Raw genomic sequence first — 144,179 nt, 5'->3', positions numbered from 1 at the left:
TTTCTGCACATCAAGATCGTCTGTACGAAGAAGTGATGGGCAAAAATTTAAGGACAATATTTCGGGGTGGTTCTGTAAAGATTTTCACCGACTCTGACTTCAGAACAGCGTCGAAATCGCCGTCCCACCGAGCATTCGACATAATTACCCGCTAACCGTCACAACCATGAAACCTCAGGGAATGTAATGATTAACAAAGTAATTGTAATACCCACGGTGATCAGCTCTGTATACCTGCAGTCTACTAGAGACACAGTAATTCATTTCAAGAACATCCTGAGACTTATGTTTTAAATAAAAAATCTCTGCCTATATTCCAAGAGGGTGTCAGTGCAAGCACTCCATTTTGCCCCTTTTGTGGACCCATTTGCCTGCCACGATGTTTTACAGCTGCGTGGATGAGAAAGACCTAAAGAGGAGGAATTTCTTCGCTACAAAGAAGTGAACATAAACTTAGTTTATCACAGCATTGCGTTATCGGGCCTGCTTGAGGGCGTCAGGGAGGCGGCGGCACGCGGCGCGGTGGAAACAGCGGAGTGGCGTGTGATTGATGTGAGAACGCTCCCCTCCCCACGCCCCCGCGACCCTGCTTCCACGCTTGCGTGCATCCCAGACCCTCGCAGGGCGGGCCCGTCACGTTAGCGCAGCCAACGCCCTCGCAGTTCCAGGCCCCTGCCCAGCGGCAGCTCCACGCACACAACAGATATAACAAAGCAAGCACAGGCTTCCTTAAAATCTGTCACAGAAGAGACAGACAGGGACTTGCAGATATTAACTTGAGAACTTTCAGAGCTGTTAATAACTTTGTACCCTGTTTATTTGTGGCAGGATAGATTTTTGTTTCCTCATGCACTTAACTTTTCCCTCTCTTATCTGTATTGTTTGTTAAGATAAATTAAGAACTGTCACCGCAGCAACCAATGTTGCAGAATGTAGGTACTCTCCGTATGCAGTAAGACCCTGGCGTAATTATTCCTCTGATTTCTCCTACGCTAAACGAATTTCTGAACGTTTTTATCACTAAAACTTTGGCACTGAAATTCATTACCTGTGTTCACACATTCGTTTGATTGACGAGCCCATACAATAGATTGTATGTTACTGTACTCATCCTTTTTGAAGCGCTGGAATCTATACATAGTCACAACATTGCTCTCCCGTCCTTGAAGTAGGGTGGAACTGGTGCCCTGTGAACCAGGGCATTTTTCTTTCTGTTAATATTTGCACTTGCTTTCCAGAGAAATCGTTGAACAAGATTTTATTCAACTATTTCAGCTTCGCATACAGCCACACAGAGACCTAAGGGGACTATCACGACAGCAAATAGTGCATGCTTTCTTTTTCTTTTCCTACAAGTACATATTAAGAAATAATGCATGAAGAATAACAGATCGTTCCTAAAAGTAAACCATTTTAATGAAGACGCAGTACTCAAACAACACATAAAACTACAGAGGAATTACACAACATGTTGGTGGACGATAGGTAACGACATAGACCTATCTTCAGAAGGAACGCAGAACATTTTAAGTGGAGAGTTAACTGTGAGAAAACTTGGTGAAAGATGAGAGCCACATTTGTCGAATTCTTACCAGAAGCATAAGCGAAAATTAATGTTTGAACCTTTTGAAAGCAATCTTTGTGAGCCATATCTCACTGTCGATGCTATACGAACAACACTTTCGTACCAGAAGCGATAGAGTACTGCAAGCAATGTGTAGGCGTAAATTGTTTCCATCAGAGGAAGAGGTTACAGTTATGTTTCAAGGATACAAAGGAATCCTTGATACTTCCAGATGTTAACATAGAAACGGGCCCTTACCACTCAGACATTATGGCAACAAGTGGATTGCAAAATACGTGAGAAGGAGTCTCAACAAAAAAAAAGTAAAAGATAGCTGCCCAAAGGACGTCTGCACATAGGAGATTTGGCAGTGAAGAAACTGAGATATGAAGTACAAATTCTTAGAAAATCCAGTTTGATCACCACCGTGGGCTTTCTATGATTTCCACCTACAGCACATGTAAAGAGATTTTAGGAAGATGACCCCATAGACGGGTGTATTTCAGACCCGACCAAGTCACATTTCCTGAATGGCACGAACACACTACAAAACCTTGCGACAGGGTGCATTATGCTTAAAGAGGACTATATCGGAAAGCAATTACATTTGTTACCTAAAACCAATGATTTGATTGCCACGCTAGATAATTTTCTTCTTCCCCTCGTATTTGAGATACTATATTGACGAGACGTATGAAATGAATAATCTGATAAAGCGACAAAATTTAGAACGACCTGAAAACCAACATTGAACACCATTATGCATTCTTAAGGGACGGAAAAAATAACTCTAGGGCATATTCAAAGAATAATTATAGAAAAAAAAATTAGTTCAAATGGTTTAAATAGCTTACTAGGCGAATAGGATATTTGCGATTACCTTATGAGAATGAAAGCTACGACCACAAACTCATGTGGTCATCCAAAACTGTGAACCAGTGTTGGGTAAAGGTTTTAGTAGCATCCCCCTAAATATCGTGTGTGACCTTGAATAATGTGGAGACCATTTCAACACAAATATCGAGTCCCCACCATCATTCAAGGCAGTGAAATTTTCTGTGGTTGAAGAATAATCACTAGCACCAATTAAGAAGCATCGTAACCTGAAATTAGAGGACAATACCGCCGAGAAATAACATTAAAAATCCAAGGAAACAGAACAGATGTCCTGGTTAACTACAGACCATTCCCACTCAGCTTCCGATAATGACAGAGAAATGTGAAAATATGTCATAACCTATACAATATCTGCAAGGGAAATTCATTGCCGGTCGAGGTTACGAACAACTTAATGTAATTCCTCAGATCGTCGTTGTGGCAACTGAACGTTAAAGTGTAGGGAGGCTTCACAGTATGCTCATAGTAGACCCTATGCGTTGTTCAACAGACTGGTCTCTAATTTAATAAAACTGTAGGTCGCATAACTTCGGATGCTTTAACCGGGTCATGATTGGACCGACAGCAACAGTGGGGGCAAATGTCTACCTAACATGGAAGAACGTTGATGCTTCCTACAAACCGTGCCCGTCCACTTATCGAATGAACTCACGGTGTACTTTCAGGCGGGATACGAAACTGAGGCCAACCTTCACAGTGGGAAAACTCTTGGAAGTCTTTATATTGTACAAAGATATTCTTACCGCCCACAAGTATATGTACACTTTCTGATCAAAAATATCCAGACACTTGGCTGAAAATTACTTACAAGTTCGTGGCGCTCTCCATCGGTAATGCTGGTATTCAGTATGGTGTTGGCCCAAACTTAGCCTGGATGACAGCTTCCACTCTAGCAGGCATATGTTCAGTCAGGTACTGAAAGGTTTCTTGGGGAATGGCAGCCCATTCTTCACGGGGCGTTGCACTCGGGAGAGGAATCGATGTCGGTCGGTGAGGCCGGGCACGAAGTCGGCGTTCCAAAACATCCCAAAAGTACTTTATAGGATTCAGGTCAGGACTCTGTGCAGGTCAGTCCATTATAGGGATGTTACTGTCGTGTAACCACTCCGCCACAGGCCGTGCATTATGAGCAGGTGCTCGATCGTGTTGAAAGATGCAATAGCCATCCCCGAATAACTCTTCAACAGTAGGAAGCAAGAAGGTGCTTAAAACATCGTTGTAGGCCTGTGCTGTGATAGTGCCACGCGCAAAAACAGGGGTGCAAACCCCCTCCATGAAAAACACGACCACACCGTAACTTCCGAATTTTACTGTTAGCACTACACACTCTGGTAGATGACGTTCACTGGGCATTCGTCATACCCACGCCCTGCCATCGGATCGCCACGCTGTGTACCGTGATTCGTCACTCCACACAACGTTTTTCCACTGTTCAATCGTCCAATGTTTACGCTCCTTACACCAAGCGAGGGGTCGTTTGGCATTTACCGGAGTGATGTGTGGATTATGAGCAGCAGCTCGACCATGATTTGCAAGTTTTCTCACCTCCCGACTAACTGTCATAGTACTTGCAGTGGATGCTGATGCAGTTTGGAATTCCTGTGTGATGGTCTTGATAGATGTCTGCCTACTACACATTACGACCCTCTTCAACACTCGGCGGTCTCTGACAGTCAACACACGAGGTCGACCTGTACGCTTATGTGCTGTACGTGTCCCTTCACGCTTCCACTTCACTGTCACATCGGAAACAGTGGACCTAGGGATTGTTAGGAGTGTGGAAATCTCGCGTTCAGACGTAAAACTTAAGTGACACCCAATCACCTGACCACGTTCGAAGGCCTTGAGTTCCGCGGAGCGCCCCATCCCGCTCTCTCACGATGTCTAATGATTACTAAGGTCACTTATATGGAGTACCTGGCAGTTGGTGGCAGCCAATGCACCTAATATGAAAAACGTTTGTTCTTGGGGGTGTCCGCATACTTTTACAACTACATCTACATTTATACTCCGCAAGCCACCCAACGGTGTGTGGTGGAGGGAACTTTACGTGCCACTGTCATTACCTCCCTTTGCTGTTCCAGTCGCGTATGGTTCGCGGGAAGAACGACTGCCGGAAAGCCTCCGTGCGCGCTCGAATCTCTCTGATTTTACATTCGTCATCGCCTCGGGAGGTATAAGGAGAGGGAAGCAATATACTCGATACCTCATCCAGAAACGCACCCTCTCGAAACCTGGACAGCAAGCTACACCGCAATGCAGAGCGCCTCTCTTGCAGCGTCTGCCACTTGAGTTTGCTAAACATCTCCGGAACGCTATCACGCTTACCAAATAATCCTGTGACGAAACGCGCCGCTCCTCTTTGGATCTTCTCTATCTCCTCTGTCAACCCTACGTGGTACGGATACCACACTGATGAGCAATACTCAAGTATAGGTCGAACGAGTGTTTTGTAAGCCACCTCCTTTGTTGATGGACTACATTTTCTAAGGACTCTCCCAATGAATCTCAACCTGGCACCCGCCTTAGCAACAATTAATTTTATATGATAATTTCACTTCAAATCGTTCCGTAAGCATACTTCCAGATATTTTACAAAAGTAACTACTACCAGTGTTTGTTCTGCTATCATATAATCATACAATAGAGGATCCATCTTCCTATCTATTCGCAATACATTACATTTGTCTATGTTAAGGGTCAGTTGCCACTCCCTGCACCAAGTGCCTATCCGCTGCAGATCTTCCTGCATTTCGCTGCAATTTTCTAATGCTGCAACTTCTCTACACCAACACTACAGCGAAAAGCCGCATGGAACTTCCGACACTATCTACTAGATCATTTATATATATTGTGAAAAGCAATGGTCCCATAACACTCCCTTGTAGCACGCCAGAGGTTACTTTAACGTCTGTAGACGTCTCTCCATTGAGAACAACATGCTGTGTTCTTTTTGCCAAAAACTCTTCAATCCAGCCACACAGATGGTCTGATATTCTCTAGGCTCTTACTTTGTTTATCAGGCGACAGTGCGGAACTGTACCAAACGCCTTCCGGAAGTCAAGGAAAATGGCATCTACCTGGGAGCATATATCTAATATTTTCTGGGTCTCATGAACAAATAAAGTGAGTTGGGTCTCACACGATCGCTGTTTCCGGAATCGGTGTTGATTCCTACAGAGTAGATTCTGGGTTTCCAGAGATGACATGATACGCGAGCAAAATACATGTTCTACAATTCTACAACAGATCGATGTCAGAGATATAGGCCTATAATTTTGCGCATCTACTCGACGACCCTTCTTGAAAACTGGAACTACCTGTGCTCTTTTCCAATCATTTGGAACCTTCCGTTCCTCTAGAGACTTGCGGTACACGGCTATTTGAAGAGGGGCAAGTTCTTTAGCGTACTCTGTGTAGAATCGAACTGGTATCCCTTCAGGTCCTCTATTGAGTGATTTCAGTTGTTTTTCTATTCCTTGGACACTTACTTCGATGTCAGCCATTTTTTCGTTCGTGCGAGGATTTAGAGAATGAACTGCAATGCGGTCTTTCTCTGTGAAACAGCTTTGGAAAAAGGTGTTTAGTATTTCAGCTTTACGCGTGTCATCCTCTGTTTCAATGCCATTATCATCCCAGTGTGGGATATGTCTGGATATGCTGTTTCGATCCACTTACTGATTTAATGTAAGACCAGAACTTCCTAGGATTTTCTGTCAAGTCGGTACATAGAACTTTACTTTCGAATTCACTGAACGCTTTACGCATAGCCCTCCTTACGCTAACTTTGACATCGTTTATCTTCTGTTTGTCTGAGAGGTTTTGGCTGCGTTTAAATTTGCAGTGAAGCTCTCTTTGCTTTCGCAGTAGTTTCCTAACTTTGTTATTGAACCACGGTGGGTTTTTCCCGTGCCTCACAGTCTTACTCGGCACGTACCTGTCTAAAACGTATTTTACGAATGCCTTGAACTTTTTCCATAAACACTCAACAATGTCAGTGTCGGAACAGAAATTCTCGTTTTCATCTGCTAGGTAGTCTGAAATCGACTTCCTATTACTCTTACCAAACAGATAAACCTTCATCCGTTTTCTTATATTCCTATTTACTTCCATATTCAGGGATGCTTCAACGGCCTCATGATCACTGATTCCCTGTTCTGCGCTTACAGAGTCGAAAAGTTCGGGTCTGTTTGTTACCAGTAGTAGTTTGATCACATAGTGTATATATGTATGGTAATGTGTGTGTACGTGTGTGTGTGTGTGTGTGTATGTGTGGAGTGTAGCAGGATCTAATAAAACGATGTAAAAAAAATGAGTATTGAAGACACGTTATTTAGTTATATAAATGAGAGTGTACCTCTATATTTAAATTTGTTGAATCAGAAGCTGTGATACTTTTGGATACAGTCCTAAAGTACCATAACTGAGTTCCCGATCGTTGCGTAATTAAACCGACTTCTTACGGACTCTTTTTTGCGTACGTGCTGTCCTCTACTGTTATAAGTTTTGCTAATCAGTTACGACAGTACTTGTATCTCTCACTTTGTCTAAGAGGTGATGACGTATGAACTGTTTGTCGGTTCGTGTGTAGGACCTCGGTCACCGTGCAGTTATATAGACTTCATTTCCTTGTTACAGAAATCTTTGTCTGTAAGGCTGATTTGGGACACAACTTGAAATAATTTCAGATATCCATATTTCTCCTCTGTATATCTCTTATTAATTCACTTCATGGAAGTCCGCACTTTGAACATTAATTTCAGAACATAACTCACAATTGCTATTATATGTATCAGGAGGCGACATTGCCTCCAAACTCCATATCGTCCCGCGAACTGGCAACTCACGACTGACAGTTCGTGACGTCTGCCTGGGCTCGACAACCACAAAAAGAAGATCTCAGCTCAGACTACTCGTAACTTGTTCTTAACCCGTGACAGTACCGTTTCCTTTGGCGTCCTTACGCTCAAGCTGAATACATCTATAAATCATTTCAAATTATTCAATTTAATTACATTTCATTAACCAAATTAAAGGATGAATTGTGTGGATAATTTGTCTTTCAGGTCCAGATAATTATTTCTTGTCATTGCGACCTAAAGTCCAATTCCGGTGCCACCGTTGGCCGCAGTGGCGAGAATGGCCAGTGAACGACACTGTGGACAGGATAGTCTTGCTTACACCCACTTCTCTAATTACTACATCACAAATTTCAAGAGAGAAAGGTTTTCATTTATTATAATAGTAGTTACATGTTCAGAAATCAATAAGGTTTTACCGATTCCATTACCTACATATATAAGTACAAAGGCCATTACATCTATCATACACATGAGTAAATATTATTCTTTGACATACGTACAAGCGGAAAGATAAGAAAGAAGAGAAAGACATAAACACGAAAAGCATTAGGTATCAACTAACAAATACCTAAAAGGCACGTTCTGTATGGTTTTTTACAACATTCTGCTGCATGTCTACTGAGGTAATAGGGGTACATGGAAGATGTAAGCCGCAGTTTAAAAAGATTTGAAGGGATGAAACAAATTTTAGCCAAACCGATAAGTATGAAGGCATGGAAATTCATATTTCCCATTTACACGCGAATTACATAATGAAAATAAGCTTATCGCCTTATAAGTTCTAAAGCACATTACCGGGGCAAAAGAAACATAAGAATAAAATTAATGTATTTACTTGTTGTAAAGAGTTCATAGAGTCATATTTCTTATTAATCGCGGTTACTACTCGTTTGGATGAGTGAGAAGATTAGAAACGTCTGATTTTAAATGCAGTCCACTGGATCATTCCTTTGCCCAGTCACCAAAACTGTTGCAACAGTCTGGAAAAGTTCTAAAACATGAGGATTTTTAAGCATCTACTGTTTCAAACTGTAGAGTAAATCTACGACAGCAGCAGCAGAAAACAAGGCAGCTAAACCGTCTACAATCTAGGGCCTACCTCTATATTGAATAAGTGTGACTGTTCTTCCGCTATTATTACTGATATCTGAATGACGAGGAAATAGACTGTTCCATTTCAGTAAATGCTAGTACGCTTTCTCATTGATAATGTTGAACATCTTCATGTACATAATTGTCTTGTTGTTCTTGTATGTTCAGCTATATTGTTTGTGTAATCTTACTCCAGAATACCACCTCTACATTTTTTGCAAGTAAAGGTGTAGCAGCGCTGAGGAGTAAAGGTGTAGCTGAACAGTCAAAGTGACTGTGTCTGTGATACACCATCCACAGTCATCGTCTGTCTTCAGCAGTTCTGGGAAACAGGGTGATGCAAAACTTTTTTTAATGTGTGTATATTACCTTAGTAGTTTAGTAGTTTCTGTCATACTCGTCGTTTTCCTTAGGGTACTACAAATAGAAAAGCATAGTCTCAATTCTTTAGCCTAGTTCGTCACATGGTGGTGGGTCCTCCTTCACTAACTCGACTCAAAATTCTAAACATGCGTCGTCTGACCATTCATGAAACCAGCAGTGCTAGTTGATACAAAAAAAAAAAAAAAAACAATGGTTCAAATGGCTCTGAGAAATATCGGACTTGACATCTGAGGTCATCAGGCCCCTTGAACTTAGAACTACTCAAACCTAACTAACCTAAGGACATCACACACATCCATGTTCGAGACAGGATTCGAACCTGCGACCGTAGCGGTCGCGCGGTTCCAGTCGGAAGCACCTAGAACCGCTCGGTCGCAACGGCCGGCGCTAGTTGGTACAAATATAACTTGTCACCAAATCAACAATTTTTGAGTTACGTAACTGAAATTATGTACAATGATTGATGGTAGTTCAGGGAATCTACTGAAAGTTTTTTGTAATTTTAATTTAAATTTTGTATTTGCTTAAGCATTTTTTAATTTTTGATCTCATGATTCACATAGGTACCATGTATTAAGGAAGTTTCTACGAAATTGTCTTGTAAATTTTACAGTACAGAAGAACCAAAGAAGAGCGGCGCGTTTCGTCACAGGGTTATTTGGTAACCGTGATAGCGTTACGGAGATGTTTAATAAACTCAAGTGGCAGACTCTGCAAGAGAGGCGCTCTGCATCGCGGTGTAGCTTGCTCGCCAGGTTTCGAGAGGGTGCGTTTCTGGATGAGGTATCGAATATATTGCTTCCCCTACTTATACCTCCCGAGGAGATCACGAATGTAAAATTAGAGAGATTAGAGCGCGCACGGAGGCTTTCAGACAGTCGTTCTTCCCGCGAACCATACGCGACTGGAACAGGAAAGGGAGGTAATGACAGTGGCACGTAAAGTGCCCTCCGCCACACGCCGTTGGGTGGCTTGCGGAGTATCAATGTAGATGTAGATGTACATTCATATGAAGAAACCCACAGAAACATTTCAGTTTATTGACATTTAACGAAGTTTTATGATTAATTATTTTTAATAGAAGAAATACATAGCAGAATTTTGCCTTCTTAATTATATATCTAGCATTCATGCATGATATTAATATTCAGTTTGTGTACATGTTTCTTATACATATTACAAAAGACATGCCAAAAATCACAATCACATCTTTTATAGTTTTGGAGAAAAATGTACCTGAATAACGTAAATAGTAGTTCTGAGAAAATGCCTTTTAAAGTTTAATATGCTCTTTCATTGCCGTTCCCTCCTTCAAAAGCCACCAGTTCTATACTCATTGTCCTCATTTCCTTCCCTCTTCAGGCTTCTTCTTTTCTGTCTTGTCAGTTTTGCAAGGTCTCCAATGGATTTATCGGCTGCAAGTATACGTTGAGTGTTTATCCCCTTCAAGATGTCGGGAGTGGAAACTCCGGGCTCCAAGACCTTCATCCTCTCTGAGTTCCCACCATTAAAAGCAATAACTGCGTCATAAATTGCAATTTTAACTATCTTGGATGAGCAAAATGTAGTTTTGGGGCAACGTTTTCATATGAGGGCATTTAGGGACTCATTAGGATTCTGCGTTTTTCCATGAACACATTTCTTGAGAATATCGGGGTTGGATACAACCATGAATGTTGGCTTAATGACGTTGAGAATAGGTTTAGAAAGACTTTCCATGTGTGTATAAGGAATTCCATCCCTCTGATCATCTTTGTAGCGGCAGCAACTAATTGGGCAAAGATTGTGTATGGGCTGTTCATCTGTGGATAATATACGAAAATATGTTGCCCAAACAGACCGGCGCATGTCTTCAACACTTGATGGGTTATCCCTTATATTCTTACCATAATACACTTGAAGGTTATTAATCATCTTCTTCGTTAACCTGTTCTTTTCACTTAGACCCTTTCCGCCTTCCAACTTCTTGCCCTTCATGTCATCCACAACTTTTCACAATCTTGAGCCCATGCGATTCTGGAAGTGACCTACACATTCAATCTTTTCAATAATACATTCTTCACCATGTGGTTTACTGTCACTTACTACCTTGAATATACTTGAGTCACCATCACCAAGATACATTACGTATCTGACTCCATATTTGGAAACAGATCTGTTAAAAATTATCTTCATTCCAGCACCTTCCATAGAGCCACTTGATCCACAGTGGTTCATTCTGCCGCTGTGATTCTTCATCATATCTTCTGTTTCCATATTTCTGGTAATAGCACAATTTTGACAGTACTTGCTCATTACTTGCACATCAAGTACTTTACCTACATCAACACTTATCATACTTGAAATGCCGTGTAGGGATTATGGCCTCTCTTCATAAATGTGCCCCCACATGAAACAACCAGATCAGTCTTCACATGATTACCATCCTCATCATCCAAAGGATCTTTTTCTCTTACTGCCTCTCTTGTTGCTGCAGATAAATTATCTTCAGAAACTTCATAAAGTTCCTTCTCCAATTCAGTATTTGCCGTTGAAAATCTGGCACATGGTGCTGTCATATTCATCATTCCACAGAGGATATTTCCTCCTTCTATCCTACACCAATGCATCTTAGACCATATAAAAATCTCGTAGTCGCTTCATAATACCTGTTATTAGATTTTGATGTTTTAAATGAGGTGTCAGCATCACAGTCCCTGCATAAAATATGTACACTACACACCACGCCCTCTCTGTTACCATCATCGAATAATTCCAGATTGTCTGACCACATGTCTTCCGTACACATGCTACGAGGTTCATTCAAGTTCCAAGGCCTCCGATTTTTTTTCTAATTAACTACTCACCTGAAATCGATGAAACTGGCGTTACTTCTCGACGTAATCGCCCTGCAGACGCACACATTTTTCACAACGCTGACGCCATGATTCCATGGCAGCGGCGAAGGCTTCTTTAGGAGTCTGTTTTGACCACTGGAAAATCGATGAGGCAATAGCAGCACAGCTGGTGAATTTGCGGCCACGGAGAGTGTCTTTCATTGTTGGAAAAAGCCAAAAATCACTAGGAGCCAGGTCAGGTGAGTAGGGAGCATGAGGAATCACTCCAAAGTTGTTATCACGAAGAAACTGTTGCGTAACGTTAGCTCGATGTGCGGGTGCGTTGTCTTGGTGAAACAGCACACGCGCAGTGCTTCTCGGATGTTTTTGTTGAAGTGCAGGAAGGAATTTGTTCTTCAAAACATTTTCGTAGGATGTACCTGTTACCGTAGTGCCCTTTGGAACGCAATGGGTAAGGATTACGCCCTCGCTGTCCCAGAACATGGACACCATCATTTTTTCAGCACTGGCGGTTACCCGAAATGTTTTTGGTGGCGGTGAATCTGTGTTCTTCCATTGAGCTGATTGGCGCTTTGTTTCTGGATTGAAAAATGGCATCCACGTCTCATCCATTGTCACAACCGACGAAAAGAAAGTCCCATTCATGCTGTCGTTGTGCGTCAACATTGCTTGGCAACATGCCACACGGGCAGCCATGTGGTCGTCCGTCAGCATTCGTGGCACCCACCTGGATGACACTTTTCGCATTTTCAGGTCGTCATGCAGGATTGTGTGCACAGAACCCACAGAAATGCCAACTCTGGAGGCGATCTGTTCAACAGTCATTCGGCGATCCCCCAAAACAATTCTCTCCACTTTCTCGATCATGTCGTCAGACCGGCTTGTGCGAGCCCGAGGTTGTTTCGGTTTGTTGTCACATGATGTTCTGCCTTCATTAAACTGTCGCACCCATGAACGCACTTTCCACACATCCATAACTCCATCACCACATGTCTCCTTCAACTGTCGATGAATTTCAACCTGTTTCACACAACGCAAATTCAGAAAACAAATGATTGCACGCTGTTCAAGTAAGGAAAACGTCGCCATTTTAAGTATTTAAAACAGTTCTCATTCTCACTGCTGGTGGTAAAATTCCATGTGCCGTATGGTGCTGCCATCTCTGGGACGTATTGACAATGAACGCGGCCTCATTTTAAAACAATGCGCATGTTTCTATCTGTTTCCAGTCCGGAGAAAAAAAATCGGAGGCCTTAGAACTTGAATGCACCTCGTATTTTCACTGCACTAAACAACAACTCAATGTCATTCATCCGATATCCAGTGTTATTTTGACACTTGAAATCTTCTGTCTTGAGTTGCTGGCAGAAGAGTTCACATGTCTATAACATATAGTCTCGTCAGACAAATCGGTACCATTACCAAAATTATTAGCGTGTCTGCAATTTAATAAAGCACGTACATGCTTCTTGCACATCATTTTGAAAACTTTTCTTTGTTGCGGCATTATTAAAAAACATAAAAAATACAGCGACGAAGTTTGCAAAGCAACGCAAATAAATACAAGTATTTGCGACTTTGTAAACAAAGATTATCGTTGTCTTTTGCTTCCAGTGACAATATCCAAGAATCACAGATGATATACAACAGAAAGAGAATATGCTACATACATTCCACTGCCGTCTTAATGTTTCTGTAAGTAATACGAAAACCAATTGTGAAGAGTCTCTTCAACCTAGTGGGCGTGGCAGGACGAATACGTTAGGCATTCAATTTTTTTAAGGTACTTAGTTTGCGATTTCAATTGTGAAATTTCAGGAGATGATTGCCAATGAGCTGAGTTAACGAAAGAAAGTAAATTTAAAAAATGAAATTTTTTCGCATTTTGATTGTCCTCCCTTAAACATCCTCACTACGTGACGCGATTCTGGATGAAAACTAGATACAAATTGTTACTTTATTAATTGATTGTTGAGAAATTTTCTCCATTTTTCACAGGTGAAATTTGATGAATTATTAGTGAGTATATTATCTGGCTTATCCACACAGAGTATATTATAATTAGCAATTTATTTTAATAATCGGAGCTTCCATCATCTATTTCGTGGCATATAGCTCTAGAAGTTTTATGAGTACATCACGAAACACGATAACATATCTGATGCTTCCTCGTGGCTGGGGATACGGTCTAGCGGCTTCCACAGAAATTAACTCTCTTGGTCTGATAGGGATAATGGGGTGAAGTTCATTGAGACTAGATCGGTCATTGTGCTTTGCCTTCTCAAGTATTATGCAAGAGCATAACACTTTTTCCACCTGTCTTCGAATGTTACGAAAATAGCAATAACTTTTTGGAAATTTGTGGTCAGGGCTTATGGGACCAAACTGCTGAGGTCATTGGTTCATAAGCTTACACACTACTTAACCTAACTTAAACTAACTTACACTAAGGACGACACAAACACCCATGCCCGAGGGAGGACTCGAACCTCCGACGGGGGGAGTCGTGAAAATAACGATACCTCGTTATCTTGTCAATGCACTTTGTCACTCCATAATTTCCCCATGCATGGTGAGTAGGTAATAAATTCATCCATGTATTCTTCTGGAATACATACAACAGGATTTGCCGATAAGTAACCCCATGATGGTTTGCCATGAAGGGCAACAAAACAGGACGTAGAATATCGTCGACGTACCACTGTGCTGTAAGAGTGTTGTAGATGACAATCAAACGGATCCTGCTATGCCATACAGTATATGACGTAATAGTCACTCAACTAGCCATTATACCCTGTCTGTAATTACTGTATAATGGTCTTCCATTTTGTATCGTTATTTTTCATTGCTTCCATGTTCTAACACATCCCTAAGTCGTAAAGGCTGTATGTACTATCGTGTTTAAGCATGGCTCTACAATCTAAAGTTTTCTCATGCAACTCAGTAAATTCAGTTAACCTTTACGGTAGGTACGACACAGTGTTGGCTACTACATTCTGCTCGCCTTTTATGTGGTGGATTTCAGAGCTCAGTTCCTGCAGTGAGCAACACCACCAAGCTAACTCCACATACAACAATTTACAAGTCAGTAAAAATTAGTGCTTGTTGGTCACAGTACGCATGTAAATGTTTACCCCATAAGTAATGCTCGAACATTTTAAACACCCACACCACGGATAAGACTTCTAATTCTGATGCGGAACACCTCCACTCGCACTTGGTAAGTGTGTGGCTGGCAAAATTTATCAGGCAAATACCTTTAGATTCTCCTAGCCTCTTGACTTGGAACAAGAAGGTACCTAAGCCATAAGAGGAAGCATCTACAGTAAGACACAAACCTCTACTCATGTCTGGATATGATAACAGTTTGGCATTGAACAACACGTTCTTAATGATGATGAAGTCTTTGTCTCATGTTTCTGGCTAGAACTAACTGCAATTTTTCCACAGAATGCTCAGCAAGTTCTCACTATATAGTAGTTAATTTGTCCGCAGCCCGTGGTCGTGTGGTAGCTTCCCGCGCCCAGGTTCCCAGGTTCGATTCCCAGCGGAGTCAGGGATTTTCTCTGCCTCGTGATGACTGGGTGTTGTGTGATGTTCTTAGGTTAGTTAGGTTTAAGTAGTTCTAAGTTCTAGGGGACTGACGAACATAGCTGTTAAGTCCCATAGTGCTCAGAGCCATTTGAACCATTTTTTAGTAGTTGATTTGATATGAATTTACCAATAATGGATACTCAACAAATGAAAGCTTTTAGCTAGAGCTTGGTACGAGCTGACAGAGAATTTCGTATTGCGTCTAGCTTGCCACGATCTGAGAGCATTGCAGACTGAGATATGATATGTCCTACACATTTGATTTCGTGCCTAATACATTTAGACTTCTGCAGGTTTATGATAACACCACATCAGTAGTAGGGCGAAGCCAGTATCAGTGCATTTTGTTAAGGAAGGCTGCTTACATTCAGTGGCAAACCTGGCTGATTTATCATCCCCTCTCCCTCCTCTAAAACTATTATTCAGTTAATTGATTTCTGACCTCCCCTGCGGATTGATTTATGACCCCCTGGGGATAATCCACCATTCTGATAAACCTGCATCACTCCCCCTCTCGCTTAACCTCCCCCACCCCTCTGGGCAATCCCCCACCGATGCCAGCACATTTTATACAAATTAAGTGACTAATTAATTTTATCGATAAGTTAATTAACCCCTTCCTCTTTGGTAAATCCCCTTTCCCTCTCACCTTATGCTCCCTCCTCCCCCACATGAAAATTATTGGGAGGAGGACTTAGTCTGTGCTACTGAGGTAGGATCTCATGACCAAAAATTCAAATCAATGTTAACTAAGTAGCAAAGAATATACTGTTAATTTATGAAATGCAATTCGCAGGAATTGGATCTCTCTTTTATTTGCTAGGAAAAGCTCATCATTCTCTGCTGTTTTGGAAGATACAGGTCTTGCAGAATACATCGAAAAGAAGTAATTAAATAGATAACTTTTTGGTCCTATCGCACAAGAGATACCGTCACAAAATCGATGTCAATGTAACTCACTTCACATAATTACGTTGTTTAAATTCTTCTTATCCCATCTTCGCACCGATCGCAGGGTAGAAGTGCCAGGCGCTTCGTGTATTCCGTTGCATGCCACACCATACCACATCTGCTGGACCACCAGCAACCCTCCGAGCCCCGAGCACTGGACTGCGGACAATGTTAATTTTCAGCTGGGTTTCGAACGTTATCTCGCTAGATAGACTAGCTTACGCTATAAATCTGTGTAATTAGTGTTATTATTTAGCAGATTACAAGAATGACATCACGCTTTTGTTTGACATTTTAATACCAAGAAAAATTTAAATAATTTCTATAAGTAATGCAAAATCGTATTCAACCACTTTCACACTGTCCAGAATGTAGCAAAAAGTCAATCGTTCTGAGATTAGTTGAGATGAAATGACTTTAAATACTGTTCCTAAGCCCCATTAATAACACGATATTACTCCCATGGTTTACATGCAAACACAAGTTACCAGTGTTCTCACTTTCAAACGTACACACACCAGCTTCAATTAAATAACGTATTATCAAAACTACTGCTTTAATGGCAATTCCATTATTTGTAAAGACTCTCAAGAACCCTTGTAATTCCTACAGCAAAACCATTCTCAAGAGAAAATCACGGTACTTAATGCAAAGTCGTTCCTTCACACTACAAAAATATGAAGTAATGCAGTTTAATTGATCCAGCACATTGTTAGGGGATCGTAGGTTTACTCTGATATAATATTACTGATTGCAGAATTTATTGACCTCATTGTTAGAATAACTCGGATTAAATTGTTCACACGCACTATTTGCGAGTGGAACAGTGTTGGAGGGATCATATAGTTGTACAGAAAGTACCCTCGGCCACACACCATTGAGTGGCTTGCGGAGTATAATATAGATGTAGATGAAACTGCTTTAATGGCTTTTGTACGTAATTATTTCTAGAGACTTGTTATTTAGCGTAAAAATATTCTTTTCTTTTTTTGACTCGAAGATATGATCTCTCAGATGTCACTATTACGTAACTAGCGTCTCTGATATAAAGTCTATATTACTAAAATACTAACGATAATTTCATTTAACTTTATTATTTTATCTCGAATTTCGAGTTACTACCTAGTAAGTGTGATCCCTTTTAATAACATTCAAGTTTCATATTTTTAATTAATGCGAGTTCGTTCAACATAATACAAGAAATAATTAATACCTTTGGTTGAAAACACTGTTATACGTCACACGTACTCGTAGGCAGTTGCGCAAATGTACAACTCATTAGAATAACTACAAACTGTACGTGAGATTTGGTGGTACTGCTATATACTTAATCAATAAAGAACTTTCCAAGTAACATGGCTAATATCCACACTACTTAAAATTTTCTGCTTCTCACAGCACACGTTAACATACTAACACTACGAAATTAGAAGACAAGTTTTTAAGTATTACTTCCTTTTCCAGTCTCGGCTATCTTTTTCTCACTTTATTGGTAAGAGCTCAATTATCATTTACATACTTCGTACAGACGTGTGATCGAGGACGAGAAACTATGTCCCCTTGAACGGAATCAAATTAACACAAAAAACTATACATGTCACCACCACTTTAAATACTGCAGTCAGATGGTGATTCAAAGCTCAACCACTTCAGGAATTCACAATATGTGGTCCCACTACTTCAAACAAATTACTAAAATCACTTGTCACGGATCCCTTCAATAGTCTTCAAATGGTTGGATAGCTCCTCGTAATATGGTTCCACTTTTCTGACATTCAATTCCGTTGCTTTATACGTTAGGGTAGATAGCATATTTCACATAACAAGTGGCGTACAGTAGCAAAATAAGACACAGCTCCCAATCTATGAATCTTTGCCGACTGCCAAACAAAATATAAACCGAGCCCAAATCAATAAATCAGTTAGCTTCCACTGGAATTATACAGTCTCACAAATACACAGCTTACTGCAGCAGCTCCTAACACAAATGAGCGATATCCTTAATCCATGTAAGTGCATAAACACCTTAATTAATCAAATTCTAACATCCGGAACCTCTAGGATTAGGAACACTATTGAACTTCCTAAACCTTACAAATTTCGGAATGAGCTATCCGCCTCCTCTCTCAGCAGTTAGACTTGCCGACCCAGACAAACTGTTCCCAATATTTTCTCCCGTCGGACGAACTTTTTTATTTTTTATATTTTTTGTTTTGGATTTTATTATTTTTCTATTTGTTACCTCACCAAAAATCATAAAAGATTTTTCATTGTTGTGTGCCTTTCTGGTGGAGACATTATGTAGGTATTTCTATGATATTAAAAAATAATTGAAAGTAGATAGTCTTTCACTGAGCTTCAATCAGGCATGATAGGTACGGAACACAAGAAAAACTATTAGGTATTAATCTCAATAAATTAAGGAAATTAGTATGGTCATAATACACATACGACCACTGTTTACAATAAAATTTTCATATAGGTACGAAACAATTGTTGCGATGCTTTCAGCAACCAAATCTTGGCTAATTTTTAGGACAGAGAAATCTCTCAACAAGCCTGATAAAGAGTGTTTTGATTCCAGAAATGATAGCATTCATCACAGAAGTTCGGAGAAAGTAAATGTTCATATAGTGCCAGTGAAGTGCATGATCATCTATGAATATGTCCTTGATTTAATATCGCTTATAAACAGTAACAATGCCCTATAATACTAGAGACAAAAAGTTGGCGTAAACAAAATCACTAGCAATGAAATTGTAATCTGTGACTGGAATGTAAACGGCAAAAGTAGGTTGAATGCCGTTGGTGGAAACGTGTTTACAGCACAAAAAGTACTATAATATCCAATGAGTTTAGTACAGATAAGAATGCGAAATAATTTGGATTGAGACAAGTGTTAAAAGGTAGATCAAACATGTTCATCGAATGGTTTTACCGACTCAACAAAAAATGTTCAAATGTGTGTGAGTTAGTAAGGGACCAAACTACTGAGGTCATCGGTCCCTAGACTTACACACTACTTAAACTAACTTATGCTAAGAACAACAGACACAACCATTCCCGAGTAACGATTCGAACCTCTGACGGAGGGGCCGCACAATCGGTGACATGGTGCCTCAAATCGCGCGGCCCCTCTGCGTGGCTTTTTGGACTCCCTGTCTGACGAGCAGTAGTGGCAGAACATTGAGGGAACTTGGTGAACATATCCCGTAAATTTCCTGGTCATTTTGTCGTATTTTAACTTATCAGATAAACACTGGGAGAGTCACGACATCAGGGCGGTCAATAGGGCCAGGGAATCACGTGAAATTGTTTCAAACACTGTAACAAATGAAAGGCACCAGTTTGCAGACTGGTGCTTTTCATTTATTATAATGTTGTTCTACCAAGAACCGACGGAAAATTCTGTTAATATGTTCCAAACACCTTATCCGAAAATAGCCTTGAGCAGTTAACCAGAGGACCGAAAAATTAAGCTAGCCCCTCTCAATACAACACCAAACAATCATAAAGGAGAACTACTTTCTGTGCGTAAGTGTAAATGCCAAATGAGTAAATTTTGTACAAGAATATATCCAAGTTCCTAGAGACCGAAAAGCTCATGTCCACGAATCAGCATGGCTTTAGAAAGCATCGTTTGTGCGAAACCAAGTTTGCTCTTTTCTGACGTGATACACTGCGAACTGTGGATGAAAGGTAACAGCCAGGTTCCATATTTCGACACGGTACCGCACTGCAGACTATTTACGAAGGTACGAGCATAAGGAATAGGCTCCCATACCTGTGACTGGCTCGAAGACTTCTTAAGTAATAGAACACAGTGCGCTGTCCTCGATGGCGAGTGTTCGTTGTAGGCGGGGTAACATCGGGAGTGCCCCAGGGAAGTGTGATAGGACCATTGCTATTTTCTACATACATAAATGAGAAAATGTAAAGAAAATAATCTTGCAAGGATAGATCAAGGGTACGAGACCAAGAGGAAGAGCAGTGAGCATATGGATGGATCAAATCAAGAATATCTCCAGTCTACCTCTTCAACAGGCACTAAGGGAAGCTGGCAACCGTCCGGGATGGAGATGCTTGGTTCATGGGGTCACGACGCTCAGCAATGAGCATAGCGACTTATGATGACGATGAAATGGTCTAGTAGACAGGGTGGGCAGCAATCTGAGGTTGTTCGCTGATCATGCTGTGGTGTAGAGAAAGGTGTCGAAGATAAGTGACTGTTGGTTGATAGAAGATGACATAGACAATATTTCTAGCTGGTGTAATGAATGACAGCTGGCTCTTAATGTAGAAAAATGTAAGTTAATGCGGATGAGTAAGAAAATCAATTCCGTAATTTTCAGATACAGCATTAGCAATGTCCTGCTTCGCACAGTCACGTCGTTCAAATATCTGGGAGTAACGTTGCAAAGCGACGTGAAATTGCACCAGAATGTGAGGATTGTGGTAGGGAAGGCGAACGGTCGACTTCGGTTAATTGGGAGAATTTTATGAACGTGTGGTTCCTCTGTAAACGAGAACGCATATAGGACGCTAGTGCGGCCTATTCTTGAGTACAGCCCTAGTGTGTGACATCCGCACCAGGTCGGATTGAAAGTTACGGATATGTTTTGGGGGCTCATGTGGGAATCCCTGGAGGGAAGAAGACATTCATCTCGAAGAACACTACTGAGAAAGTTTAAAGAACCAGCATTTGAAGCTGAATGCAGAACGATCCCACTGCCAACGTAGATCTCGGGTATGAACCACGAAGATAAAATACAAGAAATTAGAGGTGATACAGAGGCAATACATAATTTTTGTTATTTTGCTCTATCTGCAAGTGGAAGAGGAAAGGAAACGGCTAGTTGTGGTAAGGGGTACTCTCCACCACGCACCTTTCTATGGTTTGCTGATTATGTATGTATATGTAGCTCTAGATATGTGTTCCATTATTTGCCACCCTGACACAGTCCTAAAACAGTAAGACTTTTGTGTGGTTTTTGGATAGCGATTTTGAAAAGTAGCCAAAAATGGGTAGTTCTCAGAGTTAAAAAAGTAGCCAGAACAACATTGTAACTGAAAGCATTGCAATCCTCGTTTCGTAGCCATAAGGAAATGTAATTTTAACATTATAGTGAGAATGTAAGGTTCCATAATGTACTGGTTACATATTTTAGTATTTTTCTTGTGATATATAGCAATTTTTACTGTTTCAACCTGCAAGAGCTACAGAATATTTTATCTCCTTAACGCACATATACAGTTTCATAGATTGTATCACGTGGTACCTATCAGAGGGAGCATGTGTGGGGACTTGGTTATGTATAGACAAGCAAAATATATGTGCTGCATTAAGCAATGCCGTCACAGCTAGACGGCGATGAGTTTTGACCAATCTCGCCAATCCTTATCGCAGGAAGCTCTCTGACTGGCTGCTTCATTTTGAATGGTGGGTAAATGCTGGGCTGTCATGTGGCATGTAAAATGTGTGTGCTGATAAAGTTGTGTGAATTCTGTGAATGCTAATAAGGGTGGCGGATCTAGGGTTCATACTCACTCGCTGTTTCATTTTTTATGGCTCTAAAATACTGGGCTGCAGAGCAAAATACTTGTGTGTTGTTTTAGGAGTTTTTTGACTGGCATATTTCCAAGAAAATCACATGGCTGAGGTGAGGGTATGGGAGGAGATGGGAAAGGAGAGTGGTGGGGCATGATGAAGTCATGAATGCGATGAATATGCCTTTGCTCCTGTATGTCGGTGATACATAGGAGATCAGGTGGTACAAAATCCAATTGCAGCAAAAGAGCAGGTTGTTGTCCTAATCGCTTATACCTTTTGCAAGCTTAATGATATTTGTACATTGGAGCCTCTATTGCAATTTACTGATCTGCAGCAGAGACAATATTGTCAGTAGCACTTCTATCCATGAGAATTTAGAGTAATTTTTAAGATCTCTAGCTGTTCCACAGATTTTTTTCGGTTTAATTTCTCACAATATGTTACACAATTCTCTCGTTTCTTGGTATCTTACATTGCTATTCATTAAGTCATCTCCATTGATAATCTGTCAGTGAGTCATCAATCATCCACACACTAGTTACACCTATCTCTCTAGCGGTTGCGAAATACGTTTAAATAGTTTTTCCAGTACAGGTTACGGTCTAGCCACCCTTTTATACAGCAATATCAGCGTAATGTGGATATTTTAATCAGCAATATGCACCTCAACATACGAGTGTTTACCTTGTAGGTGTCGCAAAAAGATGCTGGTATAATGCTTTGGTGGGATCTGTTTCATGTATTAAAGTATCTCTAGCAAAAATATTTCAAGTTAAACTATTTTGCCACCTAAATCAATAACCTCATTTTGTTCTGCTGACTTTGAAAACATTAGTGATCAAATTGTAAATTGGTTTGTTTATTTATGGTACGCTACAGTTCTCTACTATACAAGTAAAACATGCTGTCTTTTAATGACTGTGTTTCTGTGATGTGTGGAGGGCTGCATCTTTTGTTAATGGTAATATTCAAGGTCGGGGGAAGGCAACGGAAAACCACTGCCATTAGTACCTTGCCTAGTACGGCGGTGTGGGTCTCCCGCATCGTTCCCCTACGCTCTGTCAAGAAGCATGGGACTTCATTTCCAATATTCAAGGAACTGTGGGCACAAAAATATAGCTTTAAACAGCTAACGTTCTTTATAAATTGTTTAGTAATAGTCATTTCACCAACCAACAACTGTAGATGTCTTAAATTGTGATTAATATGGGATTATATTTCTCCTTCACAAAAACAGAGCGTGTAGCATGCATGTGACAAAATCTGGTAGCTTCGTAACATTGACATAAGGACTGCAGTGTTTTCATTAAAACTACACCTACGTTAGTAAACCATTTAGAATGACTCACTGTAAATAGTATATCAATAACAACAGCTACTCAGTTCTTTTTTGCAAAATATACTCATTATATATAATGAAACTTCTCGCCATTGCCTCCATGTTTAGTGAGACCTATTACTGTTGAAGAAAAGGAAAAATTAGACATGTGCTAACAAACAAGATCTTATCTCTAATGCTAGCGACAATAAAAGTGTAATGTCTTAAAGTTGAGTATAAGTCATGCACGAGTGTGGTTTGAGAAGTTCTGGGAACGGAATAGAAAAAAAAGTACTTACAACACTGAAACTTTTTTATTTTTCAATCTAGTCTCCTTGTAGATTAATGCACTTGGTCCAACTATGTTCCAGTGCCTTGATTCCATCTCAATATCAGTTTCCTTCAGGTCTGCAAAATAGTTATCAACTCCGGCTAACAATTCTTCGTTTGAAGTGAATCTTCGACCACCCAGAAAAATTTTCAGGTTTTGGAGGAGACGGAAGTCTGACGGAACCATATCAGGTGAATAAGGCTGGTGTGGCAACAATTCATACCTTAATTCGTGTAATTTTGCCATGGCGACGACACATGTGTGCGGGCGCGCATTGTCTTGATGGAAGATGACCTTCTTCCCTGCTAAACCTGGCCTTTTTTTGCGTATCTTTCGTTGCAATTTGTTCAGAAGGTTAGCATACTATTCTCCAGTAACCCTTTGCCCAGTGGGGAGATAATCTACAAACAGAATCCCCTTCACATCCCAGAACACTGATGCCATGACCTTTCCCGACGAAGGAATTGTCTTTGCTTTGTTTGGTGGCGGAGAATCAGCAAGTTTCCACTCTTCTCACTGAGGTTTTGTCTCGGGGGTATAGTAGTGCACCCAAGTTTCATCTGTGGTCACAAACCGGAGCAAAAAATCTTGTTCGTTTCTCCTAAAGCGGACAAAACATTGTTCCGGTATGTCCATTCTCATGCTTTTTTGACCCAGCGTCAACAGTCGCGGCAGCCATCCTGCATGTAATTTTTTCATTTCTAATTCTTCAGCTAATTTGTGATATACCCTTTGATTATGACATCTGGCAATTGTGAGCCATTTCATGCACTTTCAACCAACGATCGGCCAAGACCATTTTCTGCACTTTTGCGATGATTTTTGGAGTAGTGACACACCTTGACCGATCACTGCGCTGATCATCATCTAAGCTCTCCCGATCAAATTGAAATTCATGTGTCCACTTGCTAACAACTGACTATGTAGTAGCAGAGTCCCCCAGTGTATTCTTGAAAATCGGCATGAATGTCCTTTGTTTTTATCCCTTTCTTTACGAAGTATTTAATCACTGCTCGAATCTCGATTTGTTTCATCTTTGCAAATCACTTCGCGGGAACAACAATAGATCCGCGTCACCGTCAAAGCTCTTTTCCAGGAGCACTGACGTGGCACGTGTTTACAGGTAACAGTCCAATGAATATCACGTGAACAATTCGTTCCGCTAGGGCTGGGCTGATTTCGAGAACTTTTCAAACCACCTTTTTTTTTTTTTGTTCAACGCTTTACCGACGAGATGTAGATGTGCATAATCTCTTCATTCTGGCCTGCACTATCTCTTCATTCACACCCACAACGACGATTCCACAACAGGTCACTCTCTTACGTAGCCGAAACTTTACTTGGTGAAAGATAGGTGAAAATAAAAAGACAGCTATTTTGTTTTAGGTGCCAACATTTAGTAACTTCCCAGGAAATGAAGGTCAAAGTTGTGATGTTACTACATTGATTGTCAAAGGAAGTGTTATACCTGGAAGCGAGTTATTAGCTATGTGACGAGGAAAACAGTTTCGAATAATTTGCGTAGCGTGTTGATATCCAGTATTATTTTGATACTTTTCTTCTTTCCTTGTCGTGGAATAATGAGACATCAATGATATCAGTATATTCGTGATATCCAGGAATTTAAAGGGATTATTGGCAATCATTTCTAATCTTATTGAAGATTTTATATGATCTTACATAATTAACAATAATTACAAATTGAGAACATATACATTATAGTGCATCAGTGCTTGGCTTTACTTTTATAATTCAAGAGAATGGGTGTATTCCCCAGACTGATATCTAAAGTAAAAACATTCAAAGCTCAAAAGCTGAAGCACCACCAGCAACGTGCGATGGCACATATACCATAGTCATAACCTGTAATGTGAATATTATTAGGAAAAGCAGCTACGTTACTAATTTCGCTTCACACCATGCTTATCAAAGGATTTAATCGAAAGATAGAGGCTGCAGTTGATTATAGATGCAGCCTATATTTAATTAACTGCACGCCTTCTACTTGTGATTTCCGATCGCTGTGCGACGATAATACAGCACATCTGTACCGGTCAAATGTAGCTCTTCATCTGCCAGTGCAAGTATACGTCGTAGGGTTTACAGAACGGCACACATTTGAGTGGAATTACTTTTAAAGATTTTAATGAAGAGGCCGGTATTCCAGTTTCATCGGCCGCCAGGCCGTCGTATCTGCAGGGACAACTCTGTACACTCCACGAGTTAATAATGTACAGAAACGGCTCCATATTTACGCAAGGTCGCCAAAGTTTGTTCAAAGGCTGACGATAGAATTCTTTTTGTTGAAATGGCTCTTTCTGGAACTTTCTCACATCAAAACGATAACGTTGTTTTACTAGAGACTACCCAGTACGGATTAAAGCTTTCTGAAAAACTATTATTCACAGTTTTCGTTTCTCTCCAAGAAGTAAGTGAAGTGGTTCTCGATTACAACTAACCGTAAACCAGTCAATGGAACGACATCGTAATGTGCACGCAGCAATCTCAATTTCTGCAAAGCTCGTAAAAGATACCTGTCATTAGCTTCTCGATAAAATTTTGTGACCTACGTAAAAATGAACACTTGTCAGTACATCGTTGCTCCTGGGATGTGTAAAGCTGTCCCCCCTACACGATGATCTGGTTGTCGATGAAATAGCAATATTGACATGTTCGTTAAAGGTAATTCCGCCACAGTGTATGCCGTTCTGTCAACCGAACAGCGTCACGAGACAGATGATGGGAATTTGTGACAAGTTCCTATGGGACCAAACTGCTGAGGTCATCGGTCCCTAGGCTTACACACTGCTTAATCTAACTTAAACTAACTTGCCCTAAGGACAACACGCAGGGACTCGAACCTCCGACGGGAGGAGCCACGCGAACCGTGGCAAGGGGCCTCATATCATGCGGCGCGGCTACCCCGCGCCTCACACACGAGACAGGTGAAGAATTATATTCGTCCATTACAGAAGTGCCTATTCTCACTGCAGAGAAAACGGAAATCAGAAGTAAAAGCAATGTAATTAATAAAATAAACAGCTGAATCCATAACCAATTGCAGGCTCCAGTTTTCGAGATAATGCTTTCATATACTTGGCTTGCAATGAAATTATTGCCAGATTGCGTGCTACATAAGAATGTTAACGAAGCTGCGTTTCCCGATGATATTCAAACTAAAAAATATGACTACGGCATATGTGCCTCCACCCACTGCTGGTGGTGTTCCGATATTTATGCTTTGCGTGCTTTTATGATATAGTTCACAATGTGGAATGCGTTGGCTCTCTTGAACTATAAAACTAAAAAAGTGGAGCGAAAATTGATATTCTAGAATTTAATTTTTTAAATTTTCGATTCCTATTAATTATGTGAGGTTATATAAAGTGTATGATAATAAGTTCTATCTTTAATAAGATTTGAAATGCGTGTTTCTAGGGACATTAATCCCCCTGAACTTCTCGATGCCACAAAAATTTTATTTCATTGCCGTCACATACTGGCGCTATAACGAAAGAAAAAACAAAATGCGGATTTCAGCACGGAGTGAAAATTTTCAAATCTGTATTCTTAGCCACTACGCCACCATTTCGCTTGGATTGATGCAGCAAGTGCTAGCAAATAAAGTTGCGTCAGAAATTTGGCCGTCTTTTTAACGGAAACTGTTAGGCCTTGGCACCTAAAACAATACAAGTATCCCTTTATAATCACCCTTCTTCCAGCAGAGAGTGACTTGTGGCAGGTTCCGCTTGTTAGTCCCCTTGTTAGTTCGCCGAAATAACAGGTATTGTGCTATGGAAATCATTCATTACTCAAGAACCTGCTGTTAGGATGACCAAGAAAGCACCAGTAAATGTATTTTCACGAAATACTCAAATTTTTAAATCCCAAGAATTCTGCATATCGGCTTTGTTGCTAAGTATAGAACACTAATTAGTGGGTTCCTGTCGTTTAGCTGATATGTCTTCGGCAGAGTTTTAGAAAAAAAATCACTTGTGTATCCATTAATGAAACGGAATCTGAGACACCACGTATGACTGCTTTAACCAGCAGCAAAAGAAAGTAGGTAATGCTTCCATGTGAAGGATTATTTATTCGACGAAAACTGCTCAAAAGTATTAGTTGTTCAATTATTCAGATTTTATCTAGACATCGATTGCTGTTAAGATGTGTCATTAACCGTGTATGTGAAGCTTAGAAACCAAAGGAATGTTATATGCTGTGTCGCGAGCTGACACTTGTCCTTCCTATTTGCTTCGTGGTGTTTTCTTTTATTTCAAAGTAAGAATTTATTTCTTGTCAGTGGAAACAGTTTCATTTTGTACCTCACCCACTGTGTTCAAGATGATGATGATGATGTTTGGCTTGTGGGGCGCTGAACTTCGAGGTCATTGGAACCCGTACAAAGTCCCAATTTTTACATAGTCCAGTTTTACAGAGTCCAATCTAGCCACTGTAACGAATGATGATGATGATGATGAAACTATTAGGACAACACAAACACTCAGTCCCCGTACTGTGATCAAGATACTTTTTTACAATCTATCTTTAATATTAGGTTACAACTTTCAGAGATTACTGGATGTGCTTTCGATTTTGTAGATGGTAAGAGATGGAGTGCAATAAAATATAACAGTATTTATTTTCGATATTTTCTTGTTCGTATTTTAATCATTTGCATGTATAACTGTATGCTCACCCACCGACGTTTTGAGAAGTACACCAGCATGAGTTAGATCATTACTATGTGGATGCATGTTGTACAGAGTATCATTTTGAAACATCCCTCTCTGATTCACTATTCTCATTATATTTATCTATTACACACTGAAATAGCAAAAGAACGGAAATATCTCATTACACATTATTTTAATGCGGTTTCTTACACTGTACCTTTTATCTAAGTCATACAACTATTTTACTCTTTAACTTTAATGTCATCTTGAGAACAGCAAGTGTTACGTTGGCCTTCAACATTATTTTTCTTACATTTTCTTCTTCACTGTTTTTAAAAATGCTCACTCACATAACTAATTAGTGCAACGATTGACACATAATCACTATATCACTGTTATGATTCTTTGCTTCTTTACTGGCTTGTAATGTCTAGATTGAAACATTCTGTGCCCTTACAATTCACTTATATTACCATATACAATGAAATGTAGTTAGTTACTTAAGTTGCTTTATTTTTCCAGAGATCAAGAGTTTGTTACCCTGACTAGATTATGTCTGATATGAACAGTAAAACTGAATCTATTTGATTTACTTGTCAATGTTCTCATCTAATTTCACCCAACAACTGTAGACTTTTTCACTTAAGAAAACACACACACACATTTTGTACAGTAAACTCATAAGAATACACTCGGTTAAACGGAATCCTTAATATAATTAAAGTGTGTGGAGGGAATTGTAGGGGTAATGTGATAAAGTTCTGAGAGATCTCCGTCATTTACATTTATTGACTCATAACAACCACTCTATTAACACCCGATTCTTTGCTTCTGAGCGAAAAACTCTTTGGTTCTCTGTCGACCTTTCCATAAATTAAATTTTGGTTAGGATATAGCTTAATATAACGAATACTACATACGACATAATGTTTCTATTCGTACGAACGATTTTTTCATATCTTCATTATATCAGTTATAATTTTCGCTTGTTGATTTCCCTGTTATAAAATAAACCAAATGTTCTAACACTTGTTGACACTCTGTACCAGATTTTAGTCACCGTGAGATTATAGGTTTTGGAGGGGATAGGCACCAAGACGGAATTTCACCGAAACTACTACACAAGAGCACTATAGTATAATGCTTCAGATGGATTTTATAAACCGAATCTGCGAATGAGGTGAAAATATTTTGAGTCTGATACCCAGTTTCCGGCACAAGGACTTATTTTAATTAATAAAGATGATACTTTAGCTAGGGATGTGCAGCCTATATCTGACTTATATAGAGACTGAACGTGTGCTGTGCATGACTTGATGTCGATTGGCAATATTGATAGTCTCCATTTTGAATATCTCATATCAGATCAGTGATTTAGACGGCTTTTCTTTGGAAGTAAGAGATAAAGAATCGTGTTATACGAGATGTATCTCCATGCCGTATGATAAAGATTTAGACCAGATATCTGCGTTGTGCAACACGTGAATAATGACCCTTAACAATAAAACGTGTGAGGTCCTGTGCATAAATACTAAAAAAATCAGCTACATTTGGTAACTCGATAAATTACATAGCCTTAACGGCTGTCGATTGACCTTAATACCAAGGGATTACAATTATGAACGACTCCAGTTGTCGATATCACCCAGAAAATCTTGCCGGAAAAGCAAACTAGACGTCCTTTCCCCTGACGAAATACTTCGAAGATGTAACACATGTACTAAAGAAATTGTCTTTTCCGTCCTCTTCTAGTGAAGGGCTCGTTCTGTATTATCAAGAAATAGAGAAGGGTGTTTCACGGGCGAATTTGGAAAGCGAGTTGTGGTGGCAATCTTATTAAAACAAGGCAGTATTCCCTTGCTGGATCTCTTCACAATATTACAGCCTACAAATTTTTCCTCCAAATACCAAAACATGGCGTTGGCAACTAAACGCATAGGGAGAAATGACCATTGGTATAACATAAGAGAAATTAGAGCTCGCATGGAAAGTTGTGGGTCTACGTTCTTGCTATCTACTGTTAATGAGTGGAATGGTACAGAAACAGATTGAAAGTGGTTCTGTGAATCCTCGTCCAAACACTTAATTTTGAATTACGGAGTAATTAAGTAGATAATGTTTAAATCTGGAGAGCTGGTGTCGAAATGAATTTGTAAAATAGAAAACGAATTGAAAGATTTAAAACGGAAAGATGAATGCAAAATTTTATTTTCAAAACAAGTATGTTTTAAACTGAAGCTCTGACCTAGTACCTGAGTACTGGCCTATCTATGCCTCACCACTCTCACAGGTAATTTTGTAAACGCCAGCTTCTTTCAGTTCTAAGTCATCTTTAACTAATCCAACCAGGGCCAAGATATTCGCTGGTGGACTGAAGTAAAACTACGAAGACGAGAAATTAGCGTTTGCGCTAAAAACTGTTCCAGTTAAAACAACAAATTTCCACTAATGGAAACTGTTGTATTGTCTCATCTACGATAAATACAGACTCTGAATACTATAGAGTTTGAAGTATGGAAAGTGACATGACAAAATTATTGTTTCACGTTGTAGCAATAGTTACAAATGTTTTGTCACTTGCTAATAACTTCAGCAAGAAGGTGAACGTTTATTTTACTTGTGTCCGACTTTGTGTAACCGAGTATTGTCTCAAAAACTCTAGGAGATGAAGTACTATTAAAAAAAGCTATAGCGTGCCATTTTACCGCAGATGGATGTGCATGTGTGGCAGCATATCGTGGCAAGCTGTTCAAATTCAAATTGGTTACTTTCCATGAGAACTAGACAGCAGAGACTGCGGTTCCTTACTGCACCTTGGTGTCCTCCTCTACGATGGAGCCTATTACAAAGATTGTACACCTAAAAACAATAGATTCCATCAGATTTGCGTAGAGGCAAGTGCGGTAGGCAGAAACGTTTTAAGGGTGGCTTGGAATAGTATCCAGGTTATTAGAGAACGAATTGAACGTGGTATGGTCTTCAAACTTCAATGGTAGCAATGACTTACTATTGTTTAAAATATGTTTATGATTCAGCATGTACTAACATGAAAGGGCTATGTGTAATTAATTTATGTCTTCGAGCCATTTTAGAAAGGACATATGATTGCCCTCAGAACTTCCATAACTCAACTGCTTTCATACGCTTTAGGAAAGAGCAAATCTTTCAATGAAACTGTGACTGCCGTAAATGTGTCGTATTCAGTGAGAGTTAAAGATTAGATATTCGTAATTCATAGATTAGTATATATGAAGTATAACTAAATTATGGCGTCATTATTCTCGGTGTTAATGTATTAATTTGTTCTTGGCAGTGATTTTCCATTCGGCGTTGTGTATGATCGTTCGCAATTTTCGTGTCGGTTGTCTTTTACTCTCTTTAAGAGCCTACTAGAGTTAAGTCACGTCCAAGCGAACAAAAATCCATCCATTGATCGAAATACCTAAGCTGCCATAATTAATCCTTGTCTACTGTCCATAATAAGGAAATTTAAAGAAAATGTAAACTCTTCATTTTATCGGGGAATCAGGGTTATAAAGGTAGTGACTTTTGTTCGCCAAAGAAGCAATACGTGTGTTGTTTCTATAGAACTAAATAAACAAAAGTTTTATGCACAACTCGTGTCGACTCCACTCACACATACTGGAAACATTCGCACAGATTTTGTACCAAAACCGACTGTCCAGTCTCAGAAGTAAGCACAGTCTCTTAAAGGACAGAACGGTTATCAACTGCGACAAGCTAATTACATGGAGTAAGCGTTGTTACTCATCCCACAAGCTGGGAAACGATAAGCTTTATCTGCAGTATTCTCTTCGCTTTCTGTTTACTTTGTGGAATGACAGTCGTTCTGAGAAGGCACTTAATTACATCTCAGAAACAAGCAAAAGCTCGTTTTCCCTGGAACCGAGAAGATGACTGCGAATACTAAGACATGGAAGTGGACTGAAAATGTAACCCTTTAAACGTAAAAGAATGACATCCTACTTCACGCACCTGCAGTAATGTAAGACCACTGACACTTCTATATCACGAAAGAGTTCCTCTAGTCAAGGTAATGTGAATTTTCCTATAACGAACTAGAATACCGTGGTACTATCAGTCTTTGGTTAAGAATGTCACTCATACAGAAGAACTAAGACGAATGTAGAAATATTGTAATAAATAATAAGTGCGTTTTCAGAAAGACGATGTACGTAACTCTTAGAAAACAAGGTCGACATGACCTTGTTATTTGAAAAGAATGAAACAGTTTACTGTGTACGATAGCTGTGTATAATAAAAATGGAATAGAACGTGTGACACAGATGAAATGATAAATACGGAATATAAAATGAAACGATTTAGATTTCCTCACCATAGCTAAAACTGGAATATGGTTACTCGATTTAAGTTTAGTTAATTATTCCACACTTAAGAAAATGTGTGAACTTTATCATTAAATATTGGCACGTTTTGGTTTACAAGTATACGAGACAATGTCGATCGGCAAGTGAGTTACTCGAAGACTAAAAGTCAAAGTGGATAATTACAAGGAACCTCCTGAGTGCGAACTTGCAAAAGGCCGATGATGTTTACGGCATTGGACGCCCCACGTATTGTCTACCATGCAACCATAGTACTGGCTGCTAATACCAGATGTACTGGTATGAAATGAGCGTTAAGGTACAAATGTGTCGATAGGGAACATTTGTTGTGTACGAGCCTTAATTTTTTTTATTTCGTTGGTATGACATCTGTCAAAGATATTTAGTATACATCAAGTCATGGCACAAACAACATCATATGTTTTCATCGTGTTAACAATGTCGAATTTTGTACCAGAAAGTGATGATTTGCGGAAAGCATTAATTTTTTGTTTTCATTTGAAAAAAAGTACTGCAGAGTCGCATCGAATGCTTGTCGAGGCATATGGTGATCGTGCTCTATCAGAAGCAACATGCAAAAGATGGTTTCAACAGTTCAGAAATAATGATTTTGATGTAAGAAATGAAGAACGTGGAAGACCACCAAATAAGTGCGAAGACGCCGAATTGCAAGCAATATTGGATGAAGATGATACTTTGTGTTAGAAGCAAATGGCAACAATGCTTAATGTGGCTTATCAAACAATTTCCGACCGTTTGAAAACCATGGGAAAGATCCAAAAGTGTGGAAAATGGGTGCCACATAAATTGAATGAAAGACAGATGGAAACCGAAAAACCAATTGTCAAATTTTGCTTCAAAGACATGAAAGAAAATCAGTTTTGCATCGAATTGTTATTGGCGATGAAAAATGGATTTATTATAAGAATCCTAAACGGGAAAAATTATGGGTTAATCCGGGACAACCATCAACATCGACTGCAAAACCAGATCGATTCGGCAAGAAGACAATGCTTTGTGTTTGGTGGGATCAGAAAGGTGTGGTGTATCATGAGCTTCTAAAACCCGGTGAAACTGTGCATACTAATCGCTGCAGACAACAAATGATCAATTTGAACTATGCATTGATCGAAAAAAGACCTGAATGGGCCAGAAGACATGGCAAAGTAATTTTTTTACACGACAATGCACCTGCACACAAAGCAAAACTGGTTCAGGATACAATCAAAACATTTGGCTGTGAGCTGCTACTCCACCCGCCGTATTCACCAGACTTGGCCCCTTCCGACTACCATTTGCTTCCATCAATGGGACACGCATTGGCTGAGAAACACTTCGATTCCTAAGAAGTCCAAAATTGGGTGTCTGATTGGTTTGCTTCAAACGACAAACATTTCAATTGGCGTGGTGTCCACAAATTGCCAGAAAGGTGGTCAAAATGTACATAAAGCAATGGTCAGTACTTTGAATAAAATGTTTTTACTTTTCAATTCAAAATTAGTGTTTCATTTTCACAAAAAAACGCTCATTTCATACCGGTACACCTGGTAGCTACCGGGGGCGTGAGTGGACGTGTCCAATGGTGAACACAGCTTGACGCTACGGAGTGTAGTTGAACTGCTTGGTGATGTTAATACAAAGCAGGGCAATGGCAACGATAAACAAAGCAAACATTGTATTGTATCCACAATAACAGTTTCCAACGTTGACATTCTGTCAGAAAGGAACCCAAGGAATTTCGCAAAGTGAGAAAAAAGTGCCAGATGAAATATTACCGTTTCTGTAACATGAGTCAGTGGAATGTGTGATGTCGTATACGATCGAGTGTGAGGAAAATATATATGAGGAATACAACGACGACGATAAGAGCTTTACAAGTGAAAGCGATATTGAATCAGGTGTCGAGCCATGTAGTTCATCATTCATGTCGGACAGGGAGAGACAACTGCAATGAAACGTAGCAAAGGACAGTCGCTTTCCAAGGAGCGGGTACCAAACATAATTACGTACATGGAAGATCATCCCTAGCACAGTAAAAAAACAACTATGAACAGATTTAGAATAATTCCGAAGCTATATGATCGTAGTGAATAGGATAGCTATGGATCTTCAAGGGAGGACAAGGTGCACTTGTTACAACAACTGGTGCTTACCCGTTTAAAGGAAGCTCGATACAATTTACAGGATGTGCATGACAGTGACATTATGCACATCAAATTTCTGCGAGAAGTTAAAGGTGCTCTACCCTCTACGATTCTTTTTCATTCGCGTCATCTTGCGAGGACAGAAGGGAACATTTATGTCACAGCCAGAAAAAGTGGGTCTGTGGGTCTGTGGTCTGAGCACAGCTTGATCCCTGGTCTGCGTATAAAAATCATACTCCTGTAGAATAAACTACCCCTCATGAATAGTGTGTGACACTGCAGTTCATACCACTTGGAACCACTGGACAGATTCAGCCTCTGGATGTTTGTTTTTTCCTTGCCTATAAAGCATATTGCCAACTATCAGCAGCTATGCCTTACAGAATAGGCAGTTTCACGATAAGCTCCAAGAGAGACTGTTTCGCATTCGGTTGCATGCCATCACATTCCATAAGCTACCGTTTCACGGGTATGATTCTGTAAGCATTCCTTAACAGTTGATACCTCCTAGGATTTCGCCTTCGATCTTAATGGTGCGAGTCTTTGTGATGACTTTTGGGCGTCCTTTTTCATTCGGTGTTCATGGTGCAAGTTAATGGTTTGTTCTGAATATTTCTTGAAGTCGTCGATGTCCACTTTGTGAAACGCAGTACATGCAACCCATAGATGCTTGATCTCTGCACCCCCCTGGGCACTCATTTTCTGTGTATCATTAGCACCTAATATACTGATCAGCCAGAACATTTTGACCATCTACATAACAATCGGTATGTCCACCTGACCACTCATTATCTGTGAAGCATTAGCACCTAATATACTGATCAGCCAGAACATCATGACCATCTACATAACAATCGATATGTCCACCTTAGCGTCAGATAATGGGGGCGACGCATCATCGCATGGAAGCAATGACGCCTTGGTAGGCCGGTGGAGGGAGTTGGCACCACATCTACACACACAAGTCACATAATTTCCGTAAATTCCGGGGAGACGGTTGATGAGCTCTGACGCCACGTTCAGCCACATTCCGGCCGGAGTGGCCGAGCGGTTAAAGGCGCTACAGTCTGGAACCGCACGACCGCTACGGTCGCAGGTTCGAATCCTGCCTCGGGCATGGATGTGTGTGATGTCCTTAGGTTAGTTAGGTTTAAGTAGTTCTAAGTTCTAGGGGACTTATGACCACAGCAGTTGAGTCCCATAGTGCTCAGAGCCTTCAGCCACATTCCAGATGTGTTCGATCGTCTTCTGACCTGGCGGGTTAGGGGGCCAACGCATAAACTCGCCCCTGTGTTCCTCGATCCGCTCCATCACACTCCTGGTAATGTGAAATGGAGCATTATCTTGTCGAATAATGCCACTGCCATTGGAAAACACGATCGTCATGGTGGTATGTGTGTTGTCTCAAACCAATGTACGATACTCCATAGCAGTCATGGTGCCTTGCACGAGCTCCATTGGACCAATGGATACCCGAGTGAATGTTCCCAGGGGATAATGGAGTCGCCGCCAGATTTTCTTCGTCCCTCAGTACAGGTGTCAAGGAGCTGTCCCCCTGGAATACGATGGATTCGCGCCGTCCCATCGGTTCAAAAAATGGTTCAAATGGCTCTGAGCACTATAAGACTTAGCTGCTGTGGTCATGAGTCCCCTAGAACTTAGAACTACTTAAACCTAACTAACCTAAGGACATCACACACATCCATGCCCGAGGCAGGATTCGAACCTGCGACCGTAGCGGTCACGCGGTTCCAGACTGTAGCGCCTAGAACCGCAAGGCCACTCCTGCCGGCAATGTGCAACGCTCCGCTGTTGTGCCAAGTTCCAGTGCCCACATTGGCACACGAGTGGGTCGTCGGCTGCGAAGGCCCATCGTTAGAAGTGTTCGGTGCACTGTGTGTTCAGACACACATGTACTCTGCCTAGCATAAAAGTCTGATGTTAATTTCGCCACAGATCGCCGCCTGTCCTGTGTTATCAGTCTGCCCACGCTACGATGTCCAACATCTGTAATGAGGGGAAGCCGCCCAAACCTACGACGTCTAGACGTGGTTTCTTCTTGGTTTCAGCACGTGTTGGAGACACTCACCACAGCTGTTCTAGAACGCCGGACAAGTGGTGCAGTTTGTGAAATGCTCGTGCCGAGCCTCCGGGCCATCACAATCTGCCCTCGGTCAGACTCAGATAGACTGCGGGCCATCCCCATACTACACACGGACAGCACGCTTGCTAATACTACATGCACCGTGTGGACGAGTTTATATCGCTAGTGGGTTGATGGTCATAATGCTCGGGCTAATCAGTGTAATTTTTCCTATCGTAAATGTTAACACAGTACTTTCAAATGAGCTTTGCTGAAGCCTGAACTGGCGGCCTCGCCCACGAGAGGTTTCTGTAAGAGGGGTGTTCAGGAGAAATGCAACACATCCTTTTTCTCAGCCAATTTCGTTGTGGGACATCGTCGAACACTCCCACTTCAGACCCTACAGTTTCATGAAGTTTCGATAGGTAGAGGCGCTATACGTAGTCTTCAAAATGGCGTCTGTAATAGAGGTGCGTTACAAGCACAGAGCTGTCATTGAGTTTCTCTGACGGATAACCATAGCATCTCAGACAGTCGCAGGTGCTTGCAGAATGTCTACGGAGACCTAGCAGTGACCAAAAGCACGGTGATTCGTTCCGCGAGGCGACTGTCATTATCGCAAAAAGGTGGCGCAAACTTGCCCAATCTCCCGGCCAGCTGCACACAGCTGTTAATCCTGCAATGTTGGAACTGTACGCCACCACAAAAATGCAAACGAACTACTTCTTCTCCATGACAACGCAAAGCCTCATACAAGTCAGCGCACCCGAGAGAAGCTCACAAAACTTCATTGGCTCTTCTTCCTCACCCACCCTAAAGCCCGGCTCTCGCAACTTTCGATCTACATCTGTTTGGCCCAATGAAGGATGCAGTAATTCGTTGATGATTGGGAGGTTATTGACGCAGAAAGACGTTGCCTCCGGCGTCGACAAGTATCATGTGGACACACGGGCTCTCCCAGTGAGGTGGTGTAAGGTCGTCGTATTGAACGGAGATTTTGTTGAAAAGTAGGATTTTATAGCGTAAAGAGTGGAGAGTAATGTGGTGCATTAGAATCTTGAATAAAATCAACCTGCTTTTAGAAAAAAAAGTTTTGCGTTTGTTATTGGAAGCCTCTCTTATATTGGCTCCTCAGTGCGAACGCCACTCATTGTGCTAAACGTATTCTCTGAAAATTGTTTCGAGCAGTTAGTTCTTGAAGCCACGCGAATAGTAAATGGTTGTGAAAACACACTTGACTTCTTAACAACAAATAATCCTGAGCTAATAACGAGTACCAAAACGGATACAGGGATTAGTGAACACAGGGTTCTCGTAGAGAGACTGAATATTGTAACCCCCAAATTCTCCAAAAATAAACGAAAAATATACCTATTCAAAGAAGCAGAAGAACTTCACGTGACGCCTTCCTGAGAGATAATCTCCACTCCTTCTAAATTTACAATGTGAGTGTAGACCATTTGTGGCTTGTATTCAAAGAAATAGTATCGACAACAATTGAGAGATTTATACCAAATTAATTAACAAACGACGGGGCTGATCTTCCTTGGTACACAAAACGGGTTAGAACACTGTTGCACCGAGCGGGGTGGCGCAGTGGTTAGACACTGGACTCGCATTCGGGAGGACGACGGTTCAATCCCGCGTCCGGCCATCCTGATTTAGGTTTTCCGTGATTTCCCTAAATCACTCCAGGCAAATGCCGGGATGGTTCCTCTGAAAGGGCACGGCCGACTTCCTTCCCAATCCTTCCCTAATCCGATGAGACCGATGACCACGCTGTCTGGTCTCCTTCCCCAAAACCAACCAACCAACACTGTTGCAGAAGCAGCGAAAAAATCACCCCAAATTTAAACGGACAGTATATCTCCAAGATTGGCGACCTTTTACATAAGCTCGAAATTTAGCGCGGACTTCAATGCGAGATGCTTATAATAGTTTCCACAACGAAACTTTGTCTCGAAATCTTGCAGAAAAGCCAAACAGATTCTTGTCGTATGTGAAGTATGCTAGTGGCAAAACACAATCAATGCCTTCTTTGTGCGATAGCAATGGAGATACTATAGAAGACAGTGCTGCCAAAAAAGAGTTACTAAACACAGCCTTCCGAAATTCCTTCACCAAAGAGGACGAAGTAAGAATTCCAGAATTCGAATCAAGAACATCTACCAACATGAGTAACGTAAAAGTAGATATCCTCGGAGTAGTGAAGCAACTTAAATCACTCAACAAAAGCAATTCTTTCAGTCCAGATTGTATACCAGTTAGATTCCTTTCGGAATATGCCGATACAATACTTCCATGCTTAACGATCATATAAACCTTTAGCTCGACGAAATATCCGTACCCAGAGGCTGGAAAGTTGCACAGGTCACACCAATATTCAAGAATGTCCGTAGGAGTAATCCATTAAATTACAGGCCCATATCATTAACGTCGATATGCATCATGATTTTGGAATATATATCGTGTTCGAACATTATGGCTGCGCGAGGTAACCGTACAGTCTACGGCGCCTTGTCACGGTTTGTGGGGCTTCCCACCCCCCCCTCCCCCGCGCCCCCCTGCCCCCACAGAGGTTCGAGCCCTTCATCGGGCATGGGTGTGTGTGTTTTCCATAGCGTAAGTTAGTTTACGGTACATTAATTAGTGTGTAAACCTAGGGACCGATGACCTCAGCAGTTTGGTCCCACAAAACCTTACGACAAATTTCCAAATTTTTCCGAACATTACGAATTATCTCGAATAAAACGGTCTATTGACACAAAGTCGTCGACGGAAAGTCATCGAGTAAAACAGAAGTAGTATCCGGTGTTCCCCAAGGAAGTGTTATAGGCCATCTATTGTTCGTGATGTATATTAACGAGATAGGAGACAATCTGAGTAGCCCTCTTAGATTATTTGCAGATGACGCTGTCATTTACCGCCTTGTAAAGGCATCAGATGACCAAGACTAATTGCAAAATGATTTAGATAAGATATCTTCAGCGTGCGAAAAGTAGCAATTGACCCTGAACGAAAAAAAGGTGTTAAGTTATTTACATGAGTACTAAAAGAAATCCGCTAAATTTCGATTACGCGATAAGTCACACAAATCTGAAAGCTGTAAATTCAACTAAGTACTTAGGGACTACAGTTACAAATAACCTAAATTTGAACGATCGCATAAATAATGATGTGAGTAGAGCAAACCAAAGACTGCGACTCACTGGCAGAACACTTAGAAGGTGCAACAGATCTACTAAAGAGACTGCTTACAGCACACTTGTCCGCCCTATTCTTGAATACTGCTGTGCAGTGTCAGATCTGCATCAGGTGGGACTGACGGATGAAATCGAAAAAGTTCGAAGAAGGGCGGCTCGTTTTGTATTATTGCGAATTGGGTGAGATAGTGCCACTCCCATGATACGTGAATTGGAGTGGCCGTCATTAAAACAAAGGCGTTTTTCGTTGCGACGGGATCTTCTCATGAAATTTAAATCACCAGTTTTCCCCTCAGATTTCGTAAACATTCTGTTGGTACCCACCTACATAGGGAGAAATGATCATCACTGTAAAATAAGAGAAATCTAAGTGCTCGTTTATCCCGCACGCCGTTCGAGAGTGGAACGGTAGAGAGACAGCTTCAAGGTGGTTCATTGAACCCTCTGCCAGGCACCTAATTGTGAATAGCAGAGTAATCACGTAGATGTATATGAAGTCAACACGGATTTAGAAAACTTTTCTTGTGAAACACAACTATCTCTTTACTCGCACGAACTGTTGAGTGCTATTGACGAGGAATCCGAAATTGATTCCGTATTTCTGGATTTCCGGAACGCGTTTGACGCTGTACCACACACGTGGCATGTAGTGAAATTGCGTGCTTATGGGATACCCTCTCAGTCATGTGACTGGATTCGAGATTTCCTGTCAGAGAGGTTACAGTTCGTAATAACTGACGGAAGGTTCAAATGGTTCAAATGGCTCTGTGCACTATGGGACTTAACATCTGAGGTCATCAGTCCCCTCGAACTTAGAACTACTTAAGCCTAACTAACCTAAGGACATCACACACAGCCATGCCCGATGCAGCGTTCGAACCTGCTACCGTATCAGTTGCGCGGTTCCGGACTGTAGCGCCTAGAACCGTGACGGAAGGTCATCGAGTAAAACAGAAGTGATTTCTGGCGTTCCCCAAGGTAGTGTTATAGGCCCTTTGGTGTTCCTTATCTATGTGAACGATTTAGGAGACAATCTCTGCAGATGACGCTGTCATTTAATGACGTAAAGTAATCAGAAGCCGCGCAGGATTAGTCGAGCGGTCTAGGGCGCTGCAGTCATGGGCTGTGCGGCTGGTCCCGGCGGAGGTTCGAGTCCTCCCTCGGGCATGGGTGTGTGTGTTTGTCCTTAGGATAATTTACGTTAAGTAGTGTGTAAGCTTAGGCACTGATGACCTTAGAAGTTAAGTCCAATAAGACTTCACACAGTAATCAGAAGATCAAAACAATTTGCAAAACTATTTAGAAAGGATATCTGTATGGTGCGAAAATTGGCAATTGACCCTAAAAACGAAAGGCGTGAGATCATTCACATGAGTGCTAAAAGGAATCGGTTAAACTTCAGTTACACGATAAATCAGTCAAATAAAAAGGCCGTAAATTAAACTAAATACCTAGGAATTAAAATTACGAACAACTGAAACTGGTAAGAACACATTGAAAATGTCGTGTGGAAGGCTAACCAAAGAATGCGTTTTATTGGCAAAACACTTAGAAAATGACAACCTAAATTACGCTTGTCTGCCCTCTTTTAGAATACTGCTGCGCGGTGTGGGATTCTTACCAGATAATATTGACGGAGTTCATCGAAAAAGTTCGAAGAAGGGCAGCACGTTTTGTATTATCGGGAAGTATGCGAAAAAGTGTCACTGAAATGATACAGAATTGGGGATGGACATCTTTAAAACAAAGTCATTTTTCGTTGCGGCGGAATCTTGTCACGAAATTTCAGTCACCAACTTTCTCCATCGAATGCGAAGATGTTTTATTGGCGCCGACCTACAAACGGAGAAAAGATCACCATAATAAAATAAGGGAAATGAGAGCTTGCACGGAAAGATAAAATTGTTCTTTTCTTCCGCGCGCTATACGAGGTTGGAATAATAGAGAGTTGTGACGGTGGTTCGATGAATCCTCTGCCAGGCACTTAAATGTGTTTTGCAGAGTATCCGTGTAGATGTAGATGTAGAAACCGTTCTAAACAGCTCAACGTATTTCTTATTTTATTTGGAGGTCTGGACCAACACTGCATTGCAGTCTCCTTACCTATACAACTACTTTAGGACGTTAGTATGACTGCCATACATTATAAACAATTGTACAATATTTCGGAGAAAATAACTGCTGATACTGTGTGACTGGGTAACCCATTAGTAGCACACAACAAATGTTAACACCTTATAGGTAAAGATCATGGCTTTGTACTAGCAGCTGAAGCCATAAATTCAGAGACAGACACATTCATTGACCGAATCTCTTCTCGACACATTTCAACTAGTGACCTGCTCCAGATACGGACGGTTGGGAGTAAGTAACTACAGCTTGACGACTTAGCTGACGCAGAGGAAGTAAATTAAACACACATACGTTCCTCGTGAATCAGTCTGTCTATCAGCGAAAACCATATCAAGATCCCTAAACTGTTGCCTGAGACAAGCGTTCACATACAGGCAGAGAAACATGGCGAGGCCTTTATTTCATCATAGTTCAGCCAGTTTTCCAGAAATATTTATAATTTATAGACACAAACATTACTCCCGAACCAGTGCATCTATCAGTGAAAGCCATATTAAAATCCCTACCGTTGTTTCTGAGATTAGCTATCACATACAGACAGAAAAACACAGCGGTGTTTTTAATTTATAATATATGTAGTGATAAGTACCGTAACTAATGTCGGACTGTCCTGATTGAATACTGAGACGACTTATCGTAGGAACAGCAGTGTTAAACTCACAGTTTTTCTTTTAACCTTTCCTCGCTGTTTTATACTACTGCATAACAACAACAGATTATTTGTATCTGTAATTGTGGTTCTGAAAGACAGAGAAAGTCTCACAGTACAGAGACAAAATTACCACAGATGATCATAAGTTTGTTTGACCCACGCGAGAGTCTCAAAGAAATTGTGAAAACCCTAAATTGATGGATGCGAGAAAACCTCTGAAATTGAAACTATAATAGAAACAGCCTAAACCGTATAACATATTTTGTTTTAGAAAAACGGTGATCGGTTTCGATCAATGGCTGATAACCCTCAGACTGTTACACACTCTGTAAATAGAGTAACATGACGGTTATTAGAGGACACACGAGCAGCAGAGACACAACAGTTTAAAACGGCATAGCTACAACAGAAGTGAAAGTATAGATACCCTTGCTGAGTGCTGTAGGCGCCCCGGTGGTCCCGGTCGCCTACGGTGGACTGGATGGCCGAGCGGTGACCTCTCCAGTTGTCAGGATGCTAGGAAATGGCTGTAGAAGCGTCAGAAACCCCAAAGAAACATTATTAAGTCATAACACCTTTATTCGTGCCGAGTACAATGTGGGTTGGTGATATCAACGACCTTCCCCGAGACCTCGCTGACTCGTAGCGATGACACCAGATCCGGGCCGCACAGTCTTGCTAGCGCTTCGCCGCGTACCGTGACGTAGCGAAGGAATGCCCTAATAGCGGAGCCAGGCTGGGCGGACAGCGGCTCGGCAGCGCACAGCAAGCCGCTGCGCGTAGAGTGGCCCCGGGTTGGAGTCCCAGCGCTGTCGGCGCGAGAGGCGTTCTCGTAGTGCGGAGTGTACTCTATCCCACCCCGTCTTCATCCATGCTCCTGCTGGTGGTTCGCCCGCGGTGGACGGGCGGAACGGGCTGCAATCCCCCAGCGTCGTCGGCTCACCCAGTTGTGACGGCAGATCCACAGGGCCTAGGCCCCGCGCGATCTCGACGACGGCTCGCTGATGTGGTCAGCATTGGCGGCGAGCGAGTGTGCTGCGATGTCTGCTAATCCTTGGTAGATGATTGACAGCGGCAGCGGAGAGGACCAGAGCTGGTACTGTCCCCTCACGTTGCTGCTGGATGGGCCGCCCTTACTGCAAAATCTCCTTAATAAAGATTAACATGTCGATCACCGAGCTGAGCGCTACGCAGCGACCCAGTACACATCTACCTGCAAGTCTAACTGAGAGTGCGAGTGCCTTGTTGCTATCAAAGCTGGCGTATTTAAAGGAAGCACGAGCGACGTCCTGACGTCGTGCTCGTTTGTAATGGTTCAAATGGCTCTGAGCACTATGGGACTCAACTGCTGAGGTCATTAGTCCCCTAGAACTTAGAACTAGTTAAACCTAACTAACCTAAGGACATCACAAACAGCCATGCCCGAGGCAGGATTCGAACCTGCGACCGTAGCGGTCTTGCGGTTCCAGACTGCAGCGCCTTTAACCGCACGGCCACTTCGGCCGGCTCGTTTGTAATGACCGCATTCGTTCCACTTATACTGCTGATCCATCTGTCGTACTCGCCCCTTAGGTGTTCTTGCGACAGAGTTATGTGTTGCTGCGGCAGACTTGCGCGAAGTTGTAAAACGCAGTACAGCTGACGCTATACCTCTGTCTTGCACTCTACGAAAGTCTCCGTCTAACACAAACCCACGTGCTAAGCAATTCTCTCTCGCCTGTTGTGTAAAACCAGGCCATTGCCCCTGCATGGCGACACATTCTGATATATGTGCCATCCTCTTAGCTCTTGGCTAACCTACTGCCTCTGGATCTCGGCATAGGCAACGAAACATTGACAATATTTTACGTTTCCAACTCTTTACCATACCATGACACTACAGTGCTGCAGTTGGTGGCATGGAGTTATATCTGGTCTAAGCTGTTGTGCAGAGCAACTGCTGCATGATATTCAGTTACCGTCGCACCCATACGAGTAGCAGCAGCTCCGCTACCGTCTCCAGCATTACATCACTGATAGCCAATGGCTGTCAGATACGAATATAATCAGTAAAAATACAATTGTAATGTGAAATAATCGAATAACAACAACAGTCATGTAAATATACAAATAGGCTTGCATAAAATATAAGAAAGAACCTGTAAACTAAGCGTCATAAAGAATTTAACCATTAACACTGGAACTAAACTTCTAGTCCCTTTTATGTGGATTTGCTCGTGAAATAAGACATTACTTACAAGGATGCCACCAGTAGTGTAACTGGAAACCGGAACGGTGAGATCTACTCGTCGATGAGTGGCTCCAACTAGATATAGCATACATGAAGAAACTTACGTTGCTAATCTAAGGGACCCGGATGCGATTCCCGTCGATTTTCTTCTCTCAGGGACTGGGTGTTGTATAGTTCTTATCTATGTACCGTCATAACGAACGTGACATGCGCCTGTATAGGGCCACATGACAGTCTCAGCCTATGTAACTTCGTACCAAGGTAAGGCTCGGCCCTAAGGAATATTCTGAATTGTCGACCCACGCTCTCGTTTCTGCTTTCCACTGTCGAGATGGATGAATGAACACGTACCGTAAGCCGTTAGTAAAAAAAAAAAAAAAATCCAAAAAATCCAGTTACCTTCTTGCTCTGCAAATGAACCCTTGCATATACACTCCCGTTTCTGGTTCAGGATAGAAACATTAATGTTATCAATCCTGGACAAAGAATGAAATACGTCTTCCCATCAGATAGTACAGACTTTTTTCCCAATGTATATAATTGTTACTTGAAATATATAAATAGTGGCGACAGAGTGGATTAGTGCAGTATATATTTAAAGTATCAGTCGAAATACATCTTTTGACTGAATACATTTGCTATAATAGGAAATATTAAAATATTGTGAATTCCCTCTGTTACACTCGATGAATAGGATTTCAGTTCATTAATGTAAAAATACGTTCATTTCAGCCGATACACACCATCTTTATCAATATAATTGAGAGTCATTAAAATATTTCTACCTCCCACGTTTTCTGTGTCAGTATACAGTACGTGGTCAAAAGTATCTGGACACCCCCTAAAACATATGTTTTTCATATTAGGTGCATTGTACTGCCATCCACTGCCAGGTACTCCATATCAGCGACCTAAGTAGTCATTAATCATCGTGACAATAGGGCACTCTGCGGAACTCATGGACTTCTAACGTGGTCAGGTGATTGGGTGGCACTTGTGTCATACGTCTGTACGCGAGATTTCCGCACTCCTAAACATCTTTAGGACCATTGTTTCCAATGTGATAGTTAAGTGGAAACGTGAAGGGACACGTACAGCACAAAAGCGTACAGACTGTCCTTATCTGTTGACTGACAGAGACGGCCGACAGTTGAAGAGGGTCGTAATGTGTAATAGGCAGACATCTATCCAGACCATCACACAGGAATTCCAAACTGCATCAGGATCCACTGCCAATACTATGACAGTTGTGCAGGAGGTGAGAAAACTTTGATTTCATGGTCGAGCGGCTGCTCGTAAGCCACAAAAGTGGAAAAACGTTGTGTGGAGTGACGAATCACGGTACACAATGTGGCGATCCGATGGCAGGGTGTTGGTATGGCGAATTCCCAGTGAACGTCATTTGCCAGCATGTATAGTGCCAACAGTAAACTTCGGAGGCGGTGGTGTTACGGTGTGGTCGTGTTTTTCATGGATGGGGCTTGCACCCCTTGTTGTTTTGCATGGCACTATAACAGCACAGGCCTACATTGATGTTTTAAGCACCTTCCTGTTTCCCACTGTTGAAGAGCAATTCGGGGATAGCGATTGCGTCTTTCAACACGATCGAGCACCTGTTCCTAATGCACGGCCTGTGGCGGAGTTGTTACACGACAATAACATCCCTGTAATGGGCTGGCCTGTACACACTCTTGACCTGAATCCTACAGAACACGTTTTGGATATTTTGGAACGCCGACATCGTGCCAGGCCTCACCGACCGACATCGATACCTCTTCTCAGAGCAGCACTCCGTGAAGAATGGGTTGCCATTCCCCAGGAAATCTTCCTGCACCTGACTGAACATGTGCTTGTGAGAGTGGAAGCTGTCATCAACGCTGAGGGTGGGCCAACACCATATTGAATTCCAGCATTACGGATGGAGGCCGTTACGAAGTTGTAAGTTATTTTCAGCCAGATGTCCTGATACTATTGATAACATAGTGTAAGTCACGTTTAAGTCATATTTTCAGCAGAAGGCAAGTTATGTAAGTCAATTTTAAAACTACCTGGCATCTTATGTTACCGTTGTTGATGGGGTACTGCATAAAACGCGGTTATATTTATCAGTAAAATTCTGACGAGACGAATGACTATCAGACGCAGGAATTGTAATCAGCCTTCATCTAAACTATATACCAAAAGGGCTTTCAGCGAAGAATACGTGAAAAGTTCTTATAAACTTATAACAGCAGTACTTAAAGCTGGAATTTGCTTCCATAACTGCCATGCGTAAATCTTAAAACGATGTGCGATACATTGTAATCATTCCGAAACCGCATAGAGCGTATTATAAAACTAATTACATTCCAATTAAACGCACACGCAATTACTGGCAGAGTTGTGTGATATTTTACGGTTTATGATTATCCAGAGATTCAGATAATTACTCGTAATTTGGTAACGAAATAATGACTTACGCCTCTCACCTGGGACATCTCACCATGAAATCGATTATTAAGAGCTTCTCTCACTGCAATCATATGTGAATGACCGTTTCATGAAAGTCTTTGTCAGATTTCTAGAGACGTAATTTTGCCAAAATACTGACAATCATATCAGTGGATTTATCGTGCATTATACGTCAATATATAGGTGAAGGTAAATACAAACAGTACTGCCAAAAGTTCCAGAAGGGCTCAGCTTCAGGCTAAGACTAATAGAAGTATTTCTGAATGTTAGTTTAACGCTTTTGTGACTGAATGCAGGAAAAGAACGATTTCTATTTCTTTGTTACAAATGTTCTGAGTAATGATGCTTCTCATTGTGAAGTGAAAATGAGTAGTAAAGAATCTTAAATGACTGTCAGTAATAAACTCTATCAGCTCAGTTATTTGAAAAAGTCATTAAAAGAAACCAAAGCCACTTATTATTAACCGATATCAAAATCAGGCGATTAACTTATAAATTATTAAAGTACTTTACTTCAAAGAAGTCTTCCTACCAACCTGTTTGATTTTCTGTATTCAAGATACTCCTTGTGGAAGGAAGTAAATATATTGAATATTCATTTCTTAACTTGAGTGTAGAGGTAAAAACGGTTCAAGAGAAAAATCACAGCAGTATGTTGAAAAACCAACAATCACAAAATTCGGTAATATAAAAATATCACGAAATTCTCATTCCGAATTTCAGAAAATTATATATTCTCTCAAAAATAAAAACAGATCTGGCTTTTATGGTGTTTCCAGTAGCGTACTAAAGATTTGTTCCCATGTAATACACCCTGTCTTATCTGAAATATGTAGTGCATTACTAAGTCAAGGGCTGTTCCAAGTCAGTTCGACCACCTAGAAGACAGCTTTCTACTTATACTATGCGATCAATAGTATCCACACACCTGTATGAAAATGACTTAGAAGTTCATGACGCCCTCCATCGGTAATGCTGGAATTCAGTATGGTGTTGGCCCACCCTTAGGCTTGATGACAACTTCCACTCTCGCAGGCATACATTGAATCAGGTGCTGGAAGGTTTCTTGGGGAATGGCAGGTCAGGCCAGGGTCATCATCCCACACACCCTTCAGCAGGATGTTTAAAGGTTGTTGCATCAGGGACACTACGGTACTGCGAGGACAAAGCAGTTTGCTCGACTCCATCGCTCTTGGATGGACGCCCAGACTGAAGACATGACTTGACACTGCGCTGCTTGCATGAAGCAGCAGGTGGCTCCACCTCAAGGCTTTTCTCACTCTTCCACGGCCTAACGGTCTGTGCCAATGCATCCACATTAATGTTGCTGGACCTATCGGGAACGCATGATGGGTTATTGCAGTGGATGCCTTCAGCTGTTTCCCCTTTGCGGTTCCCATGAACTCTATGAGGTCTGCCAGTAGTATCAGATAACGTGCTTCAGTTCTTGCATCGAGGGCCTGCCGGAAATATTAGTGGCTGATACTGAACCACAGTTCGCCTCAGAGGAATTTTAAAAATTTTGTATGGCGAACAGTACTGAACATGTGACCAGAGTGCCATTCCACCCATAATGAAACGGTGAAGCTGAACGCTTCGTGCAAATATTGAAGGTGCAGATGAGTAACTTCCATGGAACTCACTCACAGTAGCAGACCTTGCTACTACCCCTGTTGACCAACTGTGCAATGCCTCGGGATGGACCTTTACTGACCAAATTCCAGCATGGCCACCGGCAACACAGCCTTGCTTCATCAGCTGCATGCACCAAACAGGACTATTGGTCAGTGTGAGAGAGGGCAAGTTAATCTCTCACCTATTTTCTGCATACAGAAAATTATTAAAGTTTTTATTACTACCTGACACACTTTGAGTGAGACTCTAGAAAGCTAATGGACAGAGCAGACGTTGATGGAGCCTGGTAGGGCGCTAACAGCGTAAGGTATTTTTATGGTTCTTAGCCCATAGAAACGGCATTTAAGGAGATGAAAGCATTTGACAGCGAGCACATCCCTCAGTAAATCTTGCTGGATAGACCCACAGCCACAAGTTTTCGTGTTCGCTGATACTGCAAATAGGCCTGTGAACCACTTCCATCAGCCGAGTTGGTTGTATAAGAAACCCCAGTGTCTGAGAAACGTATGGAGATAGAATCTTTATTACACCCCATAGCTAGAACTAACGAGCTCCAAGGCACAGGCGATTTAGATAAAGATCTTTAAGACTGTATCTGTTCACTTCTTGGTGTGGGAAGCAACATGACTTCGGAGAAAATTATCTTCCACCTCCGTGAAAACTTAAAATAGCCAGGAATTGGTGGTTTCCTTTTTTCCAGAGACACAGGTTTCGTAACTCTTGCCCTGGTTCGACATGAGTTTGTGCTGTCGCATGGGAGGGAAGATTTAGCGCCTCTGGAGCCCTGTGATAGACTCAAGATGGCGTGAATGTGGTGTCGTTCGGGAAAACGGATTTTCTTTTCTGGAGAGGTGTGAAGCTCTCGTGTGCTGGGCTTTGGTCTGGTAAGAGCACATCTGGTCGATTCTCTGGCATGTGTGGTTGGTACTTGGGACCTGTCCTAAAACTGACTTCACTTGCAAGTAGTTTACACTGAGGAGTCTGTGGTGAAGTTCTTACTGTACCGACTGTGTGACTTCAAACGTATCAGACTACTCGCTCGCCGAGGGCACTCTCATTCGTTTTCGGTTTACCAGTCTTGACGTTTGGTATCCCTGTGCGCTCTATCGTATAAGTTAGCCAAATTCGTCCTTAGTACGACCAGCGAACGGGTGTGTCACACACTGAAATCTACCGTGATTTCAGGACTCTGGAAGAGAGTAAATTACGATCCGTCTGCCTGATCGCTAGACCGTGAGATCTTTACATTTCTTTCGTGGCCGCGTTCGATTCACAGGTGCTGCGTCACGCCTCACCTCCAACGCGCCCATCTTGCCAGCTGCAATTTACGTTGCCGAACGAAACAAATAGGGTAACGTACTGCCGCTCCGGCATTGTCAGGGCGTACAGATCTCAATCACCACTTGCTCTCAGCTGTACCTATGTAGTGAAACTACAATATATTTCATCAATCAAAGTCTGCTCAGTATCAGAGCAATTCAGATTACGTTATCCATATTTTTAGGGCCAGAGTAATTGACTCACTTCTGTCACCGAAGATCCTTGTCCACTGTACTCTTATACCGACTGTTAGTTGTTACCGGTATTCAATCAATAACTCTTTAGCAAAATTTATGTCTGTTTCTTTTTAATGAATGTTGTTAGAACACTTAACTTTTGTCTACATTTTCAATCATTTATATAGTCGCCACAGGGTTAACTTTCAAGTATGAAAGTTCTCAATTTAAGATCCAGGACGCAGTTATCTTCAGAACCTTCCCGCCCCGACAATGGTGGCCACAGGGGACGGTTTCGCGTGTCCTTGGGCACAACATGTTCTTGATTTCTTCCCGTACAGGATCTCTGATCAAAAGACACTGGAACCAGTTTCATCCTCTGTGATCCTGCCACTGCGTTTCGTTTAACAGATTCAACACGTAACCAACACGTGGCTGTCCACCGTGCACTATATGGCAACGCAGTCAGAGGCTCTTCCCATGGGAGTGGACGGGCCCACATCATCGATGCCATCATGACAGCATCCCATTTCTCCGTGGACGACGCCTCTGTGCCCTGGCGCCCTCCTCTCCGGCCCTCGATGTAGGTGTGCGCCCTTTCTGCGGTTTTCCAGGCGTTCCCGTGGGGGTCTCAGTGCGAATGCCAAGAGGTAGACGAGAGCCTGTCGCTAGCTTCAGTCCCAGTTCTCGTCCCATCTGCTGCGCCTGCATCCAGATCTCCCCATCGCCGTAGGTTCGCACTGCACCTGTATGCCACCATGGCCAGGAGATTTGGGGAGAGGAGTGTAATGTCGTAAGCACAGAACACACCACCAGGCAGCACCACAGGTGTCGATAGGTCGACAACCCACTCCACAGAAGGCGTATAGCCCACCGATTGCCACAGCATGAAGTTACAGTGGTGAAGCCCCTGGAGAAGTGATATACGCCTGCGTCACAGCAGAGCGGGCAGTTCAGTGTCAGCTCGACTACCGAGGAGACCGCCTTCTACTTTTGTACTTCATGCCGCATCGTCTGCTTCTAGCAAGACCACACCAGTCAGTCTTCAGAGAACATTCAAATGGGGCAAAGAACTGTGTACTATCCATCCTTATCTTAAGGAATAGAAGTTGAACTTCAGGATCTGCTGCCTGAGCCGATTTGTACAAAGTTGAGTTTATGTCAATAAACGTGTGTGTTATTGTGACCAGTCGTTACCATTGTTTAACTGTTCTCCTGGTTCTCCTCTCATAGTTTTTTCTCAGCCCACTATAAATAGTTGAGGGTGCTGACAAGTAAAATCTCCTTCTGCGGTTGCAGCAAAAGAACGATACAGCAATACCGTTGTCAAAACCACTTTAAGAAAGGTGTCTGGAGAGATATTAAAAATTTCTGACCTGTTTCACTGCTGTCTTCTTCCCAAAATTTCTGAGATGTATTCTAGAACCTGAGCAACGATAAAATCCTCAGCAAATCACATTCCCAGTTTCAGAAAAGTAGCTCCACTGAGAATGCCATTTACATGTTATTTCGCCAAATTTCACAAGCTTCAAATAATAAAGCAGCACTGCCTAGTATTTTCTGCGAGCTATTTAAGGCATTTGACTGCGTGTATCGTATTATTCTCCTACACCTACTGAGGGTTTGTGGAGTTGATGGTATAGTCAACGAATGGATAATGCCATATCTAGCCAAAAGAATACAGAAAGTTGTACCTAGCAATTCAAATAATCTAATCAGGGGAGATTATCTGACTGGGGAAAAATCATATACGACGCTCCCCAAGACTCAGTCTTAGGTGTGCCATTGTTTCGCATATGCGTAAACTATATTTCATCACATATAAAGTAAGTAGAATTAGTTCTTTTTGAACAGTGCAGTAGTACTGTGTTCAGCCGAAGCATACATACAGAAAGAGAGGAAATGGTAAACGATTTCGTTAAAAATGTCATTGACTGATTTTCTGCGAACTGTCTCACCCTAAATTTTAAAAAGACACAACATACTCAGTTTTGCAGATCTAGAGGTACTACACCACTGATAAGTGTAACACATGATAAGTAAGTAATAGATTGCGTCGAAACTTCAAAATGCTTAGGTGTCGCTATAGATGAGAATTTAAACTGGAAAAAGAACGTTTTATGACTCCTATACCAACTTAGTTCAGCCACATTGGCACTTACAATCATTGCAAATTTTAGGGAGAAACAATCAGTAAGTTGACATAATACTCGTACTATCATTCAAAATCGTCATATGGAACAATGTACTGGGGTAACCTATCTTAATAAGAAAAGTCTAAGTTGCTCAAAAACGAGATGTAAGAATATGTGGTGCTCAACCAATGATTTGTAACTTCCTCAGGTTATCAGTATCTCGAGAAGGAATCGACATCGGAAAATTTTTTTAATGAAAATCTTGTATGGTTTGTAATCTCCGTCCACTGGTGAAATTCTCGTGAACTTGAAATGGCCTTGAAATTCTTCAGTAGGTATTAATCTCAAAGCAAATACCGCCGGCATTAGCTGGACCGCATGTGCACCACTGGGAGGGTGCCGAATCAGAGACCAGCATTGTGCTTGTGCTGGCACAATCAGAGAAGAGAAAGGTGGCGCTTTGATGCTGGCTAATAATCGTCATTGTCATGGAATTTGAAATTGTGACTGGGGGTTCAGAGTAATTTTACCTTTGGAGACTTTGAAAATTTCTCGGCTGTGCTCACTTTTAATGATTCTTGACTGGCGCGACTCTCATAAATGTTCCTCTCTCATCCGTTAGACATCTAAGTAATTTTCTAAAAGAGGGCACTTGGATACTGTATGTTTTAGCTTCACGTCGTGGCGCAAACAACAGCGAGTATGTGTAAAAAAACGGGTCGCGTGCACTGTCATTAGTCAGTTGCCCTGCAACACGCTTGTCGGATGTTTAGTTGAAGGAAAAAACCTCGATCAACAGTATCTCGTATTTTAAGGTACTTTAAATTCCACCCATATCGCTCACATATCATCCAAGCAATTGAGCCTGGTGATCCTGAGAGATGCGTGGCATTTTGTCGATGGGCCGATACGCAAATACGTCGTGATGCCTTGTCCTTCGCACGCACTCTCTTTACAGACGAGACAAACTTCGACAGTATGAGAGGAGTCCATCTCCATAATGCACACTACTGGGAGGAAGCAAATCCTCGCTGGCAACGAGATCACCGAACACAGAGGCGGTGGTCAATCAATGTCTGGGCGGGCATAGTTGCAGTTTACGTGATAGGCTGCGTGCTTTCAATGAATATGATGTGTGGTGTTTTGATGGCCCTCAACTACGTACCCTCTGACTCAGAGTTGAAATATTCAAAGTTTTGGCTGGTTTCGTTGTCTAGGGCCTGGGATACGTAGTTGCTGCATTACAGGGCAAACACTGCTGAGTCTACAGTATACAATATGAATACACACATGAATCGATGGTCAAAGGTTCCTATCATTCGGCAATTGCGAATTTTGAATGAATAGACATTTATAAACGAAAGATTGCAATTAAATAAAATCTGCAGGTGCTATTCTTAACGACTTTTAAATTATGAGTGCGATAGCAGAAGTACCTTTGAGAACGCCCTTTATGACTGTAAAACACTTATTGGTGTCGATGGTCCAGCAAATAAATAAAATATAAGTTGAATCACAGGGAAACATAGATTCCTACTTCAAGTAATTAGTTATGAACAACAACATAGCTCACGAGATATTCACTCCTAAACGCATAATACATCTTCACTGCGGAAGCCACGGAAGTCTCACAAGTGCACAAGTAGGCAATACGAAATATTTCTATCTCCCGCAACCAAGTGCAAACTCTTCCACTCTCAAAGTCTTTTCTCGCGACCGTGCGTCCGTCAGGCCATACTGTCCAGGAACCTCTCGTGACCCCTCCCGTACTGTCCAGAACTCTCCCGTGTCCTCTGCTCTACCTATCAGAAAGTATCTCAATGCAACTTACCCGAAACGATGGATTGGTATGGGTAGTGCAATTCCTGAATTCTCATCAACACCGCCAGACTTAACACCACTGTACTTCTTGTTATAGGGAGCTGTGAAGCGAAAGGTGTACTCCACTTCACTTCAAGTTCACGAAAATTTCACCAGTGGACAGAGATCAGAAACTATACAAGATTTTCATTGAAAATTTTTCCCGATCTCGCTTCGTTCTCGGGATACTGGTAACCTGTGAAAGTTACAGTGAAGTGCCCCTTGGCGAGAAACCATTGGTTTTTCGAAAAAAATGCTCCTACAAACAATGCGCATTTTTTCACGTAGAACACGAATATGGAATAAAAAGTTGGGGTTACCATTTGCAAAAATGAACGTGACCTTGGTCTGACCTTGAAAACAGGGTTCAAGGTCATTTCGAGATAATCACTCCATGACCCCTTTCCTACCTTACAACTTTTACTAGACACATTCTTACAGAATTGTGCACGCTCCAGAGATACCGGCCAGTATACCCTGTACATGCTCTGTAGAGCCAAAGAAACTGCTACACCTGCCTAATAAGCACGACGTGGAATGGACTCGACTAATGTCTGAAGTAGTGGTGGAGGGAACTGACGCCACGAATCCGGCAGGGCTATCCATAAATTCGTAGAAGTACGAGTGGGTGGAGATCTCTTGTGAACAGCACGTTGCATGGTATCCCATATACGCTAAATAATGTTCATGTCTGGGGAGGTTGGTTTCCAGGGGAAGTGTTTAAAATCACAGTAGTGTTCCTGGAGACACTCTGCAGCAATTCCGGACGTCTGGTGGATCGCATTGTCCTGCTGGAATTGCCCAAGTATGTCGGAATGCACAATGGACATGAATGGAAGCAGGTGATCAGACAGGATTCTTACGTACGTGTAAGCTGTCAGAGTTGTATCTAGATGGATCAGGGGTTACATGACATTTCAACTGCACACGCCTCACACCATTACAGAGCTTCCACCAGCTTGAACAGTCCGCTGCTGACATGCAGATTCCATTGATTTATGAGGCTGTCTCCATAACTGCACACGTTCATCCTCTCGATTCAATTTGAAACGAAACTCGTCCTGCCAGGCAACATGTTTCTAGTCATTAACCGTCCAATATCGATGTTGACGGACCCAGGCGAGGCGTAATGCTTTGTGTCGTGCAGTCATCAACGCTACACGAGTCGGCCTTCACCTCAGAAAGCCCATATCGGTGATGTGTCGTTGAATGGTTCGCACGCTGACACTTGTTGATGGCCGAGCACTGAAATCTGCAGCAATTTGCCGAAGAGTTGCACTTCTGACATGTTGAACGATTCTCTTTAGACGTCGTTGGTCCTGTTCTTGCAGCATGTTTTTCCGGCCACAGCGATGTCGGAGATTTGATGCTTTATCACATTCCTGATACTCACGGTACACTCGTGAAATGGTCGTATAGGAAAATATTCACTTCATCGCTACCTCGGAGAAGTTGTGCCCATCGGTATAACACCACTTTGAAACTCACATAAATCTTGATAACCTGCCATTGTAGCAACAGTAACGAATTTAACAACTGAGCCAGACACTTGTTTTAAATAGGCGTTGCCGACCGCAGTACCGTATTCTGCCTATTTACATATATCTGTATTTGAATACCCATGCCCATAACAGTTTCTCTAGCGCTTCAATGTATGTTATGTATGTATTTATTAAAAGTTCATTTCAGTTGTTGTACTAAGATCTCTTGGGGTGTAAAGTATTCTATGCACTCGTAATACAAAAAGTTGATGGGCAAATACAAGATACATTATGGCCATGACCTGCGATCCGTTTCCTCACGCGCGAAGTTCCCAGTGCACTCCAGGACCGACGAGGCGTGCGTCGCTCATAACGACATCAAGACGATTACGAGACGACTGAAAATCGTTGGCGGGCACGCATTGAGTTACTTGGGTAGTCGAACAGAGACAGAATCGCGTCGAGAACGAATCGTTTACGTGACGAGTGCAAATGGCTTGTGTGCGGACGGCCTGATAAATCGCGCCAACGGCTTTCTACTGGATAAAAATTGGAATCATATAATTATAATTATCCAGTCACAACGGTATCGTCGGGGTCATTCGATACTCAATCATTAGATCATCTTTCACTTCCACCACCGAGGGCAGCACGCACAACTCGGCTGTTCCTCCCATGTTATCACATGACACGACCGCCAAAAGACGCAAGCACATTTCGCATGCGCTAGTTTCAGCATAAATTTCGTGATTGCACCTGAGCTCTGGAGTAGTTGTCTACTCACCTGAATATGGCCAGACGTCTCTGGGACAAAATATCGTGGAAGAATATAAACGAGATACGGCTGCACACCTGAAAATTATTGGAAGCAGGCGCCAGGAAAATTTCAGAATTTACAGTTTTATTCGCATTTCTGTAGGTATGATTTTGGTCTAAATTGTTGTTTCGAGTAATATCAATGTGCATCGATTGCAGCTCGAACTCCGTAAACAAAAAGCAGCGAAATTATTTGGGCGGCTCTCGTCCTCAGTACCTGTTGTAGGCATGTTTGTTTTTCTGCCTTAAGCAAACCGGAAACTATAAAACTCATTCACCAGAAACAAGGCGGTTGATAATATGACCAGATGCCACTAACATTCTGTATAAATAACATTCATTTTAATATTATGTAATGAAAAACAGCATTCTTTATGAATGTTTCCATTGGCACCACCTCTAGTACATAATAACACAAATGAAAAGACAACGTACCATTGTGTGCGGATGTTCGCGTTTTGCAACCAAGTTTCATATGTCTTAATACACAAACCGGGTACGAAAATCTTGCGCAATTATCGAGGAATAGGACCCACAGGCGGCGAAGGTAATTAAGCAACTGAACTTATCGTGTAAGGACCTCAAAGATAAGGCATGATAAATTAGGGCTCATACGGAGGAATATAGAGATTCGTTCTTCCTCGCTCTATTTGCGAGTGGAACAGCAAAGGAAATAACTAGTGGTCGTACAGGGTATCCTCCACCAAGCACCACAGGGTGTCTTGCGGAGTAAGTATGTAGACGTATAAATTTAGATGCATATAGTAGAATCGTATCAGTGCAAGTTCGATTCCAGCTTCTGATAACATGAAAGAAGAAGCATTTGTAAAGAGAAGATAAAAGAAGGAACAAAAGTGTTGACACTAATGTATCGAATACGTCATTCTATAGAAACAAAAGGGACAGGAGTAACGTCTACTATTAACTGTTGCAATATGACTGCTGGTGACGCTTTGTCGCCGGCCGCTGTGGCCGAGCGGTTCTAGGCCGTTCAGTTTGGAACCGCGCAGCTGCTGCGGTCGCAGGTTCGAATCCTGCCTCGGGCATGGATGTGTGTGATGTCCTTAGGTTAGTTTTGTTTAAGTAGTTCTGAGTCTAGGGGACTGATGACCTCAGATGTTAAGTCCCATAGTGCTTAGAGCCATTAGAACCATCTGATGCTTTGTAAATACACGTACGCATATTACCCGAACTCTTACGGGACTTGGTAAGAATGTCTTCCACGAGAAATGAGTGTGTTGGGAAGGGACATTACGAATGTAGTGTGTGGAAATACAAAGTGAGAATGTGGGTCTCGCGGGAGGCATGCGCGAGACAGTCCTTGCAGCCGCACACTGTTCTGTGCCCTCGGTGGCTCAGATGGATAGAGCGTCTGCCATGTAAGTAGTAGATCACGGGTTCGAATCCCGGTCGGTCCACACATTTTCAGTTGCCCCCGTATATATATATCAACGCCCGTCAGCAGCTAAATGTATTAATATATAAATCTAATTTCGTTCTAGACTGCTGCAGGTCATCAGTGATGTCTGTTCTTTCGCACATGTCCGAAAGAACAGACACCACATCCATATAAGTTATTAATTTTGGTTAGGACTGGCAGGGAGGTAGAGCCGATGAGCTAGAGGGGAGACGTGATGCTCGTGGAGTCTAGTGATTGGCGTGAAACCCATGCGGGAGGAGTTGCACTCGTACACTTTTGAAGTTTACCGAGTTTTGATGGAAGGGAACAAGTGGTGAAATGCGAGCGTCTGATTCAGACTCCAGTCTGGGGGGGGGGGGGGGGGGGGGGGAGATTCTGGTCTAGATTCTTGTTGTAAGGGTATTGCACATGTGACACTCAACCTGAGTATGACTTCATGCTGGCACTGGTCTTGACTGGGGAGCCTTTGGTGAAGTTCAACCGTCCCCTTAGAAAAATTATGAATGACTGTGCTGGAAAAACTCTTACGTTATTTGATACATTGATAGCAGAGTAAAGCTGAACGTACTCAGACAGTTCTCTCTTTACTTACTCTGATCATCACTAAACTGACACACAATATCTTTAGGGCTACGCAATCTGACTTTCAATAATCCCTACAAAAGAATGGCCCTGACTAAGAATAACCTATACCTTTCATGAATCACTTACCTCACAAAAATCTTCGTTACTCGAACTACTGGAATACAGCGAGCGCCAATACTGCCAACTAAATAAAAGATTCTAACTACTGAAGGCACTAACTACTGATAGGCAAAGTTAGCAAATGAAAGATTTTGATGGAGAACAAACAATGTTCAAAAGTTATCATACATATCTATCAATTCATTACAACCATCTTTAGAAATTTCCTTTTTCTGGCGGACACACGGCCAGATCGTCCGCTTATAGTAACCTCTCAAAACTCCGGCATCTCTCTCTCCACATCCAGCACTGGTTGCGGCTCACCTCCAACTGCACAACGCTACGCGCTGTCCCCATCCAACTGCCCAACACTACACTAGTGAATATTCCAACAATGAGTCCAACCAGCCACAGACTGCGCACAGCGCAGTCAGTGATTTTCATACAGAGCGCTACGTGTCGTTACCGACATAAGACCCTAAACAGCCTACTTAAGAAGTCTTAGCTGACCGACAGTTTACACTTCAGTCATCTTGGACAACACGTTACGCCGAGGAAAATCTTATTCATATCAGATTTGTCGCCTTGACGTTTGATCTCCTTGTGGGCACTGCCATGTAAGTGCGTCAAGTTGTTCCATGGTATGACTTGTAAAAAGGAGTGTCACTCGTTGGAATCTGCCAAGATTTCTGGGCTCCATTTGAGAGTGATTACGATTTGTCTAATGAGCCGCCTGCACAAGAATTTGCGTATTTCGTGCGACGATAACGAATTGTAGGCGGTGCACATCGCTACTCAGCATATGCTTGCACCACGACCATCACCTGAGTCACCGCTATACATCGAGAAAGGGGTATACTTTTGCTGCTCCGGCTTATTAAGGCCAACAGAATGACAGTCATTCCATTTGTTCTCAGTTGCATCGATGTAGTGTAACTTCTGTGTAGAATAAATCCATGAAAGTCTATTCAGCGGTGACGCAGAGTATGGCAGAAACCGAACGAGAACAACACTGTGTATGTCTCCGGAGGACGGAAACAATATTCCATAAATCTATCGACAAAAGAGGACGCCTTAAATGTGCACAAGGATCGTTGCAACATCGATTTGTGGAAACGCGTGCTGCAGAAAAGAGGGAAAATTCGTTCATGTGAAATGTCGAACCATTCGACACAAAAATTTCTTACCCATTCAGAAGTTCCAAGTGTACAAAGAGACTAACAACACATTGCACCAAAAACTTAGATAGCTCAGTACGATAAAATACTACCACAATCGTTGCCACTGAAAAACAAGCCGCAATTTGACAGCGGATTTTTAGAGGGGTCAATTGAGGAACATATGCGCAGTGTTGCTGAGTGTTGTTGCTCATACAAAGAAATCAAGGACGGATCTTTAAGAAATATTGATCGAAAGTCACGCAAAAAAGAATCAAGCATGCGATTATATAGGGCAGATACCTAGAAGCGCCGGGATTCCTTGCTCTGGCAAAGATGCTCTTTGAGTAGCTAGTTAAGAAGAATCGGTTTTTGGAGCTGCCGTACTGTCCCAAGGAAATTATGAGGCATAGCTATGCCAAATTTGCTCTGCACTGCCAACAACTTCATATCGGATGGTACAACGATTCCATTGAATCATTCGAGAGCACGCTACGCGAATTAGACTACGTCTACGAACTACAAAACGCAAGAGATAGGCACAAAAACAATCACCGCAATTGGAAAGGCTCCTCATAATGGAATAACGACAAACGAAATGAGGGAAATTATTGATCACAGGTGATCAACAACTCGAAATATAGAGGGAATAACCAGCCACCGTGGGAGAACAGAGGTAGACCAGGCAATTACAACAATAATTACAACGAACGGCAAAAAGAAACTCGAGAGAACAACGGAATCCAAATCAGTTCCAGTGAGGTTCTGGAGAACCACGGCGGCAAAGAACCAATTTCGATAACAACAGTCAATGTCACCAAAATAACCAACAAGTTTATAATATCCAGGTTAGGCCACCTAACCCGTCACAGGGGAAAAGTAGCAAAAGTCTAAATAGAAATTGAGGCTCGACTGCTGAGGACACACCTCTAAATACGGCCGCAGGAACTACCGGAACGAGCAACATCAACATGTTAGAATACGAAAACACAAGAGAATTTTGCGTGAGGAAACAGAAGCCATGTTACGACCGAATCTACATCCTGTTATTTACGTCACCGTAGGCAACTTCAATAGGACCGGATGGGTGTATCTGTTGTCCTTAGCGTAAGTTAGTTTAAGTTAGAATGAGTAGCGTGCAAGCCTGGGGACCGATGACCTCACCAGTTTGGTCCCGAAGGAACTTACCACAGTTTTAATAATAATTTTAATGAATCTCACCTGGATTGTGGACGGAGGAAGCCACGTTACGGCGATATCGGAATCTGCGTACAAGGGATGAATTGCGAATCATCCATGGCCTGCACTCACTCTGAAGGAAACGAAAATCACTGGCGCACTGAGAGGAAAACACACGGAGGTTTCTGCTATAAACCCAGTTAATGTTCAGCTCCCAAGAGCTCACCTTGGAAGCAAACTTTCTTGTCGTATCTTCGATGGCAACTGAAATAATTTTCGGCTAAAGACATCATACACATCCATGCCCGAGGCAGGATTCGAACCTGCGCCCGTAGCGGTGACGCGGTTCAAGACTGAAGCGCCTAGAACCGCTGGGCCATACCGGCCGGCCGAAAACGGGGACAATCCGTAGTTTCGAATACGCGTTCCGAGTTCGCGAGCACACATATTCTTCATGCCACCTTACCAGATTACACTCGCCTACCGTCAAAAAGTTTCCTTAGAGTTCAAGAGGATTCTAGACAGCGACATTATTGAACATCTAACCTCCACATACAACAATCCCCTCCCGGTAGAGCCACGCGAGGTAGCCGCACGGTCTTGGGCGTCTTGTCACGGTCCTCGCTGCTACCCCGTCGGAGGTTCGAGTCCTCCCTCGGTCATGGATGTGTGTGTTGTCTTTAGCGCAAATTTTTTTAAGTTACATTAAGTAGTGCCTAAGCTCAGGGACCGATGACCTCAGCAGTTCGGTCCCGTAAGACCTAACCACAAATTGCCAAATTTCTTCCCTGTAGTAGAAAAGTCCGACAGCTCAATTTGTTTGCCCCTGGTTTCACGCCAAATTAATGCCATCATAGAACAAGAAATAGATGGCCCAGAAATTCCGGAGGTACTCCAACACAGCTTACATGGCGTAACAATATTCTCGTCCCTCGACTTGGGGTCCAGTTTCTGGGCAATTACACTCCACACAGACTGCAGGAAATACATGGCATTCCTCGACTCCGGCAAATGTCACCGATTCAAATGAAAACCAGTCGGGTTAAATGTGTCCTCAGCCACCTTCATTAGTGGACTCGATATTATCTTAAGAAATTCCGTAAAACAAAGAATCATCTCTCACATAGAAATTCTCTTGAGTGAGAAACAGACGTGGTGGGGACACAATGTGATCTTAACAGATGTACTACAGACCGTAAATGAATGTGGCGTAACTGCCAACATCACGTAATACTGCACTGGGACATCATGAGTAAAATTCGTTGGCCGTATCATCACCGTGGAAGGAATCTCACCGGACAAGATCGAGGGAACAGCCAAATTTGCAACGCAAACAACTAAGAAACAATGCCATGGTTTGCTCAGTGCCTCAAATTTCTAGAAGAGATTCGGTCATGTGAATAGACTAGCTACATCACGATTATGCCAGCTCATCAGCAAGAAGACGCCGTAGGACTGGGACGATGTGGTGGAAGATTAATTTAGAACCCTCAAAACACCGCTGGTTAATGCACCGATTTTGTCCACGTGGTGGAGGCATTTTGCATGCCAAAAGACATCTCATACGTAGTGATCTCCAAGAGATATCAGCAACGGGGGAACATGGTGCATAAGACTGTCGCTTTTGGAAGCTATGTTCTCAGCAAATGAAAGGCAAACTACTCAGGAACTGAGCTGGAAGATTGGATGGTCGTGTTTGGCATCGAATAATTTCGATTTTTTTGTATGAGGCGAAATCAAGAGTCGTCACTAATTACAAAGCCTTGGAGTTTTTACTCACAGAGGAATTCCACAATAAAAGACTCACAAGATTTGCACTCAGGTTAAAGGAGTAAGATGTTTACTATTGTATTGTATGTTGACCGGGGGCCTAGAAACGACGGAGAGGCTCCGTCCCCGCCGCAGCCGCAGTGGTCCACAACCCCACGACGACTACCGTAGTCCACTTCACCCCTCCGTCGTCCCACACCGAACCCAGGATTATTGCGCGGTTCGGTCCCCGATGGGCGCCCGCCCCCCCCCCCCCCCCCCCCCCGAGGAAACGTCTCACACCAGACGAGTGTAGCCCCTATGTTTGTGTGGTAGAGTAATGGTGGTGTACGCGTACATGGAGAATTTGTTTGCATAGCAATCGCCGACATAGTGTAGCTTAGGCGGAATAAGGGGAACCAGCGCGCATTCACCGTGGCAGATGGAAAACCGCCTAAAGGCTGGCCGGCTCACGGGACCTCGACACTAGTACACCGGATTCGTGCCGGGGACCGGCGCTCCTTCCCGACCGGAAAGCCGTGCATTAGACCGCACGGCCAATTGGGCGGGCTTTTTACTATTGCACACGTAACAGGTGAGGAGAACATCGTTGTGGATGAGCTGCCATGTTCACCTGCGATGTTAGAAAGAAGTAGCACAAACATGCTAGAAGGAGAACACTACAGCTTGTATTATATTAAAAAGGTGGCACTTGAGTATTATGTCACCATGAGCCTAAAGGACATCAGCAGTGAACAAGACGAAGACCCAGCTCTACTTGCTCTAAAGAAGAGGTTAAAAGACAGGACGGAAATAAAGCTCAGGCAATTCTACCGATTGCGAAAGGGAATGTTGCCCTTTCACAGTAAGGGGGAAGGAACGCCGTGGCATTTTTACATTTCAGATAAACTTACAAACAAGTTCTCCTGGTCCACTCACCTTAGCTAAGCACATTTTGGAGGCAGGAAACGCTACCTGAAGTTACGCACATTTGGCACTTTAAAACTATGGACAGAAGAATTCGGAAGGTTTTGGCGGTGTGTAAAGCCTGTCAGAAATCAAGGCATGCTACAGTGACAATGTGGTCACCACAGCATCATATAATTCCATCAAAACTAAAACACCTCACTACAACCGATTTAATGCGCCCTCTTGCTGGCACAGCTAGAGGATATAGTTACATCCCAGTAATAGTGGAACTGACATCTACGTATGTCACCTTAACCCCCTGAAAAACGCAACCGCAGAAACAGTGTGCAGAGCCTTCTGCAAAGATTTCCTGACCCATGTAGGACATGTAGATAGGATTATCTCTAACGATAGACCCAAGTTCTGGTCAGAGACATGGAAAGCAGTGTTAAGAAAACACAGGATTAAACCAATATACCGATCCATAATGTATCCCCAAACGTTCCCAGCAGAAAGGATAATGAAAACTCTGGGAGCCCTTTGCCGTATATGCTGCAAGAAACGACACGCCACATTGAATGTTTTCTTACGCTGCTTCCAGGATGTGATGAACGAGTTGCCACATGGAGTCGTAGACAATTCCACATCGCTCAAAAGGTGTTGGTTAAAAGTTTCCGTCTGTCTAACAGATACAGCTGTGCCATAAATTCTACCCTATCTACAGTGGACCTTTCCGAACCGCAGGATCGCTCACGTGAGTACGCTGCAACTCGAAACTTTGAAATCAAGGAAATCTCTTGGTATTCACTACATCTTCCATATGAAACCATTTGTAGAATGGGCGTATATTGTAGTTTATTTAGGTTAGAATCAGTTTGTACACAGAACTTCAATGGATAAGCAAATTCTAGTTGTTATTGTGTAGCGTAGTCTAGATTATCCATTTATTGAATTTCTGTAATGAATGTATTTGTAATTGCCATTTATTAGCTTATGGTGTGACTCCTTGTGGAATGTGGTCAAATGAGTTACGTGGTTGTTACACCAAAACATCAACACGTTTACTGCTTGCTTGAAAATCGAAGTCAAGAGTTAATAGGAATTCATCAGAAGTGCCAGCTACTCATATAACTGACACATTGTTCTGGCATGATAACCTATGCATACCGTTTAAACTAAGCCCTGTGTCTACCCAGCATTTTACGTATGTGACAAATGGTCGTTATGTCTTTGGGCCGCACTATCGTATTCCATTATCACGCTCCAAGGAGAACAAGAACGTTCGATCGGATTATGAACAGCTAATTCAGCTGTATAATTCCCGTAGCAGCAAATCAATACTCGATGTATTGATTTTTTTTAGTAATTAACGCCTGTGAATTAGGATACTCCATGTCATCTGACAAAGTCATCCGCATGACGAAGCGGAACACACTGACGGAAAAACTGTCGCAAGACCAAAAACTAATTAATATAGAGTGATAAAATAGCGAGAATATATTTATCTAGGTAACATAGTTAAGTGATTAACATTACAAGATCACAGATTAATGTAAGCGCGAGATAAGTCATTGCAAATGTAAAAAGCCGGTACGTTAGTGACCATTGTAACCGCCAGAATGTTGACTGTAAGCAAGCCAACGTGCATGCATTGTATTGTACAGGCGCCGGATGTTAGTTTGTAGGATGGAGATCCTTGCCTGTAGCACTTACGTCCCACATGTGCTGATTACAGGCAGATTTGGTGAACGAACAGGTCAAGGCAGCATATCGATATTCCGTAAAGCGATATGTGGGCGAGCGTTATCCTGTTGGAAAGCACCCCATGGAATACAGTTCAAGAGTGGTGGAACAACGGGTCGAATCACCGAACGGATGTACAAATTTGCAGTCAGGGTGCGTGGGACAACCACAAGAGTGCGCCTATTGTCATACGAAATCGCACGCAAATAGGTTGGATGCAGGTTCTCAACGGGCCTGTTTCTAACAACCAACACACGGTTATCACTGACATCAAGGCAGAACCAGCTTTCATCGAAAAACACAACATACCTCCAGCCGGTCCACCAATGAGCTCTCGCTTGATGTAACTGAAGTCTCAAATGGCAGTGGTTTGGAGTCAGTGGAATGCGCGTTACAGGGCGCCTGGCCCGGAGTTGTTATTAAAGTAACCGATTTGTAACAGTTCGTTTTGTCACTGTGGTACCAACTGCTACTCAAATTGCTGCTGCACATGCAGTACGATGCGTCAGAGTCACACACCGAACAGATGTTCTTCCCTTTCGGTAGATTCACAAGACAATCTGGAGTTTGGTTGCGGTCGTACATTCTCGTGACACAGATGTCAGCAGTCATATAAAGTGATTAAATACCTGCCAATTGCTTCTGCAGTATCACAGAAGGAACATTTTACTTCTCGTAGCGCTATTAAAGGACCTCGTTCAAATTCAGTGAGGTTTTGATAACGGCAACTTGTTGTTTTAAGCGCATTCGAAACTAACATCAACTCACCACGCCCAGTCTCAAAGATAACTAATACTCAAGACAGTTGCAGCGTGCATTTAAAGCAAACCTGATTGTCGTCCTCACTGTAGCGCCACTAGCGCCGTTATCATGTAACTGACCCTACATTAGAGTAGATATCATTTTACAGATGTAGAAACGTGGCTACCAATTTGCATTTATGTCGCATAGCTCCTTCTTGGTGGTGAGATTTTTTTCTGTCAGTCTATATAGTTTTTTTTGCGATTTGTGAATTTTCTTTTTCGCGTATCTGCTTGAGATATAAAACGTAGCACTAACTCGTGCACACATATCAACAGCACAATTCTTCACTCCTCACAAAGTATGTTTGGTCACTTTAACGTTGCAGTCGTAAGCAGGGGGTGTTTTGATGTATAGTTGTTTAAGATACCGGTGGAGATCGGACCTGAACTATCACGTAACGACACCACCAACCTCAGCTAACAATAGAGCTCTAGCCGTTACCAAATGATTTATGTGCTCCGTTTTGCTTTGAGTTGTGCTTACTGGTTGTTGCCTTTTCTTATTTTGGAATGAGTGCAGAGAGCGATCTTGCTCTGTCACAGGGTTCGAATATGACACAACACCTGATGGAATCAGCGATCATTACGTTAGTTCTGCCTTCCCAGGAGCAGAGAACACGGACGTAGGCTGCCAGCTCTGCGAGAGGGAGGCGTGGCTTGCCGCTCTTCTCCCCTCTACAGCCAAAACTCCTCATTTGTTTTACGTTCGCAGCCGACTACCAGAAAAGTGTCCGCTACAACACGAGTGTCAGTACAAGAAATAATAGAGCATGTATAAATTATTCGAACTTGTAATCTGGATTTTGCGAAGCAAATTTAATCACATTATCAACATTTAAAATTAAAAGCATTGTACTCACCAAAGCAGCAACCCCATGACTTTGCGAAGACAACTTCAAAATAATTAGCAGGAACGATATTGTGAATCGATTCGTCGCTCCTTCTTGTTGGGAATAAATCTGTCATCTCAGATTAAAATATTCAGTTTTACACACGGACAACTTTTCACAGGATAGTATCCCTAAGGCACTCATTCTTCTTTAATGGTGTTTCGTAGGAACGTTTTAATTTTCTTGAGCATTGAAATGCATCGCTCAGCTTCTGATGTAGAGATAGGCTTTGTGATTAGTAGTTTCAAAACTTTAACAGTCTCGTCGTCGAATGTGTCACGATGTTCATCCTCAAGAATCAGCGAAATAAATGCAACTGCTCTCAACTCAGGCCTAGCATATAACTGCATTTTAAGTGAGGGTAGGTAATTTTACCTTCCTAAACCATAAGGCAAAACGAACAAAATAGCAACTAGAATAACTTACAACACTATTCAGATGAAAGCCGTGGTTGTTCTGACCCTTCATTTCCAACATTGTTTTGATGCAGCTCTCCAAGCTCTCCACGATAGTCTATCTTGTACAAGCCTCTTCACTTCAATAAGGGGGAGTGAAATGAAAGAATAGACGTCACATACAAATAACTACGGTGAGATGACCCAGTGATACCTTCCGTGCAAATGCACAAACACGCTCGAATCTTACGGGGATCAGCGGATCGTCTTAAGTAACGAGAATAATTGGCAGGAGTACCCCAGTATTGTGTGGATAACTAAGCATTTTGAGCCAGTCAGAGACCATGTCCAGATGGCCCAGATGGTCAAGGCGACCATTCGCGATAAACGCAAAAATATTGGTTCGATTCGCGGTCTGGCACAGATTTTCTTCTTTCCTCATCGATATCTTTCACTGCGCACTAAGAGCTAATGTCATAATTTCCTTTGGATCATACTTCTAAAATGGATGATATAATGAGATAAAATTCTAATATTTAACTTATTTGGAAGCTGTGTTTGTGCCACAAAACTCTTTCTCCTCTTGCGGATGATGTAAAAGTCATTATTCATCGAACATAAGTGCAGATATTTATCCACATTTGCCACGCATTGTCTTTTATTTCCCATCCAAGCATGGCAAAGCAATCTAATATCTGCATCGCTTTTGTGCTTATAGCTAAACAGTCTCCTTTCGAGGATACACAGATTTCATACGATCACTGTCGTCAATCAACAAGCCCGTAAAACATGCATTTGCCATACAAAAGACAGTTTCCAACATAAAAAGTCGTACTTGGCACACAGCTCAAAAACTAACTTACAACTCTAAATTCACACAAAGACTGTAGTAGTCCATGCCGAGACAGAGACTAAATAGTTTTTGGCGCACATGATAGACAACACATTACAGCCTGAACTTCTGCTTGTTCTAGACTCGACACTTGCTCAAATTAACTTTTGTGTATAGTTTTCTAGATTAATGAGTGAATAGTTGCGAAGGAAACACAATTCTTGAGAAGAAATGCGTCTCTGTGCCATCAGCTGTACAAATACACGTTTATTCTCATTCTTCTGGATAATAAAATTTGTAACAATAAAAATAATTAAATTGTACACAAGTTTGAAACAGAATTTTGTAAACATTGCCATGTATAATATTTCACCACAATAACAAATATTTTATACTTTCTTCCATATGACTGATTTTTATGAAAAATTTAATTTCAAAAAATTCGAACAGTTCTTGATTTAATAGATATTAAAATATTATGAGAAATTTGGTAACTGAGACATTGCAAAGAGTGAACTTCCCTCTAAGCCAAAAAAAAGACGCACTACGAATGAATTATACGAATGGGGAAGAAATCAATAGATATGATGCGCATGTGCATACAAATGAATGTTTTAAATTTTAGAAAAATTGGATGATCTATTCAAGAGAAAAAGCTTGACAAAATTGAGCAAGTCAATAACGCGTTGCTCCACCTCTGGCCTTTATGCCAGCAGTTATTCGGCTTGGCATTGTTTGAAGGTGTTGTTTGATGTCATCCTGAGAGTTGTCGTGCCATATTCTGTAGAATTTACAAGTCAGATTGCCAGTATCCCGACCAGGTTGGAGGGATTGCTCATAATGCTCCAAACGTTCTCAATTTGAGGGAGTTCCGGCCACCTTGCTAGCCGAGGTGCCAAGGTATACACGCAACAGAAACTCTCGTCAGCCACACTGGCTCATGTAGCGAAAGTTTGTGCTAGCTAATCAAGAATCGATAGCCCTCTCAACGCTACTGTAGCTCCTAATGTCATTCCACTGTCACTGTGATTTTGAAAGAGTACTTAATCTTTCCAGATGACCTGGTGCGAGGCCCACACTCTTTGTCTATATGTCTTGTATTTAGGAATTTGTTTTTATAGTAAATAGTTCATACACAAATTAAAGGCAGGACTTAGAATCTTTGGTTGAATTTTTTGAAGAATTGCAGTATTCTTTTAAGTGCACGAGGCCAGCTAAACTGTTAACTTTCCCTCCGCCCCAGGTTGTCAACGGTTTATGCCTGGCGCTGTCCTATTGGCGAAATGTCATTCTTTTCCCCGAGATCTCTTGTGTCTTTCCCCGCACAGCCTGACTGGATAACTCTTTACTCCAGTAACCGCCCTCAGGTCATTTCTGAGAGCAACAACAAAATCGTTCAAATGGCTCTGAGCACTATGGGACTTAACTTCTGAGGTCATCAGTCCCCTAGAACTTAGAACTACTTAAACCTAACTAACCTAAGGACATCACACACATCAATGCCCGAGGCAAGATTCGAACCTGCGACCGTAGCGGTCGCGCGGTTCCATACTGTAGCGCCTAGAACCGCTCGGCCACTACGGCCGGCGGGCAACAACAGCACCTGATATTAAACGTTTGGCTCCTTATACAGTGTAGACTGATAAGGAAGAACATTATGACCACGTAAGTAATAAAAGGTATGTCCAGCTATGGCGTGCATAACAGCGGCGACGCAAAGCGGTATGGAAGCAGTGAGGCCTTGGTAGATCGCTAGAGGGAGTTTGCACGACATCTGCACACACGAGTCACCTAAATCTCAAAAATTCCAGGTAGGAGGTTTGATGAGCTCTGACGCCACCTTCAGTCACATCACATAAAAGTTCGTTCGGGTACAGGTCTGGCCAGTTAGGTGGGGGGGGGGGGGGGTTAAGATCACAGCAATTGGAACTCGCTACTGTGTTCCTCGAACCGATCCATCACACTCCTCGCCTTGTGACATGGCGCTTCGTCATGCTGAAAATGCCGTTTGCGTAGGGAAACATGATCGTCACGAACGTTTGTACGTGGTCTGCAACCAGTGTACATACTCTTTGGCCGTCATGGTGCCTTGAACGATCTGCTTTGGGCCCATACCTGTCTACGTGAATGTTCCCCATAGTAGAATGGAGCGGCCGCCAGCTTGTCTCCATTCCGCAGTAAAGATGTCAAGGAGCTGTTCTCCTGGAAGACGACGCATTCGTGCTCTCCCGTCGGTATGATAGATAGGTGTCGGGATTCATCAGATCAAGCAATGCTCCAGCACTGAGCCAACGTCCAATGTCGATGGTGTTCAGACACACTTATATTCTGCTCAGCATTGAAGTCAGATGTTAATTCTGCCACAGTTCACCGCTTATCCTGTTTTACCAGTCTCCCCAGCCTACGATGTTCGACATGTGTAACGAGGCATGGCCACCCAACCCCACAACGTATGGACATGGTTTCACCTTGGTTTCGTCACGTGCAGAAGACATTCACTACAGCACTCTTCGAATACCCGACAAGTTGTGCAGTTTTTGAAACGCTCTGGTTGTGCCTCCGGGCCACCACAATTTGCCCACAGCCATCGTGCGCCTTCCCCATTCTACACACGGACAGCATGCTCACTGATAATACGTGCACCGTGCGTGTGTCTGACTAGCAGTCATTCCTTGCTAGGTGATGCTGCTATTGCCTGTACGGTTTTATATCGATAGCAGGTTGGTGGTTATAATGTTCTGGCAGATCAGCGTAGTGCTCTGCGCCATTACAATACTGGTGAAAATCTCAGCTCTGTATCCTCCTGAATGTTTTCCTGATACAATATAAGTTCTCATCCTATTGAGATAACGTGTGAACCTTAACAGGACAGCTATTCCTCGTCACTGATCTGTTAGGGTGGAATCATACACGGTTAGATGTATTCATCTCCTTATCAGTATATTCTTATACTTTTTAAATTAATGTTCATAGGCTCTATCTTCTAAATAACAGAATGCAAGTTATAACTGCGTAACGTAGCTAGCTTGAATGAGTTTTGCGGTTTATTTATTAAGTATGCATTTTCATAGATGCATTTTATCAATTTTGTACGGTCTGAGAGTGATGACCAAATAAATGCCATAATTACACGCGCAGCAAATCGTCAAATAGTAGTTTGTTAGAACTGTGTCACATTTCAACAACTCAAACTGATTTTGAAATAGCTAATCACTATAGGTTTCGTAACGTTGTATAAAATTTTTATATAATTGCAGACAATAGCCTAATACATAGTGTTGTGAGAGCGTAATGATCAGTTTACGTCCTCTACCTGCGATTGGGAGAAGTGCAGGAAGAAAGTCAGTGAGGTTCTGGAAGGTACGGACAGGGATGTGGAGCTATGCTGACTCCAGCGCCATGGCCAGCTGCGCTATGTTTCTCTCTTGAGGATCCATGACACGAACAGCCCGATCGAGTTGGTCCCACACAATATCGATTGGGTTTTAATGTGGGAAATTTAGTGGTCAGGGGAATACGGCAAACTCATCTTGGAGCCCTTCGAACCACGCACGTGCACTGCGAGCTGTGTCACATATTGCATTGTTCTGCTGGTAGATGCCATCGTGCCGAGGAAAAAAAACTGCATGTAGGGATGGACGTGGTCCCCAATGATGGATCCATACTTGTGTTGCTCAATTTTGCCTTCCAGAAGGGCGAGGTCACTTAGAGAGTGGCACAGAAACATTCCCCGGACCTTAACTGTTTCAGGGTGTTTACTTTCAGACGTTTCAAACCATGCCAGCAATGTGCATCCATTCAGTGGACATCAAGTTGCAGTTCTGGCGTGCAAATTCCAGCCTTCGTCGCCGATGAAGAAGGACAGATAGTTGGGTGCACGAACTAGGCACCTGCTACGGAGGCCCATATGCAGCAATGTTCGCTGGACGGTCATTGAGGAGACACACCCCTTGGCTATATGGGTGATCAGTTGCTCAACAGTTGCAACTCTATTCGCCTGTTCACATCTCTGCAGCCGTTGTTCACTCCTATCATCTATGTCCCTCGTGCACCGTTGCCACATCGGCGCCGGTATTGGATAGTGCCATTTTGCCGCACACATTATACTTTCACCACGTTGGCGGGAGAATAGGTTACAAACTTCGCAGATTTGGAAATGCTTCCACTGTTCGCCAGAAAACCAGTGCTCATTTCTTTTGCACGTTGGATCAATCTCTTTGTTTCTATATAACGATAACAGCTACACTGCTTTCCACATTCACCCAACACGCTTTTCCAACCATGCACTGCAAGTGCTTCCACCTGCCGTATGTGAGTGGTTATTGCACGTTGATGTAGTATAGGTAGATGTAGGTGGTCACACTAATGTGTCTGGACCGTGCATATTCTATGTGTTTATAATTACTTTTTATTATTATTTTCCAACAGCGCAACTGGTCCCTGATGTGGTACTACCTGAAATGTCCGACCATAACAAGGAGGAGTATCCTTTCTATTTCCCGTCTTACCACAGCAGTAGCAACTCACCGTCGGTTTTTCAGCTGTCGTTTAAGTATTCCTTACCGCCCCAGTCCTCTTAGCAGCAGTCACGTGTCACAAGAATACTGCTGATCGTCAATATCTATCATTTGATTGCTAGTTGTCTAAATGTGCGTGTGTAGGCCTGGCATCTGATGCGAACTTTGACGTAGTAACTGAAGTAGACGATCTTCAACGTTTTGGTACGAGAGTACAGTAAACGTGGTACGAGTAGGACTGCTAGTGCTGTGTGATGATCTAGACTGAGAGGAAGATGACAAGTCAATACGTCTCATCACATACTCCTATTAATCTCCATAGGTTTGCGTGGAGGGTAACAGCAATTGGTATGTATGGAAAGGAAGTGGTGGAATCAAATTCGAGAGACATGATCGTTTACATTAAACATTCAAGTGTCTTGAATTTGCGTTATCAGTTCTGTGCGTTAGTGAACACAAATATGGTTCAAATGGCTCTGAGCACTATGGGACTTAACATCTGAGGTCATCAGTCCCCAAGAACTTGGAACTACTTAAACCTAATGGTTTCGAACCTGCGACCGTAACGTTCGTGCGGTTCCAGACTGAAACGCCTAGAACCACTCGGCCACACCGGTCAGCCTTAGTGAACACGACAGACAGACTGAGTCACTGGTGATCATATGGAAGAACTGAATTCTATGCGTCTCTAGACTATTAACGTGAGCATGGTGTAAATATGAGTCAGCTTCAACATTACATATGTTCCTGTGTTCAGCCAGTACGCCACGCGGGATTAGCCGAGCGGTCTGAGGTGCTGCAGTCATGGACTGTGCGGCTGGTCCCTGCTGAGGTTCGGGTCCTCCCTTGGGCATGGGCGTGTGTGTTTCTCCTTAGGATAATTTAGGTTAAGTAGTGTGTAAGCTTAGGGACTAATGACCTTGGCAGTTAAGTCCCATAAGATTTCACACATTTGAACATTCAGCCAGTAGAAAAGTCTACAGCTGTTAACCCCATAAGCATGAAATCCGTGGAAGTAGAATATACAGCCTTGTATTTAATTATTCTCATAGAGTTGAATGTGATTTAGGTCCTATTTACGGCTTATAGAAACCAGTAAAATACTGCAGAGCCGAAATATTGTTAAATAGTAATTACTATCAAATCCGGGACGAGTAGTTATTGACAGATCGGGCAAAGATCGGGGCTGGGTGATCCTGTGGAGCATCGGTACCTAATGAAATATCACTGAGTTAACAAACATTTTTTGGTGTGAGTTGTACAATCAAACCCTTTGGTTCCCTGTGCTGCTTATCAGCGACCGTGTTGAGTCCTCGATGCTTGAAAGTGCGAGGTGGCACGTCAGTGCCCGGAGAGAAAGTTGCTCAGCATAGGTCGTGGCTTCGCCTATGGTCAGTGCTGCAGCCCTGTCGCAGGAGGATGCGGCGGCTGTGGGTTCCCGCACCCTCCCGTGGCTGTGGACGTCCGTCAGAGCCTCAGCACTCTCGAAAAGTGAAACTGCTTCTTAGCTCGGCGCCAGAAATCTACATGCCCCTGATGTCGGTTGTCAAGATGGCTTGTAGGTGGGAGCACGGCAGCAATACGAAGTACAAACCGAGTGGCGGTCGCAGTATACAGCCCTTAGGACGGTACTTGTACTGCCTCAGTAGTGGTGACACAGGAGCTTTGCGTTTTAATTAAACAGCTGGCCGATGGTCAGATCGGTTCTGCATCCACGGAAGATTGGCCTGACGCCCATCCTCAGTGAGTTATCATTGTGACCTGCAGGACTACAGCTCGCAGATCGGAAGCCCCTTCACATCCGGAAGGCTGCGAATTTGCTGCAGTGGACTCCTAGTTGGCTGCAGCTTGTACACACTTAAATTCACCAGAGCACCCTCCGACTTAACGGAACTGGTCTTCCATCGGTTTCCACAATGCAAATGGAATGCCTAACTCTATAAGGAACTTGAGGAGGGAGTAGGTTTTACAGCAGACGATAACATGATTCCTCCACACTTGTAACCGAATGTGCTCTCATTTTCAGAGTTTCTCAGCGCTCTCAGCTGCTCTAGTTTTCAACTTGAAGTCTCAGAACTTTCGGTCATGCAGAGTTTGCATCCAGAACGGTGTTCTTATGGTATGTCTAAGTAATGTTACTTCATTTAGCCTCATTACAGTAGCACGTTCTGTCTATTCCTCAGCGCTGTCAGAGCGCTGAATAGATTGTTCTTGGCTTTGCTCTCACAAAGTCTGACGAAATGAGCCTACAGCATGTTTGTACTTCGAGCATGAAGTGTTGACATTCAGTTACAACTCCGTCGCATAACCGGTAGACGCACCCAACTAAGCAAAGTCTCCGTATTTCTTTACAAATTTGTATTCCTGCAGGTACTTACTATTCAACTGTGCAACATAGTGCTGATTGACAGTATGTGTATATACACACATCAAATGTTTAGATGTGTGTGACATCTTATGGGACTTAACTGCTAAGGTCATCAGTGCCTAAGCTTACACACCACTTAACCTAAATTATCCTAAGGACAAACACACACACCCATGCCCGAAGGAGGACTCGAACCTCCGCCGGGACCAGCCCGACAGTCCATGACTGCAGCGCCTGAGACCGCTCGGCTAATCCCGCGCGGCACGCACATCAAAGAAAGTTTTGCATCACCTTGAAAATGTTGCTAGCCTGGTATGAATGTAATAAGAAAACATCAAAGGAAATATAACAAGTTTCTTACATAAATAACTAAAAAAGATCATATAAGTTTTAACACATGTGTAATAATAACTACTTAAGCATTGAATAGTCTTCAATAAGCTAACATAACCTAATAACCAGTAAAGAATAATATTTTATTTTGTGCATTTGGGCACTTACGTTTCCATGACACTAATCAGTAGTGGTCTGACTACATGATATTTTATGTTTTTATGCTCGCAGTAAACTCTGGTCAAAAGAAACCAGGTCTACATGTTTTAAGTGCAGCAGACTCAGGGACTTCATATCCATTGACAACCACACTAATATTCCAACATCAGTTAATTTACGGTGTAAGCAGACTCAGGGACTTCGTATCCATTGACAACCACGCCTGTTTTCCATCATCAGTTAATTTAAGGTGTAGGCAGACTCAGGGACTTCATATCCACTGACAACCACACCTGAAGTCTAATTTTCCTCTGGTGAGGCAGTCTGACAACGTAGGCAGACTTAGGGACCTTGTGTCCACTGATAACCGTACGTAACGTCCATTCTCCCAGGATGACACAGTTTGACAGTGTTTGCACACTCAGGGACCTCATGTCCACTGACAACCACACGTCACTGCATTATTACATAAGTACCTCCTCAAACTTATGTAGTACAAGTCTCGGTCGAGTATTTCTGTATACTGGAAGCGTCATATTTTATAGAAAAGTTACAGAAATTAAGCAAGGAATAATACTATATCATATAAACAGCCATGTGAGCTCTGAGCTCATTTAAATGTTTTCTTTAACTCTATTGCCACAGCAATTACAGATTTGTGGCATATATCTCAAGTCATGAATAATGTGAGGCTCACCACCCGGTGGCAAAGTCAATTTTCTTACAGTTTCTCGCCACAGCAATCACAGATTTGTGGCATGTATTTTTCAATTCAGTCATAATATGAGACTCACCACACGGTGGCAAGTTAATTTTCTTACGATTAGTTTGGCCAATAATAGTGGCAAAGTTTTTATTGTGACCACGAATCATTACAAATGTGGCACCACACAAAATATATTATTTTAATTGCAAGGCATAAATCCTGTGCCATCGAACTCTAATTACCTACTAATTTTACATCACTAGTGATGCTGAAAAAGAATGTTACAATATTTGTTACAATAATTGTTATGTACATTTTGGTTATAAAATATTTAAATAATCCTAAAAATAGAAAAGTGATTCCATAGTGATGCTATTATATATAGTAAAAGTTACAGAATCATTTAGAAATAGTCTAGCCAACGGCTTGCCATACCAATTCATGAATATGTACAAAATTTAGTGAATAACTACGTGACTTTGCGTTAGAATTCTTACACTCTAATAACTAAGTTATACCAAATTTATAATTATCAGTCTGCAATGACTGTCAATATTTCTGATGTCAAACGTCAACGTCTGTGGTATAGCGTCTCAATCGTTTTTATATGGAGTCCTCATGGTCTCTGTTTGGACGCCTCCCTCGTATTTGTACGAATTTGTGTGGCCATACCTTGGATGCTCACAAGGAACAAGAAGGGTCATTTCACTCTGGAAAGAGAAAATAAATCGTTTAATGCACGACTTAATTATCTAGGTCATAGCCCAGTGTTTTTTTTTTTTTTTTTCACGCCAGACTGTTTCTAGAACGTCTTTCTTCTCGCGACCCTTAACGGTAAGCGTGCTACGCTCCGATCTGAAAATGTCGTCTACTACACAAAATTACGACACGTTAAGTGCTTTGGTTTCTGCAATAGAGGAAACTTCCGTTGCGATCATGTTTCCTGTAAGAAATGCAATAAAGTCAGCCTTAACAACAATAAGAAGAGAAACAACAATATCATTCTTACCATTCCGCAATTTCACAGAGCAAAAAATATTCTTGGCACTCATTCATCACATAATTCAACACTTTGCTATGTATTTGTATCAGAACTCCTTTTGTGACTCATAGCTATGTCTTAACTTTACTGTGACTTAGATTTTAAGTAAGTGTGTACTCTAACTTAACGTTACTGTGACTTAAATTTTACGCAAATGTGTATAAGCTATATCTTCCTTCATAGAATACCGTTGTGGGTTTCTTCGTTTAGAAGTGTATCTTTCTTACCTTCTCTTATTCTATAAATGTCTGCAAAGTGCTTCCTCATTGTGTCACACTATTCATGAGTGGTCCATAAATCCTAATACGCCTTACCTGGCAAACTAATGAATACGAAAAATCCACTCTTCAAACTACCTCATAAATAAGAACTAGTGTCAGTTCGAATGTTTCCTAATTATACTATTGCCCATCAAATATACCTTCTCAATTCAGAGCCACTTATACACTATATTTTACCTGAAGATAATGTCAACAGTTTCTGTTATTTCACGTTATTTCTCCCTAAAAAACGTACATAGTTATTTTTTGCATTTTCCTTCAACTAAGTCATGAAAATTTCATTGTTTCAGTGAACAGTCGCAAGATGTCAACAGCTGGTATAATCCTCTCGTCAGAAATGTCCCTTTGCAAAGTTCTCATTCTCTCAAACAATACAAATCATTGATAATCATTCATTCTTGGTCTTTCATACTGGATAGATTGATAGTAAAAGATTAATAGATAAACAGGTTAGTCAAAGATTATGAAACAGTACTGAAATTTAAAATCGGAAGAATGTACTGTAACGGCTGGGGCACCTATGCTCGCCATACATATATTTACTAAACATCAGTAAACGCCCTAGGGCCTTATTCCTTGAAAATTTTAATGTGTTGTAAGTGATGAAGACCTCTCGATTTATGTGTTCGTATTGTCTCAAGTTCCACAGCATTTGTGTGTGCAATGCGTCGTATACGGAAGGGTTCTTCATACACCAAAACAAATTTCCTAACAAATATTTTCCCTTATGAGATAGTCGATGTGATCCAAGCAATACTTTTTGCCCTACCTGTAAATTCTTGACGTTGACTCGTGGATTATGCAGCTTCTTTCTTCTGTCAGCAGCTTTCTTAATGTTCTGTAATGCTATACTTACCACTTCATGGTGTCTTAAACGTCGCTGTGCACGGAAGGCTACTAATTGTTTTATCCTATCTGGTAGTTGTTTATTTTTCAACACAAGCAGTGGTGGCAGGGTAGTGGAATTATTATGTAGTTCATTAATAATGTTTTGGAAATTGGATAAATGTAGGTCGCAGCTTCTATGTTGGCGATGGCAGTACAATCTGCAAAGTTTACCTAACTCCTTCATGATACATGCTGATGGGTTACATGGTGGCATAAAACGTGATACAAATACTGGTTTAATTTTCCTGCGTCGCAAGATTTTCAGCCAACTATTGGAACGGAATTGTGGGCCATTGTCAGAAATCACCTTGTCAACGTGCGCTACTTCCTTCAACAAATTCTTGACGAATGCTGTAGAAACTGATTTTGCTGTAGCTTTTCGCAAAAGGTGTGAATGAGACAAATTTCGAAGTAAGCTCAACAGCTACGAAAACATATGAATGGCCTTGTCTAGATCTTACTACTGGCCCGAAGATGTCCACGGCAGCCATTTTTTTCAATTTGACTGGGATGATTGCTTTTACAGCATGACTCACGTTTCCTTCATTACGTCCCGCAAACGTGTCATATTCACGAGAAAAGTTGTCAGCATTTCCATAATTAACGCACTCATTGTCGTTACCAATTTGGTACTTATCGGATCTACCAGTGTCATCGCTGCGATCGATCTTTTCTTCGATGCTGGCAAGCTTTTCCTGTATATATTTCACGTCACGTTTGTCTTGCTGATTAATTGTCATCTGCCCTTGTTTAAAACGTTGCAGAGACTGAAATTCTTCGGTATCAGCGATCGGTACCGGCTGAGTGTCATCTGACCTCGTATCTAACCCGCTACTCAGTTCCGGCACTTTCATGGATAATTCCTCTACCTGTTTAGCTACTGTCGTTAACTGAGTTTCTATCTTGGAAACTTCATTGGTGGTCTGTAATTGCAATGACTCGACGTTTTTCGCTAATTCCTCTACTTTCAGTTCTTGTTGCGACGTCTGTCATTTCACTTCAACAATATCAACATTTTGTACGTGATCAAGTCGGGATACAAGATTATTAATATCTCATTTGAATTCTTCACGTACCTGACTTTTCAACTGACTGGTCATTTCTTCAAATTTACGATTTAAATTGTCTTTCACCTCACCCCGAAACAATGTGAGATTCTCGTTAATTTATTTCTGGAGCGATTTGCAATTCTTTGAATTATTGTTGTTAAATTCAGTGAGTTAACTCTCCTGTCTGTCATTAAATTCAGTGAATTTACTCAGTAGTAATCGTAAAACATCATTACTGGGGGCAGGGAGTACAACGTTACTCTTCTCTGTTAAAGCAGAAGCAGTACAGCATTTCCACTAACAGAAGGAAAGGCAAAATTACTCCGCTCTATCGGAGTGGCAACGAGACCTGAATTTCCACTGAAAGTGGGGAAAACAAAATTATTCTGCACTTTTGTGGCGGAAGCAACGCTGCAATTTCTCACAATGAGTTCGGTTTGCGTCACTATATTGTCATGTCCTAAATTGCGTGTAGCACACAGTTGCTCATCACGCGTTGTTGGCAAATGATCGCCTACATTCCGATTCTCCGCAGTATTGTTCGAAAATTCCCAGATCTCAATATTCTCAAAAGAGTTTTCTACTCTCTGTTCCGAATTTTCGGAAATTGCGTTTGAAACCGCCTCTACATTCATGTTCGAAACCGTATCTACGTTCGCGTTTGCAGTAGCATCTGCATTCTTTTCCATTTTCTTTTGTGCTAGCGTCATCATTGTCGCAATACAAACGAAAACTTGTCACTAAAATACACCGCTATACTAAAAATACCACCGTTCAATTAACTATTATACAATGCACCAACAAATTTAAAGACAAAACTGCTGAAATAAAATTTTGTGTTATCACAAAGCAGTGCACAAGCGATCAAAATGCTGTGCCGCCACTAATGATTACTGTTGCGTAAGCTTGCAGTTGGCAGTAGAAAGACGAATGCATATCTAACTACGACTCATCCAGAAAATAAACTCATCCTGTCAGGCATGTCGACAGGTGAAATTCAGGAGCTCTATCTCCCTCCATGAACCATGGACCTTGCTGTTGCTGGGGAGGCTTGCGTGCCTCAGCGATACAGATAGCCGTACCGTAGGTGCAACAACAACGGAGGCGTATAAGTTGAAAGGCCAGACAAACGTGTGGTTCCTGAAGAGGGGCTGCTGCCTTTTCAGTAACTGCAGGGGCAACAGTCTGGATGATTGACTGACCTGGCCTTGCAACATCAACCAAAACGGCCTTGCTGTGCTGGTACTGCGAACGGCTGAAAGCAAGGGGAAACTACGGCCGTAATTTTTCCCGAGGGCATGCAGCTTTACTGTATCGTTAAATAATGATGGCGTCCTCTTGGGTAAAATATTCCTGAGGTAAAATAGTCCCCCATTCTGATCTCCGGGCGGGGACTACTCAGGAGGACGTCGTTATCAGGAGGAAGAAAACTGGCGTTCTACGGATCGGAGCGTGGATTGTCAGATCCCTTAATCGGGCAGGTAGGTTAGAAAATTTAAAAAGGGAAATGGATAGGTTAAAGTTAGATATAGTGGGAATTAGTGAAGATCGGTGGCAGGAGGAACACGACTTTTGGTCAGGCGAATACAGGGTTATAAATACAAAATCAAATAGGTATAATGCAGGAGTAGGTTTAATAATGAATAAAAAAATAGGAGTGCGGGTAAGCTACTACAAACAGCATAGTGAACGCATTATTGTGGCCAAGATAAACAAGAAGCCCACGCCTACCACAGTAGTACAAGTTTATTTGCTAACTAGCTCTGCAGATGACGAAGAAATTGAGGAAGTGTATGATGAAATAAAATAAATTATTCTGATTGTGAAGGGAGACGAAAATTTAATAGTCATGGGTGACTGGAATTCGGTAGTAGGAAAAGGGAGAGAAGGAAACGTAGTGGGTGAATATGGATTGGGGGGAAGAAATGAAGAGGAAGCCGCCTGGTAGAATTTTGCACAGAGCACAACTTAATCATAGCTAACACTTGGTTCAAGAATCAAAGAAGAAGGTTGTATACATCGAAGAAGCCTGGAGATACTGACAGGTTTCAGATAGATTATATATTGGTAAGACAGAGATTTAGGAACCAGGTTTTAAATTGTAAGACATTTCCAGGGGCAGATGTGGACTCTGACAACAATCTATTGATCATGAACTGTAGATTAAAACTGAGGAAACTGCAAAAAGGCGGAAATTTAAGTAGATGGGACCTGGATAAACTGAAAGAACCAGAGGTTGTACAGAGTTTCCAGGAGAGCATAAGAGAACAATTAACAGGAATGGGGGAAAGAAATAAATTAGAAGAAGAATGGGTAGCTTTGAGGGATGAAGTAGTGAAGGCAGGAGAGGATAAAGTAGGTAAAAAGACCAGGGCTGCTAGAAATCCTTAGGTAAGAGAAGAAATATTGAACTTAATTGATGAAAGGAGAAAATATAAAAATGCAGTAAATGAAACAGGCAAAAAGGAATACAAACGTCTCAAAAATGAGATCGACAGGAAGTGCAAAATGGCTAAGCAGGGATGGCTAGAGGACAAATGTAAGGATGTAGAGGCTTGTCTCACCAGGGGTAAGATATATACTGCCTACAGGAAAATTACAGAGACCTTTGGAGAAAAGAGAACCACTTGTATGAATATCAAGAGCTCAGATGGAAACCCAATTCTAAGCAAAGAAGGGAAAGCAGAAAGGTGGAAGGAGTATATACATGGGCGATGTACTTGACAACAATATTATGGAAATGGAAGAGGATGTAGATGAAGATGAAATGGGAGATATGATACTGCCTGAAGAGTTTGACAGAGCACTGAAAGACTTGACTCGAAACAAGGCCCCAGAAGTAGACAACATTCCATCAGAACTACTGACAGCCTTGGGAGAGCCAGTCCTGACAAAACTCTACCATCTGGTGAGCATGATATATGAGACAGGCGAAGTACCCTCAGACTTAAAGAGGAATATAGTAATTCCAATCCCAAAGAAAGCAGGTGTTGACAGATGTGAAAATTACAGAACTATCAATTTAATAAGTCACGGCTGCAAAATACTAATGCGAATTCTTTACAGACGAATGGAGAAACTAGTAGAAGCCGAGCTCGGGGAAGATTAGTTTGGATTCCGTAGAAATACTGGAACGCGTGAGGCAATACTGACCCTACGACTTATCTTAGAAGCTAGATTAAGGAAAGGCAAACCTACGTTTCTAGCATTTGTAGACTTAGAGAAAGCTTTTGGCAATGTTGACTGGAATACTCTCTTTCAAATTCTGAAGGTGGCAGGGGTAAAATACAGGGAGCGAAAGGCTATTTACAATTTGTACAGAAACCAGATGGCAGTTATAATAGTCGAGGGACACGAAAGGGAAGCAGTGGTTGGGAAGGGAGTGAGACAGGGTTGTAGCCTCTCCCCGATGTTATTCAATCTGTATATTGAGCAAGCAGTGAAGGAAACAAAAGAAAAATGAGTCACTTAAAGTAGTAAAGGGGTTTTGCTATTTGGGGAGCAAAATAACTGATGATGGTCGATGTAGAGAGAGTATAGAATGTAGACTGGCAATGGCAAGGAAAGCGTTTCTGAAGAAGAGAAATTTGTTAACATCGAGTATAGATTTAAGTGTCAGGAAGTCGTTTCTGAAACTATTTGTATTGAGTGTAGCCATGCATGGAAGTGAAACATGGACGATAAATAGTTTGGACAAGAAGAGAATAGAAGCTTTTGAGATGTGGTGCTACAGAAGAATGCTGATGATTAGATGGGTAGATCACATAACTAATGAGGAGGTATTGAATAGCATTGGGGAGAAGAGAAGTTTGTGGCATAACTTGACTAGAAGAGGGGATCGTTTGGTAGGACATGTTCTGAGGCATCAAGAGATCACAAATTTAGTATTGGAGGGCAGCGTGGATGGTAAAAATCGCAGAGGGAGACCAAGAGATGAATACACTAAGCAGATTCAAAAGGATGTAGGTTGCAGTAGTTACTGGGAGATGAAGAAGCTTGCACAGGATAGAGTAGCATGGAGAGCTGCATCAAACTAGTCTCAGGACTGAAGACCACAACAACAACAACATCTTCTTGTCTTGTGTTTTCTACTGAAAATGTCGTGCTTGTACTCTTGTTAACTTTACTATTACAGAGATCGCTTGAACTTTATTTTTTTTAATTGGTCCTGTGCACAGCAAATAACTTACTTGGTCTTTCTGCTGCCACTACTTGATCTGCTGCATTCCATTATTTAACAAAAACATAAAAAAACCTATTATTCATGCTGAGTGCAATGCATGTCCTGTACGGCGGTTCCTGCTGTTGCTGCGGCTGCTGCTGCTTACTACATCTACATATAATTCAAGAGAAAGGGTTTGGTCAAATCTAAACTAGATAAATGATAACCGAAATAAGTAATTCCTTTTTTCAAAAACTATATTCTGAAAGCGATTCTTTCTCATTCAGTCAACAAAACGCTAGAAGCTCTTTGAACAATCGCTTCGTATGTAAATCTGCCTCCAGTGGCATTAAAGCAATATTACAAATTAATCATACTCTTGAGACAGACTGAAATACTTCTCAATTAAATACGTAGTGAAACAATTCCCTGACAATTACAAAAGAAATCAATGACAAAAATCAATGCTTAATCTATTCGCCTAACAATGGTTTCACTTAAGAATTCAACTCCTATCATTATCAAAATTACCGTCTGTTGCTACGCGCAAACAGAAACCTTTTTCTTCAAATTAATAAAGCAGATTATTAAAAAAATTTCAACTCAATACCAAATCCTGTGTCGCTGCTGGTGGACACGGCAGTACGGCAGCTCGGCGACGACCCCTCGCTCAATACACGTGCGCACCACAGCAGGCGGGCTCCTACCCTGGCTTCCCAATCTGCCACTAATTAATCCGTGCGCTGTGAAGCGCGACAACAATATCTTCGATTCCAGAGCTTGTGTATGCGCGCTGTAGCCAACCTTTAAATCCTAAGAGAGTATTGCCAACTCTCAACCTCATTTCCGAGAGTTCCGGAACCTGTACGGAAAATTGGAATTCCTTCGAGCCATAATCCGTAGGTATCGGTCATCCAATTCAGTAGTAACCTGCGGACGGCCTGAGTGAGGCATGTCATCAACAGTTCATGTTTCTCTGTATCTCCTCCATGTCCGAACAACATCGCCTTGGTTCACTCCGAGATGCCTGGACACTTCCTTTGTTGAGAGCCCTCCCTGGTACCAAGTAACAATGTGGACGCGATCGAACAGCGGTATTGACTATCTAGGCATAGTTGAGCAACAGAAAACACGAGCCAGGTACCTCCTTCCTGGTAGAATGACTGGAACTGATCGGCTCTCGGACCCCCTCAGTCTAATCGGCGCTGCTCATACATGGTTGTTAACATCTTTGAGCGGGTTTAGTGACATCTCTGAACAGTCAAAGGGACTGTGTCTGTGATACAATATCCACAGTCAACGTCTATCTTCAGGAGTTCTGGGAACCAGGGTGATGCAAAACTTTTTTTTTATATCGGTACATCTACTCTCTCTCTCTCTCTCTCTCTCTCTCACACACACACACACACACACACACAACTATTCCTACAAGTTTGGGAACTAAAGTATTTCGAAGATCCCTATCCTGTCATTCACATCTTTTATGTAGATGTACAAGCACATCTGTCTGGAGAGAGAAACAATAGCATTTTCTGTAAGATTCCAGTGTGTGACCACCTTTCCATTTCAATTTAGATTTTTCACTGATTTCCTCCTGCTTTTCAAGAAGGCACATGTAAATGCTAGATTGAGCAACCACCACAGAAACCATTGCCATTTATCGAGTCTGTAAGTTACTGGAATCGTGCAAGCCGGTTCTTGGCATATCGCTAAGACTACAGTGTCATGAACGGTACATCATTAAAACGTCAGCAGCCGCGACAGCTCACTCCTGTCAGAAGTTGGAGTCAACTCACCTTGACCAACAGCAACGTCCGGAGAGTTCGACATACTGATAAAGTTGCTGGATAGAAAGAAAGAGAATTCTCCTGTCTAATGGTCAGCATACTTCAACTCGAAGTAAATCACGCGCCTTGGCCGTCGAGAGAAATAAATCACTTAATAGCACTGCCAAACGGTAACTCACAGTATTCTGTCCGTCCACGTTTTGACCGCTTCCTGGATGTTAAAATAGAAAATAGCTTGTACCTAAGTAAGCGGTATTGATGAAAGTCGATGGTAGTTGCTACCTGTTAAGCGCAAAGCACTTGACAGTTAGTGACTGTGAAAGGGATCCATTAGATAGCTTTTATAATAACTGATTTTGTTATATTTTTGTTTATCTCTCGCTATAGTTCAATTCTTTTATCTTGGCGGCTCGCGCATGCCCGCCCAGACGTGGGAAATTGCTGCGTAGCCAGTTGCACACGACACACGCGCCAATAGAAGCAGCGCCATAGTATAGCATAGTTCGCAAGCTTACGTTTAGGGGGGAGCGCGCAGTTCATGAAATAAAGCCACCACGGCCGCATTAACCCTTTCGCTGCTACAAAGACGTGCTCCCTGCATTCCGCACTGTGCGCGATTTTGTCACTGCACTGCTCGCCTGCGCAGATGCATCGTGTTCCGACTGCTTTGACACTCTTACCAATCGATTCCACAAAAACTATTTGGCCCAAAAATTAGATTTTTACACATCTTCTTGACTGATACCTTCCCCCCATAAATGACTTAATTTTGTTTCGATGTTCAACGCAGATATTATGCAGCATTAAGTATAGTAAACCATCGCACGAAATTTTGAAGACTTTGCAGAGGTAAAAGTCCATAGAGTATACTTTTCGTATGGTCGATTTTAGTTGCCACAATATTGAGAATGAAATGTGGACAAGATACCTAAAATTCATATAAAATTTACTGTATAACAGTATCTCATTTAATTTAAGTACTACATAGGTGTCGTATGTAATATTGAGAAATATTCCGTCTTTCGCGACTGTAACAAAAGTTTTATTTACATTGAGCACGTTTGGCTTTATTTTAAAGCACTTCAATCAATCAAATGGAAGTAGACAAAATACATTAAACAAAACTGTGGACTTACAAAAACATTAGGACTTGAATATACCGTCTATCAGTGAAGTGCTCTGAGCTATGTCAAATATAATTTTTGTGTGTGGCACACACAAACATCATTTATTTGCTAAAACACTCATCTGCCAACACAAACGTTGAATATTGTGTTACCGCAGCACAAAACTACGAAAGGTGATTTGGCAATGGAGGAGACAAAATACTGTCCACTGAAGATGCTTCAAAAGAGAGAAACGCGTCTGGTCTAAATAAGTCCCTTATTACAGTTGCAGAAGAGGAATATATTTCAGTACCATTGGTAAAACTGCGACTGTGGAACAAAAACAAGAAAGAGAACATGAGTGCCGGCCGAAGTGGCCGTGCGGTTAAAGGCGCTGCAGTCTGGAACCGCAAGACCGCTACAGTCGCAGGTTCGAATCCTGCCTCGGGCATGGATGTTTGTGATGTCCTTAGGTTAGTTAGGTTTAACTAGTTATAAGTTCTAGGGGACTAATGACCTCAGCAGTTGAGTCCCATAGTGCTCAGAGCCATTTGAACCATTTTTGAGAACATGAGTACCATTGTGTATGTGCCATACCTTTCCTTGACTGAAGTGCTTTAAAATAAAGCCAAACGCGTCCGGTGTAAATAATACTTTTATTACAGTCGCGAAAGACGGAATATTTCTCAGTATTACATACGACACCTATGTCGTACTTAAATTAAATGAGATATTGTTATACAGTAAATTTTATATGAAATTTAGGTATCTTGTCCACATTTCATTCTCAACATTGTGGCAACTAAAATCGACCATACGGAAAGTATACGCTATGGACTTCTACCTCTGCAAACTCTTCAAAATTTCGTGCAATGGTTTACTATATTTAATGCTGTATAATAACTGCGTTGAACATCGAAACAAAATTAAGTCATTTATGGGGGGAAGGTATCAGTCAAGAAGACGTGTAAAAATCAAATTTTTGGGCCAAATAGTTTTTGTGAAATCGAATGATAAGTGAGTCAGAGCAGTGGGAACACCATGTGTCTGCACAGGCGAGCAGTGCAGTGATGACAAAATCGTGCACAGCGCGGAATACGGGGAGCACGTGTCTGCAGCAACGAAAGGGTTAATGAAGATACAAAGCACTAGAAGTTTCAAAAAATTGCATTCAAACGAATATAATTCGTGAAGTAAGACACTTAGATATTGTTTTCAAATAATGAAAATATTAAGCACCGAGGCACTTCGATATTGTTTTTAAGTAATGAAAATATTAAGCACCGCACAAGGTTTGAACTCATAACCTTTCGCATAGCAGCCCAACACCTTATCTGTTACGTTAACGCTCCTCGTCTGGCTAAACGACGCCATGAGGGCTACAACAGGTCACGCAAAATAATGTCAAACACTGTTCATATGACTATGAATTACTCACGCTTCGTCGAAGTACAATAGGAAATAAACCATTACCGCTGTTCTTTATTGCGAAAAATCGGTTCGTGAGAGTGATACAAACACCTTTCCTTGCTATCGCCTGAATTAGGAGTCTTATTGCTTGTTTGGTTTAATTAATTAATAGAATATGAAGCAATTGGTATACAGAATGCTTTTTCCAAACTTTCTATGAAAGAATGTCTGCTATCAAGACATTGCTTTTGTTCTATTACTTTATTTATGACTGAACGTTTCTAAAACTGAAGACACTAGTCCATGCTCTGCACTGCAGTCAAGATCTGGTAACGTCGTTCTCTGTTCATTGGCTGACTGTGTTTTGTGACGTCAGATGCGCAGAACGAACCTAAACTCGGCCGCCAACATAAATGACGCGCACTTTAGTCACTTGTGACAGTAGAAGAACTCAAAGAAGTAAAGGAGTTAGTGCGTTTCTATCTGAAGACTATCGGAATTAGCCGGCCGAAGTGGCCGTGCGGTTTAAGGCGCTGCAGTCTGGAACCGCAAGACCGCTACGGTCGCAGGTTCGAATCCTGCCTCGGGCATGGATGTTTGTGATGTCCTTAGGTTAGTTAGGTTTAACTAGTTCTAAGTTCTAGGGGACTAATGACCTCAGCAGTTGAGTCCCATAGTGCTCAGAGCCATTTGAACCAATTGAACTATCGTAATTATTCCTTTTGCTCCCAGTTACATGTGTGATTAAGAATGAACGACTGATTGATAGGACCGCATCTCTAGTCGGTGCAGGGACGTGGTTTTTGCTAACTCAGTTTTTCCAATCTTTTATCATTAGTGAGTGGACGCAAATGTTAACTGTGCCTTCTCAGTGGTTAAGTGTTTGCCCGGCTCTGTTGGCGAGTGCTGCAATGAACCTCACTGGAGCGGTCGTTTCACATCACCACGGCTTTGTGAGGATAGGTCACGGTACACGCTTTGAACTACGTAGTACTCTGACGGCAGACTCTAGGTAAGACGGACGTGTTAATAACTCGCTTCATGATGGGTATAAGAAACGTATCTCATTGTTATTAAAATGTGCTAGTATCCCATTTACCATTTTTCTTTACAGCTTTAGGATATTAATGAGGATTTAATAGCATAAATCTGTGTGATTTTGTAACTTTACAAGTTCTTGCAATTTTTGCGGGAATACTTTGTGTTCAGGCCAGGTGGTCCATATGCCTTAGTTTAACATTTATCAGAATAAATTCGTTATCAGTTTTCAGAAGTACAGTGTCTTTCACAGTGTTTTGACGTTATCACATTTGAATAACACGCGCTGAAAACAAGATGCAACGCCGGTGGCGTCGCCTATTAGTTGTGCGGAGAGTCAAATTTCAGCTCAAATACAGGTCAGAAAACACGATATACTGGTCGAAGCAACACCGTACGTTCGCTGTGGAGTGCTATTTCCGCTACTGCGAATCTCTTGTACTCGTGCAACGTGCCTTTCGTAACCTTTTCAAGACTCAGCTGTGATATCCGATTACTGCTAGTGGAACAATATTGAACTGAGTAAGAAACTGCCGTGCAACTTCCAGTGCATCGAATCGAAAGTCAACCGGCCTCGGAAAACCGAGCCAACTGCCGAGATCATCGAACGTGTGCGTAGCAGTTCAAATGGAAGCCCTCATCGATCGTTAATAAAATTTGTTTCCATCAAGACGGCGGATCTGCTATGCATCCAACAAGACCTTGTACGTTCTCCGTGAAGCGTTTGGTAAGCGTATAATGTCTAAACGCGCTTGTGTCGAAGGGCCGCCTCCCTCGCTTGATTTAACGGTGCCAGACTTTTACCTATGGTGTAATTTGAGGGCGAGAGTGTACTCCCGACCGACCGAGAAGCTTGCTGCAGTTAAGACAGAATTCGCTATGAAATTTCCAGAATTCCTCCAGCAGTTACGATGGATATATTCAAAATCTAGGTGAAACGCCTGGGCTATTGCGTAGCTGCGAATGGTCGTCATTTGCCTGATGTAGTATTTCGAAAGGAAACTTGAATAAATCTACATAGATACCCCACAAGTCACCATACGGTGCGTGGCGGAGGGTACCCTACATCATTGCAAGTCATTTCCTTTCCTATTCCACTCGCAAATAAAGCGACGGAAAACGATAGTCTGCACGCATCCGTATGTGCCCTAATTCTCGTGTCTTATCTTCGTGGTCCTTACACGCTATGTATGTTGGCGGCAGTAGAATCGTTTGGCAGTCAGCTTCAAATGACAGTTCTCTCAATTTTCTCAATAGGGTTTCTCGAAAAGAACGTCGCATTCCCCTCAGGGATTCCCATTTGAGTTCCCGAAGCATCTCCGTAATTCTTACGTGTTGTTCGAACCTACCGGTAACAAATCTAGCAGCCCGCCTCTAAATTGCTTCGATGTCTTCCGTCAGTCCTCCCTGGTATGGAGCCCAAACACTCTAGCAAAACTCAAGAACAGGTCGTACCAGCTTTCTATATGCGGTCTTCTTTACAAGTGAACCACTCTTTCCTAAAATTCTCCCAATAAACCGAAGTCGACCAGTTGGCTTCCCTACCACAGTTCTTACATGTTCGTTCCGTCTCATATCGCTTTGCAACGTGACGCATAGATATCTAAACGACTTGACTGAGTCAAGCATGACCCTAGTAATACTGTAACCGAACATTTCAGGTTTCTTCGTCCTACTCATCCACTTTAACGTACGTATTTCCGCATTTAGGGCTAGCTGCTATTCACCACACCAAGTACAAATTTTGTCTAAGCCGTCTTGCACCTTTCTACAGTCACTCAACCTCCACACATTACCGTACACCATAGCATCAACAGCAAACAACCAGAGTCTGCTTCCCATACTGTCCGCCAAATCATTTATGTATGTAGAGAGCAACAGCTGTCCTATCGCACTTTCATGGGCACTCCTGACGGTAGCTTCGTCTCTGATGAACATTAGCCATCGAAGACAACATACTGGGTTCTATTACTTAAGGAGTCTTCGAGCTAGTCACATATGGTGATCCTATTCCGTACACGCGTACCTTCTTTAACTCTCTGCCGTAGGGTACCGTGTCGAATGCTTTCCGGAAATCTCGAAATATGAAATTTCCTTATAGTCCTTCACCCATTGTTCGCAGTATATCATGTGAGAAAAGTGCAAACTGACTTTCGCAGGAGCGATACTTTCTAAAATCATACTGATTCGTGCACATAAACTTCTCAGTGACAAGAAAGTTTATTGTATTCGAACTGAGAATATGTTCAAGGACTCTGCAGCAAACCGAAGTTAGTGATAATGGTCTGTAATTTTTCCGGTCCGTTCTCTTACCCCTCTTATATGTTGGAGTCACCTGCACTTTTTTCCAGTCGCTTGGGACTTTCTGCTGGGCGAAAGCTTCAACATAAATGTTGTACCTTCTGTAACATATTCAATTTTGTTTCGCGATTACTTCGTGTGTTGTTCAAATTTTAAATCGTCGAAACATTGTGAAACACAGTGTAGATCATAGAAGGTAATTGATCTTGACGCAGGATCCAAATTTTCCAATTTTGTAAGGTTGAAGGGTCCTTACGAAGTTGTGCTTTGTGGCGAAATAATTGACACGTGTAGTACATTAGGGATCATGCAGAAGGAACGTAAATCGTCAATTAATGGTACATTTAATTCAGATGTGCGTGATGCTCACATTATTAGACAGTTTTGTGCCGAATTACTTCATTTTTCTTTGTCTGTTGTTCATTACTGCCCAACCACATGTCTTTCAGACACACTGTATACCCAGGGTTATCATTAGTTGGAGTACAGCATCTAAAGCTGAATGATACACCGATTGTACCAATGATGAATTCCATTCGGGAATTACGAGAGATTTATCTGGTTTTCTCCTTTTTCCTCCTTTCGTGACGAACCACATGTTTATGAGACACTTTGCGGGCTCTTATGTGTCACAAGTTGACCACAGTTATATTTCAAAAGTTTTTGCGATATCTGCATGAGTGATAAATTTCGCCCAATTTGCAGGTGTAGCTGGCTTGGTCCATTCCTTTCATGGGCCCCAGATTACCTTTCTTGTGGTCACGGTTTACATCTCTGGCTAGCACGCTCTAGTGTAACGTGCCTTTGGAACAATATTAAAGAAATCTTTAGGGTTTAGTCCGTTGGATGTCCACGTGGATGATCGATGCATAATGCTGTACTGCCACAAAACTCTACCAAGTACCCATCTTCATTTCATTAATGCACACAATACTCTCAATGAACATACATACATACAGAAGCCTAATGCCTCCGTGAATTTCCTAAACTGCTAATATCAAAACTGGTGGCCAATTTCGTTTACTCTTTGTATGTGTTAAATCTGAATGAAACCTTCCTTTTATAAGTTAAAAAAACATCCTATGTGAAATTTCTCAGTAATCTCAGACTCCCATTTTCCGCAATTCCCACCAGTCATTATTCCAATATGTCAGCCTGAATGTTTATGAGCTCTTTGTATTACGCCAAAGCACAGTAAACTTCACATTTGGTTCTGACTGTTGTTGATGACGGTGTACTAAGTGGACTATCGCGAGATACTTCAAAGCATTAGGTCGCTCTCAGTTGCTATCCGATAAATTAAAGTCATCCATCTTCTCTGAGAAATTAAGGTGTCTCTCTTTTCTTTCCCCCATTCGTTATTCCCTCAGTTGCATCTATCACATTCCAGAGTCGTTATACTCGTACATAACAAGCTGGATACAGAAAAGTCACGATCATAAGGCAGAGGGTAGACATTTTGTTCAGACATTTTTAGCCAAAAGCTTTCTATTACTAGAATAGCCAAGCTCTGATTAAAATGAATGCAATAAAATGGGAAATACAGACAGTACCATATTGAAAATTTATTAGTCAGATGAGTTTAATTCCGTTGCGTTAAGATAATTAAAAAGAAAAAGTTATAGCAAAGCAGATGGGTGACAGGGCTTCGCTATCTATGTACAGTAGCAGTGGCTACGATAAGCCATATCAACATTTCCGATGCACAAATATTAAAAGCACTTGCTTGGCAGGCCCACACATCTAGCAGGGTTGACTGCTAGATGCAACAGGTGGGAGAGTTGCGACCGGAAAAGATAACGGTAGTAACCTCTCATAACAAAGCTAAAAGCACTGAAGAATTGCTATCTTACAAAGACAGTAGATGACATAAACGACAAAATACAGAATCATGAAACACACACACAGACAAAAGGTAATTAACAAATAGCATATAATTACATACAATAACAAAAACACACACCAGATGAGAGATATACAGAAAATAAAGCGAGTAAACAAATCGTATACAACAGACAACATAGTGCCGAACAAACTGGTAAGAGAAAGCACTAACACAGACAGATATAGCCAATCTGGCATCTACCAATTAACCTACAGGTTGGTGTCACTCAGCATATGAGCGACCGAACATGCAGGAATAACAATTTGAACACAGAACACACAGAACATCTAAGTGTTTTAACAGTGCAGACCATCTAATGACAGAAAATCACCACCCTACAAACAAGAAAATAATTTGAAAGTTCTTAAAGCTAGCAACTGCTTGTACCAAAAATTAATAACAGAGGAAAATTATCATATACAAAAAGTAATACCCAACGCGAAACCTTACAGAATGAATACACATCGCACTGAAATCAAACACTATTTCCCATAACAGAAGAAATCTATAAATAAACACTACTCCCTATCCCTCTCTCTCTCTCTCTCTCTCTCTCTCTCTCTCTCTCTCTCTCTCTCTCTCTCTTTCACCCTGCCACCCACCCTCCTACACCCATACACACACACACACACACACACACACACACACACACAGTTATATCTCAACAACAAATGATAATTAATGTAGATTAAAGAAATTTCTGGAATACAGTTACCTAGGTAACATATTTAACTTATCAACATTGAAAGATCACAGCTTAATATAAGCACGAGAAAGTCATTGAAAATGTAAAATGCTGATTCAATAATAGTGGGTATATCTGACAGAATATTGAATGCAAGCATGTAAACGTGCATGCATTGTGTTGTATAAGAGCCGGATTTTACTTTGTAAGATGGAGTTCCATGCCTATTGCACTTGGTCTGTCAATATAGGGCTGGTTAATGCTGTTTTAGGGCGACGCTGGAGTTGTCGTTCGACTATGTCCCGTATGTGCTCGACTGGAAACAGATCTGGTGATCGAGGAGACCAGGGCAATATGTCGACATCCTGCAGTATATGTTGGGTTACCACAGCGGTATGTGAGCGATCATTTTCCTATTGGAAAACACCCCCTGGAATGCTGTTCATTAATGGCAGTAGAACAAGTGAACCACGGGATTGACATACCATATTTCAGTCAGGGTGCGTGGAAAAACCAAGAGAGTGTTCCTGCTGTCATACGAAATCGCACACCAGACCGTAACTACAGGTGTAGGTCCAATGTCTCTAGCACGCAGACAGGTTGGTTGCAGGCCCTTAACTGGCCTCCTTGTAACCAAAACAAGACTATTACTGGCACCGAGGCAGAACCAGCTTTCATCAGAAAACGCAACAGACTTCCAGCCTGCCCTGCAATGAACTCTCGCTTGACACCACTGAATTCGCTAGTGGCAGTGGCGTGTGGTCAGGGGAAGGCACGCTAAAGACGTCTTGGCTCGGATCTGTCTTTGAAGTACCCGATTTCTAATAGTCTGTTTTGTCACTATGGTACCAAATGCTGCTCAAATTGCTGCTGCAGATGCAGTGCACTGCGACAGTGTAATGCACCGAACACGATGGTCTTCCTTCTCGGTAGTGCCACGTAGCCGTTCTAAGACCGGTGTTGTTGCGACTGTACATTCTTGTGACCACCGCAGCTAGCATTCATGTACAGTGGCTACATTCCTGCCAGGTCTTTCTCCTGTATCGCTGACGGAACAACCGGTTTCTCGTAGCCCTATTACACGACCTCATTCAAACTCAGTAAGGTGTTGACAATAGCGTTTTTGTCGCCTTAAAGGAATCCTTGACTAACGTCAACTCACCACGTTCAATCTCAAAGGTAACTAACAGTCACAGTCTTATACGACTGGCGCGACATCATCTTTCAGATGAAGAATCACGTCTACCAACTTTCGTTTATGTCGCACAACTCCTTCCTGCTGTTGAGATTTTTTTCCGTCTACATATATACAGGGCGAACAATAATAAAACCTTCATACTGCAGGGACGGATTCCTGACTGGAAATAGAGGATAAAAGATCCTATGAATATGTGTCCGGAAATGAATCGTTGCCAAATTAGATGCCGCTGACGACTGTAAGTTTCTCTGACCTCGTGCCGTGAGTTCCTTGTGTGTTGCAGGCTGTGTGATTGATGCAGAGTGCTGTAAGCAGCAGAACAACCCGGTGTTCATGTCGGGAAAAAGCCGTTATGGTGTTTGTGTTAGGCCAAGCAGATGGAAACGGTCGAGATCACACAAACGCCCAAAAAGGACTTGAAATGTTGTGTGACGTGACTAGTGTTGGTGAGGCTTCTTGTTTTGGTGCAGCCGTGCTGCCTCTCGGCCGTTTCCATTTACTCGGCCGTACACAAACACCATCTCGACTTGTTCCCGATGTGAATACCGGGCCATTCTGCTGCCTACAGTACGCCGCGTTACTCACACAACCCAACACACAAGAAACACACGGCACGTGGTCAAAGGAACATTCGTTAATGGCATACAAAACTCCATCACTTTTACGCTCTTTGTCGCTGTATGTCAGTGTCACCACACATACAGTAAAGCTCCTGAATATCATTAAGCACCTTGAAATTCATTGCGCACCCATCAGATATATACGCAACGAAACAAATGAACACGCTAGATGACAACATAAACCTTTTGCCTTGTGAAAAAATTAAAATAATGTGAGAGTGAAACCGCCAGAAATTCCTTTATAAAAAAAGTAAATACCTTAATACACCGTAAGTAACGGGTTTACGGTAAAGGCTAAAAATGCAAAAAATCGGAAGTAACAAGATAAATAACTCTGACTTCGATCTGAAATGAACAAGAAACAGGAAACAGAAACAGTAGGTTTTGTTTTACCGGATGACAGGCTGTAGGCAAGGTGTGGTAGTTACAAAACTACCAACATAAATATATCTTATTAGCGTCATAACAGGTAGGTGCAAAACTGTATAGATATTGATTGCACAAACCTGCCTTCTACGTTTAATTTTAGCCACAAGAAAAGCAAACAATAAATCATGCATCAGTTAGGTGACATGTGCGACTATTTACATATGTAAACCAATTCAAAGTTCAAGACTAGTTTCATGTCCCTCATATACATAATTTTAGGGTGAAATTAAAATGTAACGGCATTACAACAATTTTCAGGTTAGAAAATAAAAATGACCTATTATCTATGGCACAAAAGGATCTGAAACATGTTTCGAAAAGTAAGAAAACAAAACAGTGTCTAGCGCAGCGTGGAATCTCTCGCCAAATTACGTGTCAAGCTACGATATAAGCGTCACATTAATACCTTTACATTTCTTCCCTAAATGACAGCTTATGCATTTGAGGTATTGCGTATAACTGAGAGACTTCATGTTGAAAAAATTTCCGGGTGAGCATGATGTAGCACCGATGTATTACTAGTCGCACCCATATCTCACTAAACGATCACAACGAGGAACTGCAGGTGTTTACCGACAGTCATTTTTTCCACACAAATGAGGCACGAAGCGTGTTAATGTAATCTCCATCACACACCCTAAGGCGGCATGCAGGTGTTACAAATCTCATTATATTTCTTGGTACAATTCCTGCAATGGACACTAGGATCGAGTTAGAAAGTTACTGTATTTCGAATGCAGGTTAAGTTCCTAAAAATATATGCAGATCACATAGGCGCTACACTACGCGCATTATAGTGAAAATTAAAGGTTTCTATCATCCTTGCTCCGAGAACTAAAAATATACTTCTGCCTATATCCTCGCCACTAAAATAACTATTGTCTTTGAGCTACAGAGCAACTTGGGCCACTCAAATTTCGAAATGCAGTTACCTTACTGTCGTCACCAGTTCTTTTTCTGTAATTCTTACATCACCATTTGTCTAACGCTCAAAACGGTGGGCGTTGCTTGGTACAGATTTTCCGTTGCTAATATTATGAAACACCTCTCTGGCTGTGCTTAAAGAGCATACTTGCGGTTTATCTAAATGCTCATCTTGTGTCTAGTATTAACAAGATGTGGCGACGTATCGAACTGACTTAGGTGGGTCCCTATGGCGTCGAAATCATTTGATTTTTTCTCTTGTTCGTTCGTTTCATGTTCCATGGATCATTCGTGTGATAAATCGTTATGATGTGGAATGAGTCATTTTAGACTCACGTCGTAAATTAGTTTGTAAATGTGGCTACATACTGAAGCAAAGTATTTCTTTACAATTTATTGTTGTTTCTTTTATTATTATCATTATTATTATTATTGTTACTGTATATAGATGTGAACTATTAATTCCTATCCACTGCCTTTTACACATTTTAATAATAGAAATTTTTCTACAGAACAGAGAGTTTTCAAGGGAACGTTTTTTCAGTTTGTTTTTAAATTTTACCTTGCTGTCAGTCAGTCATTTTATACAGGGTATTAAAAAAGAGTGTAGAATACTATGAGAGGTGGTATTACTCACTCGAGGGGGATTAAAAGTATCAAAGACAAATTGTCGCTGAGCCAGTTAACTTCATTTTGCAGGAAATACACATCAACGACTAATAACGGAGTCATAAGCAATAGTTGCAATCGTTCGGTGTGGTGTGCTTGGAGCTCAAATAAGTAGCAACTTGAGTCCATTACTATCTGTACACTCGCCAACATAGGTCCACCGTCCATTCCATATACGCTTCCGCGGCTCATCTGGTGATACATGTGAAGTGAGAAACTGCTCCTAAAATGCAGAAGAATCAGAAGTGATCGACAGCATGAGCTTGCAGAAGACAATGAAAACCATAGCATTAAAGGCAAATAATGTGCATCCACGGTACATGTGGTCCGTAATTGCAGTGGGGGGAGGGAGATGACCATGAGACACAAATGGAAAACCCAACGACGGGATAACTATCTACGAATATGAGCATGGAACGTGAGAAGTTTGAATGTATTAGGACAGATAGAAAATCTGAAAATGGAAATAGAGAGGCTCAACCTAGCTCTAGTGGGGATCATTGAAGTTGAATGGAAAGAAGAGAAGTATTTCTGATCAGATCGATTTTGGGTAATATCAGTATCACCAGAAAATGGTAGACGGGGTTGGATTGGTCACAAATACAAAGGTAGTAAAGAGAGTGAGCTTGTGTGAAAAGTTAAGAGACACGCTTATTCTGATCATATTCGACAGCAAACCAAAGCCGACAACTATGCTTCAGATACATGTGGCAGAGACAGAAGCAGCAGATGAAGAGAAAGAGAAATTATATAAGAATTCTGATCGGATAATTTAGTATGTGAAGGGAGATGAAAGATGAAGAGACGCAGAAGGTGTATAAGTATACTGAACGGGTAATTTAATACAGTATGTGATCAAAAGTATCTGGACACCTGGCTGAAAATGACTTACAAGTTCGTGGCACTCTCCATCGGTAATTCAGTATGGTATTTGCAGCCCCTTAGCCTTGATGGAAGCTTCCACTCTCACAGGCATACGTTCAGTTTGGTGCTGGAAGGCTTCTTGGGGAATGGCAGCCCATTCTTCAAGGAGTGCTGCACTGAGGAGAGGTATCGATGTCGGTCGGTGAGGCCTGGCACGAAGTCGGCGTTCCAAAACTTCCCAACGGTGTTCTGTAGGATTCAGGTCAGAACTCTGTGCAGGCCAGTCTATTACAGGCATGTTATTGTCGTGTAGCCACTCCGCCACAGACCGTGCATTATGAACAAATGCTCGATCGTGTTGAAAGATGCAATCGCCATCCCCGAATTGCGCTTCACCAGTGGGCAGCAAGAAAGTGCTTAAAACATCAAATGTAGGCCTGTGCTATGATAGTTTCACGCAAAACAAAAGGGGTGCAAGCCCCCTCCATGAAAAACACGATCACACCATAACATCACTGCCTCCGAATTTTACTGTTAGCACTATGCACGCTGGCAGAAGACGTTCACCGGACATTCGACATACCCACACCCTGCCATCAGATCGCCAAATTGTGTACCGTGATTCGTCAGTCCACACAACGTTTTTCCACAGTTCAATCGTCCAATGTTTCCGCTCCTTTCATCAAGCGAGGCGTCGTTTGTCATTTATTGGCGTGATCTATGGCTTATAAGCAGCCGCTCGACTATGAAATCCAAGTTTTCTCATCTTCCCCCCTAACTGTCATTGTACTTACGGTGGATCCAGATGCTGTTTTGAATTCCTGTATGATGATCTGGATAGATGTATGCCTGTTACATAGTACGACCCTCTTCAGCTGTCGGCGGTCTCTGTCAAACAACAGACAAGGTCGACCTGTACGCTTTTGTGCTGTAAGTGTCGCTTCACGTTTCCACTTCACTATCACAACGGAAACAATGGACCAAAGGTTGTTTAGGACTGTGGAAAACTCGCGTACCACCGTATGACAGAACTGACACCCAATCACCTGACAACGTTCGAAGTCCATGAGTTCCGCGGAGCGTCCCATTTTGCTCTCTCACGATGTTTGATGACTCAGAAATGGTTCAAATGGCTCTGAGCACTGTGGGACCTAACATCTAAGGTCAACAGTCCCATAGAACTTAGAACTACTTAAACCTAACTAACCTAAGGACATCACACACATCCATGCCCGAGACAGGATTGGAACCTGCGACCGTAGCGGTCGCGCGGTTCTAGACTGAAGCGCCTAGAGCCGTTGAGCCACACCGGCCGGCTCTGATGACTGCTGAGGTCGCTGATATGGAGTACCTGGTAATAGGTGGCCACACAATGCATCTAATATGAAAAACATACGTTTTTGGGGGTGTCCGGATACTTTTCATCACATAGTGATCACATGTAAAGGTAGATGAAAACCTAACAGTCATGGGTGAATGGAATGTGGTTACAGGGGATGGAATAGAAGAAAGGGTTACGACGTAAGCTTGGCAGTAGGAATGAGAGAGGAGAAAGACTAATTAAATTCTACAATAAATTGCAGATGTTAATGGTGAATACTCTGTTCAATAATCCCAAGAGGAGGAAGTAAACCTGGAAAAGACTGAGAGACAAGGGAAGGTTTCAGATGGATTACGTCATTATCAGACAAAGTTTCCGAAACCAGATACGGGATTGTAACGCGTACTCACCCAGGTACAGATACAGACTCTGATCATAATTAATAATTGTGAGGAGTAGACTGAAGTTTAAGAGAATCGCCCGAAAGAATCACTGTGGAAGCATGTTGGATACTGAACTACTGAGGAATGACGAGACCCATATGAAGTTCGCCACGGATGTGGATAATGCGATGAGGAACACCAGTGCAGATAGCTCAGTTGAAGAGGAGTGGACATCTCTAAAAAGGGTGGTCTCATATGTTGGACAGGCAAACGTCGGTACAAGGAACCCAAGTGCGATGAAACATTAGGTAACAGAAGAAATACTTCAGCTGATCGGCGAAACAAGGATGTTCAAAAATGTTCAGGGAAAGATAGGAATAAAGCAATATAAACCCCTTAGGATTGAAATAAATAGTAAATACAGGATAGCCAAGATGGAATGGCTGCAGGTAAAATATGAAGAAATCGACAACTAATGATCATCGAGTTGACAGATTGAGCGTATGCAAAAGTCAACATAACCTTCGGTGAAATCAAAAGGAAGGGTGGTAAGAGCAAGAGTGCATTGCTAATTGCACTGTTAAACGCAAAAGAGAGAGCAGGAAGGTGAAAAAAAATTCATTGAAGGCCACGATGAGGGGAAATACTTGTCTGATTAAGTGTTAGAAAAAATTTAGAGTCGATAGGGATGACAAAGTGGATCAAATACTAGAGTCCGAATTGGAAAGTATTCTGGAAGGCCTGAGATCAAAATGGAAGAAGGGATTTATAACATTTCATAGGAATTTCTAAAATCATTGGAGAATGTGGCAACCAAAGGAGTAGTCATTTTCGTGTGAAGGATCTATGAGACTGGCGACATACCATCATACTTTCGGATAAATATCGTACACACAACTCCAAAGATAACAATGGCAGATAAGTGTGAAAGCTATCGCACAGTCAGCTTAACAGCTCATGCCCCTAAGCTACTGACAAGAATAATACACAGAAGAATGAAAATGGAAACTGTGGATCAGGCAGATGACAATCGGTTTGGTTTTAGGAAAGGTAGAGACATCAGAGAAGTAGTTCCCACGTTGCGCTTGATAATGGAAGCAAGTCTGAAGGAAAACCAAGACACGCTCATAACATTCGCCGAAAAGATAATGCGTTTGACAGCGTAAAATGGTGCAAGATGCTCGAAATTTTAAGGAAAATAGGAGTAAAATATATGCAAACACGGGCAGTATACATTATGTACCAGAACCAAGTGGGAACAATAAGGTTGGAAGACAAGAACGAAATGCTCGGATTAAAAGGGTGCAAGACAGGAATATAGTCTGTATATCGAAGAAGCAATTACGGAAATAAAGAATGGTTCAAGAAAGGGATAAAAATTTACGGTGAAAGGATATCAATGATAAAATTTGCTGATGATATTTCTGTCTTCAGTGATTGTGAACAGAAATAACAGAATTTGTTTGCTGGAATGAACACTTATTGAGTACAGAATATGGACTGAGAGTAGATCAAAGAAAGACGAGTTTAATGGGAAGTAGCAGAAACGATAAAGGAAAAGGGCTTAACATCCGAACTAAGAATCACGAATTAGAAGAAATTAAGCAATTGTGCTACCATGGAAGCAAAATTACCCACGACGGACGAAACAATGAGGACATAAAATCATAGTAGCACAGGTAAAGAGGACACTTCTAGTAAAGAGAAATCTATTGGTATCAGATATCGGCCTTAAGTTGAGGAAGACATTACTGAGAATGTTTATTTTGAGCACAGTATTGTACGGTAGTGAATCATGGGGAGTGGAGAAACGGAACAGAAGAGAATCGAAGCGTTTGAGATGTGGGGCTTCAGAAGAATGTAGTAAATCAGGTGGACTCATAAAATAAAGAATGAGGAGGTTCTTCGCAGATTCGGCGAACGAAGGAACATATGGAAAACACTCGCAAGGAGAATAACCAGTATGATAGTACATTTGTTAAGGCATCGGGGGATAGCATCCATGATACTGGAGGGAACTACAGAGTGTAAAAACTGTAGGGAAAGATAGATTTGAAAGCATAAACCTTTCTCGTAGCAATCCTTGTTTCTATTTTCTTTTATTCATAGCCCAATACTACCGAGATATAGATAACACCGGAAAATTATGCCTGTTTGCTATCAATATTTCTTTCTGCTAGTACGTTTCCTGCTATAGCACTTTCAGAATTACTGGAAAATTCTTGTTTTCGTTCTGAGTCATGAATATGATATGTGTTGATTGGGGGTAGACCTGTGGGTTTGGAGTGGTGACATTTCTTATGGGTTAGACTATATGTGCACGCCACCAGAGAGTATTCAGTGTTGCAATTATCTCAATGATAGCCTTGTATCAGTAGGGCATGTATAAGATCTGTAAACCCAATTATGACAAAATCAAATTGATACTAGTGATGAGAGCGGGACTGTCTCCAAAACACTTGGTGTCGATTCCTAAGTTGAAAATATGCGTATATGTGTTTTTAATGCATAGTTCATAATAGAAGCTGACTTCCAGCAGTCTCTGGCTATTTTCATTCATTTTTACCACTTCACGATAACCCATGCAGATCGGTCACATGTCAATATCTCATTCAACTCTAGCATTTAAGGCCCCTAAAATATATAACGACTCGGAGCCAGGTACGTTGGCTGTTCTGTCGCAGAGTAAGTCATGAAACAGATCCTTCTGTTCCGTGCTGGATGATCAAGTGGGAGCGTACACATTCAGGATGTGGATAGTGCCACTAGAACAGCGTATTTGTAAAGTACGATTAAGAATCCGCACAGTTCCACCAGATTGTGGCACAAAACAGTTTTTAACTGCGATTCCCACCACCTGATGTCTTTGCTCGTCCTAATATTTCCCCTGCCACAAGAATGTGTAGTTTGCCTCTCTGACAGAACCCGTGTCTGGAAGCAGCATCTGCCGCAATCCCACAATGTCCTAATTCAAGCTGTGGAGTTTCTATCAACACTTTGGTTGCGTAAATAGTATACAGAGTCATAAAATGCAGCTCTTACATATGGGCGCCAGCAACTCAATCTGTGTTCTGCGGCCACTAATGTTCTGAATGTTAACTGTAACTGCTCATGTCTCCAGAAGTTAACTGCAGTACCGCCCCTCTATACAAAGCAACGATTGACATCCTCCGTCCAAATGTATGGGCGTTAATAGGAGTGTGTGATGGACCATAATCACTTGCCATCCTTCTCTGGGGGTAGTGTATCATACTCCATAGGTAGTTACAGTCGTACCATTTTCACTATACTCTAGCACCAAGACGTTGAATATTCTCTATTTGCATCATTTCGTCAAACTGGCTATCACGTTCCAGCCACCTATTCAGACGTTTAGATCCACTAGCTGTCACATTATAATTATTGTCGAACAGCAGTATTCTGGTACCAGTTAGCTGAGGCTCGGTGGGTTGAGGTAGTTCCGACGACTACGACTGCTGCGGTACAGAATAGCCGAAGAGCAGGTCCGATAAATCTGGAAGGCCGACTATGGGTTTCTGCTATGTTGGCACGGACACCTGCGTGTCTTAATCCAACTGGCAGTAGAGCATTTGGAGCCTTATGCTGTTGGAAAAGTAACAAAAAAGTATAAACAAAAAATTTTCAAATGTGTGTGAATTCCTAAGGGACCAAACTGTGGAGGTCACACTACTTAAAGTAACTTATGCTAAGAACAACACACACCCATGCCCGAGGGAGGACTCGAACCCCCGGCGGGAGGGGCCGCGCATTCCGTGACATGGCGCCTCAAACCGCACAGGCACCCCGCGCGGCTATAAACACATAGAACATATTTATAAATGAATACTAATAATAATAATAATGAGACAAATAGTTTTGAATGTGACTGCCTTCTCCTCGATTTCTACCTGTAGGCGCTGGGTGATTGCTGCAGCTGCGGCTGCTTCTGGCACTTCATTATCCTCTCATTCCGGTGAACAGACCCCTTATGATAAGACTCATGCATTTGCTCTATTAATATAAGTGGAAGGCTGAGGGGGGAGCTTGATTCTTATCAGCCCAGAAAGGAAAAGTGTGAAGGGGTGTTGTTTCCCGCCATTTTTAACACACACAGTTAACCTAGATCCTTATCTGACCCACTCTCACAGTGGTTCGGCGACCTTCAATGTAACACACGAAACTACCCGATATGGGAAGATTCATTGGGAGAAGGTGGGTGAAGGGTGAGAGTTTCCCGTAACGTTAAACATAACAATCTAAACTGCATATGGCGTAATCTGATAGCGGAAGTTATCACGAGATAAATCGATATCAGCACCGGAACTCTCATTGCTGTCCGACTAATGTTTCTCATGCCAGTCCAAGTGTATTCGTGTAAATCACGTTTGTTTATCTAATCACAAATGGTTCAAATGGCTCTGAGTACTATGGGACTTAACTTCTTAGGTCATCAGTCCCCTAGAACTTAGAACTACTTAAACCTAACTAACCTAAGGAGATCACACACATCCATGCCAGATGCAGGATTCGAACCTGCAACCGTAGCGTTCGCGCGGTTCCAGACTGTAGCGCCTAGAACCGCTCGGCCATACCTAATCACAGTCTGCTTGATTAACTTCTAGTGCGGCGTACTTTTTCAAATTAAAATTGGACTTAGCTTTTCTTTGTGATCGGTTAATAATCAGGTGTTCTAGTGAATAGCGATATCTAATCGCATTTCCCTCATATATCAATATTCTTGGCATTCCACGTCTCACTTATTCAATTATACGCAAACTGCTTTAGCAAAAGTTATTTTGTCAACATTTTAAAAACTTGGTAAATTAAGTTATTTTGTGCGATACCTCATATAGAGTCGCCTGTGTGTATTTGCCTTTTTTTGAGTCATCATTATTCTGACTGGTTTGATGTGGCCTCTCGTGTGCCAACCTCTTCATCTCAGAGTAGCACTTGCAACATCCGTCCTCAATTATCTGCTGGGTATATTTCAGTCCCTGCTTTCCTCAACAGTTTTTACCCTCTACAGCTCCTTCTATTACCGTGGAAGTTATTCCGTGATGCTTTAACACATGTCTTGCCGTCCTGTCCCTTCTACTTGTCAGTGTTTTCCATATATTACTCTTCTCGCCGATTCTACGGAGAACCTCCTTATTCTTTACCTTATCAATCCACCTAATTTTCAACATTCTTCTGCAGTACCACATGTCAAATGCATCGATTTTCTTCGGTTCCCGTTTTCTCAAGGTCCATGTTTCACAACCGTGCAATGGTGTGCTCTGAACGTATATTTTGAGAAATTTGTTCCTCAAATTCAGCCCTATGTTTGATAGTAGTAGACTTCTCTTGACCAAAAATGTCCTTTTTGCCAGAGCCAGTCTACTTTCTGTGTCCTCCTTGCTCTGTCCGTCATGGGTTATTTTTATCAATAGGTACCAGAATTTACTTCATCTACTTCGTGATCACCAATCCTGACGTTAAGTTTCTCGCTGTTCTTATTTCTGATATTTCTCATTACCTTCGTCTTTCTTCGACTAACTCTCAGTCCATATTGTCCACTCACCAAAATGTTCGTTCCATTCAGCTGATCCTGTAATTCTTCTTCAGTTTCTCTGTGGGTAACAATGTCATCAGTGGATCTTATCATTGATATCCTTTCAACCTGAATTTTAATTCCGTTCTTGAACTTTTTTTTTATTTTCGTCATCGCTTCTTCGATGTATAGATTGAACAGTAGAAGCAAAAGACTACATCTATGTCTTACACTCTTCTTGATGTTAGCACTTTCTTCTTGATCTTACATTCTTATTGTTTTCTCTTGGCACTTGTATATATTGTACACTACTCGTCCTTCCCTACAGCTTATAGCTATTTTTATTAGAATTTCGAACATCTCTCACCATTTTACATCGTCACCCGCTATTTCCAGGTCCACAAATCCTAAGAAAATGTCATGATCTTTCTTTAGTCTCCCTTCCATTATCAACCGCAACATCAGAGCTGACTGTCTGGTGCCATTAGCTTTCCTCAAGCCAAACTGATCATAGTCTGATACATCCTTAATTTTCTTTTCCATTCTTCTGTATATTATTCTTGTAAGCAACTTGGATGCATGAACTGTTAAGCAGATTCTTCGGGAATTCTCGCACTTGCCGGCTCTTGAATCTTCCGAACCTTGTAGATGATACTTTTTCCGAAAGCCTGATGAGTTCGCCAGTCGCACTCATACTACATACGAGAGAGAATAGTCGTTTTCTGGCCACTTGCCTCGATGATTTTAGAAATTCCGATGGAATGTTGTCCATCTCTCCTACCTTATTTGATCTTAGGTGCCGGCCGCGGTGGTCTAGCGGTTCTAGGCGCTCAGTCCGGAACCGCGCGACTGCTACGGTCGCAGGTTCGAATCCTGCCTCGGGCATGGATGTGTGTGATGTCCTTAGGTTAGTTAGGTTTAAGTAGTTCTAAGTTCTAGGGGACTGATGACCACAGATGTTAAGTCCCATAGTGCTCAGAGCCATTTGAATTTTTTTGATCTTAGGTCTTTCAAAGGTCTTTTAAATTCTCATTGTAATTCGGGATCCCCTGCTTCTTCTGCATCGACTCCTGTTTCTCCTTCTATAAGATCAGGCAAGTCTTTCCCTCATACAAACTTTCAGTGTACTCTTTCCAGCTGTCACTTCTCAAACAGTGGAATTTCCATTGCACTCTTAATGTTACCATCTTTGCTTTTAACTTCACCGAAGACTGTTTTAACTTTTCTAGATCCTGAGTCAGTGCTTCCAACGAGCATTTATTTTTCTATTTATTCACATTTTTCATGGAGCCAGTCCGTCTTAGCTTCCCTGGCCTTCCTACTTATTTCATTCCTAAGTGACTTACATTTCTGTATTCCTGAATTTCTGTGAACACTTCTGTACTTCCTTCTTCCACGGATAATGTGCTGTATGTCTTCTATTATCCATGGCTTCTACTCAGTTATCATCTTTGGACTTATGTTTTACTTTTTTAACTTCCGTGATAACTGTTTTTAGAGATGTCCATTGCTCTTCAACTGAACTATCTAGTGAGCTATTCGTTATAGCAGTATATATAACCTCAGAGAACTTTAAGCGTAACTCTTCATTCCTTAGTAGTTCCGTACCCCAGTTATTTGCCCACTGATTCTTCCTGAGTAGGCTCTTAAACTTCAACCCACTCTTCATCGCCACTAAATTGTGATCTGAGTCTACATCCGCTCCTGGTTATGCCTTACAATCCATTATCTGACTTCGAAATCTCTGCCTGACATGATATAATTTAACTGAAATCCTCCCGTATCTCCCGGCCTTTTCCAATTATACCTCCTCCTCTCGCGACTCTTGAACAGAGTATCCGTTACCACCAGCTGAAATTTATTGCAGAACTCAATTAGTCTCTCTCCTCTCACATTCCTAGTACCAAGCCCGCGTTCTCCCGTAACCCTTTCATCTACTCCTTCACCTATAACCTCCTTCGAATACCCCAAGACTGTTTGATTTTCATCTCCCTTTACGAACTGAATTAGCCGTTCAATATCGTCATATACTTGTTTTTGGTGTTACTTTGCTGTAGATTCTGATGAGAACAACCCCATCACTAAGGCCGGCCGTGGTGGCCGTGCGGTTCTAGGCGCTTCAGTCTGGAACTGTGTGACCGCTACGGTCGCAGGTTCGAAACCTGCCTCGGGCATGGATGTGTGTGATGTCCTTAGGTTAGTTAGGTTTAAGTAGTTCTAAGTTCTAGGGGACTGATGACCTCGGATGTTAAGTCCCATAGTGCTCAGAGCCACTTTTTGAACCCACCACTAAACTGTTCACGTTAATCTACTTGCTATGTACTTCTAATAGTAAATATTAAATGGATTTTGTACTTGCATCCTCATTCGTCTGTTTACTATGTTCAAACTCCCGTTGTTTGTTCTTGACACTGCATGGCTTGGCACGTTCAGCACCTGAATTAATAATATCATGACTTCTTGTCCTAATTAACGGTTCTGCTGAAATAAGCGATACCCTCGCTTCGTAGTGCGGCACGTTATTCTCTCTTTGTATTTCAGTTTTCCGATAAGTATTTGTGTCGCAGTTTCTGCATCAATGCAGTACCGTCTCCAACTTTATATTTCATATGAGATGTCTCAGATTGTTCTCCGAAAATAACTGTAACTCTGAAGTTAAAGTTTCGGAGGCACAAGTGTGTTTCCAGGAGACGATCGTCTTTACTCAAAGAGCATATCAGCTTTATAGATCTGCTTTCCTAATATTAACTAACATATTTCCTCGTGAAGTACGTTAACTAATTTGTGTTTGGACTACGAAAGTTTAATTGTCGACACTGAGTGTCTTGGGTCATATTGCGTTATCACATGTTTGCCTGAAAACTGACTAGGAAAAGTGTTTCAGAATTTTAATTAATGTTGCCAAAGTCGTTTAGACTATGCTGCAGAAGTTTCGACTACGCCGCAGAAGTTTTCGCTCAGGAGCCCGTACACATCTTTTAAATGGTTTCTATCCCTCCCCATGCGATTTCCGAATTTTTACAGCGCTGAAGTAAGAAATTCGTGGCCGTCGATTTGATTTGGTCGAATAGGTCCACTCTTGGATAGAGACATGGTACCGGAGGCAACTGCAAACATTTTTCCAACAGTCTCACAGAAGGATAAATGTAGTAGTAGTTATGGCGATAACTTTTGAAATAAGAAACCACTTATTTACTTTTTTTCCATCTGCCTCGTTTTCACTTGACTGCCCCTTATAAGTTTGTCTTCATATTAGCCTTCACAATGCAGGTCAGACAGTACAAGCTGAAGATAACCTCATATGTCACCAATATTAACTGAATCTGTGGAGGAAAACAAATAAAAATACACATCTAGCTCTGTCGCATTCTTAAATCGAAACAACTCTTCCTTAAGATTACACAGAACTGGTGAATAGCATCAGGTGTACCGAACGAGGTGGCGCAGTGCTCATTACACTGGATTCACATTCGGGAAGACGGCTGTTCAAATTCGCGTCCGACCATCCATATTTAGGGTTTCACGTAGTTTCATGTATCGTTTCAAGCAAATACTGGGACTGTTCTTTGGAAAGGGCACGATCCATTTCCTTCCTTATTCCAGAAACTATCTAAACTAGTGCTCCGTCTCTAATAACCTCGTTGTTAATAGGACGTTAAAACCTAATTTAATTTCCTTTCTTCCATTGTCATTGGAAGTCTATGTTAATACGAGAGTAATTCAATGAATATCATTGTGGACAGTGAACCACGTGTCCTGAAGTGGACATAACTGTTCAACTGCTCCTATCAAGCACTCTTTCAGTAAATGACTATCCATGATTGAAAGCAAGAACATTGCTAATGGAGTGTAATTTTGTACCTCATATACACTGCTGGCTCAATTAATTTTTCTTTGTCTTACTCCTCCTCTGAAGAGGGGGTTTTTGAAGTTTTAAAACTACACTATGTGATCAAAGTATCCGAACACCTGACTGAAAATGACTTACAAGTTCGTGGTGCCCTCCATCGCTAATGTTGGCATTCAATATGGTGTTGACCCATCTTTAGCCTTGATGACAGCTTTCGCTCACGCAGGCATACGTTCAATCGGGTGCTGGAAGGTTTCTTGGGGAATGGCAGCCCATTCTTCTCGGAGTGCTGCCCTGAAGAGAGGTATCGATGCCAGTCAGTGAGGTCTGGCACGAAGTCGGCGTTCCAAAACATCCAAAAGGTATTCTACAGGATTCGGGTCAGGACTCTGTGCAGGCGACTCCATTACAGGAATGATATTGTCATGTAACCGTTCCGCCACAGGCCGTGCATTATGATCAGGTGCTCGACCGTGTTGAAAGATGCAATCGTCATACCCAAATTGTTCTTCGACAGCGGGAAGCTAGAAGGTGCTTAAAACATCAATGTAGGCCTGCGTTGTGATAGTGTCATGCGAAACAACAAGGTGTGCAAGCCCCCTCCATGAAAACCACGACCACACCATAACACCCCAGCCTACGAATTTTACTGTTTGGACTACACACGCTGGCAGATGACGTTCACTGGACATTCGCCATACCCACACCCTGCCATCGGATCGCCGCGCTGTGTACCGTGATTCGTCACTGCAAACAACGTTGTTCCACAGTTCAATCGTCCAATGCTTACGCTCCTTACACCAAGCGAGGCGTTGTTTGGCATTTACCGGCGTGGTGTTTGGCTTATGAGCAGCCGCTTGACCATGAAATCCAAGTTTTCTCACCTCCCGCCTAACTGTCATAGTACTTGCAGTGGATCCAGATGCAGTTTGGAATTCCTGTGTGATGGTCTGGATAGATGTCTGCCTATTACACATTACGACTATCTTCAACTGTCGGCGGTCTTTCACATTCAACAGACGAGGTCGGCCTATACGCTTTTGTGCTGTACGTGTCGCTTCACGTTCCCACTTCACTGTCATATCGGTAACAGTAAAAGTTGGGACTTTCAGCCCGCCCGGTTAGCCGTGCGATCTAACGCACTGCTTTCCTGTCTGGAAGGCGTGCTGGTCCCCGGCACGAATCCGCCAGTCACTTTACGGTACGCTAGCGGCACGGACATCCTGTTTACTTCCTCGCCGCGCAGCTTGCTGGCTGAGTTGTTAACGTGATTGTGCCGTCTTAGCGTGCTGTATTTCCTTCGACAGAGAATGACTTACGCCTATAGAAAATCGATACTGAAAATTAGCTTTGCATCTGAATATGTCCGACTAAAAGCACGGAAAATCGAACAGTTTATCAGAGATGAAGTCAAGATTTATTGCAACGATGTCGTTGGCATCCTCCTGTCTATAGTGAGCAGTGTGGTATACCTGAATTGGTTAACGAAGACGTATGTGACAAAATTCTAAGTGCAACTCGAAGTGGTCTTAAGTTCCGTCACTCTGATTGGACACATCGGTAACGTAGCTGTGGAACATGTGGGACTTGGACTGCGGTCGATACGGGTATTAGAACTCCCGTTCGAGGTGCCTTCAGAGGTAGTGGTATCTGCATTCCACCCGTGTGGACAGGTGATTGGTCACACAACTGAAAAAAAATGGTTCAAATGGCTCGGAGCACTATGGGACTCTATTGCTGAGGTCATTAGTCCCCTAGAACTTAGAACTAGTTCAACCTAACTAACCTAAGGACATCACAAACATCCATGCCCGAGACAGGATTCGAACCTGCGACCGTAGCGGTCTTGCGGTTCCAGACTGCAGCGCCTTTAACCGCACGGCCACTTCGGCCGGCACACAACTGAAAAGTGAGTTCAGTTCACTACATACCAGGTTCTCAATGGAGTACGACAGATCCGCATACAGCAAACCAAACATGCGCCGTCCTACTTATACATTGGTGGCTGCTGTGCAATTACTATTTATGATGGCCAGCCCGAAGACATGTTCGGGAAGTGGCAAAGAAGGACACCTCCGTTCCAGGTGTGTGCAACGCAGAATCACATAGTAACCGCCTGGGGACCTGCCGGCCACGAACGCTCCGACGACGCTACCGCTTGCGTTTGTCGAAGTTGTCCGTAACGACCCTCGACCGCGATCACTACTGGTTCCTATTACTGCCACATCGTCGTGTCCAGTAACGCCTCAGGCTGTTGCGGACGGACCAACGCCCTTGCCTCCTCCTCCCGACATGTGCAGCGGTGAGCAATCTCTAGGACAGGAGATGGCCCTTGACTCAATTGTTGTGCCTACCGATGCTTTTGTGCCTGAACATCCGGATCCCCAGGCGTCTTCGGACACTGAAGATCACGTGCGCAAGCAGCGGTCGCCGAAAAGACGTCGGAAATGGCGGATCGCCCCGCCTCACACCTGCAGGACGCAGTCTCAAGACAATGATGATCACAACCATCAAGATGTTCCCCCAATGGACGATTCCCTAGTGGAAGCACCAGTCTGCACCCCGTAAGAGGTACAACTATCCTTGCATGCACCAGGCGCTGTACCTATGGACGTTGAACAGCAGCTGAACCAGCACCACTCTTCCACCCTCGACGTGACGCCGCCTTCGGACTCCACAGGTACTCCACTGGAAGCACACCATCCACGCATCTTTTCGTGGTCTGACGATGTAGACGACGAAACACCCACCGTTGAGACAGCAGCGAATGCTGCTGCTCTAACCCACGACTGCTAATCGACAGGGTTACTGGATGGGGATGTGCAGCCTACTGGGATAACGTTCCTGTTCGCTGCTGCTCTTCGTGCCTCCATGAGTGTCCCAATAGTCCCAATTCCACGACAGTCTTACAGGATTGGCTTCATGAATGTCAACACCATTGACACCCCTGTCAAATTACAATTGCTCCGTGAAATGTTGAGGGTGTCAGACCTCGATGTTTCCCTTTTGCAGGAAGTTCGCCTGACGACGTTTCCTAATATCTATGGCTATGTTTTCTACCTCACGCCGTGTGCTGACGATAGCAGTGGGACAGCTATTCTTTTAAGGGTAATTTTACTATCTTTGGTCTGACAAAAAGCATGTACTTTGAGAAATTTTTCTCGGAATGTGTTATAGATATCAATGTCTAATTTGGTCAGAAAGTTTATTGGTATTTCCTCTACAAACTGGAAAGTTTTCTACCGGAAATGTCAAAGAGCAAGGGCGGAACAGCCGACGGAACGAAACAAAATTTCGATGTAGACCTCCACACGCGGTATGTCACAGGTCAGCCGGCTCGTCTGAAATCAAAATGGAACTGACGTTAGTGAAGTATACAAGATTGTTTAGGAGTTGTACCTCGTTTAAGTTATTTGGACCATAGGAAACAAAATGGCGGCTTCGGACACGGCCAAGTAACGGGAACGGTCGCGATCCTATTCAGAACAGGTCGCTCCTTTGTTTGTAGGCCGCTACGGCCATATTATTCTTGGCGGCGACTTCAGTTGTGTGTTGGCCCAGAATGACCAACATCCCCATTTCACCACAGGCCAGGAACTCAAGCTGTTCGTGCATGAACTGAACCTCACCGATACTTGGAACAACGTGCATGTTTATCGATATGGATATATGTACGTCACCAGCCATTCAGCAAGTCGTCTTGACGGTGTCTACGTTTCCCAAGGAATCGTAACTGCTACGCTTGACGCTGAGTTATGACCTACCGCCTTTCCGACCATGTCGCCTACATTGTAACTGTTTCGCTCCAGAGGCAGAAGGTGTGGCGCGGTTAAGGAAGGTGGAAGCTGCATGTTGCCCATCTCAAGGATCCGGAATGCAGGTAGGTCGCAGAAACGACGTGGAACAACTGTGTGAGACGCCTTCCAGCGTATCCTTCAACACTCCGTTGATGGATCTGCTGCACCAAGCCTCCTTCACGTCGTTCGATGATGAATTATGGTCGCGACAAATTGCTGTGACAACGACATACCATGGAATACTATTTTATAATTATCCGAGAACTCTCAAACCATGCCCCGTCTGTACAACTACAGGTTGAAATTCAACAGATTAAGGCGGAGATAGTTTCTCTTATGCGTCACCACCTTGAAGGCACAATAGTACGCGCAAGAAGTCACGATTGTGTACTAGGAGAGCCCCCGTACGTGAATCATGTTATCCGAGAGAAGCAGTCGGAGAAACTTGGTCAACGCCCTCGACATGACATATGGTCGTCGATTGTGGTCCCAGAACGAAATCGTAGAAGCCTTTGTGGATCACTATAACCAGTTCTATGCAGCAGAGAACTAGAACATGGCGGTAACGACTGATGTCCACCGTTCCTTGACAGGTACCCTGGACGAGACTGTTGTGGAGATTCTCACAGCGAAAATTACGGTTGATGACGTCACCGACGCTCTTCATAAGGGTGTGGCGAACAAAGCCCCATGTCCCGCGGGAGTTTCACCGCACATACCACGACATCATGGGCTCACACTGGACTGCGATGTATGAAGAACTGGTGAACCCTGACCTTCCCCTCCCACACGAATTCGTAGAAGGCTTGCTTATCCCGGTCCCAAAGCCATCGGAAGTTCGGGGAATTGGACATTAGCGGCCGTTGACCATGTTAAATTGTGACTTCAGGATTTTTAATCGGATTCTTGCCGCTCTCCTTCGACGCGTCATCCCTCAAGTCATCTCTCTGCATCAAACGTGCTTTGGTGGTAACAGTAACATTCAGACGGCACTCAGCGATTACCATGACGACATAGCCCTGGCCATGACCCGCCCCAGTCGCGGTGCCTTAGTGACAGTGGACTTCGACCACGCCTTTGATAGAGTGAGTCATGACTTTCTAGAAAACGTACTCCGACGGATGGCCTTTCCCCACAGGTTTATACACATCGTCTTGCGGCTCCTCCGAGGTGCCACGTCGCGAGTGCTGGTCAATGGCTGTGTGGCGGGCCCTATTAATGTCATGCGGTCTGTCAACTAAAGATGTCTGCTGTCGATGCTGCTTTTCGACATCGCCCTTGAGCCACTGTTTCACTGTTTGAGGAACCGGCAGACTGAGATAACAATGAGGGGGAATGCTTTCATCTGCCGCGCCTATGCAGATGACGTGGTGTTCTTGGTTCTATCGGAGGATGAAGTGGGAGAGGCAGTGGCATGTATCGACCAGTACGGGACTGCTGCGGGCAGCCGTGTGAATCTGACGAAATCTAGTGCTACGTCCGTCGGTAGAGGTCTTCCAGCAGCGAGTGTGGTTCCATTGCCATTAGTGGACAAGCTCAAATGTTTGGGGATCACCTTCACGCGTGATATACAGCGCACGATCTTATTTATCTATAAAAGCCTCTTCAAGATATCCGCAAGAACGTTTGTGGCAACCTCCTGAGAGCATTGGACACGTTACAAAGGGTGGATTTTCTTAACACTCATCTAGTCTCGCGACTACCCCACTTAGCACAGATTTTACCGATGCCAAAGGCTATAGTACACGGACTTCAGGCGGTGTTCGGCTACTTTGTAAGCGCGGGTCTTACCTTCAAAGTCCGCTACGACACGCTGACACTTCCTCCTCGAGATGGCGGCATCAGCCTTGTCAACGTCCAAGCGAGAGCAGGACCCGCCGCCTAACCGGATTATCGGGCAGCCTGATTGACGAACTGGCCACTCCCTCTCGAGTGGCTCCCGATGCAGTAGCCCATATTTCTTCCTCTCTCTCATATGTCAGGACTTTTTTCATCGAATATATTTATCATTTATGTCTATGCCTAGTACCAGGAACCCTACGGCACGTGATGTTTACCGCCTATTGATAAGAAATCATACTCGGAATTATGTGGAAAGTCGATATCCTACGATCGCATGGACGAGATTTGTCGTTCTGTGCACCATGTCCTCCTTGACACGAGCGCTCGTGCGACCTGGTATCTGGTCGTTAATGGAAAATACATGACACAACTTCGTCTACATGCCATAAAAATGACAGATTCGCCGCTGTGTCCTCGTCACACGCTTGATACGGACGAACATCGATTGATATGTGGATCTTCTGCAGAGGAGTGGCAGCTAATTCAGAAGATGCTTGCCTTTCTTCTACATACGGCTCCCCATGCCATTACACCGAAATCTCTTCTGTTATGAGATGAGACATATTTACCACGTAGGAAGACCAAATCTGTGATCTGGATAAACGGTCTCTCGATCTCTTATTTGTTCTATGAAGGTGATAAGAGTTTTCTTGATTTTTGGACGTTTTCTCGTGCACTATCCGTGATAACGTCAGTACTATGCCAGCTTTTTGGGTAGTGCCTTCTTCGAGCTCCACTGCAGCTGGGGCGTCCAAGGTATGAGAAGATAATTTCAGTGAGATTGTGTAATACCAGGACTCGGTCCTATGTACCGGCAAATGCAACATTCTTCGTGAAGACGTGCCTCGAACCCGTCTGACTGCTTTCGGATTCAGTGTGCGTCTACCGACAAACTGGCGGGACGCGGATGCCATTTTGTCTGTTCCGCCAGGAGGGCGTTTTCATTAATATCTATAATTCCCTTTTCATTTTGTTTGTTATTGATGGTAATTACATATCATTAGTTTTCGCCTGGAGGGTGTCCTATGTGATCTCAACAAATATAAAATAAATAAATAAATTTGTATGATACATGATATGAAAAGAACCTGATATGGAAAACTATACTTATTTGCATTTCAAGAAATATTTTTCTTATTTGGTGCAGAAGGCCGTCATTTATTTGAGAACACCAGAAATTTTTATTTGTTTGTCATTATCTAAGACATTAAAAAAATTAAAAATAAATAAGCAAATGCTGTTAACGCATCCATTCTAGAGAAGCGGGAAAAAAGAAAAAATAATGATACAAGTAAAAAAAGTAGGGCAAAAAAAGAAAAAAAGTTGTTAGAGCACTTGCCCTCGAAAAGCAAAGGTCCCGAGTTCGAGTCTCGGTCCGACAAAAAAAAAAAAATCTGCCCGGCGGATTAGTGTCGAGGTCCGGTGTGCCGATGAATTTGTGGATGGTTTTTAAGGCTGTTTTCCATCTACCTCGGGGAATGCGGGCTGGTTCCCCTTATTCCGCCTCAGTTACACTATGTCGGTGATTGCTGTGCAAACACTTTCTCCACGTACGCGTACACTATAATTACTCTAGCACACAAACATTGGGGTTACAATACACTCGTCTGATGTCAGACGTTCCCGGGGCGAGGGGGGGGGGGGGGGGCGGGGGGAGGAAGTAGGGTCTACTGGGAAACGAACTGCACAGTAACCCTGGGTTCGGTGTGGGGCGGCTGTGGGGTGAGTGCACTGCTGTAGCCTGTTGTGGGGTTGCGTACCACTGAGGCTACAGCGGGGACGAAGCTTCTCCGTCATTTCTACGTCCCCAGTTCAATACATTACAATACAATAGGGATGCTTAGGAGTGTGGAAATCTCGCGTTCAGACGTATGACACAAGAGACACGTAATCAGCTTACCTAGTTACTAGTCCATGAGTTTCGCGAAGCACCCCATTCTGCTCTCTCACGATGTCTGGTGACTAATGTGGTCACTGATATGGAGTACCTGGCAGTAGGTGGCAGAACAGTGCATGTAATATAAAAAACATATGTTTTGAGGGTGTCCGGGTACTTTTTTTCACATAGTGTATAAGCCTATCCTGAAGTGTAGTACATCCGAACTTTTTAGCTTAAAGCTGTTTAAAAAAACTGACGTTATTAACGTTCTGCATCTTTGTTATTCACATACACATGATTACCTCTCAACATAGTCACCATGGCGACGAACACATTTCTTCCAACGAGAGACCAGTTTGATAATACTGTTAAGGTAGAATGTTTGACTTTTTTGATGGAGCCACAACCTCACCTCTGCTTGCATCGCTTCATCACTATCAAAGTGTAGTCGCGAAAGGGTTCGCTAAGATTTGAAAACAGATGAAAATCGAATGGAGCCAAATCAGGATTGTATGGAGGATGATCGATGACCCAACGTGTTGGACTGCTGTAGATGTCACAGCGCTCGTTTGTGGTCTAGCATTGTCATGCTGAAGGACAGGGTACTCCACATGTGGAAATTTCCTGTGGTTCGAAACTCATTACAGCATGCTGTTTCTATCCTGCTTTACGCATTGCCGTGATACACATTAGGGTTTAGAGCCTTCCTCAGGCAAAGGGTTGCAACTTGCGTCAGCAAAGTGAGATAATTGACCGAGTAATATGTATGACATGTAATACCTCAACGGGTATTGAGAACAAAGTAAAAATTCGCAGGCATTACTTTTCAGGATGACCTCCTATTTATGTAGAGTGAAGAAAAATTCACGCATTCGGACTTCGCAGCTCAATTCCTCACATACTAGAGGTTTGTGACAAAATTTCGTCATGTGCATATTTCTGGCAGTAAATGGACGCTAAAGACTGACAGTCTGGTAACACTGTAATCACATGTACGGTAACGATCTCTGTCAGCAAAGAGCAGTAGTGCTGTGCTGTTGGTTGAGTCCGCGTAGAATACCGAGGCCCGCAGACGCGCAGACGGCTGGTGATGCTTCGAACGTAGGATAAATACCGATTACTGGACGGGAAGTCCCGTTCTTAACTGAAGTCTACACTCATATTCTTTTGTAAATATTAGCAAAGCCCCTCTAGGTCCACACTTGCATGCTGACCATTCAAAAATATCTGTCAGCGCTGCTTTGGTTAATATCTAAAAAGAATTCCGCTCAAAATGTAGCGTTTTATGTTGGCCTAGCTTGTTAACCACTTGTAACTTTCACAGAAGCGTAACGAGTGGTCAATTTGGAGTAAAACCTACACATTTTTCTTTTCGTCATGTAAAAATTTGCTTCTTCTGCCAAAACACACCTGAGTTCACACAGTCTCATCTCACTAACATGTTGTGCAGACGCAATTGCGACAGAATTCTGAAACAGTGGTTTATTAAATTTATTAAGTGAGAAACTGAAGAGAAGTGAGGTCACTATCTTATAAAAAAAGATATCTTGGGTAGAGAATAAACATGTAATGTCTTCACTTATGTAGTTCCAAAACCCATAGCATTTTTCGTTTCACCAGCTATCGATGACCCTCGAATATTACAACCTTTAATCGAACAATTCTGTAGTTAGGGGAATAACACGGTAGATAACGATGTTTTGTATAATGACTATGTGGAAAAATACTATCTTCTCTGTATGCAATAACATGATAACTCTTATTTCGATATCTCAAACTGTTTGTGAAGTATGAGGGATGTTGTGGATATTTCGCCCTGGTTTTATCGCTGGTTTGGTGCGATCGCAAATGAGTGTACTATGTCAGAACAGTTTTCTCGAGACTTGTGACAGATACAGACCTCCATAAAAGTCTGCAGAAAAATTCAGTATAATAGCTAAATTTCAAATGCAGTAAAGTATTATGTAATATGCACTAGTCGCAAAATCAAGGACCCGTATTTTTCATTTCAAACTTTTTCGAATGCCAAGCAGTGTCTTACTTCCACGAAAATATCACAGTAACTACGACCATTAACAAAATGATAGGCACATCATAATTAACCTGACATCCAAAGCTACAAGCAAAACAAAAATTATATTTTTAACAAATAGTTTTTGTAAAATCGTTAGAGAAATATTGCAGGGCGTGCGCCTCGATTCTGTCGTCGCCGACCAGCTGAAAGGTAGCAGGCAGTGTCGGCCACCTCTTCCAAACAAACAAGCGAATGAAGTCGCTCAACACTTTCGACTAAACTTGGTCACTGCGAATCGGCCGAGGTATTCTGCGCGGACTCTACAGTGGATAGCGTTTTGGGTTATGATGCGGGAGGTGGAGGTTTCGAATATATGTCAAGGCGTATTTGTTTTTATTTGCTAAATGTAGTCTGCGTGGTACGGTATCTGGCGTCTTATTCCTCACAAAGCGATTACACTGCACCTCCTACAAATCATTTGCATTTACGTACTAAGATTACACAAATGGAAGTACAGTCGTTTTCACTGGTCAGATTTTAAAGAAGCCTTTTGCACGTCTTGGACGCGAATTGTTTCGCACCACTGCATCTACTACACTCCAAACCTGATTTCGGTGTACCCTCCCCCAACGGTTCCATCGATTAGTACCAACTATAATTCTTGCTATGTTTAGGTCCATTACGTTTTATCAGGGCCTTACGTCAACAATAGGGCTAGAAATGTTTACCAATTGTACGTATTATCACCATCGCACCACGAATTATGCCTTTCAAAAATAAGCATGCCGCTTAGCAAATATCTCCATGCGTTACTATTTTATTATTATTATTATTACTACTATCGATGGAAATGTGGAAACATCACTTCAGTTATCGTTAGGAAGGCAGTGTAATTCAAAACCTAACATCTCATAATTAGCTGTAAGGGAAGTGATGCGCGTTAGACGGAACAGCCCGCTGACACTAATGACGTTTTTATACTGCATGCACTATTCACCAGACAGAGACCAGTTGCTAGCGGAGTAACGCGCCCATGACAGACTCCATGTACATTGGTATACGAATCGTACTATCATTTTGTGTCATGCTAAAACAGTGTGACAAATGTATGGCATACACAAACGCTGAATATGTTGATATGCTGGTAATCGGGCGGCTGTATATCCTGCTAGATATATTGGTCGACGACATCCTAATAAAAATGTGTTTCGACGTCCTTCGCGAGACAGGTTCTTTCCTTCCATTATCACGTGACAGAGGTCGTCTATGTACTCGCCGTACTCCAGCTACTGAGGAAGCTATTCTGGAAGCCATGCACCAGGAAGCCCAGCGATGTATACTTAGCGTTCTGGCAACGATCGATCATTGATGTGCTGCTCGAGGGTGCAGATGCAATTCTGTGAATGGTCCCAACAACAACAGAAAGCCTACGATGACTTCATAAATATTGTAATATGACAGGATGAAGCAGAGTTTACTTGTGAGGGTATTTTCAATATGCACAATGCCCACAATTGGTGTGACGTTAACCCACAAGTAAACGGCGACAGTGGATATCAAGTTCGATTTGGCAGCAACGTCTGGGTCGGAATATTGGGAAACAGGAGGTTGGGTTCCTACTGTTGCCTGACCGGTTGATTCCTCTCAAATTATTTGCCTGACACACTGGAAGTTGTTCTACTCCATGATAGACAGAGGTTATGGTTCCAACATGATGGTGGAGCTCCACACTTTGGATTAATGTGGGACGATCTTTAGACAGAATGTTTCCAGAGAAATGGCTCGGACGGAGAGGTCCAGTTGTGTGGCCTCCGAGTTCACCTGGGTTTCCTCTTGTGGGGACGCCTGAATCAGCATTTGTCCGCCGACACGTATGGAAGAACTAATAGAGCGTGTTCATGCTGCTCTTGTATCTGTGGATGCGACCATGTTGCGAAGAGTCCAGAGCTGTATTATCCAGCGGGTCGTGCAGTGTTCGGATGTGCAGAGGGATTGCTTTGAGCATTGTCTCTGAGGACAATGTGTTCTTTTGTAAACGTCATGCGGTCACTAATATGGAAATTGTTATTGTCAGTGGTTGCTAATGTCTTACATCTGAGCGGACGTACTGCATTTAGTATAAATGACAAGTAGATTTTGAGTTATTTAACAGTGTCAGTCATCTTTAGCATCTCGAATTTGATGTTTTTGTAGTTATCCTTTCCAGTGGCAGGTCATTTGTTTCACCCGTATGTTTCTGACTTTTCTGTCCACGTTTTTGTTACGTTCACCGTTACAAAACACTCTACTATGTAAATGTCGGATATATGTGGCTTAAGAAACGGTGTATACTACAATATTATATGGCAGAATGAAACTGGCAAATAAAAACAAATACGCCTCCACGTATGACCGAGCCCGGACTCGGCAAGAGAGGCGCTCTGCATCGCGGTGTAGCTTGCTCGCCAGGTTTCGAGAGGGTGCGTTTCTGGATGAGGTATCGAATATATTGCTTCCCCCTACTTATACCTCCCGCGGAGATCACGAATGTAAAATTAGGAAGATTAGAGCGCGCACGGAGGCTTTCAGACAGTCGTTCTTCCCGCGAACCATACGCGACTGGAACAGGAAAGGGAGATGATGACAGTGGCACGTAAAGTGCCCTCCGCCACACACCGTTGGGTGGCTTGCGGAGTATAAATGTAGATACATGGGATTACAGAGTTGCCCCAGTGTCAGTCTTAAGCGTGCATTTACTGCTGGAAATATGCTCTGAACGAAATTTAGTGACAGCTAGTACGTGAGGAATTGCGCTGAGATGTCCGAGTGCTCGAAGTTACGCACAGGTCCGTAACAGACCTCGTTTCTGTATTTTTTGACGTGGTAAAATACGTGGTGCCATTGTAATATGTGCTTAATTAAGATCATTTTTCTTGTGGCACACTAAACATTTTGCGAATCCATCTTTCTTGATAAATGAAAAAATTCCTACCGCAGTAGATTTAAATGTGGAGACACTGCCTGTGTTACACAGCACCAATTCACTATTGCTCCTGTTACGCGATACCATATCCCATTTCTCAACTGACGCTTTCACCGTGTAGTTGCAACCACATTGTGTGCGCCCACGTCCCTCACTTCCGACCACGCAACCACAACTCTGCTCGCGAACGAGTACTTCAGCAGGCGAGAATGCTGACGCTCAGTTTCGGGGACTTCTTAGTCTTGGTCTGTGTCCAGATACGACACTCATAAAAATTCTATGTTCACCTACGCAACGATCCGTTCAAATCAAAGTTCTATTGCCTGTCTCACACTGAAAATTTACCAGTGCCAAGGTCGAGCCTCTGCTGGTACCGACACAGTGTGCGCTGCTTCAAGCGTGAAAACACCACGAGATGTGGGGAGTGTCACCTTAAATATGATGGCTTCCTCCACACTACTAACTCTAAAAGACTTTCGTCAACAGAACAGAGTAAAAGCCGCGCGGGGTAGCCAAGCGGACAAGGGGGCCTTGTCACGGTTCACGCAGCTCCGCCTATCGGAGGTTCGAGTCATCCCTCGGGCATGGGTGTATGTGTTGTCCTTAGCGTAAGTTAGTTTAAGTTACATTAATTAGTGCGAAAGTCTATGGACCGATGACCTCAGCAGTTTGGGCCCATAGACCCTTACCACAAATTTTAGTTTCATTAGTGTAAAATTTAGAAAAGGGTCACTTGTTGATATTTAGACGAGAGTCACATAAGGATTACCGCAAAACTTTAACCATCTTCCTGCGCTGGTCATTTCGAAACTCTAAAATTGTTTTACATGAATTTAGAATTGTAGTTGACTTAATAAATGGCCGTTTCAATTAAATGACAATTCCAAGAACAGATTAATCTTATATATACCAGATTTTTCATAGGAGGGCACGCAGTGCGTATGTTTGACGTGTGTTGTCGTCTTACTACGTGTTCTAATGGTTCAAATGGCTCTAAGCACTATGGGACCTAGCATCTGAGGTCATCAGTCCCCTAGACTTAGAACTACTTAAACCTAACCAACCTAAGGACATCACACACGTCCGTGCCCGAGGCAGGATTCGAACATGCGACCGTAGCAGCAGCGCGGTTCCGGACTGAAGCGCCTAGAACCGCTCGGCCACAGCGGTCAGCTTACTATGTGTACATACCTGAATTACAGAGTACTGACTAAATTGTCCTACTGCTTATTTTAATTCGTACTGTCGGATCTGTGCCGCTTAACGAATTACCAAAATGTTTTAGTTAGATCTAGCTGGTGAGAGTGGCTATCATCTCAAGTAATTACTGGCGAATTGGTGAAATTAATCTGTACAACCTACCCTTGAAGCTTTTCGTTGTATTGAGTATTGTGAAGTGTCTGTGATTTCATCTCACTGATAAGGGTAAAAATATGTGCTCAGATTTTTCGTAGCGTTAATGGTTCATTCATAATTTGATTCTCGCTGGACACTACGGTCAACTCTTTCACAGGGTGCAGCCGCAAGTGGTCGAAGTTACCCGAGGGTATCTACACGAAACTTGCCTACAGAACTCTGCCTTCTTCTCCCAGAAAGGCCCATCTTGGCATGCAGATGTCAAAAGTCGGGTAACCGCCTCCAGAGCACTAAGCCTCGCATTTAACTCCTTTCATTGTGGCCTACTTCACGACACTACGTGCTTCTCTGCCAGTGTTAACAACAGCTTAGCTTGTTGTTTTACCTGCTGCCATTAGGTTTCATGTCATAGCACGCTAACGCAATTTAAGGATGACCTACGAAATTAACATCAAAGACAATCCATTACTACAGAGCAAATGCTTCTCTAACCGTCTGTATTACAGCATTTTAGGAAACATCCAGCAGTCTTTTCAGGTCAACCTGTAAAGTTAACTTTGTTAGTATAGTCTACTCGTCTTGTACAGTTTATACTGAAGTGGTAGCCATTCAGTTCATACACACACTGAAACCCATTCCATCACATTCGTTTGATTAACACTACCATACTATTTCCACTGAAAATATAAATATGGGAATTACACCTTTACAGTCAGAACATCTTTCTACATTGAGTGATACATATATTTATTTGGAGCTTTCTTTGTAATCCTTTTCTCAACGGCGATGTTCATGTTGACACGTGGCGTTTTTAGAAACACCTGACTTTCCTGAGACACTCTGAACCAAATTGTTTATAGTGACTTCAAACACAGGTACATAGTTAGCGCAGTCTTCTCCCTGTGTAACAACCCGTCCTGCACAAACCGTTCAATTTCTGCAGTACTGTTTCAATCATGTTACTTTTTGGAACGTACGCATAACAAAGAACTTGTTTTGAATGCTGACATTCATTTCGCCGAAATATTAACCTGAACTTCTTACAGTACATCTCGACTTTTGATTATATCGCAGCAGTTACTACTTCATCCCCCCATTCCTCATGTAAAACCTTTTCCATCTGACGGTTCTTGATAAAAGATACCGTGGTTTTTTGATTTCAGCAATATGGTATACTTCCTCTTACACATTTCGAAATGTCTATGAACCTGCCGGGTTGAACTTGTAAAACTGCTTGTACTTAATCAGAAAACTTTCCACATTAATACCCGTTCAAATAGATGACCCAGACCACAATGCAATAACAGGCTGTTCTATACTTCCCTTTACTTATTTCAGCTCTTCACCATGTCTTTCATTTTCCGCCACAATTTGCACCTGCGCATGAATTAACATGCTTTCTACAGACGAAGGAATATCTGAGTACTCCTCATTTGTCCGCCTGTACCTGCCATTACAGTCGTCACCAAATGAGCTCCCACCATTTGAGCCCTATCCCTATAAACTCACCTACTGCCGTAGTTTCTTAAAAAGTAATCGATTGTATTTCATTTCTTTGTCAGTGACGTTATTCTTTCCCCATACTCATATTTAAAATCTAAAAAAAAAAAACGAATCCTTTCTTTACAATATACTTGAAAACCCCTGTTTCATACGTGGACAAGTTCTTGAAAACTTCTGGTTCAGACATTAAACCTTACGATCCACAAATTAAAGCTTCTTTTTCGTACTATAAAGCTTCCTGCGCCAGCCTCAAAGCGTCTGATTGATGTTTGCAGAAGACTGGTCCACATCCTACAAGAGCGATGGCAACATTATATCACTATAGGGGGTACTCACGTTGCCTACACTTTCTGTTCCCACATCTGCCACTGTTTCGTCTCCCTTTTTCTGTTCTAATTGCTTTCTGATTTCCTTGATCTCTGATACCGAGTCTGAGTCTCTATCAAATTTACCAACTGTTATATTCTGCCATTCTTCCCCGATCTCAAATGAAAGTTTAGAAAGCAGTCTGTGTTTCCAAAAAAGATTACTGTCTAATTTGGCAGGCTATATTTCTTCTACTCGTACAACACAATTAGATTAAAAATATAAAGAAAATTATTTTGTTTTTTTGTGGGCTGCTGTTAATGTTTTGTTTTAAAACATAGATTTTTAATTTCGCTAGTTTCGCTGATCGCTTCATTACTTTACGTAAGGCTACAGTGTTTTTTACTCTTTTCTATTATTTTTAAGTCGCTTGACTGTTAAAAGCTGCTGTTCTTTTCTGAAAATCCAGGCCCAAACAAATAAGTAAGGTGCGTCTAAAATCAGATCATCACTCGTAACTGCCATACAACGCTCCAAATTATTATAATTTACTGGGAGAAATGGGCTAGCATTGTGATATGGCGACTTTTTTTTATTGCGGCTTGTATTAATCTTAAATCAGTGCCCTATAGACATGAAAGTAGATGGATTCTTATTTCAATTCTCAACACTTTACATCGCCTGGTAGGTTGCTCGCAGTTCTATCCGTTCTTTCATTTTACTAATTACAGCTATTTTTCTTATGTGATTGTTTTATCAAAACTAACGGAAGACTCAGGCGGAGTTGGGTAATTAAAAGAAAACAGTATCCCACTTCACAGATAATAGATTTTAAAACCTTTTCTAAACAGCTACTCTCTCTCAGCATTTAATGAAAGCACAGATTTTTCGCATTGTGTTTTTGAGGGAGAAATCAGGTATATATGTGTTACCGCCAAATCGCGACCTACCATTCGTATTACTTCTAGAAGACCTCTGCGAGACAGGACTGTAGGGGCCGGAAATTCGCCAGGCGTCACCAGTCAGCATTGACTACTGGCGTGGCAGACACAATACGGAATTACACGCTATTTGCTTCTCAAAGCAAACACAGGCGTCTGGCTGTTTCACCATCGATGCAAGTTGCAGCAAGCTCGCAGTAACCTGCTATAGCACAGCATTCGACGATTATCGGCTGGTAAAACCACTGTCGAGACACAGATCCCTGCAAACAATAACAGCTACTTCGTCTTGTATGCAAAACCAACGGCTGAGGTTACAGTTGGGGCGCTGAGAGAGGAAGTGTATTAGATCGGATTAATTGGCACAATGAAACTTTCGAGTGAGCAGACGAAAAATTTGTGTCGAGTATGAAACGAAAAACACGCGGGGCACGAGAGCATTATGAATAGCCAAATCATTTGTTAACTGCACTGCGGGTGTAAGACCCTGCACTGTGGTGGGGAAATGTGCAATGTTATGCACTCCAGACAAAGCGATGTTGTGTTTGCTGAACAAAGCAACCCCTGCCACACACCGCCGCGACAAGGAAGCTCGCGGCGTGACGGTACCTTAGCCCCATCCTGCGTTCCAACTATCCGGTCATGCGAAGTCAGTGCGAATCAGCATCCATTATTTCTCAAGTTTGAACGACCGCTGCATCGATGGGCAACACATTAGCTAGAAACACTCAACCCTGTGTAACATCGAGGGAATATTCATAGCGTCGTAAGCACATCCATTTGATGATGAAGAGAACTAGGAAGCAGAAGTTTGCTTTGAGTCAGCTATGGTGTAATATATAACTGGTAACGTGTATGGCAGAATCGCCGACTGATGAAATTAATTGCTAGGTTATTGCCTACAGCAAGGGCATCAATTATGTTCTCACTAGTTTACTGTGGAGTTCGGGTAGCTATGCATCGTTACTATATAGTATGTTGTATGCGTCAGTGGAGTGAGACGAAAAAAGTTATAAATCAAGCTGATATTTTTTTCTAAGTTTATCCCAGAGAAAAGGCTTGCCGTGTAAGTTAAACGGTTAGTTCCCATGAAAGATTTCGCTGTGAAAGATTAAGTACTGGCCATAAAGCGAAGCAAGTTACGAAGGTTGTAACTTTAATAGTGGCAACTATTTAATTACGGCTCGTACGAAATAGATACGTGTTTCAATGTTTTACTGACTTTCAAAGTAGTCACCAACATTGTGTATAACTCGTAGCAAGCGATGTCGAAGTCGTAGGATACTCTTAGCAGTGACAGTTGTGTTGACAGTTCGAGCGGCGTGGTCTATTGCTCGACGAATTTGTAGCAGTTCTGAAGCGAATGCCGTGAAGTGTTTTCTTCAGTTCAGAAATCGAGTTGAGCTCACGAGGGCTTAAGTCTGGGGAGAGCAGTATGTGGTATAGCACTTAGTAAACCCATCAGTCAAATTGATCAGTTACAACTTGCACTGAACGTGCTTGAGCATTGTCGTGCAAAATCATTGTCAGGTCCTGCACAAAGTGTCATCACTTCTGTCTCTAAGCTGGTCGTAGGTTGGGTTCCAAAAATGAACAGCACAGAGACAGAAGTGATGACACTTTGTGCAGGACCTGACCATCATTTTGCAGGACAATGCTGAAGCACGTACAGTGCAAGCCGTTACTGATTTGTTTGACTGATGGGGCTGCTAAGAACTATACCACCAACTGCACTCCCCTGACTTAAGCACTCGCAAGTTCAACTCAGTTTCTAAAGTGAAGGAAGCACTTCACGGCATTCGCTTCAGAAGTGCTACAGATTCGTCGGGCAATAGACCGCGCCGCTCGAACTCTCAGCACAAATTGCATTGCTAAGAGTATCCTACGACTTCCACATCGCTGGCAACGGGTTATACACAATGCTGGTGACTACCCTGAAGGTCAGTAAAACTTTGAAACACGTATCTATTTTGTACGAACTGTAAATAAATTGTAGCCACTATTAAATATCGCCGGCCGCGGTGGTCTAGCGGTTCTAGGCGCTCAGTCCGGAGCCGCGCGACTGCTACGGTCGCAGGTTCGAATCCTGCCTCGGGCATGGATGTGTGTGATGTCCTTAGGTTAGTTAGGTTTAAGTAGTTCTAAGTTCTAGGGGACTGATGACCATAGATGTTAAGTCCCATAGTGCTCAGAGCCATTTGAACCAACTATTAAAGATCCAACCCTCGTATGTGGGCTAACACCTACGGGATAAAACACATATTTAGCTAAGATTACGGGCCTTTGGAAATTAAATGGAAAGTATGCGAAATGTTCCATCACAGATCACATAACACATTTAACATGAATTCTGGCACACTGTAAGAGGTCGAAATAAGGCTCAATAGCTTCTTCACTAATTAAGCCTGCTATACAACGCGCCAGCGCACTTCACTTGTTGTTACCTCTGGATTTTTCATGTGCTTCAATCTAATTCTTGGGCTGCACAGACTACGGAAACTCATAACGTTGACGCCAACTCCTAAACATGCTGTTGGTTATATTAATTATTTAAGAGTCACCTAATAAGGGAAAATGTGAGAAATTAGGTGTCTCAGTTATACGTCAAGACTGATAATACAAAATAATTGTTTGTGCTACTCAAGTGAATAAGTGACATCAAAACAGTACAGACCTATGTTCTTAAAAATGCAGGAAACTGAACTAAAAAGGACTCTAAGAGCTGTTGGACTCTCATTTTATTGGAAGGCTACACGAATAAGACTGAATAAGACTTCTACACCTGCGCAGCTCAAAAATGCAACATAAACGAGACAAATACACTGAAGAGCTAAAGAAACTGGTACACCTGCCTAATATCGTGTAGGGCCCCCGCGAGCTAGCAGAAGTGCCGCAACACGACGTGACATGGACTCCACTAATGTCTGAAGTAGTGATGGAGGGAACTGACACCATGAATCCTGGAGGACTTTCCATAAATCCGTATTAGTACGAGGGTTGGAGATCTCTTCTGAACAGCACGTTGCTAGGCATCCCAGATATGCTCAGTAATTATCATGTCTGAGGAGTTTGGTGGGCACCGGAAGTGTTGGAACTGAGAAGAGTGATCCTGAAGCCACTCTGTGGTAATTCTGGGGATGTAGGGTGTCGCACTGTCCTTCTGGAATTGCCCAAGTCCGTCGGAATGCACGATGGACATGGATGGATGCTTACGTAAGTATCACCTGTCGAAGCTGTATCTAGACGTATCAGGGGTCCCATATCACTCCCACTACCCACGCCCCACACCATTACAGAGCATTACCAGCTTGAACAGTCCCCTGCTGATACGCACAGTCCGTCCGTGGATTCATGAGGTTGTCCCCATTCCTGTATACATCCATCCGCTATATACAATTTGAAACGACCAGACAACATGTTTCCAGTCATGAACAGTCCAATGTCGGAGTTGACGGGTCCAGGCGAGACGTAAAGCTTTGCGTCGTGCAGTCATCAAGGGTACATAAGTGTCCTTCGGCTCCGAAAGCCCATATCGATGATCTTTCGTTGAATGGGTGGCACCTTGACAGTTGTTGATGGCCCAGCACTGAAATCTGCAATAATTTGCGGAAGGGTTGTACTTCTGTCACGTTGAACGATTCTCTTCAGTCGTCGTTGGTCTCGCTCTTGCAGGATCTTTTTCCTGCCCAGCTATGTCTGAGAGTTGATGTTTTACCGCATTCCTGATATTCACTGTAAGTTCGTGAAATGGTCGTACGGGAAAATCCCCACTTGATCGCTACCTCGGATACGCTGTGTCCCATTGCTCGCGAGCCTAACTATAACACCACGTTCAAACTTACTAAAATCTTGATTACCTGCATTTGTAGGGCAGTAACCGATCTAACAACTGCGCCAGACACTTGTTGTCTTATAAAGGCGTTGCCAATCACAGTGCCGTATTCTGCCTATTTACATATCTCTGTATTTGAATGCGCATGCCTATACCAGTTTACTTCGCTCTTCAGTGTATAAAATAGAAAGAATTCAACATACAACATGTCTAACAGCATTAGTTAGCTACGAGTTGCTCAGAAGATGGATTGCACTACGATCAGAGCAGCATTTAAGTTTCCAGGTACAATGAATGGATGCCAGTCAGAACGTGATGAGAGCCTGGAAGCAAAAAGATAACAAATCCAAGCTTCCAAGCTATCTCTCCTGAACTGTCGACCTCTCCCAGATTCCACATGGAGCGGTGCTGATGCATATGTTAAGATTGAGAATGCCCTTTATCCATGTAAAAACAGAGGAATGCAACATAAGCTTCCCACTCAAGCTGTAAAAATGAGCATATTACGATTATTAGGTTGATTCTGGTACGAAACAGTCATACTCCATTGTTTAGCATCATTTGCACCACATCTAGTGGCACAGGTAAAGCTTTGGATTAAACAGTGACTAAATTGGAGTGAAGGCAATGAACTCTCTCACTCACCCATTGTAGTGCCAGTAGGCAGTTCTTTTAGATGCACAGACAGAAACATAAATTCTACGCTCAGGCCGGTGGCAACGTGCCATTTGCGGTGGATTAGCGCCTGGAACTGACAACAATAATATTCCAGTAAACATGTCTGTTCTGCGAGACTTGTACATCTCTCAGGTGACTACCATTCCCTACTTTTCAGACACAGTGAAAGTCTTTTCATAACCAAATGGTACACTGCCGTGCATCCCGAACTACCTCTCTTCCTACGAGGAATCTAATAACTGTTCACTCTCAGGAAACATACAGAACTCATCAATAAATTACCAAGTACCCTTAACAGAGCCGAAGTAAAAGTAGTGAAGTGGTGTGTGACAATCATTTTAAATTATCCCCTCGTCCCTCTTTGAAGGAAAGGAATAATAACCCTGCCGGAAATAGAAATATTCGTTCATCATCCCCGAAAAAATGAACCAGCACAACCAAACAGAAATAAAGATAAGGATCCAACATGTTACTTGAAAAGACAAGGCGTTTAATTGCTTGCGTGACATGCGAAACAAAATGAAAAATGGGAAAATAATTATAGAACGTTATGTTTTCCACTTAAAAATTGTATATACAACACAAATGGGTCAAATGGCTCTGAGCACTATGGGACTTAACATATGTGGTCATCAGTCCCCTAGAACCTAGAACTACCTAAAACTAACTAACCTACGGACGTCACACTCATCCATGCCCGAGGCAGGATTCGAACCTGCGACCGTAGCGGTTGCGCGGTTCCAGCCTGAAGCGCCTAGAACCGATCGGTCACACCGGCCGACTACAACACAAATACATGGATGTATAGCCCCACATAAGACAGAAACTGACATGTGTAGTATCTCAGTCTGTATTGACCTTCCAGACTTGTTTTCATCGATACGTAGTTAAATGATTTAATGTTAATGAAATTAGAACGAGTGGTTACGCAAAGATCTAGGTATCACATACAGATGGTGTGGAGCAGTGTCCGTCTTTGTCAAACTGATGCTAACTTTATCATTACAAGATCTACACCAACTGAATAAAGACTCTTATTACCAACTCCAAGGAAAAATTTAACTTACAGCTAGGATTTCTCATATATGAGAATGTACAAAAATATAAAGTTTGTTGATTTCCCCATTTACTTTGATTTTATGACATTATAGCAGTATATGTATTGCAGGGAAACTACATATAAGCAAAATTATCTTTGTAACAAAGAACACAGTTTGAGCAGAATACTTATTCCCACAGTGAAAAGAGGTCTCCACATGTCTGTGTGTCCACAATATCTAACAAAATGTCATGTGAAGTTAAATGTGCTTCCATAAGAAAAAATTCTGTTCAGTAAATATGCAGCGTTGTTTACCGAATTATATGATAATGTCACGGCAAAATAACAAAAAAATAACAAGAAACAAAACATACCCCTCAAAGTAGAGTATAGTAGCTCTTTTTATTGGCCTGGTACAGACATTATTCATTAAAGATACCCTAACAGACCACAATTGAGAGCACAAGTTGCCCAATTTTAATGGTAGATTTTGCCACATGTTCTCTTTACACAACAATGAGTTAAGAACCATATTTCTCCATCTAAACATCTGCTCAGTAACTTAGGAGTTTTTCAAATCTTGAGTTGTGCTCTCTCTCCTGTCCGAGTTCTGTAAATTGACGCTGGTCCAAACCGTTATTTCAGTGGTGGCTTAAGGCGTGCAGGCAGCTGCATGTCAACATCCATGTCTTCGTCATCGACAAAGAGATGTAGATAAGCCACGTGCCTGCGATTTCCTTTGATTTCCCGCCCTGGCTGAGGATCACTTAAGCGCCCAGTCAGATTCCTTTTGTGATGGCTCCAGATTCTACCTGCTGGTAGAGAGTCCCCTGACACTGGCTGGACAGGTCTCCTTTTCTGCAACAGTCGGAAACTATAAAAATCAGCAAGTTTCGTACTCACATACAGTTTTACATAACCACATAGTAATCTTAGTATGGAACCTATTGGTCAAGCATGATTCCTAAAAGAAGGAGAGCCACCTGTTTAATCGCGTAATTCAAGGAAAACCTTTAACGTTTAACCCCATAATTAACTTACTTAATCAACAAAGCAGTGTAATGCAAAACATCGTTCCCACAGTAATATTTCTTAATTACAAGACATTTTCAGTTCAAAACGTTATTCCCAAAAATATTATACATACATACATATTTATATATGAAGATGATATCTGTTCTTTCAAACATTTTCATCTTCTTTGTGGAAGCACAAACAGTGCCCGAACTCTTGCAGAAATCGGCAAAAAGCCGCGAGTAATGAGTATAATGGTCAGGGGCACTATGAATATAGTGCGGGACATTAATTTTGGTATGTGGGGTCTCATGGGAGGCGTGCCAGAAATAAGTCCCAGCAATCGCAGTATCCTCTGTGTCCTCGGTGGCTTAGATGGGTAGAGCGTCTGCCCTGTAAGCAGGAGCTCCCAGGTTCGAGTCCCGATCTGGGTACACATTTTCAACCGTCCCCGTTGACGTATATCAACGCCTGTATGCAGCTAGGGGTAATCATTTCATTAAATACATGCGTATTTTGCGGTGCTCTTCCATTTGTTTGATTGAGTGATTATGTTGGCGAGATTTGCGCTAAGCACGTAAAGTTCATACGGGATGGCGAAAATTAAAACAACGTCTTCTTCCTGACATAACTAGTAAGCGTTCACAGGAGTCACAGAGAAACATAGTTCCTAAAACAAAATCTGGATCTCTCTGTACTCATTTATTCGCTACTGGTGGTGGTCTTGAGTGAGTCCTTTGACAACTCGTATCATCAAAAGTAAAACATCTGTACGACATACATAAAATTTATATCTCATACATCAGTAAAACCACCCACATCCTTTGAAACTTAATGGTAGCGCGAGAAAGTAAGTTATCCACAAATAAAGACCTCAACGAAGACTATATTCATGCTGTAAGTGAATATGTCAGAGACGTGAGACACTCTATCTTTCTCAGAAAATTTAAGAGAAATGTCACATCAAATTCTGTTACATTTTCCGTCGCATCTCGACATCACCAAACGAGAAAGACATACGTCAGCACGTCTTACCGATATCTCTCGCAGTCCGCTGCTGCAGCACTTCTTCTACAACATTTAAAAAATAGGCATTGTACTTTTGCACAGCTGGATTACCAAGCCATGCGTATATACAGTGACAGGTTAATGAGAAAACACGAGGGTACTCAGACACTCACGTCTGACCCTATGGTTTTGCTAGTTGCGTCTGATTTTAAGGGCTTGTGTGAAACTTCACATGCAAAGAGAAATAAATACGCAAATACACCTCACTGATGACTCCACGAACGGCTCTGAGCACTATGGGACTTAACAGCTGTGGTCATCAGTCCCCTAGAACTTAGAACTACTTAAACCTAACTAACCTAAGGACATCACACACATCCATGCCCGAGGCAGGATTCGAACCTGCGACCGTAGCGGTCGCGCGGTTCCGGACTTCGCGCCTAGAACCGCGAGACCACCGCGGCCGGCTGACTCCACGAACGTTCCGAAGTAATATAATACTAAAAGTTTTTGTAATATGACTGCCGACACCCGTTAAGTAATGCATAGGGAGGCTCTGAGCACTATGGGACTCAACTGCTGTGGTCATCAGTCCCCTAGAACTTAGAACTACTTAAACCTAACTAACCTAAGGACATCACACACATCCATGCCCGAGGCAGGATTCGAACCTGCGACCGTAGCAGTCGCACGGTTCCGGACTGCGCGCCTAGAACCGCGAGACCACCGCGGCCGGCAAGTAATGCATAAAATCTATATATGAACCATCACCTGTTTTCACATTATACCCAAATTCTACCAATTTCGGTCTTGGATCATCTTCGCGGATGAAGGGTTAAAATGGTTTAAGCGACCATATTGCACTAGTCATTACATAACCATGTACCATGCCATGAATATAAATATATCAAACAGGACTTTAAAAGCAAACGTTCGAATTCAAATATTTGGAATTTTAATACTTAGAATTCAGACGTTTACTTTTAAAGTCCTGTCTCATATATTTACATTCATGGCATGCACTACACATTCTAAGCAATGACTAGTGCAATATGGTGGCTTCAACGTTTTTAATCATTCATTCTTGAAGATGGTCCCGGACCGAAACTGGTAGAATTTGTGTTTAAAATAAAAACAGCTGATGGTTAAAATACGTATTTTATAATATAATATTCTCCCATGAGAAAGTTAATGAACAGAATTTTCAGCCACAAGTAACTTGATACTTCTGTCTAAACACAAAAGGCTTATTATTAACACAGATGCCGTGACAGGCATACCTATCTCCAGCACCCTACCCTTCCATAATACATCATCAAACATGGTACATAAATAAATACTCATTGGTTAGGAGCACAGAATTAGAAGTTCTCATGTCTAATAGTACCCAATTATATCACAACGACGGGACACATTGCCGATGGTGTCCCTCTCGGCCCTGACTTCAGAACATATATTTGGTCCTTGTCGATAACCGTTTCCCTCCCATGTTTCAGTCAAACCTGTTCATTTATGTTTCAATAACATTGAAGTATGGCGAGTACATCAGGGACCATGTATCTGACAGCTGTCGGGCTTTCATGATGATCGATTCTTTCCCATGATTGACTAATACAGATTCGTAACTGCTGTCTCAGACGCTGAAAACCCTATGCAGCCTCTAATTATCAGCAGAAATTGCACAATTACTTCGCGACTTACTGGCAGCTCATAATTTCTAACTTCGCTGAATTGTCCAGGAATTTGGTTAGCCACCCTTGAACTGTCCGATCCACGTTTTTTGTGCAAATATCCACCTGTAGGGTGTGTGAGGGACTTTCGCAATGAAAAGAAAAGTTTGTCATTAAAATCTTGCCCGGTAACAGATATCACCGACACATGATCTGTCTCCCTTGCCATACGACGTGCCTGCACTAGTGAAAATGCATCGCTGGACTGCGAACTTTCGTAGTTGCGTTGTTCTTTGTGTGCTTCCGGAATTCATTCTACATCTGGCGCTATCACCACCATCATTCACGGTCGCACATTGCCTCCTGTTTAATCTTTCCATGTCTCGACAGATCGTGAAAAATTCCTCGGTTACGGAGAAGTGAGCTGCTTCCGTGACTCCTGTAAGATCTGAATCCTCCGACAAACCAAGTTATTCGCTGTCATCACTTTCTTCTCCAACCAGTCTATGTCCAATTCAGCCTGATCCAGCCTAGGCATGTTGTTCCCTACCGTCTTCGTCACATCGTGCAACTTCTCGTATAACGAATCTGTATTGGAATTGAATTTTCTGCATAGTGCTTCCATCTCTTCCCTGAATCACTTTCTTTATGTCTAAATCTACTTTCTTTCTATCGGTTTCTGTCTTTTGCCCCGTCTTCCGCTTCCTTTCTATCTGATTATGATTGTTCTAACATCTTTCTAGCCCAGAATGGAATGTAGGCCACAGCTCCAGAGTTCAATGTCCTCTACGTCGCGGGAGTTTACATTTTGCGAATTGCGTTAGTCTCACTTTTTTCTGTAACTAGTCCAGTTTTATGAGTCTCAGGTGACGGGACTGACAGTGATCCCTCTCCCTCCGACAATTCTGACACGGTCTATCGGGCTCCTATAGAATCTTCTTTACCAGTAATCTTTCAAACACATGGACAGACAGATACAAGGAAATCTGACTTAAGATGCACAAGGCCAGCAATCCCTAACCAACAGTTAATTTGAATGCAAAAAGGAAGGAATACACAGATACACAAAAAATTCTGCACTTCAGTTTGACGTCCTGATTATAGGATACAGAGGAATTCAAAGAATAGAATCCTGGGCGGAGGTAGCCATCAAAATTAAGTGTTTGTTTCTAAGTCAGTAGTGGGAAAACACCTTCCATGAAAATTGGCTGGTTAGTTTCTGCGAAGGGCTCTGCAATGAAAAAATTAAGTGCTTCTCACATACTGAAGCATGTTACGCAGGACTATCATTAGTGAAACAATACAGATATTTAGTTACTATTAAGTGTATGTTGGCATTAAACGGAAGGTATGGAAATGTTCCATCACATATCACATAATACAGTTAACATGAATAATGAAACAATAACTGTCCTGGAAGAAGTTAAAATAGATCTCAATCGCTTGCGCACTAATTAATCCTACTATAAAACATGCGAACACCGTTCACCCATTATCATCTCTGCTTTTCTCATATTCTTGAATCTAATACTTGGCCTCCACACAACGGAAACTCATCACGCCTGAAGCAACATCCTAAAAATGCAGCTAGTTATATTTATTATTTAAGAGTCACCTAACATGTGAAAGTTATAGGGAATTAGGGACCTCAAAATGTAAGTGAAGGTTGTGAATACAAAACTTTTATTTGTTCTAGTCAAGAGAGGAATGTATGAGAAACTCCCCACTAAAGCCATACAAAATGCATGCTACGATTCATTAGATTGGTACAAGTACCACACCGTTCTACTCCACTAGTTATCATCATTCGCTCCACTTCTGGCGGCGGGGATGATGCTTTGGATTGTATAGTCCGTATATTTGAGAGGAAAGCAATGAATTTATTCACGCAACCATAGTAGCGCCAGTAGGCATCGCTTTTTGATATGCAGATAAAAAGGCAAATTTCACGCTCAAGTACCCACAGGGGAATGCAGTGACGACCGGCAGCACGTTGCCTGTTGCAAAAAACTAGAGCCAGAAACTGTCCACATCAGTGTAAGGGATGATCACATAGCTTGCATTTGGTGCGTTCCTGTAGCGCAACTGTGATGCTATTTTATAAGCATAGATATGTAGGCAAGGGATCTGCTTTGTCTGCGAACGGAAACTTTTTGATGATGTGTTGTATCTACGGAAACAGGATCTTCATGAAAAAACTAGGCGCATCTAAGGAGCCTGCCGTTCTCTACCTTTGAGACACAGTGAAAGTCTTCTGTTGACCAAATGGTACACTGCCGTTCACCCCATATTCACTCCTTTATGCGAGTAATCTAATAATGTTCCACTTCCAGCTAAATTACCAAGCTCACACAATAAATTATCAACTAATCGAATAGAGCTGAAACAAGAATCGTGAAGCGTTATCTTACAGGCATGTTAGACAGCCGGGGTGTCGAGCGGTTTTAGGCACTTCAGTCTGGAACCGTGTGACCGCTACGGTCGCAGGTTCGAATCCTGCCTCGGGCATGGATGTGTGTGATGTCCTTAGGTTAGTTAGGTTTAAGTAGTTTTAAGTTCTAGGGGACAGATGACCTCAGATGTTAAGTCCCATAGTGCTCAGAACCAACAGGCATGTTACCATGTCTTTGTCGTATATTCCTTTGATGAACCTCATCACCTGGTTGATGTTAGTTGGTGTTACGTCCAAATCGTCTTCGGTGGTGACCTTTCAGAGTTTAAGATGCTAAGGTCTTTCGTTTTCAGGAAATTATTTTTGGCTAAATCGTTTGCGTTACAGAAGTAAAAAACAAGGGGAAAATGAAATGGTCCGACCTGTGAAGAACACTTGGAACTGCAACTAACAGCACAACACTCGGGAAATATTCTTAACTGTGCTGCACTCATGTTCACTAGTTTGTAAAAGCCTCTACATGAACAACTAATAAATGTTGAAGGATATTCGTACGGTGGAATGGAGCCTTGAGGCCCAGTCTGTGCACTACTCTTGCCGAAGAACAGAGCATGACGAATACCGTCTCATTGCCACCAGCACCATCGCTAGTTTCACCACCTCCATTTGACGGCACCATGTCCATAAACTCACGGTAGATGTGACATAAAGTCCGCAATGCGACTATGTGCATGTATTAACGTTGTTCTGGAAATCAAGTTGGTGTAGGATTAGCTGGTCATTTCGAGACGGGTATACGAAAACTGTGTCCAGTGATATTTGCACCCATAAGGAAATCTGTGAACTTTGTACCCAGTATTCCTGAAAACTACATACTCACTAAGTGACTGCTTCCCAGCACATCGAGAATCCTCATCCACTGGAAACGCTCCGTATGAATCACAGTCACCTGCACGGCCGAAGTCCTTGTCCACCCTACTAAATAAACCACTTCAACAACAACGAATCTGGAGCTGGCTGGGGCCGCAGTGAGGTGGTATGCGTCCCTGTCCCAGTCGCCTCGACGCCTCCATGGAAATAACCCGCAACGTACACATCCTGCGGCCGGAAGAAGTACACCATCAATAGTCAACTTAGCATTCTACGATATGCTCCCTAATGTAGGAAAATTGCATTGTTTCGATATCTTTTAGCGTTTATATCCTGCTTTCTCTTCTTTCATGAAGCATACACTGTCTTAATACGAAAAAAATCACGTTAGGAATCATCCCCTTAAAAAAACGGTTTGTTTGTTATTAAGTTATTTAATGATGTTTGCATTTTTTTTTTTTTTTTTTTTTTTTTGTTCCCGGGTTCGATTCCCGGCGGGGTCAGGGATTTTCTCTGCCTCGTGATGGCTGGGTGTTGTGTGCTGTCCTTAGGTTAGTTAGGTTTAAGTAGTTCTAAGTTCTAGGGGACTTATGACCACAGCAGTTGAGTCCCATAGTGCTCAGAGCCATTTGAACCATTTTTTTGTAAAGTATATCTTTCTTATATAAAATATTATAACGTTTATATATATTCCACTTGGCACTAATAACAGTTACGTGCAGAGCATATAATTCAAAATAATATTGCTTTCATGTTTGGAAGTGGCACAGGCAAGACGCGTATGTAGCGCTCGGAGTGGGAGGAGACGTTTTGTAGAGGTTATGTAGTCTTACGTGCATATTCCTCGCCTTCTAGTTAGCACGAAAAAACGTCTCACGATCGTGACTCTTAACATGTGCTGACCGACGTATAAAGACGAAATTTAACTTTATTTTAAAGTATACTTTGACAGGCAGCTGAAATATCACTTTTAAAATCCGTGTTTTTTAATTTGATTTTTATGTTTCCATTGTTGTTTCTGATGAGTAAAAATTTCACTATCGTGTCAGACATAAAATAAAATAAATTATGGTCACCAACGAAAAGCACAACATTATTTATATCCTACAGCATAAAAATAATCCATTAATACTGTAGAACAAATATAATATTGTGCTTTTAATTTGTAGTTATGAAGTTGTTCTACCAAGGAGTGACGGTAGAATCAGTCAACATGATAACATGTGCCAACAGAACACAATTATTCGTCGTTTATAGCAGACTATGAAAACAAAAAGCAAAGTCAGAACAACACATCCATTTTATAAACAATGTTTCCAACGTAAAATTACGCCAATGCAAATAATCATCTGCCGGTGCAATTAAAATCAAGAGGCGTATAAAGGAATGAATGAAGAGGTGGTATGTTATTCGTGACTACGTGAGTACTCACCTGAAAGTGGTACACGTGAGTACCACATCGAAGCTACACAAATGTCAGTTTAAAGTTCTTGATAGAGAAGCTCGTCAATGTGTGAGTGCATTTTCATCATGATATATTCTCACACTAAAACCGGAAATTAGGTATGATTAGTAATGTGACTGTACCTCTAACTGCCATTGCCAACATCGTGCAATTTCCTAGATACATTCCACCCGCTCGAGAAATAATTAATACTGCAGAACATATGTAATACTGTACTTTTCATTCGTAGTTATGAACGTATTCTACGAAGAAGCGACGCTAAAATCACTTATAAATTGTGTCCACTCTCGCTGCAATTACACCATATACAGAACAAAATGAACCAGAACATTCCTGAGTACACTGAAAGAGTAACCTGTCATTGTCCATTCGCAATTTGTATATTACGGCGTAGAATAATGCAGTAGTGTGGTAACGTTTGTATTGTTAATATGAACCCGATAGGCAAGCGCCAGCAGGTGACGTGCTACGATCCGAATTCACGTAGGCTATTGTGTCTGCTACGTGTTGGGGAAGGTGTCTTGACAGCTACAGGTCAGCGGCAGCACTATTAGTCTGTACATCATCTGCCGATGAAATCATATTTTTTATGACTTTTCCCATGATCGAGTACATGTCCCAGTCATGTATGCACTTTTCAAAATTAACGAAGTTTTTAATTGATTCAAACTCATACAGCCGGCCGCGGTGACCGATCGGTTCTAGGCGCTTTAATCCGGGACTGCGCGACTGCTACGGTCGCAGGTTCGAATTCTGCCTCGGGCATGAATGTGTGTGATGTCCTTGGGTTAGTTAGGTTTAAGTAGTTCTAAGTTCTAGGGGACTGATGGCCTCTGATGCAAAGTCCCACAGTGCTCAGAGCCATTTGAACCATTTCAAACTCATACAGTGTGTCAGTTGTAATAACACAGTCAATCAACACAAAATTGTAAAACTTTTGAAAAATATTTTGCCAAGAAATATTTACTACCTAAATAAGCCTGCAAGTATTTTTTATTCTGAATGTGACAAATTTTCCAGATGTAATGCACGAGTTCGGGTTGTAGCACTAACACCACCTACTGGTATTGGCCTTGCTGTCTTATATTAACAACACAAATGTTACCAAACTACTATATTGTGCTGCACTGTAGTACGCATATTGCTTATGGGGTTTGATGGGATACATTTGTATCCGACATCCTTGGCTATGTTCTAGTGAATTTAGTTTTAGATATGATGTAATATACAGTGCTGTGTACTTTACTTTATACACTATCCACTCACATTAATGTGACCACCTGTCACAACCTGAATAATCACCCTGTGCAGTGCGGACCTCTCGAGATTTGCGGGAAGTGAGTCAGTGAGGTTCTGGTAGATACCGCCAGGCTTGTGGACCCATGACGACTCTAGTGCCGTGGGCCGCTGCATTACGTTTCTCAATTGAGGATCTATCCCGTGATGATCCCGATTGGGTTGGTCCCACAGGTCCTCGATTGATTTTAAATCCGGGGAGTACCTTGGCCAGAGGAATACGGTAAACTCATTCTGTTGTTCTTCGAACCACGCACGTAGACTGCGACCTGTGGCACGATTCGTTGTCCTGATGGTAGATGTCACTGTGAAAATGGAAAGCAAATCGCCTGTGGGGATCGACATGATCCCGAAGGATAGATGCATACTTGTGTTGATCCAATGGGCCTTCCAAAATGAGAAGAGCATCGGCTGATCATAACGCCCCCTCCTCCGCCATCGATCCTCTCTACGTTTGTTGCAGGGCCGTACACTCCAACAGCCTTCTGTAGAATGAAGCATAAAACATGAACCATCTGGAAGGAACAGCTGTCGCCAGTCACTGGTGGTTCACTTGTGGTGCTGACGTGCTAATTCCTGGCTTCGTCGCCGATGAACAGCAGTCTGCATGGGTGCATGAACCAGGTGACTGCTGTGGAGGTCCATACGCAGCAACAATGAGTGAACGGTCGTTGAGGAGACACTGTAGATAGCCCCTTGGGTCATTTGGGCACTCATTTTCTCAAACGTTGCATGTCTATCTGCCCATATATATCTCCATAGGTGTCGTTCACCCCAGTCATCTATGGCCTGAGGTGCACTACAGTTGCCTCAGCGCCGGTTTTGGAGAGCAACATTTTGCAATGCACTGAATACTTTAACTATGGCAGCACACCAACAGTTTACTAGCTCAGCCGTTCCGGAAATGCGTCCACCCTTCGTCCGAAAGCCAGTGATCATGTGTCTTTGGCCGTCAGATAGATAGGTGTATTATAGTAGAGGCAGCGTCCTGGAGTTGAGGCGTAAGCAATGGTAGTAATATGCATAGGTCTCCGAGTGCAACGTTGTTGATAATGCAAGTGGACTGACGATCTGTGACAATGGCCTCCTACTTAAGAATTTGAATTTGCTTCAAGACAGTCTGGCTGCAAATAAGATTATTACCCTTCTGTCAACTAGCAGCACTGTTTGGCAAAGCAAAGGACGTAGGAACTACATTGCATTACCTGTATATTTTGGGGTAAATAAGTAAGTAAGTGATCTTTCTTAAGTTACGTGCAAAACAGTCAAAGAAAACGTTGCAAGATCAGTCATTTACCCTGGTAAGGTTAATCACACATGGAGAATCGTTGAACTGGTATTACATCACCAATGTTGATACTCTGAATTGTATTGCATATCACAGAGGTATCCAGCACCGACATAATACATGATCGTACAAGAAATCTTCAACGGTAGACGTACTGGAGAGCTAGAAGATACACTGACCAATTATACTGATGTGTCCGCCGCCTATGTTCGACGTCAACGAGCAGCAGGGTGCACTTGCAGTGGAGGTTATACGAAGCGTGTCGGGTGACACGGAAAAACATCGTAGTCGTTGTCCTAAGCGGCATGGACATTGGCTTTCGGACCAAGAGTGGTTGCATTTCCGAAACGCCTAAGTTTGTAAGATGTTCGCGTGCCGCCGTGCTTACAGTATACCGTGCATGCCAAAATGGCACTGTCCAAAACCGGCATCGAGGCAAAAGAGGTGTACCACGGACCACAGATGATAGACGTGTAATTGCTGAGCAGCTGATCACCAATATGACCCTAGGGGCTACCAACAGTGTCTCCTCCTCTCCGAACGTTGCTACGTATGGACTTCCGCAGCAAGCGCTTGGTTCATCCACCCATGCTGACTGCTCCTCATCGACATGAAGCCTGAAATTAGCACATCAGTACCGCAACTAGGCGTCCTCTGCGTGGCGACAGATATCCTTTTCAGACGAATCATGTTTTCTGCGTGTACGAGGAGGAAAGTCTGAAAGCAAACACCCTGCAACAATCGTCGGAAGAATCCAGTCCACAGAAGGGAACATTATGATTGGGGGATGTTTTCATGACATTCCTTAGGTGATCTGGTCGTTCTGGAAGGTACGATGGATCGACACAACTGTGAATCTATAAATCTATCATTGGGGACCATGTCCATCGCTACATGCAGCTCGCTTTTCCTTGACACGATGGCCTAGACCAGCAGGCCAATGAATGTTCACACATAGCTCACAGTGTACGTGCATCGTTCGAAGAGCACCAGGAGAATCTGTGGTACAACCTCGATC

Source organism: Schistocerca americana, chromosome X (genome assembly GCF_021461395.2).
Source record: "Schistocerca americana isolate TAMUIC-IGC-003095 chromosome X, iqSchAmer2.1, whole genome shotgun sequence".
Taxonomy (NCBI): Eukaryota; Metazoa; Arthropoda; class Insecta; order Orthoptera; family Acrididae; genus Schistocerca; species Schistocerca americana.
This window is presented reverse-complemented; position numbering follows the sequence as displayed.